Genomic DNA, 120119 nt, shown 5'->3' with positions numbered 1-120119 from the left:
TGACTTTGCGCCGAAAAGATCTGATAGTGACGCCACCTAATGGAAAAGAAATCCAAGAAGCAGCAGATACAGCAACTGCCGCAGGTACAGCTCCTGCCGCAGGTACAGCTCCTGCCGCAGGTACAGCAACTGCCGCAGGTACAGCTCCTGCCGCAGGTACAGCTCCTGCCGCAGGTACAGCTCCTGCCGCAGGTACAGCAACTGCCGCAGGTACAGCAACTGCCGCAGGTACAGCTCCTGCCGCAGGTACAGCAACTGCCGCAGGTACAGCAACTGCCGCAGGTACAGCTCCTGCCGCAGGTACAGCTCCTGCCGCAGGTACAGCAACTGCCGCAGGTACAGCAACTGCCGCAGGTACAGCTCCTGCCGCAGGTACAGCAACTGCCGCAGGTACAGCTCCTGCCGCAGGTACAGCAACTGCCGCAGGTACAGCAACTGCCGCAGGTACAGCTCCTGCCGCAGGTGAAGCGGTGTACGCAGCAGACGAATAGAGGTGTCTGGTCTGTAGACAGAGAGAGGGGAGCACCAGAGGACTGTGAACTGCTAATCTCACCTGGTTTGATACTGCTAGTTCCTGAACACGAGTTTATTTGCATCCTATATTTTGCCAGAGCTGATAAAAATAGCATTTCCTCTGCTAGTGTACGTAGTCTTCATAGGAAACATCACAGGATTGAGCACACTAGTTATCTCCCAGTACAGAAGGCACTTGATGACACTTCAGTTCTTATGACCTACAAAAAAAAAAAAACCCTGCTTGCTTTGCTGGATTATTCGTGCCTTTTTTTCCCCCCTACATATGCATACTGATGTGTTCCTCCAACGTGTTTCCAAAAGGAATGAGTGTTAAAAAAACCCAAAACAAAAGGCTTGCAAATCATCAGTCTTGTTGCTAGATTTCTTTGTCACAGCTGTCGCCTGTTTTAGTAGCTGGATTCCTAAGGAAACAAAACCCATATGAGCACAAAGGTGGAGTGCTCACAGCCTTTGTGTGTGGGTGTGCATGTGTGTCTGTCTTTCCTCCCCACCCTTAATAATTTTTTAATCCGATGGTCAATTGGTCAGTCTGATTTGACAGAGGCAAAGAGCCTCAAGGAATGATTATAAACATCCTGAGTAGGGAAAAAGAATTTGGGTGGAACTTGCACCTTACTAGAAACCAGATAAGCCCAGCTGTGAGATGTAGATGCCTCAGAATCCAGTGTTAACAGAGCCCAGCCTTTGGAAGGTCTCACAAAACAGCAGCACCATCTCTGTCTCAAGAGTTTGTGTTTAGCAAATAAATGAATACATCTATTAGCAAACTTGACTACCTAGTTAATTTATCAGCAGATCCACGATGACAATAAATCATTTAAGTCAGACAGTAGTGGAGTAAACCTTTGAGAATGAGCTTTACACAGTCTCTAGGCAGCCAACCAAGAGTTCCTGAAACCCAGTATTTCCAAATGTCTAGAACATGTGACTGCTGTGCAGCATTCATAGTTCTACAGAAGCATTAACATAATGCCTCTGATCAATTTCCTAATCTAGGAAAACAGATGTTTATCACATTTGAAAAACAGAGTACAAAAAGGATCCCAACAGAACTTCCTCAGGCCTCATCTGCATAATGAGTTGTGCAACAGCTCGACTGCTGCCCTACCAGCTGCACAGGAGCTTTGTGCTCTCTCTATAGCAAAATCAGAACATGGAATTATTTGTGTCAGTGCTGCTACTGCACACATTTAAACACAGTCTTTTGTTTTGGAAGGTGTACAAATCTCTTGTGGCTGTTTGAGCTAGATTTCTAGCTCAGACATAACAAAAATTAAGAACAGAGAAACTTAGACACTGACTGTAAAGTGGGAAAGTACTGGAGTCTCTGAGTGAAGAGGTGAATGTGCCCTCGATAGGCCATAAAATGGCAACAATGGATAAGTTAATATAATTCCATTGGAGCATTGAAAACTTTGTATCTGGAAGCACAGCTTGTATCTGCCCCTTGCAGCTTTGCTGCACTCCCTGATATCTACTCCCTGTTCCTTGCTTAGGCTGCTGCTTTACTGCTTTGCTGTTGCTTTTCTCCATCCTCACCTCCCCTAAGGTTGCTATATTCTGTAATAGTTTATTTTAGTTTATATTTAGTTTAACTGTAAAAATACAATTTCATTTTCTGACTTTTCAGATCCTGAGTTGTAGTGAATGCTCTCTCTGGGGAAGATTTACAATAAGTTATTGGGGGAGGGATCCACTCTAACCTATAACATCTCTCTTGCAAACATAACTATTTTCTGCTTTGTTTTGGTTGGTTGTGTGATGGCTTGGGTGTTACCTGCCCCCATACTCTAGTGAAAATCACCCAGACTAGACTCAGCCAAGCTGGAAATTAGAATGAAGCCAGAATGATACTAGTTTTGTGATGTCCTCCCATGTTTAAAAAAACAGCCTAGAAATACTTCCTAAAGTCTCTGCTAAAGCAATAGCACTGTAGATAGTTAAAGCTGGAATTATCTTTGAATATCCTTTCATTTTTTATTGCACGGCATGATGGACTCCTACAGCAACATTATGAGGTTGCCTTGGAGATGGAGGGCTCAAGCATAAAGCTATCTGTCATACTTAAACATTCACATTGCCCAATATAACTGTGGATGCTTTCAACAGACAACTGAGTGAAGTGACAAACAGTTTACAAAATGGTCACAGGGGAATTGTGTAAACTGGGGTCAGATGTTCAGTTTGAGACTGTTACCTGACAGAGTTTTGCAGCTGGTTGATGAAAGGAAGCAGGAGGTCAGCTGGTCTCTAGCTGTTATAACAACAACCTGTTATGCTTCTCAGGAAACAGAGATGCCAATAGTCTTTTGGCAGGATGGATCAGGCGGATGATTTCCTCTTTTCCTGGAATAATGTTTGAAAGCTGCAAATATTTTTCAGCTGGTCGAATTTGGACTTTCTCTTGGAAGTGTCAGCATCCTCCCAAGTGCGAATGCAACACAGTCCAGTTTTTGAGTGGATTGGGGAATTCACATTGGTTTAGCCATCCTGTAAATGAGTAAATAAAAATGAGAAGGTCAGAAAGAGCCTACACCTGTGCTGCAACATCCAGTTGCAGATCCAACTAATGCATTGCCTTTATATTATCTTTATTTCTAATGTTTAGTTTATGTCTTCCAAAGGAAATCTAGCAAGTGGCTGGCTATGAATAACATACCCATGGGGAAAGTTTGTTTCTAAACATGAACAGTTAGTGCCTGACTTATGTCTGGGTGGATATGTTGGCTATTTCATACTGAGACAACCACATGAAAGACTGCTTTGGAGGAATTCAAGGTGAGAATATCTTTATTCTGCATCTACATCATCACCAACACCCTTAATGCAGTTGAAACTAAGTGGAGAGACCAACATTTCTCCTGCACCTCTCCCATGCCCCTCTCTGCGTCTGAACCCTTTGCAAATTGTAACTGAAGCAATATAAACCTTTATATTTATAGCTGCTTCAGTTTGGGACCTTCAGTGAAATGCTGGGCTTTTCTGCCAGGATGGCAGGACAAAGAAAAGGTACAGACTAAAGTTATAATTTGTTGTAGTATCTTAGGAAAAGATACTAATGGAGTAAGAGCTGCAAACAAAGCAACCCCAAAACGTTTCCTTCAGCTGTGGAAGCCACAAAAATGAGGGAGCTTAAAAGTGCAATTCTCATCAGAAATGCTAAATCCAGTCACATAACAGTAGAATTTAAAAAAAAGCAAAAAAGGGGTTTGTTTTGGGGTTTTTCTTTTGCACCTGTCTCATATGAACACTACCAACATTGATGAGTCTCACACACTGTGCAATACCTATGGCCTTCAATAGCCCTGGATAAGCAGTGCCAAACTGAGCTAGTTTGAAGCTAGCTGGAATATTTTGGTGAGAAGAATTAGATTATAGGCAGTGAATGGGAAACAGTGGTGATGTCTATTGCACTCATAGGCTTGCTGAGAGGTATAAAAACAAGAATATAAACACAGATAACAGAGTTGCTCTCTGGCTCTGGCTGCCTGCACTTTTCTCCCTAACTTGCTAATTAATCTTTCTGCTTTCTAACTCCCCTGACCGATTCTGCAAACTCACCTTGAATGTAAGGCAAAGACTGAGATAAGGTAGAGGAGTGGAAAGGAGGTGGAAGGGTGGTTGGGAGCCCCTCCTGGGGACTCTGGTTTCTGTGAGGGCTGTTGTGTTTCTGTATTACCTTTTTTACTTGTATATTTCTGTTTATAGCTGTATATATTGTAAATATCTGCTTGTATATTGTGCTTAGCTGTAAATACAAAGCTTCATTCTAATTTCCAGCTCAGCTAAGTGAGTCTGGGTGATTTTCTTAATTGGGGGCGGGGAGTGTAACTCCCAAACTGTCACACAAATATATTCTCCTTCACCCTCTTGGCCCTCTTCAGTGCTGCAGTTTGGAGGTAATGGCTTTTAGCAGAAGAGTTTGATTCATCTGGAGTTAATGCTCTGTAAGAATGGTGTTTGTGCCTGTATCTGAGAGAGGGAGAATATTATATGTGGAAAACCCTCATTCATGCCAATGGAAATCAGGAGTAATTATATTTAAATTGGGTGCCACAGAGATGACTATCAGGTCTTGAGAATTCCCAGTGTATAGAACATTCTATACTGCAGTATAGGTAGGGAAAAAAAACACAATGAGGCTCAGGTAGTTAGAGAAATGCTTTCCTAACAATTCCCACCAAAATGTTCTGTTAAAAAAGCAGTTAAGGTTGCTCCAGGGCAAAACACACCCACACAAGAAATGACAGGTTAGGGGAACCTTTTTCACATAAACTATCATGCACACCTCTTACTAACCACTCCCAGTGACGAGCTCCAAACCTCAACAAGAAGTTTCCCCTGTTCTGCAGGATAAGGGAACAAACTAAATACCCATCACTCCTACAGGCTGCAGTGCAAACCCCACTCTGGCTTCTGCAACAGTAACATTACCCACTGGTGCCTATGGAGAGGCTACCCTGATTATGGGGAGGAGGGGAAAAAAAGACATTACCAAGTGCCCCCCAAGCATGCACGTTGCTGATAGCTCTGATCTCAAGGACCTCCTTTGACTTTGTCAGACATTGGTTTTATTGTGATTGAGCCCCTCCACAATGCAGAGCTGAAGAGCCATCTGTCTTCTTTTATTAGTTTGGAGAATGAGCTATTTGGTGTGTTGACATCAGAGTAAGTCTGATTCACTTGCTGCAAAACTAACTATACCTGCCTCAGATACTTGTATGGCACTTCTTCCAAATGATTTATTCTCAGCTGGGCCAGGAGACATTTTACATGAAAGGGGCTTTGCCATCTAACACTACAGGGTTGCTGGACAGAATGATGATGGCACTAAGTTGTAGTTACAATTAAAGCTTTCTTTTTAAACATAATTTTATGATTAACATAGCATAAAAACTAATGACCAGAATAGCACAGGATTTTTATAATCAGTTGGTGTAGCATCACATTTTAAGAAGCATAGCACAAAAATAGGTGGGACTGGACGATCTTGGAGGTATCTTTCAACCTGGTTAATTTTATGATTCTATGAAAGCTTGTAGCCCAGGTTGGTTTACAGATAGTAATCACTAGGACTCTGCAGATTGTTTCAAATCTTCATACTTTGCTTGAGATATCAATACAACAATCATGATACAGACTAAAAACATGTAAAAGAATACATCCGTCAGTCCTTGGAGGAGGCTCTAAAATATCCCAGCTAGCTTCAAACTAGCACAGATGGTAAGACTGGAAACCTTCTTGCTGAAGCTACCATACACAAGCCAATGCTGTGACCACGTCATAGGTTGTTACCTGCCTGTCTCCAAAATTGTGGCCCTGCTCTCCAATGGCTGTACTGCATGACCTGCCCCAATCTGGATAACAGAAATCAGAATAAAACTCTTCTCATTACAGACCAAACATTTATAGCTCTAACCCCCCAGCAAGCAAATAAAGGCTTGATAGGCATTTATAACCTCACTTTTTAAAAATCAGCATGAAGCTTCTATTTTCCTGTCCTCTAGGCAAATCTGTTTATATCAACAAATCTCAGAGACTCAATACTCTCTTAGAAAACTGTGATAACTGAAATCACTAATCTTAATGCCCTTTGAATGCTAAATGCCTTTATTGATGGTTTCTAAAGCCTACTTTACTATAGGCTATGCAAGGGTAATACACAACACAGATTAAGCTTGAAGCAGGAGGCTTTTGAGAATACCCAGACATGATGTGCATGTCTCTAAGGTCTAAGAATATATCAGAACGTGTGGAATCTTTTCTTTGTTTCCATGACAAGAATACATCCCATATGGAAGTCATCAACATCAATGCTGTTTCCCTGTAAGCTCTTTTGAGCCTCTGTTATTAAAAATACATTACATATACACCTGTACAAGTTGAAGTCGTGGAAGAACATGTCTATTCCCCAGAAATCAAAGTGCTTTCAGTGCAGATGCCTGCAGGGGACAATGATCATAAAGCAGCCAGAGAGCAAAAGGAATGCCGAGATTTCAGAGCCTGTGTGATTACCCACAGCTGTACAAACAGTACAGTGGAGAAAACAGATTGACCTTGGCCATGTTTAGAGAGTGCCAGATGACCAGGTCCTTCAACAAGCTCTGTTTCAACACAAAGAGGAAGGAAGAGACAGTGACTACCGTGAGGAACACAGGGAAGCACGATAATCACAGAATCACAGAATGGTAGGGGTTGGAAAAACTTCAGTGTTTTGAAGGGACTGGTTGGTTGTCATAGACATTTGCCTTGTGCTCCTGGCAGTGTAAGAAGTGGATTAGACTGGATATATGACAGCAATGTCTCATGTACAAGTAGACGGTGTCCTTCAAAACATAAATTATTGTAGCTTAACCATCCCATAAATACCTATGACAGTGAAATTTTAGCCTGTGTGCAGGGAATTTGAAATAGAATTTAAAAGGCAGTACTTGCTTTGGTGTATTTCTAAATTGACAGGGCCATGGCTATCTGTTCTCAGCTCATTAGTGCTTGTATCTCTCAATACAGAGACAACATTGAGGGGCCCCACACTAGCAAATAATTCCAATGCTAAGCTTGCTGAAGGCCCCTTCACACTTGAAAATCGGGATTTTCTTTGCTGTTTTCCAACATGACTGGGGAACACATCCTCCAACATCATAGAATCATAGATCAGGATCACTTGCAAAATTGCAGCCACTATCATTAGGCTGGCCATCAGCATCACTTCTAATTATTATCTTGGGCTGTGCCACACTAAAGTTAAGTTAGATAGAGAGGGGGAGTGGAACCTTTCCCTTCACGTGGTGGATGAAACATAGTGGATCAGCTAACTGATAGAGAGCTTATTAGATATTAGGCCCATGACCCACAGAGACTTGATGCAGGATTAAAGCTTCAAACAAACTTCCTCCAGATTCTCCCATAATTAGAATCATAGAATCGTAGAATCAGTCGGGGTTGGAAGGGACAACAAGGATCATCTAGTTCCAATCCCCCTGCAGTGGGCAGGGACACCCTACCCTAATTTAGAGCAGCCTGTGGAAATGACCCTCAGAATGGCTGTGGGAAACTTCTTGAGGACTGAAGGAAACCTTATCTTTGCTGTGCTGGAATACTGAGTGTTACACAATACTTGTTTGTCTCACCTTGTGAATTCTGTCCTTGCTATGTGCAGATCTTCAGGCACAGAGTGTCTTGGTAACTACTGAATAAAGAAGAAACATTTGGAGAGCTTGTAAATATCACTGTGAAGAATCACTGTAGTTCGAAAATTACAAACAAAAAAAAAAGCCAAAAATTATGGCAGAAAGAAGATGGAAGAGATCAAAGGGTGAAGGCCACTATTCTATCAGTCACCAGGGGAGGACACCCTCCTAGCTAAAGGACTATGAAAGTGCTTCCCTGTTAAGGCTTTAGCTATAGCTGCTGCCAGCTTGGCAGAGAAATCATCTCTCTGATGTGAACAAATTCCTGTGTTCCCCTGACACTAGGTTGCTCCTGCAGCACTGCAGCTCACAAAGAACCTGAGTGACTCCAAGGAGAAACACCACACTTAACCTTCACTCTTCTACTCTCCCCTTTCAAACGTTAATTTTACATTCTACAATCAGCCATGCAGATTTTCAACCCATTCTCCCCAGAGCCTGAAGGCAAAGAGCATTTGCACAGTGCACAACCTGAGAACTGCAGTATAAAATACATGTAAAAATGCACACAGCCTGTAATGAAGGTCCTGAATAAGGTCTGTGAACACACCTGCACTTTCAGGAGCAAGCACTCATGTGCTAGTTTGAAGCTAGCTGGAATATTTTGGTGAGAAGAGTTAGACTATAGGCTGTGAAAAGGAAACAGTGGTGATGTCTACTTCACTCATAGGCTTGCTGAGGTTTGTAAAAACAAGAACATAAACATAGATAACACAGCTGCACTCTGGCTCTGGCTGCCTGCACTTTTCTCCCTAACCTGCTGTCTAACTAATCTTTCTGCTTCTAATCCCCCTGGCCAATTCTCCAAACTCACCTTGAATATAAGGCAAAGTCTGGGATAAGGTAGAGGGGCGGAAAGGAGGTGGAAGGGTGGTTGGCAGCCCCTCCTGGGGACTCAGGTTTCTGTGAGGGCTGTTGTGTTTCTGTGTTACCTTTTAAACTTGTCTATTTCTGTCTATAGCTGTATATATTGTAAATATCTGCTTGTATATTGTGCTAAGCTGTAAATCTAAAGCTTCATTCAATATCCAGAGCTGCTGAGTCTGGGTGATTTTCCAAAGTGGGTGGGGGTGGGGGGAGGTAACACCGAAACCATCACAAGAAGTTATCACCACCACCTATTGAGCAGAGAGCATAAAGACATTTTATACTAAAATAGCAATTCCCAAGCGAGAACTGGAAGAAATTCAGCAGCGTAAGTCACCTCTCTATCATTCAAAGTAGGGCTTTTGCCAGTATAAACTAGTTTGGTTACAAAACATTGCAATTCTTACTGCAATTATTATGCTAGGAAAACTAGTATATCCAGATCGCCTACGAAAACCTGACAGCAGCAGCAGCAGCAACCAATATCCTGAGGACTTGTTATGCCAAAGCCAGTCCAGTTGTAACTTGATTTCATTGAAAGTTATTCCAAGAATTAATGTGTCCCACTGTGCTGGAATCCCTTTCATAACAAGAGCGTAAAGTGCACTTCCAGTAAATTCATATATTCCAGGAAATGTGCAAAAAGTTGTTTGGGGTTTTTTTGGTTTGTTTTGTTGGGTTTCTTGGGGTTATTGTGTGGGTGTGGGTGGGTTTTTTCAATGGTTAGAGGAGGGACTATAGGATAAAAAATGAGTAATTTCTGTATTGCTACAGGAATTCTGCCACTTCACTTAAGTGTCCAACTTCCCACTAGCATGCCACACTCCTTATTTTGCAGCCTCATGAGATTTTTACAGCTCCAGGTGGCCTCTTTTTCCCTCCTAGAGAGTGCAGCCAGGCCTCACAGACAACAAAACAGTTAACCAGAACTTTTTTTAGCTTGACAAATATATCTGCATGAAGGCATTGCGTAGTGTGTGTGAATGTGAGTAGGGCTGAGGCACAGGCTAGGCAGTGCACAGCCTAGGGCTGAGGCAGCCACATGCCAGGCAGGAGGAACTTGCTCCCGCCAAGCACGTAAGCAGTGGAAACTTGCAGACGTAGGGCACAGCAGCACTAATCCCTCCCTGCTACACCACTTCTCAGTCCCATGCTTTCGTTTCTGTCACTGCTCAGGTGGCCTTACGAAGGGCATGCTAGGTTACCTATGAATGGAAACCTTGGGGGCATCCTAGCCCCACACTCAGAAAGGGCTCTCCCCCCGTGGTGAGGCTTATCTGAGCTCTTCTAGCTGCTATGCTGTGTGGTGGCTTTTCTAAGCCTACAGAAACCAAAACATCAACTCCAAGAGAAATTAAGCTGGTTTTGAGTACAGAGGCAGCATAATATAGGGACTACTAATGTGATTTGAGTGTTCTTCTCACTCTTGGCAACATAAATCATAGAATCAACCAGGTTGGAAGAGACCTCCAAGATCAGCCAGTCCAACCTAGCACCCAGACCTGTACAATCAACTAGACCATGGCACTAAGTGCCTCAGCCAGGATTTTCTTCAACACCTCCAGGGACGGTGACTCCACCACCTCCCTGGGCAGCCCATTCCAATCACTCTCTCTGTCAAGAACTTCCTCCTAACATCCACCCTATACCTCCCCTAGCACAACTTGACACTGTCCCCTTGTTCTGTTGCTGGTTGCCTGGCAGAAGAGACTGACCCCCACCAGCCTTCTGAGATAAAGGAGGGGGTGGGAAGAAGGAGGGGAGTCAGTTCAGAGCCCTCCTGGGTAGTTCTGCTGTTCAAGAGGGGTTTTGAATTTGTATTACTTTTAACTTGTATATAATTGTATTTAGTTGTAAATATCTGACTATATTGTGCATATATGCTTGTAAATGTGTGCTACACTGTAAAATATGGCTTCAGCCTTAAATTCCAGCTGTCTGAGCTAGTCTGGTGAATATCCCAGGGCTAGGGGGCAGGGGGGAAATCCCCAACCATTACATTCCTTCACCTGTTTTTGTAAAATATTACAAGGTTTATGTATTTCAGTATCTGTCCTATGCCCGTATCAGTCATTTGTTAGACTCCTCTCAGTTATTCCACTTCATCTGTTGCTGTCAACAACCACCTGAAGGGAGGTTGTAGCCAGGTGGGGGTTGGTCTCTTCTGCCAGGCAACCAGCAGCAGAACAAGGGGACACAGTCTCAAGTTATGCCAGGGGAGGTCTAGGCTGGACGTTAGGAGGAAGTTGTTGCCAGAGAGAGTGATTGGCATTGGAATGGGCTGCCCAGGGAGGTGGTGGAGTCACCATCCCTGGAGGTGTTCAAGAAAACCTTGGATGAGGCACTTAGTGCCACAGTCTACTTGATGGGACAGAGTTGGGTGATAGGTTGGACAGGATGATTTTGGAGTTCTCTTCCAACCTGGCTGATTCTGAGATTCTATGATCTGGTGCACCTCACTGTGGTTTATCCCAACTTGGCATTTGGAAAAAGCTTTTCACCTAAATTCATCAGCAGAAGGTGAAATTAAGCAAGGAGGAAACAAGGACAGCTGCATATATTCCATGTCTGTAAATTACATGTTTTTTCCTGTGGAACTGTGGAAGTTGTTCTTACCTAAAACCCCAAACCAAGAAGACAAACAAACAAAAAAGCACTGCACAGTTATACGCACATAGCTGAGTGATGTCCCCCAGAGAAGGACAAATTCCAGTTACTTGGCTCTTTGGGATTAACTGTCCTTTTTGTCAAGTTGGCTTGGACTACTGTTGCTGTTGATCATGCAACATAAATATTTTCTGAGGCAGACCCTCCGGGTATTGATTACAAACGTTAGCCATTTCAACAACCATTACATAACAAAATCCAGTCCCTCGATGTTGTAGGCCATCTATTGATCACTAATGGATATGAAAATATGCATCCTTTATGCTAAGTAATGTTGAATATCACAGGCTCACAGGATGTTAGGGGCTGGAAGGGAGCCAAGGAGATCATCGAGTCCAACCCCCCTGCCAGAGCAGGGCAATATTAGCTAACACAGATCACAGAGGAACACATCATGACAGGTCCTGAAAGTCTCCAGAGAAGGAGACCCCACAACCTCTCTGGGGAGCCTGTTCCAGTGCTCTGTGACCCTTACAGTAAAGAAGTTTCCCCTTTGTGTTGAGGCTGAACCTCTTGTGCTGCAACTTATACCCATTGCTCCTTGTCCTATCCCAGGGAGCAAGTGAGCAGAGCCTGTCCCTCTCTCCTGGCCAGCTCTCAGATATTTATAAACATTTATCAAATCCTCCCTAAGTCTTCTCTTTTCCAGACTAAAAAGTCCCAGGTCACTCAGCCTCTCCTCATAAGCCATGCCCCCCAGTCCCCTCATCATCCTTGTAGCCCTCTGCTGGACTCTCCCCAGCATCTATCTCTAATATCTAGCTTAGCAAGATGAAAGTCATCATTTCTTTCTCCCGGGGGAAAGACCTCTGCCAGACTGTGGGAGGGAGGACATACATTATCTAACATCCTACCTAACACACAGTGGCTGGCACAACAAGCAGGGTAATTACAACGCTTCTACTTGTGAAACATCATGCCTCAGAAACAGAGGGGTGTGGATTTACCCCCACCACAATTTAGGTGTCTAAGTGAAGAACCTAAATGGTGGCAGGAGCATAGTCATCCTGAGCAATCCCTCAAAGTGCGAGGAAGTTTAGATTTTAGACTGATACATTGCTTTCTGCAGGCACCTCCCTCTTTCTCGACCACAGACGAGCTGCACTCCTTCCCTGGGAGGAGTCCAGCTGCAGTGAAGGAGCAGGATGGCAGAAACATTGCCTGAAGGAAAAATGTTGGTAATTGTTTTGGTCCACTTTTAAGGAAGGGAAAGGGGAAATCCTAAACGATTGGCTCAGGGTTCCTCTGGTAAGGGTGACAGCCACAGGTAGCAGCGGCCGGCATGTACAACAGATCCTGTTATTTCTAGCCCAGAGGTACGCTCAGGAGGAAGGTTGTGCTGGGACAGCTCTCCTGAGATAAGCACCTCCTGTGATGCCAACCCTGAAGCTATGACGATTTTCACTAGGATGAAAATAGCCCTCAGAGGTTTTACTCTAGTGAAAGGTCAGCCAGACTGGGACATGAGGGCCAACATATAAAGGAGGGGGAAATCCAGTAACATTTCTCCCTGAGTGCTGGATCTGTGCTGTAAAGGTGAACCCCTGAACTATCTACTGGGACAACTGTGTGTCCTCTCTGCCTAAGACAATTTACCTCTGAATGCTAGAATCACTATAGGCACTGGATGGTTTTGAGTAGCCCTGGGCTCAGGCCAGGATTGTGCTGTGCTAGCAGAAAAATTCAAATACAGCCCCTGCCTTCCAGGAGCTTGCTCACAGTGTGCTCCCTGCTAACACTTCCTATGAAATGTGAACAGAAACCCTCTCAAAACCCATGGTACTCCTCAGTGCCAGCAGAGCTTACAACTATGTAAGCTGCTAGACAGACAAGTTCAGCACATTTACTTTGTGCCAACATGTGCAAAGGAAAACCACAGGATGACAGAATTGTAGAATCATTTTTGTTGGTAAATACCTTTAAGACCAAGTCCAACCATTACCTAACTCTACCAAGTCTGAAACCAAAACATTGACCTTAACACCATATCTATTCCTCTTTAAACAAACAGCTTCATGGGTAGTGATTCAACTACCTCCCTGGGCAGTCTTTTCCAGTATTTGAAACCCCTTTCAGTAAAGAATTTTCTTCTAATATCCAATCTAAATGTGCCCTGGTGCAAGCTGAGGCCATTTCCTCTCATCGTATCACTCCTTACTAGAGAGAAAAGACTAACATCCATAAAAGTCAGCTTTTACTTTCCCAGAAGATGATGCTTTCTTGGATGAGTGAGGGGACACTCAGCTGGTACTCACTGCCCTTCTTTAGCCATGGAAAGACACTGCCAGCAAGGAAGAGGGAAAGCAGAGAGTGGATAGCTTCAAGGACGATCTGGAAGTTTCAGTTACAGCAAAGCCAGTACCATGCTGAAGAAAAGAAAGTAGTTGGTTCATAAGGCTGGCATGGCTAGCAGGACCAAAGTGACAAAAGACATTTTCCTGGCAGTCAGCCTCAAGTTTGGAGGGGTGTTGTACAGCTGCATGTCAAAGCAGTGGAAGCCAAAGTGTGCATTTTAATGAGCACATGTAGAAAGCCAGTCCCCAGGAAATAAGCAATGCCTCTGGAAGATTTGGGTGCTCCAGATGTGTGGGTGCAATTGGCAGAACTCATAAGCCACCTTCTCCTCTGCCCCTTCTTCCAGGAACCAGACTTTGGAGTTCATAACTATGAAAGAGTGCTTCTGTGATGTGTTTTAGCATCTGCCTATCTACCATGATCAACATACTCTGTTTAAAGTAGTTGAGTCCAGAAAAGGTCATGTTAAACTTTTTGTTTCTTTCCCCCAGTGAGGAAAGTGGCTGCCCTACTATGAACACATAGCCATACCACAAATAATCAACTGTAGCTGCACATCTACCCTTCCTCCCTGTCCTCTCCCTAGGAGCCATGTGCACCTTCCTGGGAATCTCTGGTGCACATCTTGGCCAGACCTGGTGCTTGCTCTGGTAGGTCCCTACAGACACTTGTGCTGCCACAGCTGAGAGCATGGTGCACTGAAGCCCCAGGGCAGAGTCAGAAAGCAATGAAGAGTCAGAAATTCCACCCAGAGGCTCTGCAAGCTGACTGACATGGAGCCTGCTTGTTTCACGTTGCCTTGGCAGAGGGAGCACCTGGGCTGGAGAAATGAGCTGTTTAACTACTGCCTAAGATCAAAACAGAGTGCCTCTGGAAAACTGGCAAGTATTAAGCAATGCCCAGGGCAGATGGAGAAATAGAGGAGGATTTTGTATTTTGCACAGCACTGTGAGAAAGGAGAGCAACCTTCCTTGAGGGCTGGGAGTCAGAGGTTCAAAGATTTGTCTCTCAGTCTGTGCAACTGGTGAGACACCTGCTTGTGTAAGACCAGACTTCAGGAACATCTTCCTAGGCCACCACCAGCAGCTGCTCTGAGGGCAGGAGCAGAGATAGAGATGGGAATTTATCCCTTGGAGCCCAGGCCTGTCCTGAGTTGATGCATGCAGCCATGTGGTGCAAGGTTTTTGGAAACTAAATATACCTTGTACCAAAAGTCTGCAACATTTGCTGTGGTATTCCTCTGTAGGAAGCCTGTTTCATTATATGTCTGGTAACTAGGATTGTTCCTAATTTCAGACTCTGTTGATGGCTCAGGTATTTGAGGTTCAGACTGTCCTTCAAGCTGAATAGTTTGGGTTTTTTCCCTCCTACCCCCCCATGATGTTTACAGAGAGCAATTCTAAGCTCACTGATCCTTTGCTTTGCTGAAATTGTTACCAGTCTTACAGGAAAGGCTGTCCTTTCCCTCTAATTTTCCTGGATACTTCTTGACAGCACCTGTTTCAGTTTGACTTTTTTTTAAATAGAGCTAACTGGAATTCCAGATGAAATTTCTCCAGTGCCTTTTTTATAATGCATCATTTTCTTCTCTTTTCCATTGTATTTTTACTACATTATTACTATAATTTAATTTTTCAGGGATCTCTGCCTCTGGTATCCATGACTTTGTGGGTACCAGCAACACTCCCCAGCATTCTGCTGTTGGCAGATTTCATCACAGATCAGTCATATTTCACAGCACTCCTGTTTGTTTTAAGATCTTAACTGTCAATAAAAATATTGACGGTCCTAAGACTGGCGTTTGTGAAACTCCCTCATTCCAGCACAGCATTTTCCCAGTGGTATTTATCTTAGAATCATAGAATCAACCAGGTTGGAAGAGACCTCCAAGATCATCCAGTCCAACCTAGCACCCAGTCCTGTCCAATCAACTAGACCATGGCACTAAGTGCCTCAGCCAGGCTTTTCTTCAACACCTCCAGGGACGGTGCCTCCACCACCTCCCTGGGCAGCTCATTCCAATGCCAATCACTCTCTCTGTCAAGAAATTCCTTCTAACATCCAGCCTAGACCTCCTCCAGCACAACTTGCCAGAACTTCCTCTCTTCAGTCAGATCTTTTCCCCTTTGCAATTTGTCTATTGACCCTCATCTTCTATGGTTTGTCTTCTAATCACTGGCTTTACTGAAGTCCAGTAGGTGAGACCTACCATGATTTCCCTGCCAAAGAGACTGAGTTATCACATCTAAGCAAAGCAATTGTTTAGTTTGACATGATTTGGGTTTGAAAGGCCTGTCTTGCATCTTACCCTGTTCCAAAGCTACTCATTCCTCTTTTATCAGTCACATCCCTGCTGATGTCAGCTTGGCTGTGAGTGGGTATAATGACATTTTGGAAGCAAATGTTTGCAGGGAGCTTCTCCCAAAAGTGAGAGGCAGTGTGATGGAGAGCTTAAAGTTGGAGGAATACAACAGAAATGCAGGGTGCTATGGGACACCTCCTTGAAGATGTTTTACCTTGTATTTTGTCATGAAGAGAATGGAGATAGACTTGGAAGGCTTTGAAAGCAAATACAAGAACCTGTGTTCAAGTGTTTAAAATTAGGAGAAACTCAGTCTGTGCTTGATGAGAGCAGTTTTTACAGTATTTCTATATGTATAGCATGTGCCTTAGAAAAACTGCAGATCAGTGCCATACTGTTCCTTAAAATAAGCCAACAGATAACTTACACAACATCTTGGCAGGAGAGCTGGTGAAGAAGAATGGCAATCAGTCTACCAGTGAAGAAGGGGCTGTGGCCCACCTAAGTGTGTAAATGGTTTCTGAGTGGCCCATCATGGACTGTACTAATGAAAATCAGATTCTTTGGCCTAGAGCTTCCCCTTGACAACCTCCTACTCAGGCAGCTTGGAGCCCACAGCAATTAGGTTGTGAGTGGAAGGAGTTTGCTCTAAGGGTGGTAGGTCTACTCTGGCAACCTGCAGTCACCTTTCCGCAGGGCTCCTCATTCTCTTGTCCATCATGGGAGTGGAGCATATCCCTGATGCAACAGGGATGGATCCCTGGGACACCAAGAAAAATACTACAGGGAACATAAAGCTTCTGCCAGCAATTCAGTGGCCTGCAGCTCATTTGCAGAGGGCCCTGAGGGATGTATGGCAGTTGCAGATGTCAGAGCAGCCTCTGGCTGTGCTCCTTCCTGCAGGAACATGGGCCACAACAAAATCACTCCACTTGCTGTGTGTGTGCAAATGAGTCCATCTGCACGTATAGAGTAATACCATCAGCCACAATATAAATGTGCTTGTATAAATTGGGCTGAATACTTCTACTGAGATAAGGATGTACAGTGGAAAGGAATGACAGAATGGCAAGCAAGGAGAAAAACTTTTGCAGCAGCCCTATGAATAAATATCTGCAGGGAAAACATGTATGCATCTCACAACCAGAGAAAGGATGTTGCAGTAACCAAAGTATAAGAGGCAAGTCTTGCACAGTTTTGGCTGAAAGCCTAGCTAAAGAAGACTTTATCTTGAAGATACCATAATAAATAGGCTCCAAGACTAAAAATAGCATGGATATATCAAGGCTTAAAAAAAGATCATAACTGAAGCCTATGAAGATTAAGAAAGTCATATAAGATAGAGAAAATCAGCATGAACGACAAAGAAATGGAAAACAAATGTTATTAACTCACACTGCGTGGACTCAGTCTCCAGGCACTTAAGCCCAAAAAAGCAGACAGTTTTATTTACTGGGTTTATTTTTTTTCTGGGATGTACAAACTGAATATTGTTGTATGCCAGACTTCCCATGCTTCTAGTGTATGGGTCTTGCTTTCACAGGCCTCACTCTTCTGCCAGCACCTCAAGTATGTGCTCTGGTGGCTGCACCAGCTGCTACCTCAGAAATTGCCTAGAGGACTGACAAAGGGAGAAGCGAGAAACTGTGTCTGGAGGAGCAGGCTGAGCATGAATCCCACTGCCTTCAGCAGATCAGACACGTGCCTCAGGTTTGCAGGGTTTTGCAGAGTATTTCATATGTCACTTTCTTCCCACAACAAGATCCCCACAACTTGAGACTGGTGTCCTGGTCTTAAACAAGCAGGTGCCAAGCTGCCCAGACAGCAGCAGCTCTGGGTAGCAGCAGGGATTGGCAAATCACATGCGCAGCTGCCTAGCAAGACTTGGCACCAAGCATGGTCAGCTGCCTAGAGGCATTTAGGAACTTTAGTTTTAGACTCAGGACCCTTAGATAAGCGTATATTCTACTCAGGTACTCTTAATCTTTCATGTGATTTAACCCTCCATCCCTGCTCAAGAGTATTAAGTGTTTCATTCAGTATTTACAATGGGACCCAGATAGAAGAAGAGTTTAAGGTGAAAGGATAAGGTAAGCAGAGGAGATGCATTTAGTCAGCAAAACCGTTTGTAGGTGCCTCCCTCAGCCCACCAGAGTTGGAAGTGAGCAACAGTAGCTCAAGCTCACTTGAAACTCAAGGTCTGCCTGCACCTAGTTCATTGCTAGGAGAGAGGTCAAGAGAAGCTGGTGGAGAACATGCATGCTGGGCAAATGGTAATCTCTTCAGATGACACACCTGGAGTTTAAAGATTGGCTTATATAGCTCTGTAATTATTTGCCCTATTCACCCAGAAGCTAAGGCAGCTGACATTTGCCTTCCATGCCTTGTTGTGCTGTGAGTGCAAGTCTGGTCAGAGGAACTCCAGACAAGTCAAACCTCTTCTCTTCCCCACCTTGGCAGTTATCTACAGCTACACTATAGGTCCATGGCAGGGCAAGCAAAGTCACACTGCCCTGGGTCTACTGCAGAGCACAGTCCCTCAATGATGGAGCAGGATGTGGTAGCAAGGGATGTGGATGGTTCTGGTGGTGAATGGTGAGCATTCCTCTGCCCCAGCAGGGCAAGAGAGTGGTGCTGCTGAACTGCCTTCTTGCAGTAGTGATTTTCATGCATCTAATTGCTTGCAGCTAGGAAGAAATTATTTCACTGCTGTTTTAAATGCTGAGGTCTTGACTGCTGGGCTGAATGATGTGAAGTAGAGGGATGTGCCTTCGTACATCTAATACATGACCTGTGGTGTTGGTGGGTTTGGGGCTGAGCTTATGAGAGCACAGAATTTGCACATTCTCACCTCTTCCTTTCTTCTCAAGGACTCTCAAACCAATGTGCTGCACAGTTGCAACAAACCACTTCCTTGCATCTGTACTACCAAGTTTCATGTAATTCAGAACTGCAAAACTACTTTCTCTGGGTACCTTAGTGAGCAGCACTGTGAGGTACTCTGACAAGGGGTTTGTGGAGACCTGGTCACAGGATGTATAGGGGTTGGAAGGGACCTCTGGAGATCTTTGACCCCCACCTCATTGCCAGAGCAGGACCATATAATCTAGTGCAGGTCACACAGGAATGTATCCAGATGGGTTTTCATAGCCTCAAGAGAAGGAGACTCCACAATCTCTTTGGGGAGCCTGTTCCAGTGCTCTGTGACCCTTACAGTAAAGTTCTTCATCATGTTAAGGTGGAACTTCCTTTGCTGTAGCTTACATCTATTGACTCTTGTCTTATCACAGAGCACAAGTGAGAAGAGGCTGACCCCTTCTTGACACCCATCCCTCCTATAATTATATACATTCATTAGATTTCCTCTCAGTCTTCTCCTCTCCAGACTAAAAAGACCCAGGTCTTCCAGCTTTTCCTCATAAGGCAGTGCTCCAGTCCCTTAATTATCCTTGAAACCCTAGATTGGACTCTCTCAAGTAGATCCCTGTCCCTCTTGAACTGGGGAGCCCAGAACTGGATGTAATGCAGTGGTGTTCACTTCTCCGTACAAGATCCTTATTCTCTCTAAATAACATGATTCATTCTTGTTTTGGGGGACTCTCCCTTTGCTGCCATGACTATAAAACTCATTAAACCAGAGATGCCTAACAGGAGAACGTTTAATTACATAGCAGATGCAGGATAGCAGTGAAATTGTTTGACAATCTGATGGCAAGATGGCTTTATCTACAAAGCTGTTCAGATGTCAGGGCAGCCAATTCAGTCCATAAGGCTGGGCAAGCTGTGCCAGGCACCACACCAGCGAAGGGGAAGGTAAAATATGTGCCAGCAGCAGGCCCAGGATACTGGTGGTTTGCATAAACAGCCTGAAAACGTGCCCATCATCACTGCATCTGGGTCAACATGCAGAAACATTATATGGTATACCAACCTCACACTACCCAGTGACCTAGATAGGAAATATGATGCAGGGAGAGAGAAAGTGAGACCGTGCACTGTGCTAACACATAGATCAGGTTATTTGCTGCTACTTTTATCTGGCTCAAAGAGTTTAATAATCAATAAACAACTTGGAACACAAGTTCTGGCCTCTCCCTTCATTTTCAGACACTCTCACATTGATACAGCTAGACCAATTTATGAACAATGTATTTCAGTACCTAGTAAAATATTAACAAAATATTCTGAAGGCCACTGTGCACATCTCAGCTGTGTGTGCATCACTGTAAGAGTACAGCTTAAGGTTTCTGTGGAGCTCCTCAAAGGTATGGCATCAACACTGGAGTGATCACTCTTGTGTGTGTAAACAGGTTTGTTTACATGAAGAAAACTTTAGCCACTCTGGCTTTTGAGATTGCAGTAGATGATTATACCCTAGCAGTCCAGATAGGGTAGGGTGATTTTACTCACTGGAATTGAAAAGCAAAGGGAAGCATTTGGGAGCTAATGCACGTTGCTGTTTGAAATCCCTTCTTCCCATTTGTACATGTTTTGTCACAGTGTACTTAAAAGCCACACATCATAGAATCAACTAGGTTGGAAGAGACCTTCAAGATCAGCCAGTCCAACCTAGCACCCAGACCTGTCCAATCAACTAGACCATGGACTGAGTGCCTCATTCAGGCTTTTCTTCAACACTTCCAGGGACAGTGACTCCACCACCTCCCTGGGCAGCCCATTCAATGCCAATCACTCCCTCTGTCAAGAACTTCCTCCTGACATCCAGCCTAGACCTCCTCCAGCACAACTTGAGACTGTGTCCCCTTGTTCTGTTGCTGGTTGCCTGGCAGAAGAGACTGACCCCCACCTGGCTACAGCCTCCCTTCAGGTAGTTGTACACAGCAATGAAGTCACCCCTTTGTTTAAAAGTTATTTCTTCTTAAAGTAATATATATGAAGCTTGATCTAAACAAGTATTTTGTCCCACATTTAAACTCCAGACAAAACTTGGAAAATACACTGTACCTAAATTTTGGAAGACAATGCTTTTTAGTCTGCCATCACAATCAAGATACCTACATCAATAACAATTGAGAGTGTTAGGACAGATTTTTCTAGCTTATGTAGTAGTCAGCTTGTTTTTTGCTATATTTAACATGGTTTTTTGAAAGAAAGTTTCAAGGGTTTTGCTCCTGGCACTTACTTCAGACGTGTTTTCAATTACTCTGTCACGTATCATCTCACTCATGACGGTCCGTTAGGGCAATTAAACCATTTATGTGTGGTAAACTACAAAATTCTTACAGCAGTCACTGTTCTTTGCACTGATTCCAGTGAAACCACTTCTCAATTTGTTCTGGAGAGCAAAAGATCTTCTCTTCAGGAATGTTTCTTGACCAACTGAGGAACTGTCATGACATGAGGAACATTCATGACTGAATTGTATCTGTCACTTGCAGCTGCCAGTTGCTACGGCTGTATTTTCCACTCTGCTGGCAGCAGTTTCTGCATGAGACCTAAGGGAATTTCTCCCTGCACACAGGTTTTTGAGAAGAGCCTTCAATATTATTCTTCTCTTGAGCTGTCCATGACCTCATTTTGCATTCAAGGAGACCCCATTCCCTTTCCCAACCCTGCCATATCACCTTGTATATCTTCAGTCACCTCCATCGGAGCTCAACACTCTCTTGCAGGATTGCATTGCGAAGCCTCCTCGGGGATGAAGACCTCCTCTATTTATAGAGCACTGAAGCTAGATGAAAGTTTCCAGAGAGCTTTCTGGAAGGGTTCCCATCTAGCTGCTCTGAAGGTTTACAAAGGGAAACAAGCTTGCTGTCTTGCTTTGTAGTTTTGCCCTGCATAGGGCACTTGCTAAACCTTTGCAGTAAAATATAGTGTGCACCAGGAAAGGTGCATGAGGGCATTTATGAACCTTTGAGGAAGTTTTCCTCTTGACATGCCTCATCCATATCTGGATTACAAATGCAAAAACAGAGGGTCAGGGCAGATTCTCCAACATGAACCTACAACCTCAACTGTTTCTTATCTTAGGCCTGCAAATCAGTCCTATCTTAAGACAGATGAGAGGGAGAACTGTTTTCAGCTTCATGATGTAGTTTTTGTCTTAAAAGGTTCAGTCTCCTGAGGCTGGTATTTTTAAATCAAAACCAAAGTTCCATTAACAAATGTGCTGCTAAGCCTTGATCCATGAAGATATGAGTCAACATTTCTTTCACTCATGTCACAAATGAAATAAGGAGCATTTCTTAAAACAAATGGTTACTTTAGCTAAAGTAAGGTAGGAGCCAGGCTGCACATGCAGAGTAGGCATATCCACAAACATACAAGCCACTGTGCATATACATTTGAGCTCTCACATTGATAAGTTGTTTATTAAAAAAACAAAAGCCAGCAAGCCCTTTGCTTTTGCCTGCAGCACATGGCTTTTATTGGAGGATATGTTTGCACTAGGGAGGAGCATTGTCTCCCACCCAAATTTCAACAATGTGTACCATTTGGTAAGTAAGCAAGGATAAAGTATCTTCTCTGTCTGTCCCCTCCAGTTCAAACTTTCTCTATCACATAGGGAAGAACCCTTTTAGAAAAATGTTTTAAAATGAAAACTCTTGAATATTGTCCTAGCATTAGAGAGAGTGTGAGGTTAATTCCCTGTTCCAAAGAAAAACAAACAACAAAAAATCCCCAGCCAACAACAAAAAAGAGAGAATGCCTGAGAGAAAATGTAAACCTAATGAAACAGTAAGAGAAAAAATGAAATCTACCTCCTGACAAGATAAGCATTACCATCTTCCATTGCAGTCTGAATGAATGAAGAATGTGTAAATTGCTTACTGATCGGTACTTTGTTTCTGCATAAAAATGAAAGGCCATTTGTTCTAGTACCAATAAATGCTACCTTATCTCTAGGTCTCTAATTAGCTAGCTGGGTGAGCAAGGAACAGGTTCAGAGTAAGCAGTTCTGAAAGTAACAAACTGATGCAGTATGATAGCAAGACTCCAACACAAATCGGCCCTAACTGCAGCTCTGTAGCATGTACTATCACTCCAAGAACAAACCAAAAGGTGTTAGTAATTTATATTCATTTGTGTGTTTGCACAAACTCCTGGGGAGTTTAATTTTATGTGACTTAGGTACTGCTTTGTAAAAGCTCACTGTTGTTACATTTCACTAGATTCATTATCAGAGTTCTGCCATCTGAAAGTCCACTGAAAAAGATAACACAAATAATGTAAATTTAGATCATGCTGGGAGAAGACTAATATAGGAATTTAAATTCTTGTACATTCCACTGCTAGCATTCCAGTTTAGTAGGTATCTGTCCTTGGTATGAGTTGCTTGGGAAGTGTTTTAAAACATGCTGGAATATCCTACTCTGGTATTATACTGGTCAGGCTACACCTTGAATATTGTGTCCAGCTCTGGGCTCCTCAATTCAAGAGAGATGTTGAGATACTGGAGAGTGCCCAGAGAAGGGCAACAAAGCTGGTGAGGGGCCTGGAACACAGCTCTGTGAGGAGAGGCTGAGGGAGCTGGGGGTGCTTAGCCTGGAGAAGAGGAGGCTCAGGGGTGACCTCATTGCTGTCTACAGCTCCCTGAAGGGAGGCTGTAGCCAGGTGGGGGTCTGTCTCTTCTCCCAGGCAACCAGCGAGAGAAGAAGAGGATACAGTCTCAAGTTGTGCCAGGGGACATATAGGTTTGATATTAGGAGAAGTTCTTGCCAGAGAGAGTGATTTGCCATTGGAATAGGCTGCCCAGGGAGGTGGTGGAGTCGCTGTCCCTGGAGGTGCTGAAGAAAAGCCTGGATGAGGCACTTAGTGCCATGGTCTAGTTGATTGTACAGGGCTGGGTGCTAGGTTGGACTGGATGATCTTGGAGGTCTCTTCTAAGCTGTTTGATTCTATGATTCTTTACCAAGAGTATTTGTACAGAGGCTTGTGCTTGTTAGCAGAGGAAACAAGAAGACACAGAACATCCATCATAATGAGGCTGCATCAGATCTCAATTTTTAGTAACACATTTCTTCAGCCCTAAAGTCTCAAAAACTACTTTGACAGAAACTTCCAACTAGAAATAAACAACCTCCGTGTCCAACAATAAAATTTACAAAATGTAAGTCCCTGGCATGCTGCTCACAGAATCAATAGCCTAAAACACCTCTCCCTATCTGCTTAGGTAGCAAAATCACCTGATACTAGCCATTATCTTGTCTTGGTATAGAATATCCTGCACTTTGGATCTGCTGATTCTCTTACTAGAGTTTCAAAAGGAAAGGCTTCTTTCTCAGAGAGAAAGTTAAAATGGGTGAAGTTTCATAATAGGAAGTAAATAAGGGTGAATTTATGTGACACGACTGAGTCAGCCTCCCATTCTGACTTGGGTGGTCCTGCTTTTCTCTCCCTGACTCCTGGCCCTGCTGGTCCACACCCTCTCTTACACCACATCAAACCACTTGGTAAAGTGATCCAACTTGTTAATCCAATAGAAAACTATTCCCTTGGCGTGACTCACCAAAAGGCATGACAAAGGTGGTGTTAAAGAGCATGCTGCTGGAGGGAGCAGAACCACTCCTTTTGGTGGGGAGCAACTCAAGACTGAGTACCACTAAAGAAAGCATTGCAGGGGGTGCACAAGATGAGCACTGAAAGCAAACAGAAAGGCATGGAGTAAAAGCCTGCGTCTTCAGCAATGAGGGAAATGCCTTTGCAATGGGTAAGACACCAAGGGGCGATAATGGGAGAAGAAGAACGGGACATTACATTCTGATATGCATCAGAGTGGAGCATGGGAATACACATGCACTGTTCTAGCACAGGGGGAGACTGCAAGTGCAGGGGAACAGGGTGCTGAGGTCAGTGGTGGCTCTTTAGGATTCAGGCTCACAATGCTTCCATGTGTGCATGTGTGTAGCCAACCCTGGCAAAGGTGAGATCTTCAGTACAGACGCACTATCTTGATAGTTTAACAAAACGTGAGCTTTAATATCCTATTCCCATTGTTCAAGAAAAGGGGGAGGACACCATTGTCTACTTGAAAACAAACAAAAATGAAGCCTACCCCCATTCTTCTTGAGAAATTGCCTCATTAAAACAAAACAAAAAACAACCAAACAAAAAACCCACCCCAACCTCCCCAAAAAAACCCTGACTATTATTGAGGAGTAACATCTAGTCAATCTCACCAGCTCACAATCTCCTTCATTATTATATAGTACTTTCTCTTTTAAGTTACTGGGACAGGTTTATACTTTTATAGAAGCAAATGTTTTAAGCTCACCACTTTCTTTTAATTTCTCTTTCTGGTAAACTGCCTCAACAAGAAAAAAATGATTTAGAGTTATCAGAAAATGTGCTAGCCAAATGGAGAAAGAGAATCTTCACTCAAACAAATAAATAGAATCAGCCAGGTTGGAAGAGACCTCCAAAATCATCCTGTCCAACCTATTACCCAGCTCTGTCCAATCAAATAGACTGTGGCACTAAGTGCCTCATCCAAGGTTTTCTTGAACACCTCCAGGGATGGTGACTCCACCACCTCCCTGGGCAGACCATTCCAATGCCAATCACTCTCTCTGCCAACAACTTCCTCCTAACATCCAGCCTAGACCTCCCCTGGCACAACTTGCGACAGTGTCCCCTTGTTCTGTTGCAGGTTGCCTGGGGGAAGAGACCGACCCCCACCTTGCTACAGCCTCCCTTCACAAAAACTTGAGTTCTCTTTTTGAGCTCTGGGCAATAGTTTCTAGGAAATCAGGAAAAAAACCAACAACAATCAGAGACGAAGTCATTAATTAGCAGAATATATTGTAATGTATCAGCCGGGACACTCTCAAGCCTCCCAAACAAAGGGGAGGAGAGCAAACTGTCCTTGCCCACACCCCAGGACACCCCTGTTCTCCTTTCTGAATACAAGGCCAGCCACTAGCAGAAGAGAGAGCTACATGCCTGGCAGCTGAAAGAGTAGGAAAGAGAAAATATGATGTGCAATAAATCAGGTATATAGAAAATAATCATGGCAGGCCACATCATCACACAGTATCACACACACAGTATCACCAAGGTTGGAAGAGACCTCACAGATCATCAAGTCCAACCCTTTACCACAGTGCCCAAGGCTAGACCATGGCACCAAGTGCCACATCCAACCTTGCCTTGAACTGCCCCAGGGACGACGACTCCACCACCTCCCCAGGCAGCCCATTCCAGTGTCCAATGACTCTCTCAGTGAAGAACTTTCTCCTCACCTCGAGCCGAAATTTCCCCTGGCGCAGCCTGAGGCTGTGTCCTCTTGTTCTGGAGCTGGCCACCTGAGAGAAGAGAGCAACCTCCTCCTGGCCACAACCACCCCTCAGGTAGTTGTAGACAGCAATAAGGTCACCCCTGAGCCTCCTCTTCTCCAGGCTAAACAACCCCAGCTCCCTAAGCCTCTCCTCGTAGGGCTTGTGCTCGAGGCCTCTCACCAGCCTCGTCGCCCTTCTCTGGACACACTCAAGCATCTCAGTGTCCTTCCTAAACTGGGGGGCCCAGAACTGAACGCAGTACTCGAGGTGTGGTCTGACCAGTGCAGAGTACAGGGGCAGAATGACCTCCCTGCTCCTGCTGACCACACCACTCCTGATACAAGCCAGGATGCCACTGGCTCTCTTGGCCACCTGGGCACACTGCTGGCTCATGTTCAGGCGGGTATCAATCAGTACCCCCAGATCCCTCTCTGTCTGGCTGCTCTCCAGCCACTCCGACCCCAGCCTGTATCTCTGCATGGGGTTGTTGTGGCCAAAGTGCAGCACGCTGCACTTTGAGCTATTGAACCCCATCCCATTGGCCTCTGCCCATCTGTGCAGGCGGTCAAGGTCCCGCTGCAGAGCCCTTCTGCCCTCCAGCTCAGTCACATCTGCCCCCAGCTTAGTGTCATCTGCAAACTTGCTGATGACTGACTCGATGCCCTCATCCAGATCATCTATGAAGATGTTAAAGAGGATGGGGCCCAGCACTGATCCCTGAGGGACACCACTAGTGACTGGCCGCCAGCTGGATGTGGCACCATTCACCACCACTCTCTGGGTCCGGCCCTCCAGCCAGTTCCTAACCCAGCACAGAGTGTTACCATCCAAGCCATGGGCTGACAGCTTAGCCAGCAGTTTGCTGTGGGGGACAGTGTCAAAGGCCTTGCTGAAGTCCAGATAGACCACATCCACAGGCCTCCCCACATCCACCAAGCGGGTCACCTGATCATAGAAGGAGATCAGGTTAGAAAGGCAGGATCTGCCCTTCCTAAACCCATGCTGGCTGGACCTGAGATCTTTGCCATCCCTCAGGTGCGCAGTTATTGGCCCCAAGAGAACCTGCTCCATCAGTTTCCCTGGCACTGAGGTCAGGCTGACGGGTCTGTAGTTCCCAGGTTCCTCCATCCGACCCTTTTTGTGGATGGGGACCACGTTGGCCATTTTCCAGTCTCCTGGAACCTCTCCGGTGAGCCAGGACTGCTGGAAAATGATGGAGAGTGGCTTGGCCAGCTCAGCTGCCAGCTCTCTCAGCACCCTGGGATGGATCCCATCTGGTCCCATGGACTTGTGGGTGTCCAGATGGCTCAGCAGGTCCTGAACTAATTCCTCATGAATTTCCAGGGGAACACACTGCTCCCCGACCCCATCCCCCAGTTTAAGAGGCCATTTGCCTCCTCCTCCTCTCTCCTTACTGTTGAAAACTGAGGCAAAGAAGGCATTCAGGACCTCTGCCTTTGCTTCATCATCAGTTATAGTGTTCCCCTCCTGGTCCAGTAAGGAGTGGAGGGTCTTCTTGCCCTTCCTTTTAGCATTGATAAATTTATAAAAGTGTTTTTTGTTAACTTTCACGGAAGTGGCCAGCCTAAGTTCTAGCTGAGCCTTAGCCTCTCTAATTTTTCTCCTACATAGTCTGGCTACCTCCTTAAACACATCAGGAGAAGCCTTCCCCTCCTTCCAGAGGCGATACACCCTCTTTTTCTCCCCCACTTCCTTCAGGAGCTCTTTGCTCATCCAGGCTGGTCGCCTCCCCCTGCGGCTCATCTTTCGGCATGTGGGAACTGCCAGTTCCTGTGCCTTCAAGAGCTCCTGTTTAAAGTAAGTCCAACCATCCTGGACCCCTTTGTTCTCAAGAACTGCTGCCCAGGGGACATTGGAAATAAGTTCCTTGAGCAAATTGAAGTTTGCCCTCCTAAAGTCCAAGGTGTAGGTTTTGTTGAGGTGCCTCCCTACCTCCCTGTATATTGAAAACTCCACTAACTCGTGGTCGCTACACCCTAGGCAGCCTCCCACTATCACATCTCCTACCAGCCCTTCTCTGTTGGAGAGCAGCAGGTCAAGCTGAGCTTGACCCCTAGTAGGCTCGTTTAACAGTTGGGTCATGAAGCTGTCCTCCATGCACTCCAGAAATCTCCTGGACTGCCTCCTCTCTGCTGAATTAAGTTCCCAGCAGATATCTGGCAGGTTAAAGTCACCCACAAGGACAAGATCTGAAGATCTTGAGACAGCCTCCAACTGTTTGTAAAATATCTCATCTGTTCCCTCATCCTGGTTGGGTGGTCTGTAACAGACTCCAACCAGGATGTCAGATTTATTAGTCCTACCTCTGATTTTAATCCACAGGGTCTCTACCCCTTCATCCCTCACTTCTAGCTCAATGGCATGGAGTGACTCTCTAATATACAGGGCCACCCCTCCTCCTCTTCTCCCTTGCCTATCTCTCCTGTTATCTCATCCTAACACCACTCGGCATTGTTTCACCTTGATGATCTTTCAGCATGTCATGATGCTGAATCATCATGACACAAGGGCAGGATACACATATCAGATGCCAAGTGAAAAGGTCATGTTACGATTGTGGCCCTATGAAGCACTGGAGAGACTTTCTTGATGTTGGAGTCTCCTGTTCTTGTGATGGGAGACTTGCCTGCACTGAAAGTGAGAAAAGTTTTGGGAGCAGTTCAGAAAAAAATTGACCTATATATAGATAAACATTATTTAAAAAAAAAAAATCTCTGTATCAGTGTGTGGATGTCCAATAATGTTAAAAAAGAGTTTTCTAAAAGTAACTTTCTGTCCATAACTGGTATTTAAGTACTCTGAGGGCCTGCTGTTTTGCTTAAGTTAGAGGCCAAAGACATACAATATACATAATTGTCAATCTTTAGCAAGACAGGGAGGATTTTTCTAACCAAAGCCAGAAAATACTCCCTCTGGAGAAACCTCACAAACAATGCCAAAAAAGCTTTTGAACTTTCCATGGTACAAAGTTTAAAATGAGGACAAAACTGGAATGAGTCAGTTGATCATTTTCTAAACTCTGTTGTATTTCCATAACTTTACAAATATAGACATCTGGTAGCAGCATTTGCAGCTAAAAAAGCATTGTCTGGTATTTCACTAGCATAAATAGTTTGTATCTAAAGAAGAATAAAGTTATTAAAGTAGTATAATATTTTTAAATGTATACAGCTAGTATAATATTTTAAAATTTGTACATCTCTCCAGATCATCCCAATATATCTTTGGTGTGATAAAAGCAGGCTATATTCTCAGAGAAGTAAATGCATATAATTTTAGGCAGATTCAGGGACAACAAAAACAATTTTAGCTGAAGAACCCATAAAAATCCCACAACATTAAAGACAATATTAAATAAAAGTTAACATAAAGTAATTGAGAATACTTTTATAATTTAGCCCAACCCAACCTCAGATTATAATGAAAGGCTTTTCCTGTAAACATTACACCATTATGCTATTCAGTGATAAATGATACAACTATTTTATGCTTTCATTGTCAGTAAAAAACTTTTAGGGAAACTCTACAACAGCATCAACAAGCACTAAGAGGGACAGGAGATGGTCCAGGGCCTGAGTCTGATTTGCTGTTGTCCCAGGGACTGTATGTCACTCCCTGCTGTAACACAACAATATCAAACTCTTGCTGTATCAAAGAACTGAAACCTGGAACTTGAAAACTGCTGAGACTCCCTAGCTCGTAATGGCCACAGAGTGTCTTGACTGGTCACATGCTCTTCCATGATGGTCAGCACTAGCCCAGCCAGTCAATAACCCCATACCTTCCTGATCACTTCTGATGGGTGACCCTTTCCTTGCTTTGCAGAAACAGGGGGAAGAGGAGGTATTCAGGAGACACGGAGTACCTCAGGAAAACAGTGTGCATTCAGCAAAAGAGCACTTGCATAGCTTTGTGGATGCACTTCATACAGTTTGTCCTGATTAGAACAGAGAATCTAACTCAGACAAACAGTTCTCTAGTTTTATTTGGAAAAGTTGCAAACCTGTTACATTTCACCTGCTGGTGTGAAAAGCAAGCCTGTGAAAAATGCCACCGTTGAGATCAGACAATAATGGTTTATGTGGAATAGGAGCAGTCAGGCTGAAGAACATGATGGAGTAGTCTAGGGGAAAGTGAGGAAATGCAACAAGTACTCAAGTTCTGAATTTAATTGTGATGCTGTCATGGGCACAAATCTGTCTGACATCTCATACTACCACCAACCTCGGGAGCATATGAGAACAGGCTACAAGAGTTGGGGCTCTTTAGCCTGGAGAAGAGAAGGATTCGAGAAGAACTTAGAGTGGCCTTCCAGTATCTGAAGAGGGCCTACAGGAAGGCTGGGGAGGGACTGTTTACAAGGTCTTGTAATTACAGGGTGAGAAGTAATGGGTTTAAACTGGAAGAGGGGGGATTTAGACTAAATGTTAGGAACAAGTTCTTTCTAGTGAGGGTGGTTAAACACTGGAACAGGTTGCCCAGGGAGGCTGTGGATGCTCCCTCCCTGGAGGTGTTCAAAGCTAGGCTGGATGAGGCCTTGAGCGACCTGTTCTAGTGGGAGGTGTCTCTGCCTCTGGTGGGGGGGTTGGAACCAGATGATTTTGAGGTCATTTCCAACCTAAACCATTCTATGATTCATGCTATATGTAGCTTCCAAGTGGCAGCAGTGAAAAAACTAGCCTGGAGTCCTAGGGAGTTCTTTTCTTGTTCACAGCAAAACTATCTGAAGACAAGATTACTTTTTATTTAAACTTTACGTCTAAGCTGATCATGTTCTATGAATGAAACATCTCTAATCCTGTTACTCTGCATTCCTCTCTCTCCCTGGGCTTCAAAGATTCTCTTTTTTTTTTTGGTTGCTTATATAACCTTACCACTGCAGTACTCAAAATATATAAAGCATGGTATAAATGCAGCTTTTATTGCTACTTAATGAAAACAGAAAAGTAACTCACTGACCAACTCTTCCCTCGACCCACCCCCTCCCCCATTTCTAATAAACATATCAGATCTATATCTAAGTGGTGACAAAATATTGTGACCTTGCCATAAGTTTATCCCACAACAACCCTGTCATGGTTGGTACTACTTTAAAGACTTTCCATTTGCATTCACTGCAAAGCAGTATGTCTCATTATTATCGAGTCACCAATCAGGTTCTTTTACAACATTCACTGTCACAGGCAAGAAATTCAGTCTTAAAAATGCCATGTTATGAGCAAATAAAGAATAACTAGCAGAAAAGAATGAGGAGGAAGTCCCTTCCCCCTCAGTTTTGTCAAGCATCACGTTGGTCATTTTGCTCTGTATGCCATATGTTTTTCCAGCAATGCTGTGTCCTTAGGCTGTCTTTAAGGAACAAGCTCTTTGGCAATGAATAGAGTCTTTATACACTTGAAAAACATTTCTAGCATGTTATAGACACTATTGTAATATAAATACTCATTGTCTTCCAGAGTTTCCTTACCACCACTCTTTTTTGCAGCTTTGTCACTGGATAACAGCGTTCATCAAATTGTTTTGTGCCACTGTTAGAGAGCTAAAATAATAAAATATTGCAAATACTTCATACACAAAGATAGATTTTGTTGAACTTGGTATTTCTGTTGATCACGCTGGGGGACAGCATACCAGAACAACCTGAAGTAACTCAGAACATTAGCAAATCTATAAACTAAGACTAAGATCTTTAATTGCATCCCAAAAGACATGGGAAAGAGAAAGAACAAAAGACTTTCGAAGTCAAATTAGCCCACGAATTAATGACTATCATTAGGTTTTAGCCAGGCATATTTATACTTTTGTCCTTTTCTTGTTTCATAGCCGGACTAAATTTTGAGTCTCTTTCATCTCCATTATGTTTGCTGAAGGAGTATGCAACAAATGCAAATGGTCTTTAACTCTTTGGTTGCTTTCTGGCAGAACGTCATTGCTTGCATTTTTGAAAATAACAACCTTCTCATTTAGCCTGGTTTAACAATGCTGCAAGTCCAAGGAATTCAGCTGTGTTAATCTCAGTCCAAAGCAAGAGAGAGGAATGCCTAGCCTAGTATTTCTGACATACCTCATGTATCTGTAGTTAAAGAACAACTCTCATTAAACCTGGGTTAAAAATCTGTCCACTTTATGCTTTGGATTTAAAACTTAGTTTTAACTCGCTTCCTTCTGCCTCTGTTGCTGTATTCTCCCTTTAAGAGCAAAAAAAACCAAAGAAATTGCTAAACTATAACTCTATCTGTCCCCAGCCTTTGCAGTTCATTTTGGATTTTTTTAAATTTATTTTTTTCAATTCAACATTGGAGCTTGCTGATTGCATTCACCTTGAAATCTCAGTTTTCACAGCCCTGACCTCTCCATACTCCTTTTCCAAGTAATTCACCCTGTTTTCCTTCTAACTTTCTCACATGTATCACAGGCATTCGTAACCTTGGAATGTTTTGTTTCTCCTTTTACATCCTTCATATAGTACATGCAGTGCCTAACAGTCCTCTATGTCCTACTACTGTGCCAGTAAATCCAGTTATAGATGACAGGAGTCAAGTAGTTTTATTTGCATACATAAAGTCATGTCACTATAATACAAGGATATTACATTCTTGACCTTCATAATAGCCTGTAAGGAGTGACAGCATTGCTATTCCTCTTCTACAGTGGCAAAGAAACACTGGTTTAACCAAACATCAAGAAACCCTGTGGCAGCCTATGGGTCACCAACCAGAGGATTCACCTTTCTACCTCCAGATCCATATACTAGCTCAAGTATTTGACACTCTTGGACTTTAGAATGGACTTGCTTTACTTACATACAACTTGCACACCAACTGCAGGTGCTGCCTCTTTAGAGTCCAGCCCGTGGAGTGAACTCTTGGTGTCTGATCATCAAATGGTTGTCCACGGGGGTGGGCAGGAAAAGCCTTAGCTCAGGAGATGTATTTTCTCCAGCTCTTCACGAAGGTCTGAGGCAGCAACCACTATATCGGGCTGTATCACAGGAAGCTGAAGAACACGCATCTTCCTCTCTCCACTGGCACTGCTCTTCCAAAACAGCTTCCTTTTTCCTGTCAGGGGCTTGGCTATGCCGATCACAGCACCCTCCCCAATTCCTGGACCCTCCTCATTTCAGCAGCCACATCACCTGCTCCTTCTTCCTATTTTTTGTTTACTTTCCTTTAATCAGCCTGACTCTGCCCCTTGCTACTACCAAGTTAGGCGTGATACAAGCCCTGTGAGGGAGCCAGTGCCCATCCCACTCTGCCAGCTATCCGGTGGGGATACTCTGCGGCCTACGTGAGTGACAAAACCTGGCCCTCCTCTGTGGCACAATGCCACCACCACTCTCCTTGTCACTAAAGACCACGGTGCCCGGATTCCGTATCAGCTTCGTGCTTCCACCTCACCCACGGTAGACTGTACTCCCTCTCAGCAACCTGGGGAGGAAGGGCGCAGCTTTTCACTGGGGCAGAGAGTCAAGGACACCCACAGATTAGCGACACACTGCCCGCCCGAGGACTGCGGCGGGATCCTGAGCGGCTCAAACCAGCCACCTCGTGCAGTTTCACCCTTGATCCTGGCACTACAGGTGCTCAGGAAAGGCAGACAGGGAAGCTTCCCTTCTCGGCAGGCCGCTTACGCCCATCCCCTCGCCGCCACCGCCGGAACGCTCAACCGAAGGCTGCTCTTCGCGCGCGGTGCCAGAGCTGCACCCCGCGGCTGCGGCGGCGCAGCCTGACCCTGCCCGGCCCCGCCCGCCTGGCGATGCGGCCCCGCCCGCTTGACGCGCCGGTGGCGCTGGCGGGCTGGAAGTGGCGTACGTGCAAAGCGGGCCAGGAGAGTGGCGCCTCCTCCTTGCCCCGACACAGCGGTGAAGGCGCGGCGGGGAGAGGCGGCGGCCGCGGCGGCCTGCGCACTGGACGGAGAGGCCGGCGGGGAGCGGAAGGCAGTCTCCCCACCGCGCCAGCCGGCTGTCCCCGCCGCCGCTCACCCCTTCGCCCGCGCTGCCGATGAAGAGGCGCTAGTGGCGTTAACGGCGCAGAGAGGGCGGCACGGGCCCCTGCGGCAGCCCCTAGCCCAGGGGAGGCCGCGGGCTGGCGGAGGGCGGCGGGGACCGCGGTGAAGCCGGGCGGCCATGATGCAGTGAGCGCTCCCTTTTCACGCGGCCGGGCTGGGGCCAGCGTTAGCACCGCTCCCATCCGCTTCCTTACATAACCCCTCGGCGGCGGAGCGGGGCTGCGGCGGCACCACCAGCGCCATGGCGAATGACAGCGGCGGCGCGGCCGGCCAGGGCGGCGGCGCAAGCAGTGGCGGCAATAGCGGCAGCAGCGAGCGAGATCGGCAGTACTGCGAGCTGTGCGGGAAGATGGAGAACCTGCTGCGGTGCGGGCGGTGCCGCAGCTCCTTTTACTGCAGCAAGGAGCACCAGCGGCAGGACTGGAAGAAGCACAAGCTCATCTGTCGCGGCGGAGGTGCGGCGGCGGCAGCAGGGGGCGCTGCCGAGTCCCGCGGCGGATACCCCCCGCCGACCCGCACCCACAGCGCCGGGGCCGCGGCGGGATGCGGCAGCGCGGCGGCGGGGAAGGGCGCGGCGCCGCCACCCCCGGAAGCCCCCGCCGAGACCACCCCGCTAACCAACAACCACGTCGCCGCCGCAGCCGCTGGCGGTGAGGCGGAGGCTTCGGCCGCGGCCCAGTCGCCGTCCCCCTCCGGAGAGGCAGTGCTGCTATACCGGGACAAGTCGAACCTGTACCCAGGCGGCGTGCAGACGGGACCCGCTGGGGCTGCGCTGCGCCCCAACGGGCAGACAAAGTCGCTGGTGCCACAGCGGCTAGCGCTGGAGTACATCGTGCCCTGCATGAACAAGCATGGCATTTGCGTGGTGGATGACTTCCTCGGCAAGGAGTTAGGCGGGCTAGTGGCCCAGGAGGTGCGGGCCCTACACCACACTGGCCGCTTCACCGACGGGCAGCTCGTCAGCCAGAAGAGCGACTCATCGAAGGACATCCGCGGCGACAAGATCACCTGGGTGGAGGGCAAGGAGCCGGGTTGCCAGACCATACGGCTGCTAATGAACAGCATGGACGATCTCATCCGACACTGCAACGGCAAGCTGGGCAACTACAAAATCAACGGCAGGACGAAAGTGAGTGTGGGCGCCGGAAATCCCGGTGCCCGCCGACCTCCCCACACTGCTGCTGGTGGGGAGGTTGCGGCGGGGGACGGGAGCGGGACTACGGAGCCGGCAGTCCCCCGCGCAGGGTCGTGTGTGCGCGCACGTGTGTCCTGCCTCTGGATGTGCGTGCGTGTGCGCACGTCCAGGGCTCTGTGTGTGTACCCACTGCCGCCCCACACCCGGAGCTGCCGCCGCCCGCCCGCCGCCGCGCCCCCGGCCACGGGCTCGGGTCGGCTTGGCCCCGCAACCTTGGCGGCGGGCGGGTGTCCTCCGCGGTCAGCGCTTTAGGGATTGTTGTCGTCTGAGAGAGTGTGAAAGGTTTTGTTTGCCTCTTCCGATTTCCAGAGCAGGGGGATGAAAAAAGCGATCTCATTTTTATTCCAGCGTTCTGTTAGAATCTTATCCTGGAAGTCACAGTCACAGCTGTGAGGAGCAGGATGGCTTTGGGGAGAGATTGGAGATAAATGTAACTTTTACTATTATATCAAGTATGTTGAAAGCAGAGTATTGAGTCAAAATCTCCCATTAACCCCATTTGCAATTCCCTTACAGGTCTTTAAAAATTCGCACCCTTGGTAGAGGGCTTGTAATGAATATTCATCAATATCGTTTCGGTTTAAAAAAGAAGGGAAGCCCCTTCACTTTATACTAGATCTATTAAAACATAAGGAAGCTAGTGAATTGGTAGGAACCGTCCTGCTGCCGTGGTTTTGCTGTCACAGATTGTTATTGCTGCAGCTGCCGAATCTCAGCTGATAGGAAGCTGTAGGAGGGAGAAGGTGAAAAACTGGAAGGTGAAAAACAGCCTTGGATTTGTTTGAGGCATGAGAACTCCAAGGATAAAGAAAATTAGGTGGGATTTTTTAGTTGTTTTTTTTTTAATGCTGTCTTGATGTACCTTTGGTTGAACCAGCACTGTGCTAGAACTTTTAAACGGGAACATGGTCTAGTTTCCTCCTAGATCCCTTCTAACCTGGACTTTTCTAAGCTACTTTGTCTTTCAGACAGTCCTAGTCCCTAGTGCTTTGGACTTGCACTTCAAAAAATTCAGTGACTTTGCAGGGTTTCAGCTTTATGCAGTAAAGAGACATACTGGTTCTGGTTTTATGTGAGACTGCATGCTTCTGTGAATAATATGTGCCAGGGCTTTAACAAAGGGCTTTTGGAATTGCAGTCCTGAACCATGAATGTGATTTCTGCACTGTATCTTAAAAGTAGTAACTGATAGTTTTGCTAGCTGTGAAAGATAGAGGAAATTATCTGTGTGCTGCATGACTTTGTGGAACAGCAGCAAAGCAGTGAAGATTATTTCCACTTGATTTTCAGTTACTGCTGAAACTCCTCTGTATTTGAGGAATCAGATCAGTGAAGGTGTAGTCCTTTACTTCATGGTGCTAAAGAAATGCAGCTCACCTTCCCTTGCTTATTTCCCCCATGGAAGTCAGTGCTTGTAGTGCTGCAGAGAAACTCAGTTTCATAAAGTGTCATCAAGAAAAGAATGAAAACTGTGGATTGCTCTCACAAATTCACCAAAGTTGAATAAACAAAAGCAGTTAGAAGAGATGTCAGTGGAAGAGACCGATTTGTTGAAACCTTGTTTGTCAGGGTTTGGGAGTGCTTGTTCATAAAATCAGAAGGGGTAGGGGAGATCTGACTTTCACAGTCTTCTTTTTTGTACGTGGAGAACTGCACCTTTCCTCTGCCCATAAAGCTGCAGTAAGTTGAGTTGAAGAGTTGTGGGGGTCTGGCAGTGGAAACTGCTGTACATCACCTTAGAGCTCGTGGCTGTTTAGAGGGGGAGAAAGGAAGATGTAAAATAAACCCAAAGACACCTCTTGGTTATCTGAAGTGATTTTTACTTATTTTTTTTTTGCCCCTGTTTTTTCTGAACAGGGGTTTCATTGTGTTGCTGCCTGAGTGCTATCATATCTTTTATTCTTAGCAATATGTGTAGGTGGATGTGTAGTGGAGATTCTGCCGTAGCTTCAACAGGTTACTCTGGAGCTGTTCTGTTAGTGCACTTTTGTGTGATGACAGCTGTTTAGTTCATTTAGTCAAATACGCTCTGCCTTCAGATATTGATGAATGTTTTGGATGTGCTTTCACAGCAAAGATTTTACTGTTTTTAAAGCTATGATCCATGTGTAATATTTGTTCTTCCTGGTTTCATGTAACAGGACCAAAATACATGGAGATGTAGCACGCTGACAAACTGAGCTCTTACACAATTATTTTGCTATACTCCTGGATACATATGTTGCAACACTGTGGTTTGTGTAGTCGATGTGTAGAGAGCTTAGTGTACTATTTTACCGAAGGTGCTAAATAAACCAATTTGCAGTGTCACGGTGAGATTTGTAGTTCTGCACCATCTGAACCAGCAAAATTATTCTGGCCCTTGGGGCTCTCTCTGCCCTCTCTAAAACACTGCCAACACTGGCCACACAAGGTGATGAATTGGCACAATGTTAAATAATTGCAGATCAGTACAGCACCTCATGCAATAGGGGAGCTGCTGGGATTGGGCTGTGTTCATAAATGTCAGGGTTGTTAGCTGTTCTTTGGACATCTGGAGTGGTGAAGCCTAGGAGTCTGTGTTTTCCCAGAAAGTCATTTATTGAGAAATCAGTTGTGCAGTGTTGTAACTTTGAGGAAAGGGCGATTTTTTTTTTTCTATTAACAATTCAAAAGGTGTGTTTTATGTTGTTGGTTTTTTAGCCTAACTTTATTTTTGTTTTATTAGACCCTTAAATTAAAGCCAAGCAAAAACTCCAAAATATTTGCAGCTAGTTATTTAATTTTTTTTTGTTGGTTTCACTGCAGTGTCATCTTAGAAAAGTGGCTTTATTTTTTAACATTGTGCAAGACTTGACACTATGTCACAGGAGCTTTTATTGAATTTTTAACCTTTACCAGATCTAATTCAAGCTCTGTAAACAAGCATATCCTATTAGAGGGAATGAATCATAAATAAATCCGCTCCAGTGTGCTAAAATGCTTACCCTCTTTCTATTGCTGAGTCTTTAAAATGTTTTAACTATATGTGCCTATAAATTCTGAAGAGTTTTATTCTCTGAGCTTTAGCAGCTTTTATAGAATTTATAGAATTTAATGGATTGTTGATCAAAATTTGTAATGATGCTTTTGATCGAAGCTGTTTGGTTTTGGTGTTGGGGAAAAAGAGCTGTAGATAAAATGGAAGAAATGATAACTAGATTACCACTTCCAGTTTAATTGAGGCATAACTTGTATACCTGTTGGTGGTGTTGGCATTGAACTTGCCATCATTTCTGCAAAGTGTCTAGAAGCAGTACATGAAAAGGGGAAAAGAAATGGGTTTTGTAGATAATAACTTGTAAAACTACCAGGGTGAAAAGGTACACTGTTTCAATAGAATCTATTTTAAACTGATTGACATTCATTGGGACTGGTCTATTAAGGTAAAGGATGTGAAGTGAGGTAAAATGTCAAGTGTGAAAACTCTGAGATCTAACATTTACCCAAGTCTGCTGGAGTTTTCTGTGGATTAACTGTGACACCTAGAACCCATCTAATTAAACTGATGGGGTTCTATTTAGACTTGACCATGAGCAGATTACTCTCCAGCCTGAATAATATCTATGTAGCAATAGATATAAACTAGGCAACTTATTTTGAGGTGTGGGGGTCATACAGAAGCAGGTATAAGAGAATGGCTGTTTACTCACAAATCCTGACTTAACTGCATTCCTTGCTTGTGTTATCTCAGTCTCTTTCTAGACTACTTCCTTCTTTTCTCTGGCAGATGTTGGCACATATTTGCATACATGAGTTGTAGTGTCTTTCCCCTATTTCCTGTTGTTTTCATGAGATTTTTTCTTCCATCTCTTCCCCAAATATTAATTCACTTCCTTTTTCTTACCAACTACTACATGTGCATGCATTTTCACTTCTTGCTTGTCCTAGTTTACATATCCACTGGATGTATAAGCCTGCTCATCAGAGCCAAGGAATGAAATCCTCCTGAATCTCACCCAGGTGGGAGGGTTTTGCTCCGTCTCCACACAGAGACTGAGAAGGGTTTAAGGGAGGAAAGAGTTTTATGGTTCAGTGGGTGTTTTTTGTTTGTTTGTTTGTTTCCCTAGGTTTCTCTTTCTCCTATTGTGGACTCTCCTAATAATCTGAAACTAAATACAAATCTGAAGTTTGCATCCTTTGCTGGTATTGCAGTAGTATTGGGACATCCCAGTCATGAGTTGGGTTCCTAACAATCACCCTGTAGAGACTCTTCTGATCTATCAGCTGTTCATGCTTCTGCTCCCATCACACTTGACACCACCCATCTCCTAACCCTACTCCATGGCCTTTATTGTTAGGAGATTGAATAAGCAGCTTGACAGTCTCTGTTACATCCTTTTAGTCTTTAAATTGTTCCTACTCCCTGTAACCTGTTAGAAGACCTACAGTTCAGATTGCTGCATTTTAACTTTGTCCTGTGTCTACCAGTGGGCCACTGGCACCTGCTGCTTCTCAGCCACCAGAGTGTTTAAAAATCGTTTTGTTAGCTATGCATTTTTTAGGCCTACTTTTATGCTTTTTCTTGGAATTGTTGTATTGCAAAATCTTTCATCTTTTATTCTCTCCCTGTCTCTAATCTCAAAGTAAATGACCAGACTGTAAATATTTTAATTGCTGCTTATAATTCCCTGGATGCTTATCAGTTTACACACAATCAGGGAATGTTAGGGGCTGGAAGGGACCTCAAAAGATCATCTAGTCCATCCTCCTTGCCAGAGCAGGGTCACCTGTACCAAATTGTGCTGGAACGCATACCAGCCTCACCAGGGCAGAGCAGAGGTGGGGGAGAACCTCTCTTAACCTCTTAACCATACTCATAAAATCATGGAATTGTCAGGGTTGGAAGGGACCTCAAAGATCATCCAGTTCCAACCCCTCTGCTATGGGCAGGGACACCTTACACTAGATCAGGTTGCTCCTAATACAACCCAGAATGGCATTGGCCTTCTTGGCCACAAGAGCACATTGCAGGCTGATGGTCAGCCTTCAATCCACTAGGGCCCCTAGGTTCTTCACTGCTCTTTCAACATGATGCTGTGCACTAGAGCATCCTGAAGTGTTTTGAATACCTAGAAGGCTCAGAATTCGGAATAATCTATTTGTGCCCTATTAAGTTAGCTTCTTTCCAAGATAGTAGCATTCCTTCAGAAAATTGTCCTCTAAGAATGCATGGGTTTCTCATGCCCTGCTGCTAGCTATTCTGTAAAGTGGAAAGAAGAGACCCTTTGGCCATGTATTTATTTTGCAGCTTTCCTATAAGTATGTCAGATTAATGTTACCAAGGATAGAGAAATGTAACTAAGGAGCAGTAATCAGCTGATGGACCTGAAGCTGTCAGCAGCTGTGTTGCACTGAGAGGTGCCAGGGGAAACATGGGAGGTGGATAGGTTAAGTCTGAGTTTTGCAGATGCTGTTTAAAATAGCATACAGGAGACTTGAGCAAGATTTCTGGATGTTCTTTCTGCTATACCCTATTCTGCACAACATAAGCATGAGCATGTGTGGCAGTAAGAAGACAGTTAAAAATAAAGAGGTAGACAATAAGGACTCAGAAACCTAGCAGTTACCAGGAACTGGTGATGATGGCAAAATGTCAGTGAGTTTGGAGGCGAGTGTAGGACTCTGCTGCCGCTTGGGTGAATCCAGCTCTGATCAGAGAACCCAAGAGCCTAAGGAATGTCTGTCAGATGGAGTTTCCCCTCTGTTTGCTTGTGGCATAGCCTGTTATGGAGAGCCTTCTGTGTCATTCTGGGGTTTTATTTCGCTGTGATGCTTTGGATTTATTTCTTGTTAGAAAGCTTACTGATCTAATTGGTTCCTGCTGCATGACTATGGGTTTGAATTTGTCACTGGGCAGTGGCAGATTATGGCTAAGTGTCTCTTGGTTTCTCAATAATCACTTGAGTTGCTTGATCTTGATGTAAACCATATTTTGCTCACCCTTATTGGTTCTTTTTCTGTCAGTGATGTTTCTGTTGGTGATGGTGTCATCTTCTGGATGAGTATACTGCTCAGTGAAGGATTGCATGGTGATTCATGGATGTTCAGTAGCCCACAGCAGAACAGATCATGAAAAGGCTGGCTGTTGTCTGTAATGCAAATGGTCTTTTGTTCAAGAAGCACAGCATCCAGAAAACGATGTGGAGATTCTTGCAAGTTCTCCTACCAGAGAAAATGACAAAGACATTCTAGTTTCTGAGAGGCAGCTTTGTGGTAATTGTAACTTTGAAGTGTGGCGTAAATACAGAATGTCTGAGGGTGGGGATCACTGCCTGTGACTGCTAGGAACTCCTCTCTACCATATGTCTTTGGCTGTGATTCAGTGAATGCCTTCAGCTGGTCCTGCTAGAGTAGTCACTCTTCTTTGCCCATATTTACGTGGCCGTGCTGTGAACTGGTTTGGGGAACTGATCCATCTGAGAAATAAACTGGCAAAAGCAGTGCTGCTGGTTCTGCGTTCGGATGTTTGTGCTGGCACTGGGGACTGGCAGATAGTGAGACTTTCTTTCAGCAGCAGTGCAAATTTATGCCAGTTTAAAATGTTTGCCAAACTACAGCCTCAGATTAAAACTTAGGGACTGATTATCCCAAAATTTGCCCGAAAATGCAATCACTGTTTAAGAAACCTTTTCTAGCTATGTATTTTTTCTTCTTTCTTTTCTTCAATTTCCTCTTCTGTGTTCAATGTGAGACTTGTTTTTTTGCTGTCAGAAATGCATCCTTCTATCCTCCAAGGATCTCTGTGCTAACAGTTTTATACAGAAGCTTTGCTGGATCCACCCACCATGTGATCCCATGCACAGGGAAACAAGTATTTTTGCCAGATGAAAATGGTTTGGTGTTTGTTAGGGGTTTATTTTGGTTTGGTTTGGTTTTGATTCCTTCCCCTCATCTCCTCTGCTCCCAGCTTCAAAACTAGCCTACTATCTAGCTTTTTAAATAGCTGTCTCTATTGTCCTGGAGTCTTACTAGCACCAAAGACATTTTTGGCTTCTCTGTTTCAAAGTAGTGCTGGACTGGCATCTTCTGAGATGACACAGAGCTGCAACTTGCTGCTTTTTGCTAGTGGCTACCACTGGTAAGGAGGGTCCCTGCTCAGCTGCATCGCCTTGTACCATGTCCAACACTTGGTCTACTTTGGTGGCTTGGTCTGAAATGGGCAATTTCAGTACTGTTTTGCTTTTCTTGCCCTGTTTGCTTTCTGTTTTCTGGTGCATTGGGATAGCTCAGTGAAATTCTGTGTTGGTTTGTCGCTTGCTTTATCCTAGCAATTTTTGACTGCACAACTGCAGTTAGTTTTCACGTTGTTGCTGTTTTGGAAATAGGAAGCTGTAGCCTTGTGACTTCTGTCCATCTGTGATTTCAGTACATTGTAGGTAATTGATTTTTTTCTTGTCAGTAATATCAATGGTATTCTCACTGTGTTGCTGCCTTTATTTGCTATGCTAGCTTTCCTGTGCAGAATGGGCTTGATTGAATACCACCTAAAAATCAGGCAGGATGCTTCTCATCATAGCTGTACAGTTTGAGAGGAAGAGCTGTCTTCCCTTGCCAGTGGCCTCTTGGACTTAAATTCCTTGGAAGTGATGTCCTGCCAAGTCATAGGACTGTCTGAACAACAGTTGAGATATTTTCTCTTTTTCTAGATGATGCTTAATTTCTGAGTAGCTTGCCAGCTGTTTCCTGCAGATAAATAACAGAATCATAGAACACTTTGGATTGGAAAGGTGCTTAAAGATCATCTAGTTCCACTCTTCCCAACCATGGACAGGAATACCTTCCAGTAGATCAGGTTGCTCAAAGTCCCATCCAACCTGGCCTTTAATATTTTCAGGGATGGAGCATCCACATGCTTTGGGCAACTTGTTCCAGTGCCTCACCACCTTGACAGTAAAGCAGTGCTTCCTCATACCTAGTCTAAATGTACCCTCTAAGATTCAAGCTGTTACCTGTAGCCCTATCACTACACTCCCTGACAAAAAATGTCCCTCCCCATCTTTCCTGTAGGCTCCTTTAGCTACTGGAAGGCTGCTATACAGTCTTGTCTTCTCCAGGCTGAGCGACTCCAACTCTCTCAACTCTTTGTTACAGGAGGGGCATTTCTTTTATACTGGAGGGCCTGGAGCTGACCATAGCACTCCAGATATTCTTTCATACTTACCTGTGCTCATGATGTTTATATTTCATTTGTGGTGTTTAGATCACAGAATCAGTCAAGATTGGAAAGGACCACAAGGATCATCTAGTTCCAACCCACCTGCCATGGGCAGGGACACCCTACCCTAGATCAGGCTGGCCACAGCCTCATCCAGCCTGGCCTTAAACACCTCCAGGGATGGACCCTCAACCACCTCCCTGGGCAACCCAGTTCAGGCTCTCACCACTCTCATGCTCAACAACTTCCTCCTCATATTCAGTCTGAATCTCCCCACCTCCAGCTTTGCTCCATTCCCCCTAGTCCTGTCACTCCCTGATATCCTAAAAAGTCCCTCCTCAGTTTTTTTGTAGGCTCCCTTCAGATACTGGAAGGCCACAAGAAGGTCCCCTGTGAGCCTCCTCTTCAGCCTGAACAGCCCCAACTCTTTCAGTCTATCCTCATAGCAGAGGTGCTCCAGCCCTCTGATCATTGATCGTTCTGATCAATAACTGATGACTTTTAACTTGAACAGACTAGGTTGCTAGTGGAGTTTTGCAAAATGTTGTCATTCCAGTTGCTGCTTTGTTCTCCTTTACTGTTAATATGAATGTAACTGTAGGTGTGCACATAGTATATTTGTAGCTAGTAAGTTACATTTAATCTTATAGTTTAAGGGTTTCTTCTGCAGTGGAGAGGAAATTTGTTTTATAGAAGAGGCATGGATACTCTGTATCAGGGAAAAAGTTTCTCCTTGGCCATCCAGAAACTAAGTTGGATTTTTTCAGTCTCTTTGGACAGTTCTTGTATAAAGATAGCATTTTTTTTTTCAGTTCAAGCAGGATGCTTGTGGGGGCTTCCCTAGCTCTTGTGCTGATGTAGTCTCTTACTTTATACTAAGGGAGTGGCTATGGACAATCCAAGAGCTGTGCAGGCTTTTCTTTTTAAATAAACTTGCTTGGAATAGAAACAATCATAGAATCAACCAGGTTGGAAGAGACCTCTGAGATCATCCAGCCCAACCTAGCACCCAGCCCTATCCAATCAACTAAACCATGGCACTAAGTGCCTCATCCAGGCTTTTCTTGACCACCTCCAGGGATGGTGACTCCACCATCTCCCTGGGCAGCCCATTCCAATGGTAGATCATACTCTCTGTGAGGAACATCCTCCTAACATCCAGCCTAGACCTGCCCTGGCAGAACACAATCATTGGCATGTGTTTTGGGCTTTTTTACACTATATTAAGGAAATAGTACTCTGAAAGCAGCATTTTCAGTGACCAGGACAGTAAAGTTACTTCATTTTAAACTACTCAAGAATGTTTTTATTAACAGACAGTGTTAGGAACTGCGTGGAAATGTCTGTGTGGGTGATGCACATGAAGGTAGCGCAGTTACCAATACGTTGTGTGCATAATGTTCTAACAAAGAGATGAAGGCCATATGTGGGGTTAACAAAAAAGGCTATGTTATAAAAGAGAATTTTATTTGCACATTAATTCAGGGTCAGACCAGCTTGAAATTCTTGGTGATGTGTCAGAGGCTGTAGATTTCGGTGCTGGGTGTAATCTTGCTGTGGCTTGCTGACCTTCTGGTGTGCCAGGGTCTGTTATCTTCCTGCTTGCATAGTTCAGAAGACTGCAGCTGAATGTTTAGAACAGTCCCAAAGTTACCACTTGTGGTGGTTTACCTCTGCCCATCACAGTTGCTCTATCACTCTGCTTCTTAGATGAACAGGGGAGAGAGAAAATATAGCGAAAGGCCCATGAGTCAAGATAGAAGCAATTTAATAGGATGAAAAGCAAAAGCAAAGACCTCGTGCAAAAGCAAGAACAATCAAAGATGTTATTCTCTATGTCCTGTCAGCATACAGTGTTCAGTCACTCCCTGGGAAGCAGGCTTCAATATCTGTAGCAGTTGCTCTGGAGGACAGACACCATCAACATATGTCCTCAACACTTCCTTTCACTTAGCTTTTATGTCTGAACTGGCATCCTATGGCATGGAATACCCCTTTGGTCATCTTAGTTCAGCAGGCCCAGCTGTGTCCCCTGCCAAGATCCTGCACACCCCTCAGCCTACTGTTGCAGGGGCAGAAAATGTTGGAAGAGCTCAGCCTGGGTGCTTAGCTCAGCAGTAGCCAAAACACTCAGCTCTACAAAAGATACTCTGGGGAGGATTAACTATAGCTCAGCCAAACCAAATGCACTAGTCAAACTAAACCAAAAAGTTACATCAGACTAACCTGAGTGCTGTGGAACTTAAATTGCTAGGGATAAAACACTTTGGTCCATAATAATTTTGAGGCAGAAGTGTTCATATGTTTTTAATTCTCTGCCCTGTGAAAAAGTTATGGATGAAACCTGTGAAAAGGAATTTATAGTTGGTTAATAATGTATCCTTCTTGTTCCTGCTTTCTTTCCTGTTCAGGCTTGTATCCAAACAGTTAAACCTCTCTGTAGAAGCCAAACTCCACAGCTTCTGCCGTATTTGAACAGCCTGTGATCTGTGCTCAGCGGAGGGCACTGGGCTCTTCCAGTTCCAGCAGTTGCTATATTGTTTTCAGGGAGCTGGCATGCAGCCTTGCTTCTGTGAGAAAGGAAACTAGCCACTTGATAAGGGCATCTTGAACTAACTCAGTTGCAGCTAGCGTATCATGCCCAGTGAAATAGATGTTGACTAATTGCACGCCTCTTTGGCTTAATTGGAGAGCAAGTGCTGTTTATGCTGGAGAGAAGAATGGGCAGGAAGACTGCACCAGTGTGTACAGATACCTGATGGAGGAGTGAAGAAGAGAGAGACAGGCTCATATCAGTGGTGTCCAGTGATGAAGCTGTGGGTACAATGAAATGCAGTAAATTCCATTGAGCATAAGAAATGCTTTTTGCCCTGGGAAGGTGATGAGAGAAGTAGTTTTGCAGAGAGGTTGTGGAGCCTTTTGTCCTTCAAAATAGTAGAAACTGCTGATCACTCGACCTGCTGTGGGTGACCCAGGTCTGAGCAGGGAGCTGGACCAGGTGGTATCCAGAGACCCCTGCCAACCTGGGTTGGGGGGGAATGCAGTTTGGAGTGGAAGAAATACACTCCAGTCTGTTAAAATAGTGTTTTTTCTATCAATGGCACAGTCAGTATATTAGACCTGCATGTTACATCTCTGAGTGATGAGAAGTCTGTCTTCATACTGATGGTCATTTGCTTCTTAAAGGAACATTGTGGTCCATTATGCAAGTAATGTAACACTTTGAAATATTCCTGTCTTGGATCTCTTTCACCATCCAGGTGGTTGCTTGTACTAAATCTGTGCTGCTGCTTTCTTCACTCCCATGTTGCTTGCTTTACAGTTCCTGTGTGCATGTGCCCATTACACAGCCCTGCCCTAGTCCAGCTTGCTGGTTTAAAGCATCTGCACACTTGATGCTAATGCAAACTTAAGCAAAAGTTTAAGAAATTAAATTATTTAAATATAAGGGGGCTCATACTTTCTCTCTGAAAGAATTCTGAAGTCATGTATGATTTTGAAACCTCTTCTGTAGTGAGAGGCCATACCATGGGCAGCTGTCCTTTCTTTGCTAGACAGAAAAGTGAAATACACTGTTTCAGAGTCAAAAATTACTAAAAATGCTTTACTTTAACGTTAATATTTAATATTTCTATTTTGTATAGCAGATTTGTAACAAACATCTAGGTAAAGTTATTTTTGGTATGTGTTAGGTTTATTTTACTTGAGAAAAATGCTACTACTTACCATGAAGAACAATTTCAGAGGAGTGTGAGGAGAGAACTTATAACATGTAAGAGGCTCATGTATTTTGTCAGGCTGTTGCATAAATGGAGAACTTGCAGCTTTCAAGTTAAAATCCTGACCTCCCACTTCGAGCCATTTTTCTTTCACCTGCATGCCCTATGTATACTTACTTCTTCCTCTGCATGCCTGGAGAACTATCTGCAGTGGAGGGTTCTTTTGCTGTTGAAGGAGAGAAGAGGGCAGGTGCTGGTGCTGAGTGGTGGGCTGCCAGCAGCAGGACTGCAGAGGACTGGGCTTGCCCAGTTGCTGTTCCTGCCAGGTGTTCAGCAGTTTGAGGCATCCTGTTGATGTGCTAGCCTCTGCAAGGACTGTGTGTGTAAGATAAAAGCCATGTATCTCTTGGGAGATGCCAATTTGACCATCCACACCTTATATGTAGTTGCAAACTGCAGCCACAGATTGCACTGGGTTGGAAAGAACCCTCAAAAGGTCATCTTTTCCAACCACCCCCTGCAGTGAGCAGGGACACCTTCAACTAGGTCAGGCTGCCCAGGACCACATCAAGGCCGATCTTGAATGTCTCCAGGAACAGGGCCTCAAACACATCTCTAGGCAACTTGTTGCAGTATTCCACTACTCTCATTGTAAAGAACTTCCTCCTTATGTTGAACCTAAATCTGCCCTGCTCCAATTTAAATCCATTGTCCCTCTTCCTATCCCTACAAGCCCTTTTAAACAGTACTTCCCCAGACTTCCTGTAGGTCCCCTTCAGGTATCGAAATGTGATTATAAGGTCTCCCCAGAGCCTTCTCTTCTCCAGCCCCAATTCTTTCAGCCTGTCTTCACAGCAGATGTGTTCCAGCCCTCGGATCATCTTGGTGTTCTTCCTCATGTCTCCTTTGTGTTTGGAGAGCCATAGCTGGACAGGATACTTCAAGTGAAGTCTCACCAGAGCAGAGTGGCAGTCACCTCTCCCAGTATGCTGGCTGTGCTTTTGTTTTGTGCAACCCAGGAGACAGTTTGTCTCTGAATTGTAGGTTAAAACTGTGTGTTTTTTGAAGAGTATCCACTCCTATTGTTAAAACTCATAACGAATTGAAAGTGCAGTGAAACAAAGTGTAAACCAGCTATTGTTACTATTCAAACGCTGACAACCCCACTCTGCTCCACGCCTACGGGCTTTGCACTCTTGCTGCTTAGTTACAGGTGCTAGCAGGCTACCTTCTCATGCTTGCTAGATGCGAGTTCTTCCTTATGTCTGCGTTTCACACAAATATTTGTCATCCCTGTTCACGCTGTTACCTCTCTGTTGTAAATAATAATACATGAAGCTTCCAAATATATATCACAGTATCACCAAGGTTGGAAGAGACCTCACAGATCATCAAGTCCAACCCTTTACCACAGAGCTCAAGGCTAGACCATGGCACCAAGTGCCACATCCAACCTTGCCTCGAACTGCCCCAGGGACGGCGACTCCGCCACCTCCCCGGGCAGCCCATTCCAGTGTCCAATGACTCTCTCAGGGAAGAACTTTCTCCTCACCTCCAGCCTAAATCTCCCCTGGCACAGCCTGAGGCTGTGTCCTCTCGTTCTGGTGCTGGCCACCTGAGAGAAGAGAGCAACCTCCTCCTGGCTACAACCACCCCTCAGGTAGTTGCAGACAGCAATAAGGTCACCCCTGAGCCTCCTCTTCTCCAGGCTAACCAATCCCAGCTCCCTCAGCCTCTCCTCGTAGGGCTGTGCTCGAGGTCTCTCACCAGCCTCGTCGCCCTTCTCTGGACACGCTCAAGCATCTCAATGTCCCTCCTAAACTGGGGGGCCCAGAACTGAACACAGTACTCAAGGTGTGGTCTAACCAGTGCAGAGTACAGGGGCAGAATGACCTCCCTGCTCCTGCTGACCACACCATTCCTGATGCAGGCCAGGATGCCACTGGCCCTCTTGGCCACCTGGGCACACTGCTGGCTCATGTTCAGGCGGTTATCCGGATGCCCTTCACCTTCTGGCAATTCATGGGCCATCTGAGCCAGAGGTTGTATCTGGACCCCTGCTCACAATACACACAGATGGATGGACGTGTTTGCCGCTAATTTATGTAATCTTGTTTTAAAAGCCATTTGTGCTTTTGGCCTCTGCAACATCCTGTTACGAGTCCCACAGTTTGATTAGATGGAAAGGAAACTTCCTTTTATGTAAAACCTGCTGCCTGGTGATTTCAGTGTCTTTTAGGCTCTGAATTGTGAAAACTCTTCTCCCAGTAGTTTTGCTTTTCATTTACATTCATTTACTTTTCAGTCTGTCATTTGCTTCCATGCATTTCTCAGCTAACCCTCTTTTCCTCCTATACTGAAAAATGGCAGTCTTTCTAGTATTTCTCTGGATGGGTACAGTTCCATGTTTCTGGTCATTTGTGCTCCCTTCTGTGCAGCTTTCCAGGTTCTGCTAATCCCCCTTTAAGGCAACCAGAACTACAGTATTATAAGTACATCATGGATTTGTGTGCTGGTATAGTCATATAGTATTCTGTGTCATCTTGTGTGTTGATTTATGTCTCTGCTGCTGTGCTCAGTTGATGTCTTTAGGAGAGCAACTTGTATTTTGTGTTTTCTTCTAAAGTGATGCCATCCAGTTTAGAAGGCATCGCTGTGTGTAACAAGTCATCTTTCTTTATTTTCCACATCCCACCGCCCCAGAAGGTATTATTCTTTCCTGGTTTTCACCTACCATTTTCTTCTCCAGGCACTTGGTGGTGTTAGCCTTCTGTGCACCTTTCTGCAGTCAAGGCTAGGATGGATTATGCAATTTATTGCAGTGTTGCATGTGAACACTGTCACTCTTTTGCTTGCTGTCTTTTCCAATGTCATATAAGAACAGTACAGGCCCTGTAGGGGAAACCTGCTAGTATTTCTTCTTTTTTTAACTGAAAAAAGGGTTAGTTTGCTGTAGTGAAATTCCTATTGCAATTTACTATTTTAGTGGTCTTTGCATATTCTGGTACTTTGAAGTGCCTTGGAAGCTCTATGCTTAAAGTGCTTTGTACTTTAAAATGTCTAAATTTCACATTAAAATTAATACCTTGAGTTAAACTTTGATTAAACCTTCATGATAGCTTGGAGAAAATGACATGTAGTGATTCCCCAAGGCCTTCTAACACCTGGCAGAGACTCAAGAACAACACAGGAATTCCTAGACTGGAGTCCTGACTTTGTCATTTGCCTTAGTGAAAATAGAAAATGGGAGTAGTCTCTCTCGTGAGCCAAAAACTAAACCAAAATTATGTTGCACACTCTGTCAGTAATAAGATAAATATACATTATTTTAACCACTTTAGTCCTGTAACTCTAGAAAGAGACTTGTAAACATAGAAAATGATACTCCTCTACAGGACAAGAAGCATAGGTGAAGACACTATTAACCAGCTGCTTTTTCAGCTCAGTCTTCTCATCTGGCATTCTCATATGAGTGTTGCAGAGGTGTTTCTGACTGACTTCTTACCGTGCCTTTTATTCTTTCTACACACACATCCTGCTGCCTGGAAGGTACACACCCGCTGAAAGACAAAGTTTCTAACAAGTGATCCCCTCTCATTTTTGAGGCTTTCAGCTTCTACAGTTGAACTACTCATAGCTCTGCAGTACAACCCTAAAGAAAGTTTGCCTTTGAGTAAAAGCTCCAAAGAGTCTTAGTGGAAAACAGTTTGCCAGTGAGGGGAAGATAGAGTTCATTTGAGATCTCTCTTTTTGAAAAATCTCTTGTTCTCATCATCTGTCCTTGATTTGCAAAGGGTTTCCTTTCACAGAAGAAGTAAGTTATTATATTTTGAAGTAATTTCAGTCATCATGATAATAGCTGCATTGTGCTGCATTGTATTGCTTGTATTGATCCTGGCAATAAAATACATTACAGTCTTTTTACTGGCACTTTAGGATTTGTGTGTGTGCCAAGCTGGGGGAGCAGTCGATATGCTTGAGGGCAGAGCTGCCATTCAGAGAGACACAAGCCATAGGTAGTTAGCTTTTTGCAAGGATGCTCTTTGTGAATATTTTATCTAGAGGGCAGCATGCAGTGGGTGGATACGAACACGATAGTATTCTGCTGTGCATGAAGTAAGAGCTTTCTCTTCTTTTCAGTTGCAATTCTGTCTGCTGAAAGAAGCCTCCAGTGTCTGAGGTGTTTGTTAGTGTGGTTGATTAAGGGACCAGTGAACACAGAAAAGCATTTATAGCTGAGACCTGGTGTGACATCTCAGTCATTAGTGCTAGCAGCTTAATTTCATGGGGTTAGTAGCAGGGCAGTCACAATTAAAACCCATGCTGTGGAACTTGCTCCCTTTGTTTCACAGCATATGATTGGCAAACGCATCCACTGTCATGGGTCCTTGGCTGCTCTTCTCTTCAATCTTCCTTGAGCTTCAAATCAGTATTCCTTTTGCTCAGTTCTACATCTCAAATCAATTGAAGACTTGGAGATGATACAGAGTGAGTTCTGAGATTCCCTAATGTCTTTAGTGCCAAGATACAGGACTATCTACTATGTGTATTAGAAGTTAGGGAACCAGTTGGCTGTCTGTGGGTAATTCCCCGAAATCCTATTGAGAAGCTACTACCCACAGTTAGTGTACAGTAACAGCTACATGGCTTAGAAAATGTGTTGCTTATTTTCAGTAATGATGTTGAATTTTCATTTTAGCAGATGATCTGAAGTGGTTGCCTGCTGACTTGAAGGGGAAGTTGATTTCCTGTGTGGAGATCTGGAATCCAGTATTTGCAGAATTGATTGTTGTTCCACTTGTTCCTTAGTTCTCATGACACTCAGCATTATTTCCCCCTTTCCGGTAATGCAGCCTTTTGTCAGTGCTGCTTTTTTTTTTTTTCTTTAACTTTTTTCTGTTGTCCCAGATTAAAGCTTGGAACAGGCTTTGGAAAATAAAAGTTAAGCTCTGCAGATCATGCATATAAATTGCATAAATACGTCCTGTGGACATCATGGTCTGATTTGACATCACTCGTCTAGGGCACTATTGCTAATCCTTGCAGTCGGTCTCTACCCAGTGAGTGTGATCATAGAATCAACCAGGTTGGAAGAGACCTCCAAGATCATCCAGTCCATCCTATCACCCAGCCCTATCCAGTCAACTAGACCATGGCACTAAGTGCCCCATCCAGGCTTTTCTTGAACACTTGCAGGGACAGCGACTCCACCACCTCCCTGGGCAGCCCATTCCAATGGCAATTCACTCTTTCTGGGAAGAGCTTCTTCCTAACATCCAACCTTCCTTCTCAAGGCATGACATGAGACTGTGTCCCCTTGTTCTGTTGCTGGTTGCCTGGCAAAAGAGACCAACCCCCATGTGGCTACAGCCTCCCTTCAGGTAGTTGTAGACAGCAATAAGATCACCCCTGAGCTTCCTCTTCTCTAGGCTGCACACCCACAGCTCCCTCAGCTTCTCCTCACAGGGCTGTGCTCCAGGCTCCTCACCAGCTTTGTCGCCCTTCTCTGGACACATTCCAGTATCTCAACATCTCTCTTGAATTGAGAAGCCCAGAACGGGACACAGTGCTTAAGGTGTGGCCTGACCAGTGCTGAGTGCAAGGGAGGAATAACCTCCATTGTCCTACCGGCCACACGGTTCCTGATCCAGCCCAGGATGCCATTGGCTCTCTTGGTCACCTGGGCACACTGCTGGCTCATCTTCAGCTACTGTCTACCAGTACCTCCAGGTCCCTTTCTGCCTGGCTGCTCTCCAGCCACTCTGTCCCCAGCCTGTAGCGCTGCTTGGGGTTGTTGTGACCCAAGTGTAGAACCCTGCACTTGGCCTTGTTCAATCTCATCCCATTGGCCTCTGCCCACCCATCCAGCCTAATAGATTGTAAAGTCCTAATTGTCCTTTGATTTACTAGAAAACTTTTGCTGATTGGGTTTTGAGTGACACATAGAAAAATCTTTCAGCAGAAACACTAGAGAATGAGTTGTCTTGAAATCCATCATTTTTCAGTAGGGTGTGGAACAGTGTGCTTCCCTTTTTTATTTAATACAGTGCTTTTAAGAAGTAGGATTTCTTCTTTGTGAGCATTTGTGAAGGAGAGATCTTGGTTCTGTGCTTTTCTGAGTGCCTTGAAAGAGGAGGTGACAAAAATAGTTCAGTAACAAGTTGCTTCAGAGAGGGGCTTTCTTCTCGTTCGTAAGCTTTTGTATCCTGGCTTTTCTGTTTGCATCATCATTTTGTGTGGAGCTTGGATTCCATCACCACCTGATTTTTAGAGTTGCAGACAGTCAGATCAATGTTGATTGACAGGAGCTTTGACAGATAGCATCAACAGGTATTTCTAGTTGTTCACAGAAAAGAGCCTCTCTGTGGAGAAGCCTACTTGCCTTTTGGGAAGGGTGACCAATTTTGGTTGAGTACATAAAATACTGATTTTGTTACTGAAAAGGTGGTGAGGAGGAAAGTGCTTAACTTTTCTGCTTGCATGGGTTGTTTTTGTAGCAGTTCCCTAATGTTAGGTAATAATGGACTTAGATTCTTTTTAACCACTTCATAATGCAGCACACTTTTTTTTCCCAAGGCATAAGGGTGATGCTTTTCTGTCATCCTGCTCTCCTGTGGTGTAAGTGGTGGTGCCTGAAGGGGAGAATGGGAAAAACCCTATGAGAGCAGCACCAGGGAGATCTGTTCTCTGCAGGAAGACCTACCCTAAAGACAATCTTGCTGGCATCAGTATAAATTTGCTGCAGTCAGTGAAATTGATGGAATTGACATGTGAGAAGATGGTGGCACTTTGTATCAGCTAGGCAAGCATGAGCAGTTTCCTCAGGTGTTCCTTGCTGCATGGAGTCAGCATTCAGTATATTCAAGATCTTTCTCACGCTCATGTACTCCTGAGGCAAATACATCACATTCCTGAGGTGACCACCTCCAGGAGTTTCACTGAACCAATGCAGCTTCCCTGGCACAGCTGAATTCCTTCTTACACCTGAAATAAAGTGTCTGGCTCTGCTGGGACCTACATGGAAGGTGGTTGGGTTTTTGGAGTTACTTCTCTGACTTGCAGCCCTTAGCTCCCTATGGCCACATCCTTTTCTCAAGGCTTTCCCCAAGCGCTGGTGGGAACCCAGTACAGCTGAAATAGCAGTAGGTTTGTGTAGTGCCTGCCTATTTTTGAACTGGATACACTGGGTGAACACTGCCAAGTGTTGTTTATATGAGTGGAGAGAGAGGCTCTGTTGCAGTGTGGAATCACAGAATCATGTAATTGTCAGGGCTGGAAGGAACCTCAAGGATCATTGGCAGGGACACCTCACACTAGATGTAGGATTGTAAATAATATGATGGAGACAGTTTTTTTTTTCCTGTCTGAAAGCTCATAAAGCCCAGTATAGGCAGAGTCAGCATTTCTCTGGATTTAAATTGTAGGTGACTTTAAAGTGTATTACAGGTTGTTTGCAGCTATTGGGCTTTAAGCTTTAGTCAGATTTGTACAGCATTATTATAAATTGAAGCAGCACTTTTTTTTTATTAGCATTTCAGTGTGTAATTTTTGGTTTAAGTATATAAATACTCCCAACGAATAGTCTGAACTCTAATAGTGGAAGTGTATGCTATAGTGTATGATGTTGAGTTTGGGATGCTCTGGATGTGCTGAATCGTGTATGAGCCCTTGAAAATATTAAGAACTATTCATAAAAGTAATTTTCTTCAACATACTGTTTGTGGCAGTAAGTACTTCTGTGATTAAAATGTAGACTGTGATGGTTTGGGTGTTATCTGCCCCCCCACATTTTGAAAAATCACCCAGACTAGACTCAGCAGCTCTGGAAATTGAATGAAGCTTTATATTTACATCTTAGCACTGTATACAAGCAGATATTTACAATATATACAGTTATATACAGAAATACACAAGTTGAAAAGCAATACAGAAACACAACAGCCCTCTCAGAAACCAGAGTCCCCAGGAGGGGCTCTCAACCACCCTTCCACCTTCCTCCCACCCCTCTACATTACCCTAGATCTTGCCTTATGTTTAAGGTGGTTTGGAGCGTTGGCCAGGGGAGTTAGGAAGCAGATGGACTAGTCACACAGACAGCAGGTTAGGTTAAAGAGAGATGCTCAGCCCAAAGCCCAGACAGCGACTCTGTTATCTGTATTTATGTTATTGTTCTACTACATCTCAGCAAGCCTGTGAGTGAAGCAGACATCACCACTGTTTCCTTTTCACAGCCTGTAATCTAGTTCTTCTCACCAAAACATTCTACCTAGCTTCAAACTAGCATATAGACTAAATAGCTGAGACCTTGACTTTGTCACTTCTTTAAATGTTTGTGTAGATGCAGTAGTTTTAAGACACTTAGAGTACACAAATATCTTCAAGTATCTGACTAACCATGGTTCTAAATGTGCAATCCTATTACTGTGCAGTTGCAGTGTTCAAATTTATATAAAGATAACATTTTCTGCAAGATTGATTTCAGTTATATGGTCATTTTGCATCTTAAAGCAGAAACAAAAGCACAGATTTAATTAAGAAATAGTTTAAATCAGTCCCTTATATACCTCCTAATACTTAGCAGAACTGCCATGTTCAGTTCTTCTGTAGGAAAGTTGAAGGCTTCTCAGTATGTGTAGTTGTGGGGTGAGAATGGTGTAGTGATGGGAAGAGATATTCTTTAGATGGCAGCTGTCTCAATCATTCACTTTCACAGATACTACAGTGAGGCTTTGTTTTAAAATAAGGAAACTAACCACCCCTTGCCTACCCTTAATCCTCCAGATTTCTTCCTTCCCAGCCTCTCCTCATATTAAGATGCATAAAAAGTCTTCAGCTTTGAAGTTTGGGCTGATGTGAATACTTTAAGATAGTATAAATTATCTGGTATATCCAACACTACTTAAAATAGGTAACCTTGCTTTTTTCATGTGTGTTTTTCATCAGTGTGCCTGCTGATATCTTGTGGTCAGGTCTGCAAATGCGACGTGCGCAAACCCATCTCAGAATATAGCTTAGGTGGTGTAGCTGAATGAGGCTTCACTTGTTGCTATTTTAGTAAGAAGTCTGTTGTCATTTGTTTTAGTCTTGTGTTCACTTTAGTTCTTTAAAGGTGTTGTTTCTCTGCACCTACTTTGAATGGCTAGTGATGAAACCAGCGAGCTGCCTAGTCTCATGTGAGAGCAGTGTTCTGCCCCATCTAAGGGGAGAAAAGGTTTCAAAACACTTTCTAAATGGTGTTACTCATTTCTGAGTACTTATGATATTAAATTAAAAACAGACCCTTAATTTTTTTTGTTGATTGACTTACTGCTCTGTTGGATATTTGTATGGTGCCAAAGCATTGAGTCACCAGGCTCCTTGTCTTGGAGGGCACGGAGAGTTATCCGTGGAGGCTAGCCAGTTCTACAGGCACACTTTACATTATCCAACAGTTGTTTGGATCATAGTATAGACAGATTTAGGCTGACAAATCAGAATGCTTTAAACCCCTCTCAGCTGCAAAATTGAGTGTTGTGTTTGCTCTTGAGCTTTTAAGAGAGAATTTTCAAGGGGGGGGGGGTTATATGTATTTTTTTTTTGTTCTAGGTGGTTGACTTTTTACAAGTTTATAGTAGACTTTGATATGAAAACCATCAGAATGTGTCATGCTGAACCTTAGAAAATCTATTAATGCTTTGAAGCACTAAGGTAGGTGTGATGTGCTTATATTATTTTTTTCATAGACTCAACCAGGTTGGAAGAGACCTCCAAGACCATCCAGTCAAACCTATCGCCCAGCCCCATCCAGTCAAGTAGACCATAGCACTAAGTGCCAACTCCCTCAGCCTCTCCTCACAGGGCAGTGTTCCAGGCCTCTCACCAGCTTCATTGCCCTTTTCTGGACACATTGCAGTATCTCAATATCTCTCTTGAATTGAGAAGCCCAGAACTGGACACAGTACTCAAGGTGTAGCCTGACCAGTGTTGAGTGCAAGGGAGGAATAACCTCCCTTGTCCTAGTGGCCACACTGTTCCTGATGCAGGCCAGGATGCCATTGGCTTTCTTGGCCACCTGGGCACACTGCTGGCTCATGTTTAGCTACTATCTACCAGTACCCCAGGTCCCTTTCTTTGTGGCTGCTCTCCAGCCACTCAGTCCCCAGCCTGTAGCGCTGCTTGGGGTTGTTGTGGCCCAAGTGTAGAACCCTGCACTTGACCTTGTTCAATCTCATCCCATTGGCCTCTGCCCACCCATCCAGCCTGGCAAGATCCTTCTGCAGAGGTCTCCTACCCTCCAACAGATCCATACTGCTCCTATCTTGGTGTCATCTGCAAACTTACTGATGCTGGACTCAATCCCCTGTTCCAGAACATCAATAAAGCTATTGAACAGGACTGTGCCCAGCACTGATCCTTGGGGAACACCACCAGTGACAGCTACCAACTGCATGTGGCACCAATCACCACCACTCTCTGGGTCTGGCTAAGGGAATGCAGGTGGTTTATGCTTGAGGATGTTGTTTGTGTTCAGAGATGCATCTGATTAACTTCTAAAAAAAAATAGCCTGTTTAAGCCAGTGCCCAGCTCTCCATGTTTTTGAGACTTGAACCCTGTTTTATTTTCCAAATTTATTTTTCTAATAATAAGTTAGCTTAAGCTACTGGAAGTTAAGCCTTCATAAGGCTGAGGGACTGCAAGGGTATTTACATGACTTTCACTGATTCAGTTCTATGTCAGGACTTTTTTGTTCAGATGGCCCAATCTTGAGAATAGGCATGTCCTGCTTAACTTGTCTGGCATCTTGGGAAATACTGATGTATTAAAGATTGTATCTTCCTTAGTAGTTTGTCAGGGTTATTTTTTAATCCTGAAGCTTGTAAGTTGACTCAGCAATCTCTCTGCTTTTGGAGATTTCAGACTTGCAAATTTACAAGCTCATGTGGAGGAGAGCAGAGAGAAGCTATTGATGTTTGAATGCTGGTTTTGCAGTTTAGTAATGGTGGGGGCTGCAGGACTTCAGTCGGGAGTTAGGAAGTGTATTTTAGGTCTTCCTGTTATGTCTGTAATGCTGGTTTCAGTCATTCCTTGGTTCACCTTTTGAGATGTATTTTTCTGATTGCCTTACTTTCCTCAGGACTCAGTCAAATCTGCCGGGATGTGCCTTCTGTCCCTGCAGCAAGAATCTCCACCATCTCACCCAGCTTAATGTCTCTTGCTTGGTAGCTTCACATGGGAGCTGGGGTTGTTTAGCATGGAGAAGAGGAGGCTCAGGGCTGACCTCATTGCTGTCTACAACTACCTGAAGGGAGGCTGTAGCCAGGTGGGGGTTGGTCTCTTCTCCCAGGCAACCAGCAACAGAACAAGGGGACACAGTCTCAAGTTGTGCAAGGGAAGGTCTGGGCTGCATATTAGGAGGAAGCTCTTCCCAGAGAGAGTGATTTGCCATTGGAATGGGCTGCCCAGGGAGGTGGTGCAGTTGCCATCCCTGGAGATGTTCAAGAAAAACCTGGCTGAGGCACTTAGTGCCATGGTCTAGTTGATTGGATAGGGCTTGGTGACAGGTTGGACTGGATGATCTTGGAGGTCTCTTCCAACCTGGTTGATTCTGTGATTCTATCTTGTATACATTTCTTATGTAAGACATTCATCAGTGTGTAAGCACATCCCACACTCTCAGTCAATTCCTGAACATCAAACTTAAAAATTGTGGTTCTATGTTTTTTCCTGTAAGAACTGATAAATTATCCAAACTTGAATCACTGAAGAAATGTGCATACAAGAACTCATTATTGTTTCTTGGAGACTGTGTTCATGCATGAATGAAAGGAATTACAGTTGGAAATCAAATTTTGTGATCTTGCTAATAGAATTGAATGGTAAAAGTGGAATACCAAAATTTATGTAGCTTCAGTGGAAAATACCAGAGCTTGTTTGCTGAGTGGCACCTTGGTGACATTCTAGGTGTTTCGAACTCCCATGTGGATCTTCTGACCCCAGAATCCTGAGCTGAATGTGCCTTCTTATTTGTGTCAGTTTATTTGGCTGTATGAAATCAATACTGTAAGCATGTAAACACCACTTAAAACTGAAGACAAGAGTAAAGCAGTGGCTTAATTAGAGAAGTTGAAGAGCCCACCACTGAACTAAGTTGGCAAAGCTTTCTCTGAACTTCAGTCTGAGCTATCAACGTCTGATTGGCAAGTTAAAAATAAGCAATATGGTAGAAGTATTAATCTGTTGTTCCAGCCTTAGCAGATATATTATGTTCCTGGATTTTATATGCTTATGAAATGTGGTTTGATCAGATCAAAGAGACATCTCGTGTTGGTTATTGCACTGAGAAGCCTGGGAAGGAGTGAGGTAGGTCAGGTTTCCAGTACTTTATGAACTCCCTGGAAGCACGTGGAAGATGCAGTCCTTGTACACAGTCTGTAATGTAAGTAGCTGCATCAACTCAATTTCTCCTCTCTCCCTTCCTTAATTAATTTTTCATCTCTCCTCTTGGTTCAGCTTGCCTTCCCTTTGCCAGCTCAGAAGCTGGCAGTATTGCCAGGCCTACATTCAGTTAAAACTTTGCTGCTACCTTTGGCAGCCACAGGAGAGAGGTGAGCTTGTCATCTTTGCCTTCAGTTGTTTTTTCCTAGAAGAGCAACCTAGTCCATGCTTGCCAGATGATCCAAAGAGCTGGGATTTAAAGTAGTTGCACTTGTTTTGTTCAGTTGTTGGTTGGTTGCATTTTTTTTAATCCACAGGGAGGTGTTCTGCTCTATTATGCAAAGAAAAATGCAGCAGAAAATAATAACTCATACTCCTTTGCTAATAAATAGAATGTCTGTAATGGTAATTTAGTATTAGGAGAGAGAGCTTAATGATGAACAGTTCAAAGCTGCTGCAATGTGTCAGTCTCTTCTTTATGTTAGCTTCTAACTGAAGTTTACAGATTCCCATTCTGTCTTGGCAACATGTGAACTACTGCATTGTTTAAGTTTTAAGATGATAAGTAGTGGTTTGCTTTCCTCTTGCAGGTTCTCCAGTTGATGATTGCAAGGCATGCATTTTTAATGAGGGAATCTTTACAGTGACTGGTATTTCTCTCCAGCTTTTCCAGTTTCATGGTGCTGACTTGTGGGAAAACTAGGTTCTCTAACCTTCTTAGCTAGGTTATGTAAGATACCAGCATATTGTTTTTCTCAGATGAAAGTTAATATGGAAATACTTGGGTTTAGCTGTGTCCCAAAGAGTTTATTTTTACCCCTTTCAGCTTCCTCTTGTTTTGGGTAAGGCTGACAGGAACTTCTTCCCTTGTCAGTATTTTCTTTCTATTGCAAGTTTCTCTTTCTGTTTGAGGAATTTGCAGGAGAATAAATTCAAGCCAAGTTGTATGTGCTACACTAACCTATTTAAGTCAGTAAGCTTGATGCTGCTTGTACAAAGTAGTACCAACACAGTCTTCTTTCCTTCAATTTAATTGGGTTTTTTTTGCACCTTGTGAAAAATTGTCCTGCTCTGGCAGGGAGGTTGGACTCGATGATCTCCTTGGGTCCCTTCCAACCCCTGATATCCTGTGATCCTGTGATGTGTGCTTAAATTGAAATGTTGGGAAGGAAGAAATTCCTGAGTTAGAAATGCATCACAGGTGGACCATGTTGGATTTTTTCATTTCTGTGGCTCTTTGTTATGCAGAGGTTACAATGAGGTGTCTGGGGGTTTCTTTTTTCCTTTGAATGATCTGCCAGATGACCCATGCCAAGGATTTCCAGTGAAGTCTTTGCGAGAGCAGCTGATAAATTTTGGTAGGAAGTCATTGGTCTTGCATTTAGACATCTTGCTTTGCACGGTGGGATTTGCAGTTCCTTCAGCAAACAGCATCAGTGGCATCTCCTTGACAGATGCAGCTTTCTTTGAGCTAAACAATAGTCATTTTACACTAATGAATTAATTAATATGAAAGAAAACATGTCCTCTCTCCATTTTATACGTGTGATTTGGGTTGGGTTTTCCACCCACAAAAGAATTTTAGGGTGTGATGTAACTGGGATTTTCCTCTCTTTCCTAAGAGTTTGCTATTACTGCTTCCTTTTTTTAAACTTTAAAGGAACTGAGAGGAATGGAGAGGGTAGAAGAAAAGGCTTCAGTCTGTTTACCTTCATGTGTTCCTTCTTTATATACTTCTCTGTGAAAGGATTTTGAGGTTGCTTCCAAATAAGATGATGTTTTCAGCTGCACTTACGAGGCTATATGATGGAAATCTATGGGGAGTTACAGATAAAATGGGTTCTTTAACATAAATAGGTAATTGAGTACTAAGAGCAGTAACTTGTCCTTAGGACAAGGAGCAGTGGATATAAGCTGCAGCAAAAGAGGCTTCACCTCAACATAAGGGGGAACTTCTTTACTGTAAGGGTCACAGAGCACTGGAACAGGCTCCCCAGAGAGGTTGTGGAGTCTCCTTTATTTGGAGACTTTCAAGGCCTGTGTGGATGTGTTCCTCTGTGATCTGTGCTAGATTGTGTGGTCCTGCTCTGGCAGGAGGGTTGAACTCCATGTCTTTTGGTCCCTCCCAACCCCTAACATCCTGTGATCCTGTGCCTCCTAAGGTTGAGTGTCTTAGCCTCTTTACATCATTATTATTATACTGGAAGAGGCTTTTAAGTATTTACTCACAGAATTATTATCACCTGACTCGTGGGGGCTAGCTGCAGTACCCAGACTCTTTCAGGGAACTCTGTCTTGTCAGCTGCTGAGACTTGATTCTTCCCACGTTTCTGAGGAAAGGAGGCAGACAATCTTTGACCTCGTTTCTTGGCTCCTCTGGACAATCTGGGTATCTCCAGGACTCCTCATCTTGGCAGGAGACTTTCAGGTGCAGGCGGGATGCAATGCGATGTGCAGTCTCAGCACAATGTCATGCTGGCTATGCAGGCCAATTGCGTTCAGGCGTTCAGAGCCTGCTCCTGGTAAGGTCTCCAGGCAAATTCAGGATGCAAAATGAGGCAGCAGCAGCAGCTCCCATGCTACCTGTTTCTCCCTTTTATCAATATCCAGCCTGAGACAAATGGGGCATCAGACATAGAATAGCCAATCAGAATGGCACTTTGCCAAGCCTCGCTGTATTAGGTGAAGCCAGGGCTTTCGTCCTCCCCTCCCACAGTTGCCTCCCCCCAGCATAGAAGTAGGGGGAGCAGGGAAACATGCCTGAGCAAGCCAATATGGATAAGCACATGTTTGCCCTATCAAGCCTACCACCACAGGGAGACCTCCCTGTCTATTAAAGAAATGCACATAATGCCTTGAAGTTAATTCATCAGTTACACTCAGGGGAGAACTGACTTTATTTTGGAGAGCTAACAACTTTATTGTTCATAGTCTAAAAGTCTTGGAAACTTGAGTATTTTAATCTCAAATACCTGGCTCAAATAACAGGCTGCAAACTTGGTTTTCTCTCTGATCAGCACATGTGCATCTGCTTGCTTATTTGTACTGCAAAATGTTAAAGTAATAGCAAAAGTATAGGACCTCATTGTCTACCCTGGGTTGCTTTTTCATCCTTTCCGTGTTGTTTGACATGATCTCCCTTCTTATTGTTTTGCAAAGCTATGTATTCCCCATGTGTGCTGTATGTTGATTTGTGACTTTCCTTACCCTAGCTCCTCTGGGGCGAGGGGATTGTCACACCAGCTATCAAGAGCAATGTGTGTTATGCTGCCCTGGCTGATTGACACATTTGTTTGCTTTCCAATTTGCCGTTAAAGGCTGAGTCATTCTTACTGCTATAACAAATACGTACTAGATAAGTTATCACAGCCAAACTGTTTCTTGTCTCTTGCAGTTGATGATAGTGGAAGTGTCAGACCCTAAAGTGAAAAACAAGCTTTTTAAAAACGTTAGCAGTATTTTAGACTCCAATGGTTGTATGAAATGCTTCTGTTATTGAATATGACTACTCTGGTTGTATGAAATGCTTCTGTTATTGAATATGACTACTCTGGTTGTATGAAATGCTTCTGTTATTGAATGTGACTACTCTTTATGTGAAGTTCATGGCAACTGGTGTTTCCCCAGACTTTCCAAACCGTGCTGCTGGTTCTCTTTTTCTTCAGCAGATGTTGATGTTAAAGATTCCTTTCTTGATTTCCCTTCAGCGAAGAGAACAAGTACCCATTTCAGTACCTTATAAAGGAAACTGTAGCGATGGGATGCAAATTTATGCTTCTCTAATGGCAGGATTACATTTTTGAGGAACAGATGCGAACAAGTGCGCCCTCAAAAACCCTCTGTTGCCCAGAGAGACCTGTTCACTCTCCTGAACTTTAAACAGTGCTTTTTTAGCTTAGTGGCAGATATTTAGGTCGCTTACCTAAATATGCCTGAAATGCCTGGGGGCTTTTTCATATCTGAGTAACTCCTTGTGATTTCAGTGAGAATGACATTGCTCTAGCTACTGGGTCTCAACGTTTTCATTCATTCTGACCGCATTGTAGTATCTGTTTCGCTCAGATGTTGAGCAAGGATTAATTCCAGGGTTTAATTTATAGGCTATGTTTCAGCAAAAGCCCTTAAATTAAACTTCCCTGTTACTAGGAATGCTGTTAGGGGATTGGACCTAAATCTGCTTTCAGCACAGGACTGTTCCTGCTCCATGAGAGCTGGGTAGTGTTTACGTGGTACGTGGGACGTTTTTCAAGAGAGTTGGCTTTCAGTGGAAACAAAATATCTTCCTCTTCCAGCCCAGCTTCGCTTTTGTTTTGTTCCTTTTTTTTTTCCTCTCCACTAGAAAGGAAATTACAGAACCCTTATTACATTATTCGATATCTTTAACTCAGTGTGGCGACTTTTGTAGGTTTATCTTCCTGCAGCAAAACCGATAAGTAATGACTTTGACAAATATTAGGTCACATTACTTGATACATATAGGTCTCATGTAAACATACTATAGTGACAACTGCACTATAATTACAGTAAAGGGATTGAGAAGCTTAACTGCCTAATCTTAACAAAAAGTGTAGCTTAATTTTGTAGGTTTTAATTCTGGTTTTTTGTTGTGGTGCAGAGTAGTCGTTTCCTTTCCATATGAATGAAGTTCAGACCAACTTTTAGCTGTTGTTTTTTTATGTCTTGTTAGGTGGTGTGGGTGTTTTTTTGGGTGTTTTGTTTTGGCTTGGTGTGCTAGTTTGAAGCTAGCTAGAGTGTTTTGGTGAGAAGAACTAGATTACAGGCTGTGAAAGGAAAACAGTGCTGATGTCTGCTTCCATCATAGGCTTGCTGAGCTGTATAAAAATAAAAATCCAAACATAGATAAGGGAGTCTTCTCTGCTGCTGGTGAGCTCTGAGCTGGATCTCACTCTCTAACCTTTCCCTCCATTTTCTTTTCTAATCCACTTTGATTCCTAACCCCCTGGCCGAACCTCCATTCTTCCTTGGGACTGGGGTAAGGTTGAGAGGGGTAGGGGGAAGGTGATGGGGCGGTTTGGAGCTCCTCCTGGGGACTCAGGTTTCTGGGAGGGCTGTTGTGTTTCTGTATTACCTTTTACCTTGTATATTTCTGTCTATAACTGTATATACTGTAAATATCTGCTTGTATATTGTGCTAGCTGTAAATATAAGCTTCATTCATATTTGCAGAGCCGGCTGAGTCTAGTTAGGGTGATTTCTAAAGTGTGGGGGGGCAGGGAACACCCAAACCATCACACTTGGCTTTTTTTGTGTGTTTGTTAGTTTAGTTTTTTTGTTTGGTTGTTTTTAGTAACCATAATGCTACCATTGCTGGAGTACTGTGTTCTGATTTCTGCCTAGAAAGCTCCTAGGAGGAGGTAGCAAAAACCTGCTTCTTCACTTGACAGAGTATATATGGAAATAATGATTTTAAAAATGTTTGCTACTATAGCAAAATCCATTCTGCTTATGTGTGATACAGAAATATTCTACTCACTGAACTGCAAATGCTTTCTTTCTAAGCCTGCTCAAAGTGCAGTTTCTTTCAAGTAATGCAATTCCTCTGTCACACCTCTTTCTTTTCTGATCAAAGACTTCATTATTTGTGGACTATGGCAAGTTTTATTTTTTACTGTTTTAAAACAGAGGTGTGAGAAGGTAAAATTATATAGTGTAAAAAGCTGTTCATAATACATACAGAATGAAGCCACCAACAATAGAAAAAGGGGACACAGCCTCAAGTTGTGCCAGTGGAGGTCTAGGCTGGATGTTAGGAGGAAGTTGTTGCCAGAGAGAGTGATTGGCATTGGAATGGGCTGCCCAGGGAGGTGGTGGAGTCACCGTGCTTGGAGGTATTCAGGACAAGCCTGTCTGAGGCACTTAGTGCCATGGTCTAGTTGATTAGACGTGGGTGGGTGCTAGGTTGGACTGGCTGATCTTGGAGGTCTCTTCCAACCTGGTTGATTCTATGTATAAAGCAATAAAAGCACTGAAACAGTTGGTGTGAAATTCTGATCTGATGGGTAACCTTTTGACAGTTGATACTTTATTGGGAAAAATACTTTTGATATTTTATATAAGAGAGGTGAAAGAGGTTACTTTTCAGAGGTATGACTTAGGCAAGATTTAAATGAGAATGATTGAATTTAAAAGTTTTGACATTTTTAGACAGCAGGCATTCACTGAGGGTAGTAGTGTATTGGACAGTTGCTAGAAACTCACTCCTTTGCTTTTCTTTTGAAATCATGTCATGACTCCTTGCAGATTGGAGCTTGTTGTTGTGGATGGTAGTGGAAATTTTTGTTCTATTATTTTTCAGAAGTCTGAAATGATTACAGTTTGCAGAAAATACATAAAGATAAGATGATGTGCTGTACAACAAACTGACTGTGTGAATTGGTATCTAATGAGACCATCTGTTAGCAAGATGACCAGTTTGTTTTGCATGCACATCTAAATGTCTGAAGACTCAGAAAGCAAGCCACTTTCTAGGGATCTTTCAAGTCAGCTGAGCTAGGTGCACTATAAGAAGTTAAATATACTACTGTACTGGGAATCATTTGATGTTCAGAAGGTTATTCCAGATTACTGTTTGGTGACCATTTTCAATTTCTCACTTTATGACTAGAAAGGATGTTTTTGTTTTACATGTAAGCTTGTTTCAACAAAGGTTCAAAGACCTCCTATGTGCAGGCCAAAACACAAGCCCAAGAGTGTACTTGGGGTGAGTGAGTAAGTTGGGCTCATGGTCTCGACTAAAACATCCACTAAAAATAGTTTGATGCTGCTTTTTCGGGAGGAATTATTTGCATTGGAAGCACATGAGGGAGGGGGAAAGGAAAGAAGCAGTGGGGCAGAAGTGTCATAGCTGTTTGTGAACTTTAGTCTGGAAAACAAGTATTCTTATCACAAGGAGGAGCACATGGAGTAGCTTAATTATACAGGAGACATTTTTCCTCTCCTGTATTTCAAGGCAGTGAAACGTGGCTGATTAGTCACAACACCAAAGCACATCCACCTTCCATACCTCAGTGTTCTCGCTGTGTTACATGCCATTGTTGTAGACATCCGTTTGGGTTCAAAACCAGATTTTCACTGGAAAGGAAGCACAGATAAAAAAAAGGCATTCCTATTATTTCTAACTTAATTGTTGCTTATGAATGAATTACTTAGGAATTGATACAGAAAAAAAACTGTAGGCTTTCCAGCCCAGAGATACAATTAACTGTCATGTTTTGGGTTTTTTTTCAACTGTAGGCTATGGTGGCTTGTTATCCAGGCAATGGAACAGGATACGTGCGCCATGTTGATAACCCAAATGGAGATGGAAGATGTGTTACGTGTATATATTACCTTAATAAAGACTGGGATGCCAAGGTAGGCAACAGTTTCTTTCTAGACCTTTCTGTTTTACATACACTTGCTAATGCACCTTTGTTTGCTTGTGTTCTTACGTGTTGTTGACTGTGGCTGTTCTTTGCCTCCCTGATTCTGTTGTTGATGAGAGCAGGTAGAGATGAGGAATTTATCTTCAGGGTTTTGAATGATGCCTCTTTGACAATGGGATGGAAAGGAGCTTGCATGTTTTTCACATTTGATGCCAGTATCCAAATTTCACAAATATATAATTACACTGCTTTGGAAACATGAAAAGTCATAGAATCAGTCAGGGTTGGAAGGGACCACAAGGATCATCTAGTTCTGACCTCCCTGCCATGGACAGGGACACCCTGCCCACAGCCTCATCCAGCCTGGCCTTAAACACCTCCAGGGATGGTGCCTCAACCACCTCCCTGGGCAACCCATTCCAAGGTCTGTTTTGTTTGTTTTTCCTGACACTCCTGTTGAAAGATGCTATAGCTTGGGAGCAGTTTCATATAAGGCAGATGTTAATGGTTATTGCTATAGTTCAAAGCAGCACAAGTCTTTGTGTCATTGTAGATACAGGGTGTAGCTTAGATAAGGACCTATAAAACTGTTCAAATATAGTACCAGTGATTCAGAACTCTGTAGTTGTAGTGACTATGATAAAGGAACTCGCTAATAGGGATTTTCCTAGCAAATCAGTGGGATTAGGGGGATTTGAAGCATAGATGCAGCTTTCTGTCTGTATTGAAAGCATGATAGAGTAATGCAAAGCACAGTAGTGCAGAATTGTTTATTCCTTAATTGCCATGCAGCTAGCTGAGGAGAAGTTTATTATCATTGCATATGAAAATTGCCTGCTACTACTTAGGAAGTGGCATGTGGAAGGGCACATAAGTCAGTTTCTGTGAATGGAGTGCACTAAGTAAGGATAACACAGACTGCAGCAGAGAAGTTCTCGTTTTGTGTGGGTTTTCCCACTTTTCTTGAGAGCTGTCCATTTATTAAAAGAGCTGGATGAGGTGATGAGACTGACAACATGCTTGAATAAAAAAAGTCTACTTTGGAAAGCTGGGTGAGAAAATAAGTACACGAAGCTTTCTGGTTTCGACTTCCTCTTTGAAATGTTAAATCAGATACTTCAAGTGGAAAAGAAATTGTTAGCCTTTTCTGACACGCTAACATCTTTGCACGTAAGTGAACTGGTTGGACTGAATATCTTAAAATACAACCTTGAAGCATTTTTAGCCAATTTACAATTTCTTTCTGGAAAAAAAAAAACATAGCAGAGTTTAGAAGTCAAATAGTGTTTTTACAGAAACTGAAATATGTTACTAGCTGGTTAATTTATGAACAAAAAGATTTATTTGTTCGAAATCTATTTTAAATTACAAGTTAACCAACACACCTGGTAATATATTATCAAAGAAGCTCAGGTTTTCTTTAGGAGAACAAATTGTCACTTCTTGTTTTCTGATTTAGTTCATGGTTGAAAAACAGCCCTTTATGTCAGTTTACCTTGTTAGTACTGGCACTGTTGTGACTTTCCCATGAAGGCTCTGGTGGTTATGTGATTAGTGTGGCCAGCAGGTCAAGGGAGGTGATTTTCCCCCTCTACTCCGCTCTGGTGAGACCTCACCTGGAGTACTGCATCCAGTTCTGGAGCCCCTATTACACGAGGGATGTGGAGATGCTGGAGCATGTCCAGAGAAGGCGCATGAGGATGCTCAGAGGGCTGGAGCACCTCTGCTGTGAGGACAGACAGGAAGAGTTGGGCGCTGTTCAGTCCAGAGAAAAGGAGACTCTGAGGTGACCTTCTTGTGGCCTTCCAGTATCTGAAGGGGGCCTCCAAAAAAGCTGGGGAGGGACCTTTTAGGCTCTCGGGGAGTGACAGGACTAGGGGGAATGGAGCAGAGATGGAGGTGGGGAGATTCAGACTGGACATGAGGAGGAAGTTGTTGAGCATGAGAGTGGTGAGAGACTGGACTGGGTTGCCCAGGGAGGTGGTTGAGGCCCCATCCCTGGAGGTGTTTAAGGCCAGGCTGGATGAGGCTGTGGCCAGCCTGATCTATGGTAGGGTGTCCCTACCCATGGCAGGGGGATTGAAACTAGGTGATCCTTGTGGTCCCTTCCAACCCTGACTGATTCTATGATTATCTTACTTATATTTAACAACATCAATAACCATCAGTAAGAAGATGTTAACGTGACTTAAAAATTAATTGACCCCAAGGGTCAAAAGCCCTGAAAAGATGTAAATTGGCTAGGATTAATAGAGATCCAAGCTTAACAACAGAAACACGACATAGACTTGTGCTGCTGTTAAATGGAAAGTGTGAAACAGGGATACGAAATATGATGTTCCTGTCCTCCTTCTGATGTATTGTAGACACCTGTGTAAAACCAGTATTACCCATTTTTTGTTGAGTAGGTAATGCAGCTGGAAACTAACCAATCTAAACCCACAGCTTTGTACTTAAACGTAAATGGAGGTTTGGTATTTGCAAGTGTACTGAAATGATTCAGTAGAAACATGTGAAATGTTCTGTTAAATGAAATTTATCAACAGAAAAGCAATAGATTCTTAGCCTCTGTAGCATCTGATAAAGGCTCTTATTTCACTTACAGATGTCTGAAGGATTTTCAGATGTTAAGTATTTTTAAATACAATGAGGCATTGTTTTCAAGCACTGGTTTTAAATACTTAATTTATAGGTAAATGGAGGCATCCTTCGGATATTTCCAGAAGGCAAAGCCCAGTTTGCTGACATTGAACCCAAATTTGATAGACTGCTATTCTTCTGGTCTGATCGCCGCAACCCTCATGAAGTACAGCCAGCATTTGCTACAAGGTAGGACTGATGGAGCAAATCCTGATAAGAGAGGAGTGACACTGAATTATGACCCGATCTGAGGTCTTTCCATATACAGTTCCAATTGCACTGTGATGGGAAGAGGGTTTTTTTCTAATGATTGATTAGGCTTCTGCTTTTCTTCTGAGTCTGTACCAGTGCAGGTAGAAGGGAAGATTTGAAACATCGGCAGTTTCTCAGCGTGAACTGGTTAAGAGCACGCAGAGCCATAAGCAGATCTCACCTTAGCCAAAGGCTGTTGTACTCATTATTTCTCTGTAAGGGCTTTACACTCTACTGCCTGCCCTTTCTTTGTAGCCTTTTGCGATGTTACTGGAACACTGGCAAGGTACTTCCATTTTAAGTCCCCTCCTGTCAGGAGGGATGTATTAGAAAGTAGTCAAACTAAGCCATCCAGTTCTAGTTTGGGAACGGGTAGAGGGCACAACCACTGATCTTTCCTTCCTCTAGAGCAGGGGTCCTCAAACTTTTTAAATGGGGGGCTGGTTCACTGTCCCTCAGATGCTGTCAGGGGCCAGGCTATAGTTTGGTTCCAGCTCAGTGCATTTCAGTGCCTGTGGGCTGCGGAGGCTTGCGAGTGGGTTAAGTGGCAGGAAGTGACTGCTTGGTTTCCCCCCCAGCCCCTGGCCGGGTTCAGTAAATACTGGCATGCCAGATTGAGGACCCTGGGGGGCTGTATCCAGCTTGTGGGCTGTAGTTTGAGGACCCCTGCTCTAGAGTATTAGAGGAGTTGTGCCCAATTTAAGTCGCAGAGGGAGCTTGATACCTCTTTTGTCCCTCAGTGTAGGACCATGGCTGATGCTAAAGGTACCTGCATTTACTGCCCTCGCATCCAGATTCCAGGTAGCATTTATAGATGAATCAGTGGAATTGTTGATCCAGACTTCCTGTTACCCATATCACACCATAGAATATTATGTTCGGGTGGCCAGAGCACTGAGCACTGACTGGAGCTGTGGGGTAACACATGTACCTTTGCAAGAAGCAACTTGGAGTTGCCATCAGTGTGTCAGAAGGCTGTGCTGCTCTCCCCTCTCTGTGTTTGCTCTGAGCAGAGTCAGGGAGTGAAATGCCATTTGCTAAAGCTCCTTGAAGTCCTTTTGTCAGTAGCTGACATTTTGTAGTGAAACCCTCTATGGGCAGTGGAAAACTAGAGGAGCTGTGTAAGAAGGGGTAGTTAATTTTCCTGTATGGTAGAGGTCCATAAAAAGAGGTTCTTAAAATGAGACTTGGTGATGGGCTTGACCTAGTAAAGCAAAGGGTGAGGTGACAGGGCAAGGTGATACGGACAGAGATTGTTTTACATGTTCTGGGCAAGAACCTGAACAAACTCATTAGGAAAAGGAAGCATAAATTTGCAGCATCAGTGACACCCTTTAAATGGCTGTTCAGGCGATACCTGCTAATATGAAGGGAAAAAAAGCCCTGTTTACTTTGTGTGAGACATTGAAATCCTTCTTCTCTCAGACTGCAGAAGTATCATCTCATTTAGGTTGTGTTTTATGTCAAATGCTTTACTGTTTGTTCTTTATCGTCGTAGTTCAGTTCTTTTATCATCCATTTCCCTAGGTACGCAATAACAGTGTGGTATTTTGATGCAGATGAAAGAGCACGAGCTAAAGTAAAGTATTTAACAGGTAATCTCTTGTTGCTGTTTTCTGTGTTGTTATTTTTTCTGGAAGAATGGTTAAGTAGTCTACTCTCATCTCCTCAACCCATAGTGTACACAAAGGGAGAGAAAAACAGTGCAACTCAAGTCAAGTTTTACTGGGAAGGTGACTCAGTGTTTGAGCTGCTAGGCAGTGACTTGGGAAATCCAGGTCGGTGCTTTGTCCTGCCCACACTTCCTCTGGCCCGAGGCTGTTCAGTGTGTTTATATGGGGGATACAGTTTCTCCCTAGTCTTGTCACTCTAAGAGATGTGGGGGGATAAATACAGCTGAGCCTGAGAGGCACAGATCAGATACAGTGATACAAGAAGTGAATGCAACTTACCTTGATTAGCATCTCTAAGTTGGAAAAACAAAGCTTAAAATTAAAATGTGAACTCAAAGAATGAGGTTACTTCCTCAGTTTCCAATTCTGCATGTCTAGCATCTGTTGTCCTTTTCTAGTTTCTCCCTCAAGAGGAAGTTGATCTAATTTTCCTGTTCAAATTAGCATTATAAAGAGAAATTGCCTAGGACTTGTCATGCATGTAATTGCCACCATGATTTTGTATTCCTATTGCAGTAGTTTAAATAAACCAAACCCAAACAAAACCGCACAAGATAAGGTGTACCACAAGTTTACACATGCACAGGACCAGTTTCTCCACAGTTTGGGTTTTTTTTTTTTCCCAAGAGTACCAAAACCAGTGATGTTGAAGATGTGCCTGTCATTTCCTAATGAGATTTCCATTCATTGCTCTTAGGCATCTGAAGCTCGTAAGTAGGCGCAGAGCTGTCTAGCAGCTGTGAAAGCTGCAGCTCAGCTCAGCCTCTTTTGATGCAGTCAGTGTCTTTGAGCATTTCAGGAGTGGTCAGAGCAGTGCAGAAGTGACTTGTGAAGAAGTGCAGGGAGTCCCTCAGCTCTGGCCAGGCAGGCTGTCCCACTGTTCAGTGGCATGTGCCCAGTGAGGCACGATGAGTTCCTAAGCAGTTGAAATGCTGGATAATGCCTGCCTGGACTTGACAGGAAGCCTGCCTGTGTGTCCGAGCTGGACTTTGTGTCACTGCACAGCTCCTGGAGCCAGCTTAGCTGGATTTGAGTTGTTTCAGTTGTCTTCATGCAGCTTCAGCTGCTGTCCTTTCAAGTGCAGTGAAATTGCTTGGGTAGACTTGTGTCTACAGGGAAGATGCTCCCCACCAAGGCCCTCCTCCTTCAGGTTCCCCTTAAACTTCAGGCACTGAAAGAAGAAAGTCTGATTTGGAGGCACTGTCTAGATTTCCGTGGTGGTTTGCTGTGTAGTATCACCTTGTTGTGATTTCAGGTTTTGTTTGCAATTAAAATTACAGTCTTTGCCTTGTATCTGCAGCAAGAAGTATGCACAATGCTTTTTGTTTTCTGCTGACAATAAGATATAAAATTACAGAATAAAACATCCTGAAATAGAAGAATATTCATTTTTGGCTTACTGTCATGGTGCATGGATTTAGTTACACTATGTGTGGCTTTTTCTTGAACATGGCATACACTGTCTGCTAATGTTTTTGTGATGGTTTGGGTGTTACCCACCCACCCACTCTTATGAAATCACCCAGGCTACACTCAGCTGAGCTGGGAATTAAGAATGAAGCTTTATATCTACAGCTTAGCACAGTATAGAAGCAGGTATTTATAATATATGCAGCTATAGACAGAAATAGACAAGTTAAAAGTAATACAGAAACACAACAGCCTTCCCAGAAACCAGAGTCCCCAGGAGAGGCTTCCAACCACCCTTGTACCTCCTCACCCCTCTACCTTATCCCAGACTTTGTCTTATGTTCAAGATGAATTTGGAGGATTGGCCAGGGGGGTTAGAAAGCAGAAGGATTAGTTACATAGGCAGCAGGTTAGGGAGAAAAGTGCAGGCAGACAGAGTCGCACAGCAACTGTGTTATCTTGTTTATGTTCTTGTTCTTATACATCTCAGCAAGCCTATGAGTGAAGTAGCCATCACCATTGTTTCCTTTTCACAGCCTGTAATCTAATTCCTCTCACTAAAATATCCCAGCTAGGCTCAAACTAGCACAGTTTTGATAGTCAAACTTTTGTTCGGGGTCGTTACATTTAGTAATGGCTTAATTTGTTATGAGATGAATCCCCTAGCCCTTCTATGTCCTCTGAGGACTGGCTAGAACATAAGGGGGTTCATCTTCTACTGAGTTTATCCCTCACTAACTGCAACAGGAATACTTGAGGATATCTATATACAGAAAAGGACAGAAAAGGTGTGGGTTGGTTGGTGGTTTTCTGTTTGGGTTTTGGTGGTTTGTTAGCAGCAAGTCAAGTGCAGCATTACATCTTAAAAGCTGCTCAGTTTCTTTACAAAGGTAGATAACCAGAAACTCTAAATATTCTGACATGGAGTAATAGACAATATCCTCAGATGAGCTACAGAACTGCCCATATGACATGAAGCATCCAGGCTTCTACTTTATCAGCCCAGTGCAGGTCCACTTCTAGAGAGAATGAGTAACCAGGGTTACAGAGTATATACAAAAATCCTGCTCGATCATATGTACATATCTTTGAAGTACTCTCTCAGAATGAATCTGGAGGTTGATGTAGCAGTTTGATAGACTGTACTTTGTTGATAAATGCTGAAAAATAATTCCTATTTCATTTTCATATTTCTGCAGGTGAAAAAGGTGTGAGGGTTGAACTTAATAAACCTTCTGACTCAGTTGGGAAAGACATTTTATAAGCCTCTGATTTAGCAACTCCCCTTGCTATTCTCCCTGCTAAATCTTGATGCTATCTATTAACTTCTGAATGTGAATAACAAGATAAAGGAAAATCAACAACAAACCAACGTTTTAATAAAGAAACAAACAGTATTTCAATGTTGCATCAGATAGAAGGTTCTTTGACCGCTGAAGCGTTGTACTATGTGATTGTGACTCCAGGCCTGTGACTGCTTATGTGAAGAAGATAAGCAATCAGTAAGAAACAGCATATGCATCTGGACATAAATAAGTGCCCTACATAGAATTTGTCCATCCTTATATTTTGCCAGATTTGTCATCCAGCTGATTCCAATTCATCTCTCCCTTTTTTTATATGGTAAAAGTTTGAATTTTTGGGTAATTTTTGTATGACCAGGTACAGTTTATCAAAAATTGAGTCTTAAAAAAAAAAAAAGAAAAAGAAAAAGATAAAGAAAAAAAAAAAGAAAAAAAAAGAGGAAAAAAAAAAGATAAAAAAAAAATACAATATTCTCCAAATTAACATGGATCTATTTTTGTAAAACTGTTCATACTCTTCTCCTCTGCCATGAAAGACCTAATTTAATCTAAGGGTTGCCAGTAACTGATAATCACTTTAATTTTCTTTACACCTTAAGTCAGAAAAGGAGCACTTTAATTACCAGTTAAAAACATGATTGTTTTATATCATATCTCACACTAATCTTAACTTTTAAAGATTGCTGCTGTATTGTTTTGTGGGGTTTGTTCTGTTTTGTTTTGCTTTGGTTGTTTGGTTTTTGGTTTTTTTTTTTTACTATGTCCTCTTGTACCTTATTAACAGAAACCAATCAGTATCTCACTATTACTAACATCAGTTTGTGGGTTTTGTTCGTTCAATCCACGGAGGGGAAGTTTCTGTCTCTTTGTTTTCTGGTTTGGGGTTTTCTTTTGGATTTTCTGGTTGTTTGTTTTGGGGGTTTGATTGTTTTTTAGTTTGGGTTTGTTTTGGGTTTCTTTTTTGGTTGTGTGTTGAGTTGAGGGGTTTGATTTTTGAGTTTTGTTTGTTCTGTTTGGGTTTTTTTTGGGGGGGGGAGGGAGAGTATAGGAAGTGTTTTTGGTGGTTTGTTGGGGGGGGAGTGTTGTTTGTTTGGGTGTTTTTTTTAAGTGACTGGCACTAAGTGAACTTGACACTATCAGTTGCTGTCATTGGCTTTGGGGACCTGGTAAATACCATTAAGTTACAAGAGTATACAAGGGCTTTCCTAGGCTATTAGAGGTACCCAGAACCTCCTTACATACTTGACAGAAAATGTTGAGCTTTCTCCCTTTTCTAAAGTATACTTGCCACCCCCTTTTCCTTTGTACATAAGTTAATAGAATATCTAAAATTCACTCTTCTTTTCTTTTGTTAATTTCCTTTTCAAATGTTGGTGTCCTATGCAGTCTGTAAGTTGACACCTTGATCTATTATATAGCATCAAGGAGATGGTCAGCACACTGAAGCTGAAGTGCATCACTGTAGGCTCCTTGTGCAATACATCGTTAGGTTTTCACTGTGCTGAAGGATTTTCTCACAAAAGGCTCTGCCCTTTGATTTAGTAAGAAAACATTTGCTTTCTTTTACATTGTTTTCATTTTATTAAGGAGAGGGGACATCACAGAATAAAAGTCAGATGTGCAGGAACTTTGATATTCTTATTCTTAAGAAATAGATGTGATGGACTTTTTTTTTAGTTTATTTTTTTTCCCTGAGCTTTAAAAGCTTAAGAAAACAGAAGCAAACGTATAATAGACAAGCATTCATAGTTTCAGAAGTTTGGGAGTTGATGAACTTACCCAATGCAATTTTCTATCTGTCCCTTGTTTCCTTACTTAGCCAAAACAATGTGAGTGTACAGAAATATTTCTGTATATATTACAGCTTCTGACCATTTTAACATCTGTATAGTTTGTATTCAATTGGAGACCTTTTCTATGGAAAGCTCAGTAATTTTTTATTAAAAAGGCTACTATTGTTCATGTAAAACATGAAAAAAGCTCATTGTTTATATAACAAACTGACAGAAGGGGGGGAAAAATCAGTATTGGTATATCATGTAGGAGAACCAACAGAAATCCCAGTTTTATTCTGCTTTTCTTTTTTGCCCTTCACTGTTCTCTTCCTTTTCCTTCTTTTTCTTCCCAGAAAAATAGACAGGATCCCTTTACTGCAAGTGCCTCTGCCAACCTGGCCAAGGAGTGCAAATCTTCATTACTGTCTGGTCTGCAGTGCATGTAGGCTACCAATGAAACAAGCAAAAAAAAAAAACAAAACACCTCTTCTACTTCATCTTTAGTGCTACTTTAAAGGAGGTTTGGTTGGTTTTGTTTTAGAACTGCAAGCATAAGCCTTTAAACTCATTTCAGTCCCTCTGTAATTCAAACTTAGGCAGTTACAGGGCGTATCCTAATCACACTGTAGGTTTATGCTTGCCAGAGAGGTTTAAAAAGTGCTTAATTTTTCACTCCATGTAAGTCATTACTATAGGGTCAACAAATCAGGTCATCCATTTCTTCCATGTCCTTTAGAAACTGTTCATTTCATGTCGGTTGAATATTCAGTCTTGAGCATCACCAAGCAGGTCCTTGATTTAAAACTATTTTTAAACTGTTTTATGATCTGTATGTGTCTAGTCCTGGTTAAAGATAAAGCTTCATAATGCTATTTTTATGATGTTAGCTGGCTGTGAAATACGAGACCTTTATCTATAGCAGGCAAAGAAATTCAGGATTCATTTACAGGTTGCCTATAAACTTGTGTAATTTGAAAAGCAGTGTTCATTATGAAAGAGCTCTCAAATTGCTTGCAAAGCTAATCTAATTAAAAAAAAAATATGTATAAAGGTTCTTGAAAACTATGTGGTTATTTGGAGTCTTTGTAACTTTGGTGACAGCTACCCTGTAGCAGCTCATTTATAAATACCTCCCTGGTTGTGGGGGGCATCTGGGTTTTGGTGGGGTGTTTGTTTTGGTGGGGTTTTTGGTTTTGTTCTTTTTTTTTTAGGTTGCCTTACAGCCTGGAAACAAACCAACAAGGAACCAAATCCAAATCCAAACAAAAATGCCCAACCAAGAGAACAAACAAAAACAAGCAAACGAACCAAAACAACAATCTGTCTGTCTGTGGTGATCATTTTCTTCATTATTTTCTCCATCAAAAACATTACCAAGTTTAGACTGGCTGGCTATAGAGGCAGCTCTGTTGTTTTTTTTTTCACCACTTTCTGACAGGTACATAAGCAAATGAAAGCCCTTTTCAAATAGGATTTGTAGAAGAGGAGCTCTTACATGGCTCTTAGTGAATTCAGAGGCCTTTGAAGGTGGCAGAAGATTGGTAGAGTCAACAGCTGCCAATACGTGCAAGATGCCACCCCATTTCCCTCAGCTTTTTCATGAGCTTTGTAATGCCTGTATGGTAATCAAAGAAATGTAGGGCTGGTTGTGCATCTGCCATTGTGGAACCCCCCCCTGTGCGTGCTTGTCTGCAGCTGATTCAGGAAAAGCCTGGATGAGGCACTTAGTGCCATGGTCTAGTTGATTGGACAGGGCTGGGTGCTAGTTTGGACTGGATGATCTTGGAGGTGTTGAAAAAAAGCCTGGCTGAGGCATTTAGTGCCATGGTCTAGTTGACTGGCTAGGGCTGGGTGCTAGGTTGGACTGGATGATCTTGGAGGTCTCTTCCAACCTGGTCAGTTCTATGATTTGAAGTTACCTGGGTTTCTAGATGAATCTGCCAGCCCTAGTGTAGCCCTCATAGCACTTGGGTCCCTGTTCTGTGCAATTCTTCTCTAAGGTGTGCTCAGATGAAATCTTAAGTGCAACAGCACTGACCTGATCCCAAAGTGCTTTGCAGCATTTTTCATGCTTCAATGCTGTGTGACTTCTTACATGTTCTCTCATGTCCCCATCTAATGCTGAACAAGGAAGAAACCTTTCTAGCACTTGAAACTGTCTTGTGTAAACCTGATGGTTTTGGTCATTTTGCGTAGTGAAATCAAGCACTGCACAAAGGAAAGATTAAGTCTCAGGTGTTTCTCAGAAGAAAAAGAACTCTTGTAAATGAAAGGGAGATAGCACATGACTGGTACCTTATGTAAAACATCTGGCTGTGCTGACCAGCTGTAAAATCATTAATGGAAAGATCATACCTCTTAAGTTGTACTGATAAGCATAATCAGACTGGGAAGTACCATTTTTGTGCTTGCTGAATGCTTTGAAGAAGAGGGGAGAGTGCTAATGGATAATAAGTAACTCCCCAAGTCTAGCACATGTATCTTGGCTGCAGTCATGCAGATAGGCAAATAGCTGCATACATCTGAGAAACACATAGTGGGAGTTTCTGAGTACTGAATAGCAAAGACTTTGAAGAAATTCATGGGACTTAACCAGATCTGTATCTCATCTGTTTTATTTTGAGGGGAGGTGGGGATGGATCTGCAGAAATTTGGGTCTCCTATAGTCAGATTTCATATAAAATAGTTAACTTTTTTTTGTGTGAATGTAAAATAAAGGTTGAATGTAAGTAATCACTGTAATTGCATTGAAGTCTGTTTGTGCTGTTGCATTGTCATTGGAGCTGTGCTGACTCCAAAGCATCTGTTGAATCTGAGTTGCCTGACCCTGTCTGATAGGAGTGGATAGCAGCTGAGAGAAGCAGGTTCAAGGTCCTCTGTCTTACAAAAACACAGTTCCAGAGAATTCGCTGTGTTGACTTTTGCTACCACTTAATTCCATCCAGCTTTTCCCCACAGCTTTGAAGTTAAGTGAATATACAGCACATTCATCCTAAGTTTGGATGCTGGCTCCAAAAGCAGAAGGGGCAGATGAGATGCAAATCACCAAACCAGTGGGGATAAGTTCAAGTCTTTAGCAGATCAGAGAGGAACAGATGAGCTGAACAGAAATGGTAAGAGGCTGATGCGTGAAACCAAGATAAAACACATGTGGGTGGGCATGAGGAATGTGGAACTTGCCATATAAAAATATGGTAGAGGTGTCTGCTTTGGGAAAGAATGTGGGGAGAAAGACTCCACAGTGTGTTTGCCTCAGGTAAGAGTTGTTGATACATTCCATCCATCCATTCTCTTCATGGATGTGTGCTGTAAAACAGCGTAACTTTAGCTCTGGTCAAGAGAGGTTCATAACTTTTTGCTTGAGCTAGGAGTTGTTTTTTGTCTGCCTTCCAGTTGAATATGTTGAATGTTAGGCATTCTTTTTCCCTCATCTTAAATGTGCAGCTTGAGATTAAGCTTCTGTTGGTGGTAGTTTGTGGGTTCTTCTGGAGAATTTGTTCTAACTGCCTTGTGTACAGTGTGATGATAAATGCTGAAGGTTTGCAGGGCATGCCTCTCATTGAGTAGCAGGGGATGTAAAACACAGAGCTGGACTGAAAACGTAGCAGTGTCACACACAGCTGACTCACTGCTTTGGGGTAGTGTCTCAACTGGAAACCTTTCTTTCAATTTCAAATGCTGCTGGCACTGGGAAACAGAAAATTCAGTTCTGAATATTCACCACAGGGATCCAGTGTTCCTTGGGGGCCTGCCTCTGTGTCAGTGTGGTTTGCCAGCGTGGAAACAGTTTCTCCTCTGGCCTTGTTTCAAGACTTTGTGTGGTGCAAATTTATTTTCACTTTCAAATAAAAGATAAATCTCAATTAACTAAAATGCAGAGGTTTTGCTTCTCACAAACAGAAAGCTTAATACCTGAAACTTGCTCACTGCAAGAGTTATCAAACACTGGAAGAGGCTCCCCAGGGAGGTGACTGAGTCAGAGATGTGGTGCTGAGGGACAATGAAGGTTGTGAGTTGGTGTTTTGCTACCTTAAAGAAAACAAGGGTCAAACAAAAAGCCAAGCAAAAAAGGGATCAGAACTATCTTAAGGCCTGTAAATGTATCTTGCTTACTTTACTGCATGTAAACTAATTTTATGAAGCTTTTAATTAAGAGTGTGTTACAACAGAGGACATGCTGGCAGCTCTAACAAACAGGAGGAGAGCAGGGTTTTGGAGCTTGGTTAATTGCTGTTGCAATCCTGAGAAGCCGGTCCGTGCAATGGACGTAGGAGCGAATCCCAACGAACCACTCACGATCAAGAAACTGACAGCACCATCCCCAAACCTGAAACCTACAGTCTTGGTTGTTGGTGAGTGCAATCCTTTGGGCTACTGGGACTGAAAGATACATCAAAAGGACTGGTTTTGTGTGAGTGACTTGGCAACGTCTTTGGGTGTCAAGAAGACAATATTTCTCCGAGGTCTGTGTGATTGTAGACACCACAAATGTTTGGCAAAGGGAACCGGGGCAGTGGGTAATAACAAAATGTGTTTTCTGAGATTAGAGTCCAGTTGATGATGTTCCTGATAGCAAAGAGCAACCTTTGAGCTGCTGGATTGGGCATGTTTATCTTCCCTTCACTTTCACTTCCCCACCCACTGTACAATAATGACTAATATGATGCTGGGCACATGTTCTGCAGTCCTATTTTTGTGAGCAAGCAAGAACTCTGCTAAGTTGGCTCTTGTAGCACTCTAATGGCGTGTAGGTAAAGAAAGAAGTTTATGGACTGCTTATGTCGTTTTTAACCTAAAATGCCCTCCTAGGGCAGGTGGGGAAACATGAAAGTATTTAAGGTAACAAAAGTAGGGAACAGCTGTGTGTAGCTGAGAGCTGCCGTGCGCCGATGTGCGGTGCCCTGGCCGAGGAGCAGGTGTGTTTGACGGGAGGAGTGAGGAGCCTCCTGCGAGCCCGGGACAAGCCGCAGGCTGCAGGGGCGGTTGCAGGACAGTTGCTGCATGTGACTGCCCAGCGCAGGGCTGTGACCGGCAGTGCAAAAATGCCTCTGGAACCAGCTTCCGGGAACAGCTGGGAGCAAGAGCGAGCGGCCGGGTCCCTCTGCTGTCCTCACCGAGACAAGGCATCTCCCGAAGAGCCTGGAGAAGAAGAGGCTCAGGGAGTGTTGCTGCCTGCAACTACCTGAAGGGAGGTTGTAGCCAGGTGGGGGTTGGACTCGTCTCCCAGACAAGCAGCAATAGAACAAGGGGACACAGTCTCAAGTTGTGCCAGGGAAGGTCCAGGGTGGATGTTAGGAGGAAGTTGTTGGCAGAGAGAGTGATTGGCATTGGAATGGGCTGCCCAGGGAGGTGGTGGAGTCACCATCCCCGGAGGTGTCCAAGCAAAGCCTGGATGAGGCTTTTGATTGGATAGGGCTGGGTGCTAGATTGGACTGGATGATGTTGGAGGTGTCTTCCAACCTGCTTGATTCTATGATTCTACTAATTGCTTTTCTACTAAAGTATGAGAGTGAAGTTCAGATGATTCTTTTCAGGGGCTGTTTCCAGATACACAACATCACTTCCTCACCGAGTAGTTGGATGTGCTTGGGAGAATCAGCTGTCTTCAGCTATGATTCTGTGAAAAAAAAACATGTTCTTGGTGTCCTGGAGACCACAAAGAGAGAGTCACCCTTTTAGCAGGAGGATGTTGTGCTGCACAAACAAAAGTTTGGGGTTTTTTGTTATGTTAACCTAAAAAAGACACCAAAAATGGCAATCCAAGGACATGTATTTTGGCTGAATGGCATTTTTGTTGTTGATTATGATGGTGTAAACTCTTGTTGAGCTACTAGGCAGCTTTATCTATGACTAAACATCCACCAGTGCAGGGATGAAGGAGTAAGAGCAGTGGGAGGTAGTTTGGTTACACCTCTAACATTTACAACAGTAGGTTTGCAAATTTGCTATACTTTCCTTGGATGAGGACATGGAGAACAACAGCTCTGCCTCCTACCTCCCTGACACATTCCCTTCCCATTGCTGCTCCTGCACATGTGTGAGGGCCTCTTCTACCCCCTGCTAACCCAGCACTGTTGCATCCTTCCAGGCTGCACGAGCTGTCCAAGTGTTGTCACATGCTGGCAGCCAAGCTGCAGGTTTTTGGGCTATCCCCAGTGTGTGGGTCTTAATTCAGTGATAAAACCAGCCATATGCTGGGCTGCACCAACAGAAGCACACTCAGCAGGTTGAGGGAGGTGATTCTGTCCCTTTACTCTGCTCTTGTGAGACGCTACCTGGGGTAGTGTGTCCAGCTCTGGGGTCCCCAGCCTCAGAAAGAGGTGGCCTTGCACAGCGAGTGCAGAGGGGCATCCGCAATACGATCAGAGGGCTGGAGCCCCTCTTACATGAGGAAAGGCTGAGAGAGTTTGGGTTTCCACCCTGGAGAAGTGAAAACTCTGGGGAGGCCTTAGAGCAGCCATTGTGCCCATGACACTTTGCAAACACCTCCAAGGTCAGGGTATCACTTACCACTTAGGAGGTGTGTCTGCCTCAACAGAACTGTGTATCAAGACCCAAGCATCAGCCCAAATGCTAGCAGTAAAACCTTCCGGGTGGTGTCTACTTAACTCTGCCAGACTGACTGGGGAATGTTACCAGCTAGTTTTCTGGGGTTTCTCAGTGCCTGAAACACCTCCTAGTTACCTGTCACTGAATGCTTTTCCTGCCTTCTAAATCTCTTACAGGTACACTCAGAGTTAATTACATCTGAGCTTTAATTCACACCATCTGCAAGACTGATAATCCTCCCACTCCTACACAGCGTGGCTTGGGGAGGAAGCAGCAATTAAAACCTGCCTTTCCAGGGCAGGCCATGAGAGAAGGTAATCCAGCTACCTGATCCTCCACCCAACTTGGCAGGACAGGGCTTTCTTGTGCCTTTCTTTGTGAGGTGGCATGTGCCCAGCTACAGCCTGAAGTCCCCCAGTCTCTGATATATGCATGGCTGGGTGGTGGAAATGAGAAGAGCTGCCCCTGCCAAACCTCAAAGGGAGAGGAAGAGCCTTACAGCAGAAAATAAACTGATGGCTAGAGATGGCATGAGCACTCCTGGGCTGTGTTAGTGCAAGGGCAAGCAGGTGGATCTTAGCTGCCTTCAGCTGTATTTTCTGTCCTGAAGTGTTGCCGAGGTTGTTAGGCTGAAACTTGGGACTGCTGAGGTGAGAAGGGCCTCCTGGAGATGGTCTGTCCTTGAGCAGGGTCACCCAGGGCTGGCTGCCCAGGACTGTGTTCAGTTGGGGTTGGAGTAGCTTTGAGGAACAGAGACTCCACAACCTCTCCAGGCAAACTGTTTGCATTTTCAATCACCCTCACCTGTAGTAAAGTTGTTTCTTAAGTTTAAGTTAAATTTCCCACCTAGGTACTGCTAAATGCCTATCAAAGGAGTAGCCCAAATAATTTTTAGCAGCATATCCCACAGAAGCCAGCAGACTTAAGACTGAAGTCTTTCACTCTCTGTTTTCCATGCTGCATCTGATACTGGTGCTATCCTGTCTGAAGCTCCTGGGATATTTTAACTTCAGGATGAGTCTTCTGGCACATTTCTGGTTGCCATCTGCCAGGACAGCCCAGACTTTGTACCATATCCTTCCACTGATGTGCTATCTGTGCCGAATGCCACAAACAGTACAGCCTCCTAGGGCCCTGAGGGCAGTGCCTGGAGAGTAGTAATTGCATGCTGAGTTATACATTGAACAAGCCAAGCCCCTAGAACTTGGTGTGCTATGCTCAAAACGAAGGAGCATTTGAACTGGTAGGAAATGAACTGCACTCTTTGAATAATTTCTTGCTTCTCAGACGTGCTGCTCTTGAGCTGAACAAACTGGCCCCTGCTTCCTCAAGTCATGTGTGGGTGCTAGGGGCAAGCTGCATCCCACCGTGCAGGCAGGTGCTGCAGAGGCTGTGCTGACATCTGTAGGCAGGCACCATATCAGCAAGTGAGCTGCACAACTCCTGTGCTTGTGCCACCCAAAATACAATGCACACCCTCCTGGTGAATCAAAAACTGTTTATAAATGGGTGGCAGCACACCCACTGAACCCTCCTGGGAACAAAGAAGTTAATTTCTGGGATGTTTCTGGGAACAGATGAGTCATCAGTGGAAAAGCAAAGATGAGGAACCAGAAGAGTGGGAAGGAGTAAGAGCAGAGGCCCCATGTTGTTCCTCCCATCAGTGAGTTACTAGAAGAATTACCCCCCCCCCCCAACTAAACCATTTTCCTATACCAAAGATACTGTACCAGGACTTACCTAAGCTCCAGTCCACATCTTAGCCCACTTTCTGTGTCACAAGTGACTGATCTCTGAAGAGAAGGTACTTGCAGAGAGATTATGGTTCAGAGGTTGGTGAAACATAAAGAAAAATCAAATATTGAGTGCTTCCAAGTTAAGCAATGCAGGAGGCAGATACTTGGATTGTTGGTTTCTGCTCCTTTAAACATACTTCATTACAGGTTATGAAATGCCAGGTCTAACACTTACTAAGACAAAAAAGCAACAACGTGAGGGGACAGAGACAGGGTGAACTATTCAGGCCAAGCTGCTGCACCTTCTTAGAAATTTAATCTAGTCTTAAAGCAATCTGGCCTGGCAGAAGCTAAAAGGGACAGGAGGGATTAAGGCCGTAGTGCTTTCCTCTTTTTAGCTTTCACACCTACAGTACACTACCCTTACCTTGGCCTGTCACAGCCCTCCAGCTCTTTGCTTTAGCTGAGGCACAGGAGTTCCATTTTGTGTTTTATAAACCCCTGACTTTCTACAACTCCATCCTGCCTCTCTTACAGAGCTGAGTGGATGCCAAGTGGCGGCAGAAAGTTTGATTTTTCGCTGCAATGAAAGCAAGTTGAACAGTATATGAAGACCACAAAAAGCTCACTTTCGGGTTGCTCACTAGGAAAAGTAGCTACTGTCTCATCTTCCAAGTATCTTGCAGCAAAGGTAAAAGAGAGTCACAGACAAACCAGTTAGTTGTAAATTTACTTCTCACCTCTCAGCTACTTGCAGACTTCTCCCCACACCCTTCCACTCCTCCTCCTTTAATTTGTTTGTGGTCCAGTCAGGGTTCCTGCTGACCCATCTGCAACCTGGAGTGCAGGCGTCGGTAAAATACGAGCCTGCTAATGCTACACTTCTGCTGCTCACAGCGTGGAGAGGAAGAAATGAGCACTCCGTGAGAGTACAGGGTGCCACCTAGTGGCCTGTCGGGGAATCCCAAGGCTCCACACATCCTCGTGTCTTGGTATTTACTTCCACATGCAAGAGTTGAAAAAACACCACAGTATATTGTCACGAAGCGGAATGCAAGTCTCTTTCAGGGTCTGTCTACCCATAAACTACACTTTAAGGGTAATTTAATGCAGAATCTTTATGCTGATATGCAAACCATTGTTTCTTTAAGCTCAGGATTTCAAAAGAGCTGTGATAATCCAGATGCAAGAACTTGGGTATTTGGAGTGTGGAACTGATGAGTGCTGGATAGCAGATAAGAAGCAGAGGAAGGATGACAGCGACCACCATCGTGTACTCACAGGGTCAGATGTAACTTCAGGAGGCCACCCAGCCCGGGTCCAACCTTAGTGGCCTTTCAGTTGAAGGTAGCAAAAGGCAACAGCTGCTGCACTGACTGCACATTCAAGGGTGATCAGCTGCAGAAGTGAAGTGGCAAATAGCTGTGGTGGCAATATCTTAACATTTCTAGCCAGAGCAGGCTGCAATATTACTATCATTGCAGAAGAGACATCCAGCTCACTTTTTCTCACACTCACTCTGTTCTCTTGTCACTACCTTCCAGCATAGTGTAACTTGCTTTACTTTAATGTGTAGGGACATGCTGCAACTGAAAATCTGTAGAGAAGAAAGGGGCTCCAGAAGAACACACAGGGAAGAAAATTCCATCTACTCTACAGCAGATCCTGCTGCTGCCAGAAAAAAAGCTTGAATAACTACTCTGCATTGCAAGGATCATTCCCTAGTCACAGAATTAAACAGGCTGGAAGAGACCTCCAGGATCATCGAGTTCAACCTATCACCTAACCCTTCTAATTAACTAAACCATGGCTCAAAGTGCCTCATCCAGCCTCCTCTTAAACACCTCCAGGGATGGTAACTCCACCACCTCCCCAGGCAGCCGATTCCAGTGCCAATCACTCTCATCCATTTACAACTAGGCCCTCTCTAGCCTCTCATTTTGTAGATTACTATTACTTGTTATCCTACATTACTAGCACAACTACACATCCCCAGGTCTACAGCTTACCATGGGGTTGTTGTGCCCCAGGTGATACGGATGATGCGCTCTGGTGAGTAATGCATTGCCATGTAAAACTCAGGCCTAATTGTAAAGTTAAAATTCAGTGCTAATTTATTCAGAATATGCAAGAAGACTCATTCATATTAAACATCCATAGTGGCAGTATTTAAACACACCAGTGCTTAAAAAGAGCCATGATATCATTTGCCAAATTCTATTGCACAAGAGTTTATTTCCCCATGTCAAAAGGGAGCAGCAAGTAAGTGATTATGTAAAAGGTGAAAATATATGCATCTGAGGCTAATACAGCCATTTAAAGTTGCAGCAACAATACATGAAACAGCATAGTTATTTTCTCTGGTTTTAAACAAAACTATTTATTATCAGTTTTACAAGTAAGGAATCAAGATGTTAACTCTTTAACCAGTTAAATACTTTTGGTGCAACAAGAAAATAGTCAACAGTTCAGAAAATGTGTATGGAAACCACATCTGCTCAGCATGTGTAACCTTTCACAGCACAATGGTTTTACTGCTCAGCTGACTGGCTTGTTGGGTATGAGCCACCGAAGTGGTTGGCTTCCAGAAGCAGCAAAACAGACTGTTAGCTAATGTTAAGTTAGCATTGTTCTGACTTGTAACACACTGGAAGGTTAACTGAAAAATCACAAAAGGCTTTTATTACATGAGCAGAAAGACTCTTCACTGGAATTGCTACCAATATTCCTCATAACTTACTGATCTCAGGATACAGGGAGCAGTTACTTATACACCCAACACCTATATCCAAAAAAAAAGAACATTAAACACAAGAGTTTGTGTAAACCATTGGAAAAAGCAGGTGAAGAATCTAGCTGAGGTCTTTGAATAAAAGCCACACCTAAAATTGAAGTTTGTTAGTTTCCATTTGACCACTCCAACTTTTAACAGCATAGATCATTCTTAAATCCTTGCTCCTCAAAACAAGTTTTTTTTTAACTGAGCCCTTCAGTGTAGAGCCTTGTCCTTATCTAAGCCAAGTACTTTTGTACTGGATTTTCCAACATCTTCACTGCAATTCTTGACTTTTCTTGTCATAATCCACCCATTAAAAGGACACTGCTCTGTTTTTGATGACTGTGCCTCTATCTTTGAGACAAGCCCACATCTGAAATTCTTGCTTTCAGCTAGCTCTTCAAAAAGAGTGCCTTATGCAAAATATTTACCAGTCTAAAAAACATGCCAACTAGTAACACTGTAGTGAACAGCATAACCCTTATTAGAGGTAGTTAACTTTAAGAATGGCAAAAAAAAAACTTAAGAAAAAACACAACAGGATCTTAAGAACAAAGATGAATTTGCAGCATTTAAAATGTCCTAATTTTTAAAAGTGCCTTGAAAATGCACAGCTTGGTAAGCATCCACCTGCTCTTATGCTACCCAGTTTCTGCAGCAAGAATGTTTAACACAAACATACACCTACGAACAGGCAAGCGTTCAGTGTTTTGAAACACAAGTAGCAGCTTGCTTCCTTGTCATGTGCAGCTCCACAGATCTTGTGGTTCGGCACAGTGACTAATTCAAATTCCAGTCCAGAAGAGGCACATGGCCAAGCAAACCCTGAGCATAGTAGTTTTCAAGCAATGTTTTCAGCCCTGGTTTATTAGACAGCTTTCTGAAAGACTTTATGCAAGACAAGAGTCAAGATGTTCATTTATTTTAGACTCTGAAACCTCAGTCTGGCAAACAGGACAGCTGACTTTTTTATCCTGCCTTCCAGCAGTCCTGGAACTCGCTGTAGATTCAACACTGGCCTTCATAGGTGAGTCTATACTTAAAGAGACATTAGTACTCCCTTTTTTAGTGAAATAGTTTTCAAAGGCAGTTTTGTCTTCCCTCTTTGGCCACTGCTGTGGTGTGTTAGGATGTTCAGAGCTTTTCACCTCAGGTGCAGCCTGAGCTGCTGTTGTCAACTGAAGGCAAATTTGGTTTGGGGGCAGTGTGACTCTCTTGCCACCTACAGAATCTTGGTTTGATTTTTGTTCCATAACACGAGCAATTTTAACAGGCGATCCACCAACGCTCCTGTAAGCTTTTGTACTGGCGACAGAAAGCGCTGGAAACTCACGCTTTGAAGCCAAGTTGATCTTCTCACTGGCATCGTCAGTATAAAGTGGGAAGAAAATGCCACTTCGTGGTGACTTCTCAAATTTTATCTCATTTTTAGGGATTGGCACTGTCCTTACTGAAGGATGCTCCGAAGCAGGCGTTTCACTGTTTCTGACACTGATGCTGGAATTTGTGCTTTTTTCTGAGAGTCCACTCTCTCCTCCTCCAAGCCGATATCCCTTTCCACTGAAGGGTGTCAGACCTTGTGTATCACGTGTTTGAGTCTTGCCTGTAAAACAGAGACAAAGCTCAACTAAGAAAAGTTGCTAATTTTTTCATACATAAATCACAGCTTTTGTATTTCACATGCTTCACCCGAATCCGATGATGGGACTGACTCCAGCATCAGTAACTTTGCATCGGACACCAAGCTAGGAGCAGATGTTGATCTGCTGGAGGGTAGGAGAGCTCTGCAGAGGGACCTTGACAGGCTGGGTGGGAAGTGGACAATGGGATGAGATTGAACAAGGCCAAGTGCAGGGTTCTGCTCTTCGGCCACAACAACCCCAAGCAGCACTACAGGCTGGAGACAGAGTGGCTGAGAGCAGCCAAGAAAAAAGTGACCTGGGAGTACTGGTAGATAGTAGCCAGCAGTGTGCCCAGGTAGCCAAGAAAGCCAATGGCACCCTGGCCTGGATCAGGAACAGTGTGGCCAGTAGGACAAGGAGGTTATTCTGCCCCTGTACTCAGCACTGGTCAGGCTACACTTTGAGTCTTGCGTCCAGTTCTGGGCTCCTCAATTCAGGAGAGATGTTGAGATACTGGAATGTGTCCAGAGAAGGGCAACAAAGCTCGTGAGAGGCCTAGACCACAAACCCTATGAGGAGAGGCTGAGGGAGCTGGGGGTGTGCAGCCTGGAGAAAAGGAGGCTCAGGGCTGACCTCATTGCTGTCTACAACTACCTGAAGGGAGGCTGTAGCCAGGTGGGAGTTAGTCTCTTCTGCCAGGCAACCAGCAACAGAACAAGGGGACACAGTCTCAAGTTGTGCTGGGGGAGGTCTAGGCTGGATGTTAGGAGGAAGTTCTTGCCAGAGAGAGTGATTGGCATTGGAATGGGCTGCCCAGGGAGGTGGTGGAGTTGCTGTCCCTGGAGGTGTTCAAGAAAAGCCTGGATGAGGCACTTTGTGCCATGCTCTAGTTGACTGGCCAGGGCTGGGTGCTAGGTTGGACTGGATGATCTTGGAGGTCTCTTCCAACCTGGTTGATTCTATGATTCTAGGAAATACCCCTGCTGCTTGAAAACAGTGCAAGCTAATTTTTTGTAGTGAAATTTAGAGGGAGCTTAGAAATGCAGAAATAAAACTGTTGCTGCTCTTTGGTGTCCAACAGTAATAGCTAAGCAAGGCTCATGTAGTGGTAGATCTGCATTGGTTCAAGGAAGGGTTTGGGTATAAAAATCTGGAAAAGGGGAAAAAAAAAGAACTATTTCAAATACCTTTGTTAGTTGACTCAGAATTTGGAATTTCTGTGGGCTGTGTTTTCTCCTTGGATTTCTTAAAGTTCTCTGGCTCCTTCACTTTTGTGAACGTCCCCCCACAGGTTACTTGATGCTCTGCCCACCAGAAGTCCCGCGCAGAGGGCGCTCTGTTCATGGAACGTTTCACATATCCAAAGTAAGGTTTTCTGTTCCGACAGGGGCCGTTGCACCGCCACCAGTGCTGACGGTACGAATCCACCTCATCGTGAAAAGTGTGATAGATCTAGGTTTTTACCAAAAAAATTAATTCAGAAGGCTTTCAGTTTTATATGGCTGACTTTTTTACATTTCCAGTTAGAAATACTGGGTAAAAAAATTGATCAGCATTTAGCTACAATTGAAACAAAGCTTTAAAGGAAAAAAAAAGAAGAAAGGATATACAAGAATACGTCCTGCCTATCTTGTTTGAAGGGCAATAAAATCACTTTGAAAATCTATCCACAATTCCACTAAATGACATACTGTTTAGAATGCATTGTTAACAGTACCAGCATTGTAGTCTCCCACCAGCTATTACCTTCATTGATCTTCTCTGACACAGTATTTTTAAACATCAGTAACCCATTAATCTCTACTGATGTAAATCCTAACTAGAAGGGATTACTCTTTCCCCAGTGTTACTCTGAACAAGGAGCTATTCTGTCTCTGGCATCATTAGGTTGTTTCAGGTTTAAACTTTTGTGTTAAAGAAAATTACTGAGCTATGATACCCTTCAAAGTTGTAGGAGTAACAACTTGCCCCATCTTCAGTACATTCCTATCGTCCCCAACAAAGCAACTATGGAGCTGGCTTACACTCGGATGCAAATATGCATGGGTACTAACTTTGGAATGTCTAACAAGAACAAGGATCTTACTCATACCACACCAGGTATACTGAAAAACCAAACCAAGAGGAAACATCTATTAAATTGAGCTAAATGGATCATGCTTACCGTGACATTGGCTCCGGTCAAGCGATTAATGCGACGCATGTGTTTGCAGAACTCTGGTCCGTGAGATTCACGATCTTTGTCATTATTAGTAACAAAAAGCAGGGCATGGATCATTTCATGCAGTAGTGTCTGAAACAATGCAAATCATTACCTATTTAATAAAAACATTATGTACGGTTTCAAGATTAAGTTGGAAGTATTCTACTCTACATTTATCTGGGTACTGATCATATTTTCACTTGTTCAGACAGGAGCATAAAAACATCACATTTACTCTCTGTCAAATCACATTACCTCTACTCCCACAACACTAAAACATGATGAAAAATATTAGCACAATAAGTGACATCCTATAAAGAAGAAATAATCCTCAAACTTAAGTCACATCTTTAAAGATATCATCCCCTATACAGCCCAAAAAAACACACTTGTGAGAAAGCTGTTCATTACACAAATCTGAACACTGAGCTCTGAGAGAGGCACAAGCAGCAACATAAAGTTACATTTTGCCATATCCTATATCCTTATTTCCTGCTTTTTGTTAGTCTTTTGACCTAAAAGATGACATCACAACCATTTTCTGATTATGCTTTCAGTCTGTTTGTTTTTAATATGAGAAAATAATTTAGAAGTAATGCTGTCTCTACAAACTCAGTAAAATAAAGAAGTACCTTTAGACTCCTACTCAGAATTGCCAATTTAGAAACATAGAATTGAAAGATTACCATGACACTGCACAGTAAGCAACATATACATAAGGATGAGGAAAAGGCTGAGGTACTTAATGCCGCCTTTGCCTCGGTCTTTAGCAGTAGAACGAGTTGTTCCCTAGGCACCCAGCCCCCTGAGCTGGAAGACAGTGAGTGGAGGCAGAATGAGATCTTTGCAATCAAAGAGGGCATGGTCAGTGACATGCTACACTACTTAAACACAGATAGGTCTATGGGGCTGGATGGGTTGCACCCAAATGTACTGATGGAGCTGGAGGATGCACTCGCCAAGCCTCTATCATCTACCAGCAGCCCTGTATGGGGAGGTCCCAGTAGACTGGAGGGTAGCAAATGTGACTCCCATCTATAAGAAAGGCTGAAGGGAGGATCCAGGGAATTACAGGCCTGTCAGTCTGACCTCAGTACCAGGAAAGGTCACAAAGAAGATCATCTTGAGTGCCATTATGCACCATATACAGGTCAACCAGGTTTATGAAGGGCAGGTCTTGCTTGACAAATCTGATCTCCTTCGATGACACAAGATGATCCAGCTATTGGATGAGGGAGAGGCTGTGGCTGTTGTTCACTTGGACTTCCCTAAGGCCTTTGACACAGTTTCTTATGGCATTCTCATTAAAAAATGGCTGCTCAGGGCTTAGAAGGGCACACAGTCTGCTGGGTAAAGCACTGGCTGGCCAGGCCGCAGAGTCAGTGGAGTTAAATCCACCTGGTGGCCAGCCACAAGCGGTGTTCTCCAAGGCTCAGTACTGGGACCAGTCCTGTTCTACTTCTTTACCAATGATGTGGATGAGAAGATCGAATGCACCCTCAATAAGTTTGCAGACGACTTGAAAATAGGTGGGAGTATTGATGTGCTTGAGGGTAGGCTCTACAGAGAGACCAATAGGTTGGGCCAATGGGCTGAGGTCAACTTCAACAAGGCCAAGTGCTGGGTCCCGCACCTGGGCCACAACAACCCCATGCAATGCTACAAGCTTGGGGAAGAATGGCTAGAGAGCTGTGTGGCAGAAAAGGAACCTGGAGGTACTGACTGACAAGAGGATGAATATGAGCTAGCAGTGTGCCCAGGTGGCCATGAAGGCCATCAGCATACAGGCTTGTGTTGTAAGTTGTCTAGCCAGCAGGACCAGGGAGATGACTGCCCCTCTGTACTCAGTGTTGGTGAGGCCGCACCTTGAGTACTGTGTTCAGTTTTGGGCACTGCAGCATAGAAAAGACGTCAAGGTTCTGGAGTGAGTACAAAGAAGGGCTGCTAAGCTGTTGAAGGGCCTCAAGAACAAGTCCTGTGAGGAGCAGCTGAGGGAACTGGGGCTGTTTAGTCTGCAGAAAAGAAGGCTGAGGGGAGACCTTACTGCTCTCTATGACTACCCAAAAGGAGCTTGCAGAGACGTAGGCATTGGTCTCTTCTCACAAGTAACTAATGACAGAACAAGAGCGAACAGCCTCAAGCTGTGCTAGGAGACATTTAGACTAGACATTAGGGAAAAAAAAAATCACTAGAAGGGTTGTCAGGCACTGGAGAGGGCGACCCAGGGAGGTGGTTGGATCACCATCCCTTGACATGTTTAAAAGCCATACAGATCTGATGTCTGGGGCCATGGTGTACTGACAGACTCAGTGGGGTGAGCAAAATGGCTGGACTTGTTCTTGGTAGTCCCTTCCGTCCTGGATGACTCTGTGATACTATGAATGAAGTCACCACTGCATAAAAGAATCCCACTATGAAATGTAAAATATTTGTTTGGAATGGGGAGAAGGCACAATACACTTTACAGAGGAGATTTATGAGCAAGCTTTAAATACCTCGACAAGATCTTTCCTTGGTCTTAACTTTAGGAGTGGCTCACTTAAACGAATGGAACACATCCCACCTCTACCTTCATAGCGACACACTCCAGCACAGCTGAAAGAGACACAAAAGAAAATATGAAGAGCTACTTGTTTCTCTGGTACATGAATTAAATTGAGAACTGGAGTTAAACTGCTGTCCCATTCCAACACGAATTCAGTAACTCACAACATGATAAAAAAAAAGCACTTCTAGTAGTTCCTCAAAAAACCCAGTATCATTAAGCAAAACAAAAATCAACCAACCAACAAAAAACCAAAAACCAAAGTCCACAAGTTTCTTAGAATAAGCTGTGATTTAATTAATAACAGTGGAACTATTTATTAGATCTGTTGCAGCCATTTAATTGAACCCCCATACTCCTGAAGGAAACAAAAAAGCAAAAGCAAAACCACAACAGACTGTTGCCAGCTAATGGGTTAAGAAGGCAGAAGACTGTTTTCATTAAAACTTCGGATGGAGCAAAATATGTAAGAGAGGCTGGAGATTCATTGCAGCTAACACCAACTTAAATGCCACTTAGTCCTCTACCAGTTCAGTATCCAAATATTTCCAAGTGCATAGAGTAGTGCAATCAGTAGAGGACAAAAGGGGCAGGACTCCTGTAGACATCACTTGCATCAGCTGATCTGCTGCAGAGTTGCAGACTGCACTCCATATGTGTGTTTGTGTATTGTTAATCTCCTATTTTCTGCATATTCCCCTTCCCAGCTTATTCTAAATCTTGTTAATGTGCAACTATTTCATATCTGCTCATGCTGTAAAGCTATATATACCATATAAATTGCAAACAAGAAACATTACAGCAGCACACGTAGGCAGTTTTAAGTTTCAACGTACATAGCTGAAGACCAAGTTATTTATTCTGCATCTCTACAGTTTTGCCTGCACCATAGGGAAAGCTGCTTACGGCTGCCAAGGCAAACAAATCGGAGCCGAAACAGGCAATAACAGTGACCAGCCTGGGGTATAAACTCTGTTAGAAAAACAGGTCAGTCAAACATCTAGAAGGGAAGCTGTAGCACTGGTATACTCGGCCTACAAAGCCACAGTTATAAGCAGCGTGTAATGAGCGATGACAGCTTCTCCTCCAACTTCACGAAACCCACAGCTGTATGGGATAAGCTGCTGCTTACTTGGCGGTCCGCAATCCCGTGCGACACTTCTGGCACATCAGCAGACTGCTGTGCCCGCGCAAAGGCAGGGCAGCTTCTCCAGCCAGAGGCCACTGACCGCCACCTGGCTGCGCAGCTCGGCACCAGCCGGCTTCACCTGCCGCCTTCCCGCTCGCCGCCTCCCGCGCCCCACACCGACATAAAGCTCCCCAGCGAGCCGGCCCAGTACGCCCCACCCCGGCCCCGGTGCCTACAGGGTCATGCGTGGGCTCCATGAGACCTCGACAGCCGCCAGGCGCCCCCAGAACAGCGTCTCGTTGAAATGCACGAAGAGTCCATGCACGTCGGGGCTGGGGTCCAGCAGCTCCCAGGCCTCGTCCACCACCGACAACGGGCGGCAGGGCGAGGGGTCCGGCGACACCTCAGGACGCACCACCGCCGCTGCTGCTGCTGCTGCTGCCGCCGCGGCCGCCTCCTTATCCTCCGCTTCCCACAGCTCCTGGAGCTGCAGCGCCAAAACGAAGTCGTCCCCCTCCTCCTCCATCCCGCGCAGCAGCCCCGCACCAACGCCGCAAAGCCGACGCTGCCCGCGCAGGCGCACCGCGCTAAAAGGCGGAGCCGCCTCCCCCCGCTCAGGCGCACCGCGCTGCAAGGCGGAGCCGCGTCCCCCCGCGCAGGCGCACCGCGCTAAAAGGCGGAGCCGCCTCCCCCCGCGCAGGCGCTTGCGCGCGGGCTGCTCCGCGGCCAGCACCCCCATCGGGGCTTGCTCTTCCCGGCGGTCGGGCACTCGCTTCCTGCGAGTTCCTGCGCTTGCGCAATTGGCGCGGCGATGCTGGCGCAGGCGGAGTGCGTACCCTGACGGCGGTGGGGGCGGTGAGGCGGCCGGCGGTAGAGGCGATGGCACTGGCGCTGGGCGAAGGTGGCGGGAGCCGGCTGCGGCGGCAGCTGGAGTCGGGGGGCTTCGCGGCGGGAGAGTACGTGAAGCAGCTGTCGCAGCAGTCGGACGGGGACCGGGACTTGCAGGAGCACCGGCAGCGGATTCAGGCGCTGAGCGAGGAGACGGCCCAGAGCCTGAAGCGCAATGTCTACCAGAACTACCGGCAGTTCATCGAGACGGCGCGGGAGATCAGCTACTTGGAAAGCGAGATGTACCAGCTCAGCCACATCCTCACCGAGCAGAAGGGCATCATGGAGGCCGTCACCCAGGCCCTGCTTCTCCAGGCCGACCGCGATGACCCCACCCTGGGCGCTCGCCGCGCCGCCGCCGACCCTTTCCTGCCGCTGTCGGCCAAGGAGACAGCGGCCAGCGAGGAGGGACGGCAGCGCACGCTCACCACCCTCCTGGAGAAGGTGGAGGGCTGCCGCGACCTTCTGCCCGAGAGCCCTGGCAAGTACCTGGTGTACAACGGTGATCTGGTGGAGTACGACGCCGACCACATGGCGCAGATCCAGCGGGTGCACGCCTTCCTCATGAACGACTGCCTGCTTGTGGCCACTGCCTTGCCCAACCGCCGGGGCGCCTACCGCTACGATGCACTCTACCCCCTCGACGGGCTAGCTGTGGTCAACGTTAAGGACAACCCGCCCATGAAGGATATGTTCAAGCTACTTATGTTCCCTGAAAGCCGCATCTTCCAGGCCGAGAATGCCAAGATCAAGAAGGAGTGGCTGGAGGTGCTGGAGGAGACTAAGCGCAACCGAGCCCTCAGCGAGAAGCGACGTCTGGAGCAGGAGGCTTTACCCCGGCCTGCCCCGACACCTCCTGAATCCACCAACCCCTTTGAGGAGGATGAGGATGAGGAGGAAGAAGAGCCCTCTGCTGAGGAAGAGGTGGTTGACCTTTCACTGGAGTGGATCCAGGAGCTGCCTGAGGACCTGGATGTCTGCATTGCTCAGCGGGACTTTGAGGGGGCAGTGGATCTCTTGGATAAACTCAACGAGTACCTGGGGGACAAGCCTGTGAGCCAGCCCGTGAAGGAGCTGCGAGCTAAGGTGGATGAGCGGGTACGGCAGCTTACAGATGTGCTGGTGTTTGAGCTGTCTCCAGACCGCTCCCTGCGGGGAGGGCCGCGGGCCACCCGCCGAGCCGTGTCCCAGCTCATTCGCTTGGGTCAGTCCACCAAGGCGTGCGAGCTCTTCCTGAAGAACCGGGCAGCTGCGGTGCAGACAGCCATCCGACAGTTGCGTATTGAGGGTGCCACTCTGCTCTACATCCACAAGCTCTGCCACGTCTTTTTCACCAGCCTTCTAGAGACAGCAAGAGAGTTTGAGACAGACTTCGCCGGCAACAACGGCTGCTACTCGGCCTTTGTCGTCTGGGCCCGCTCTTCCATGAGGATGTTTGTGGATGCCTTTAGTAAGCAAGTATTTGACAGTAAAGAGAGCTTGTCAACTGCAGCAGAATGTGTCAAGGTAAGAGGATCTAAAGAGGTTGGTGACGTGATAGGCAAAACAAAGGCTGCAAAGCTTGTCAATTCTTTATTTCTAGCCATAGTTTAGTTGTTGACTCTTGAGTGGGTCTCCTGAAAGGTTTCCTGCATTTATTTGGAATTGGTTTGGACTATTTCAATTTAACAAAGGAAAGCGTTGAGATAAAAGTACATCGCAAGAAAAGCCCTGCTTTTCACAAAGATCATTTATTCTCGGTTTGCCTTTAACCAGTAGGTCCTAAAATTTGCATAAATAAACCTCATCTGAATGATGTGTGCATTAAGAAAGCTTTTTGTTTGTTTTCCAAGCCTGTCCTGGACTACATTTCCATGATGTTTTGAAGGCCTAACTTGCTGAGTTTATGATTTCTTTTGGCTTTTATTAAGAAAAGGGGGGGAGAGTATGTGTGGGCCTATAATGTAACTATCCTGAGTATTTCTGACAGATAGGGTTTATGTTTCAGTTATTAATGCCTCATTACTAAGGAAATTCTTAAAGCTGGATAAATCAGTGAAGTGTGAATAATGCTTCCCTGATGTTTTCTGAGAATGATAAATTTGGTAACTGTAAAGGAGACCTGTGTAACAGTAACATCTTTTGCTTTTTATTAACATGCAAGGTAGCTAAAGAGCACTGCAAGCAGCTTAGCGAGATTGGACTGGATCTCACCTTCATCATTCATGCTCTTCTGGTAAAGGATATCAAAGGTGCTTTGCAGAGCTACAAGGATATCATCATCGAGGCAACCAAGCACCGCAACTCTGAGGAGATGTGGAGAAAGATGAACCTCATGACTCCAGAGGCACTGGGGAAACTCAGGGAGGAGATGAGGAGCTGCGGTGTAGGCAATTTTGACCAATACACAGGTGATGACTGCTGGGTCAACCTTAGTTACACTGTAGTAGCTTTCACTAAGCAGACTATGGCCTTCTTGGAGGAAGCATTAAAGCTTTACTTTCCTGAACTGCATATGGTTCTTTTGGAGAGTCTCGTGGAAATCATCCTGGTGGCTGTCCAGCATGTGGATTATAGTTTACGTTGTGAACAGGACCCTGAGAAGAAAGCATTCATTAGGCAGAATGCATCCTTCCTGTACGAAACTGTCCTTCCTGTTGTGGAAAAAAGATTTGAGGAAGGAGTTGGAAAGCCAGCCAAGCAGCTACAGGATTTGAGGAACGCTTCAAGACTGATGCGTGTAAATCCGGAAAGTACCACCTCTGTGGTGTGAAGTGACCTAACTGTTCTTGAGAACAGAATGTGAAAGCACTTAATAAAAATGATGTACATTCAATATATGAACTAAATGTTTTTCTTGAGTCCCTGAAAAACATAGAAGTCTAAGTGCTGCATTTCAGAAGCTGAAGACTTAGAATCAAAGCCTCCAAGCTTGCAATGCTTTTCTTAACAGATTGGGTAGGGAAGTGAGGACTAAAGTCAAGGTCACATCCTTGGACGGCATATCCTGTAAGAGTGATTTCTGTAGGGTTTGTAACTTGGAAAATAATACACAATTCCTGGCCAAACCTTTGTGAAGGTCTTAAGTATACTTAACACCATTTAGCAGGAGAAAATAATTTCTCATTGTGTCACTGTAGAATTCTTTTTTAAGGAGGTGTTCTCATAGAAAGGAGAGTGCTGAAATGCTGTCAGGGTGTGGTAGTCAGTGAGGCACATCCACCATTCAGATGTGACTCAGCACTGTAGATAAGCAACATGGATTTGCACAGTCTGATTTGTTTGGTAGAAATGTAGACTCTTCACTATCTCCAGCATTCAAATTATTTCCATTCGTTTTTGAGGCAGATCTAAATTATTTCTTGGTGTAGGTTTTGTGTTTTGTTGAAAGGGCTGCTATTTCAGTTGGCCTGCCATCTTAAATTACATTCTCCCAGATCAAACTTTCTGCTGTCAGTAACAATCGTTCTTTTCAGAGAAGAATTAAGAAGAATCTTCTCTTCCCCTTTGTGTCGCCTTTCCTTGTTTTCTCATGGACTTTGCTGAAGTCTGCTTGCTTGAGGTGCTGTCATAAATGCATTAGGGGCCATTAGTGACAGAAACCATAGAGGAGAGGCGTAAATGCTGTCGAGATGTGCTGAGCAGGGAGAGGGTCTGAAATTACTGTTTCATTTGGAAGAAACAGAATGCTAGTTCTGCTGTACAGAAGCTGCACAGAATGAAGGGAATGGGAGTGAGGCTTTTTGTAACTGATGCAGTCTTCAAAATGCACAGCCTTTCCAGTAAATATTAATATTGTTTCCTATATTGCAGCAATAACCAAGAGGAATTATCTTTTTTTTTTTTTTGCAGAAAACACAAGGACTGTATTTGGTTGGGAACTCTTTAACATAGATGGGAGAAGATTATGCAAATACTTGTATGTTTGGATTGAGTGGTGATGGCTATCTTGTTTAGTATTCATCTCTGAAAATAAAATAAGCCAAGTCTTGTGTAAAGGCTGGCAGCTTTAGTGTCAGCATCATCTTATAAGCTGTGTAAACTTATTCCTCTTTAGTGTAGGCTTTCTTAGTTGTAATAAAATCATGTGCCATGATTTGAGCCCAACAAGTGTTCATCTGCTCACTCCTGCCCCTGTCTGGTGTGATGGGGAGGAGAGCTCAAGGGTGGAGGAAACAAAGGACAAGGAGGGTTTATTTACCAGTTGTGTCATGGGTGAAAGGCACACTCTTGAGGAAACAGTTTAAATAAAACTACCACAAGTTCACTAATTGAATCAGAGTGGGATGGTGATAAAAACAACATGATCTTAAATGCACATTCTGACCACCAGTGCCGCCTTCTTGGGCCCAGCTCTACTCCCTCCTCCCCTGCAGAGGGGCAGGCAATGAAGGTCAGTCAAAGTTCATTCCATGTTGGTTCTGCTGTTCCTTCTTCCTCGGGGAAAGGTTCTCACAATCCTCCCCTGGGACAACGTGGGGTCCCTCCCAGGAGAGGCAATCCTGCAGAGCTTCTGACAGCACAGCTGCCTTCTGCGGGTGCTGGTCTTCCTAGCAACAAATCACTTTGTCACAGAGTCATAGTTTCCTCAGGAGCAATTTTTCCTGGTATTGGGCATCACTGAGAAGAGCCCAACTATGGCCCTCACCCTTTACATATTTATAAACATTCATGAAGTCATCCCTCAGTCTCCAGACTAAAGAGCCCCAGCTCCCTCAGTCTCTTAACCATTTTTGGGGCTCTGTGCTGGACTCTTTCAAGCAGTTCCCTGTCCTTGAACTGAGAGGCCCAGAACTGGACACAATATTCCAGATGCAGCCTCACCAGGGCAGAGTAGATGGGGAGGAGAACCTCTTTTGACCTGTTAACTGCAGCCCTTCTAATACACCCCAGAGTGGCATTGGCCGTCACAGAATCACAGAAACATCCAAGTCGGAAAAGCCCCTCAGGGTCACCAAGTCCAACCTATAACCTTACCCTACAAGATTCCCCTTAAACCATATCCCTAAGCACCACATCCAAACAACCCTTAAATAGATCCAGGGTTGGTGACTCCACCACCTCCCTGGGCAGCTCATTCTAGTGCCTGACCATTCTCTCCATGAAAAACCAGTTTTTCTTAGGTGCTCTCAGGCTTTTGATGAATATACTGAATAGTACTGCTCTCAGTACTGACCCCTGAGGGACTCCAACTAAGTCCCCTTGACCACAACTCTGACTTCTTCCCTTCATCTAGTTCACATCCACCTCACTACTACATGGTTACCAGCAGAGGGCGCCCAAGAGCTCTGCATTGGTGAGCATCACTAGAGCGCGGGGAAAAGAAGCATCAGCTGCATGTGCAAGCCGGTGTGACTGCACTCAGCTTGTTCTCAGACCAGTAGGAGAGCTAAAAGCGAGTATGGAAGCTGAGATAGTAATCTCTTCGTGTCGTGGCAAGAGCTGGACTCTGAGGCATTGTCTTAGATTGCCTAAAATATAATTTGGCCTTGCAGCTGTTGGGAATCAGATGTGCTAACATGTTTGCAGCTGTTGGGAATCAGATGTGCTAACATGTTTGCATGTGATTATTGAGTGTATTGCACTAAGGAGGTGGACCAGGGGAAAGAACAAGAGGCATTAAACTCACTGCTGTTTTAGCAGTCCTTGGAGGTTATTGGGCTAATGATTATTTCAAGTTATTTAAAGCAAAAATAGCCCTGCATCTCTTCAGCTAGCTGCATCAACACACATAGTCCTTCCCCTGTCCTCCCAGAGAGCTCATCCAGTCAAAAAAAAGCTGACATAAAGGTGGGACTTAGCCAAACCCATTGTGATATGTGGCATCTGATATGATCCTAAACACCTGCCAATGAGCACAATTGAGATCTGAACTTCAGGTGCCCCCACAGCCTGACTGTGGGTCGAGGGAAGACTTTGCCTCAAACACATCCAGACTTCAGGTTCTGCAGGCTTTGCATATTCCCTACTGTTTCTAGTTTGGTGGTTTGCTGTGGGGTTTTTGGGTTGGGTTTTTTTGTGTGTGTGTGTTTTGGTATGTGTTTTTTGTGGTCTGTTTGTTTGGTTTAATTAGTTTAATTATGCATTTAATTTATTTTGTTTTGATTTTTTTTTTTTTTTTAGTTACAGCTTGACAGCACTGCTGCAGTTCTGGAGATTTTTGTTATGTTCATTTTCAGTTCTTTGGACGCAGTTTTCCCAATAGGAAGGGCCCCAGCTCTCTGCCCCATCTATTTCAGGATGGGGTTGTCTGGGAAGGTCTACAGAGAATCCTTCCTTCCTCAGGATCCACTGTATTTTTCTCTCAAAATGTGAGTCCCTGATAAGCAGATTCAGTTCTGCTTTTTTTTCCCCCTCACTAACAATTGGCAGGATTGTTTGTTTTCCCACTCTTCAATTTAACTTCTCCAGCAGAGGTGCCAGATTGGCTTTGTAGAGGAAGGAGGCCAAACTGTGTGCTAAATTGCAGCCTATGCATCTATCTTAACACGAAAAAAAAAGCCTGGATGAGGCACTTAGTGCCATGGTCTAGTTGATTGGCCAGGACTGGGTGCTAGGTTGGACTGGATGATCTTGGAGATCTCTTCTAATCTGGTTGATTCTATGATTCTAGCAGTGCCATGGTCTAGTTGATTGGATAGGGCTGGGTGATAGGTTGGAGTGCATGATCTTGGAGGTCTCTTCCAACCTGCTTGATTCTATGATTCTATTCTATGATAATACATTTCAGGCCATAACACCTCCCTGCCTACTTACACTAATGGCAATGTACTTGGAGAGACAGGGGATTGGAAAAGCTGCAAGGAAAGGGCTGTAGTTTTTCTCCCTCCTACTTCTGTCCAGCAAGCACACACTGAAGAACATAGTATGCCCCCCCTGAGTTTGAGAGGCCCACTCCTATACTCAGAGCTTATCAGATGTTAAAGTCCTTTTCATGTGTGGAGCATCAGAAAATTTATGTTGAATCTTGCAAAAAACAACAGGCAAAGAATCAGTAGGAGGGTGACATTAGATCAACAACAGCATGTGAGCAAGCAAAGTGAGCGTTTCTGTGACACCTCAACTCTAGTGTGACCAACTGTGGTTCCAAACAAAGCTTTCCCTTTCTTCAGTGGGAGCAGGAGGCTCCACAGATCACCATGTTGCAGCTTTCCATGAGGCAGCAGTGATAGAGCTGGACATGGTAAAATAAAGGTCCTTCATCTAGTGGTCTGTGACTCTGCGTGAAGGTAGAGGAAATGCCTTCAGAAAAAATGCAGTGCTTTACAAAGGATGCACAGACAGTGTGGATCAGCTGCTGTTGTGAAATGTGGTTCTTCTTGAGCCTGACACCAGCGCCGGTTGGTCCTAGCCTTCTGCTCACACCTCTGTCCTCCTTCATTTTACCCAGATTGAGCATCTCCAACCGTAAGTGCTTCTGTCCTGCCGTTCACTTGGTCTTAAATTAGGTCTCTTCCCTGCCAGTGGGATTAAACACCATCTCATTTGCTTGGTGACAAGCGATGTGCACAGTAGGCTGAAGACCCCGGTGACATCGCCCAGCATCTTCACACCAAATAATCTCTCTCTTGGTGTGTCTACAATCACTCACCATTTTTTGTTTTCCCCTGAAGCTTATTATCATTTAAATAGCCTTCCAGCCTGCGACATCCTGGGAGGTTTCTGGTTTTGCTTCCTCAGGCTCTGTTAAACCGATTCCTGTAAGATCATTTCCTCATGGGAAAATGGTAGGAGTTCAACTAAACTGGTTTAGGAACTGCTTTAAACCAACACAAGAGCTTCTGTGGCTCTTTATTTTTAACTGGAGCAGTTTCTGCAGACCTGGCTTAGAGTATAATATACTTAGACAGGAAAGTGTTTATTCCCAACCAAAATTACAGCACCAAATCCAGCTGAGTGGTGCAAGATTTATTTTTTTGCCCACTAACGTGGGCAAATTCCATATTGAACACAGCATGTGTTTTTAGGCCTTGAAGATTTAAGGGCCAGACTGCAAATGCCTTTATTCAGGAAGCAATTAATTGCACAGATTTCCTTCTTGCAGTCAGTGTAGTTCATCCAAGTAATACTCCCTGCAAGGCGATCGCTCATGCCTGCACACTGCTTTTATAACTGTATGTCTCTGCCAATTAATTCCTGTTGGATGGTAGGCCAGGTAGCTACAGGGGGTTCAGATAAAAGCTACAGTTAAGGCAATCTAAAGATAGCTTGAAGAAGAAAAACAAATGGTTTGTCTCCTTCCCTTCCTTCCTTCCTTCCTTCCTTCCTTCCTTCCTTCCTTCCTTCCTTCCTTCCTTCCTTCCTTCCTTCCTTCCTTCCTTCCTTCCTTCCCTCCTTCCTTCCTTCCTTCCTTCCCTCCTTCCTTCCTTCCTCCCTGCCTCCCTCACTCTTTCCCTTCCCTTCCCTTCCCTTCCCTTCCCTTCCCTTCCCTTCCCTTCCCTTCCCTTCCCTTCCCTTCCCTTCCCTTCCCTTCCCTTCCCTTCCCTTCCCTTCCTTCCTCCCTCACTCCCTTCCTTCCAAAGAAAACTCACAAGCAGAATTCATGCTCTTGATGGAAGTCAGGCCCAGATTTGCAAGGATTCTTACAGTATCTCAATGTTAAAGATATTCAACTGGAGCTTTTTCCAGCGTGCCTTGGTGCTTAGATCAATTCCAATCAGCAACCACCTAGTTTGCCTCTTTTGCACTCACCTTTGCACAAAGGATCACAGCCCTAGCTCTATCTCAAAAACTACCCTCAACTTTGCTTTGACAGGCCCTTTGTTGCACATGCAGGTCAGGGCCGTTTCAGACACCCCCCCCACACATCCTTGTTCACTTTTTCAAACAGAAGCCACACATCCTTCCTGTCCTACATGCTGCTTAGAAATGACAAATTTCCTCATTATGCTCCTGTTATAATTTACTGGCAGGAACCTTCCTCCCTGCAGACATAGCTCTTAATGTTTGACTATTATAATTGTATTTTTCAAAGTTAAAAAAAACACATTAGCTAGGTTTATGTGTTCATGCAAGTCAAGCTATAAGCTGGCAGATGAATGAAATGAACTGCCTCCAGAATTCACATTCCTGTCACTTATTCAATTATTTGATCAACATAATTGCTCAGAGCAAGAGCTAATTGGAAAATGACATGCATTCACCCTCTCTAAATGGAAGGAGAGATGATCAGGTATTTTACTGCAGGCATTTCCATTACTTCCAATATTCTGGAAGAAACAAGGTTTTCCAATAGGCCAGGCCCAAAACCACAAAGGTTGTTTGCTAGCTAGATGCTTCCCCACCCTTAACACAGCTCTAGTATTTTCCATCCCGAGGGTTTGAATACATCTGTACTGCAGCGCATATAAGTACCTCGGCACACGTGTATGGGAGCTGCAAGCCAGATTTGCCCCCAGGCATCTACAGCACTAGATGTGTCCTGTATCTTTGTATTCATGCTGATGCTGCAGCTGTACATGTTTGGCTTTGCCTAGGGATGGGAGCTGATAACAGAGAATATTGATTGGCTGAGGCAGAAGAGCCTCTCAAGGGCAGGAAAGGCAGAACCTGATGTGGAAAAGATTGTCATTCCTTACCTTGTCAACTCAAACCCTGTATCAAGATCACCGTTTGAAACACTGACATCTTTGGAATAGGTTTGGGCTTTTTTTGATCACTCTCCTCATTCAGATGTTCTGCTTAACGTTGCAAGTCTTCATACATACACACATCCACAAGCCTGTGCACTTTGTTATTAAATGAAAATGTTAGAAGGGGGTGCCAGAGCAGAGGAGTGGGGACAGAAAGTATCAGGAGGTGGGACACGCAAAGCCAAAACAGTTCCCTATTTCCATTTGTAGCTCCAGCATTGTTTGGGGTTAGAGTATCTAATTTGTTTAACTAAGAAACAAGTAAGCACTTTTCCAGGCTGTGTGGAGGAGGAGGAGGAAGCTCATCTATCAACGCCAACAGTTTGCAACCTATTGTCTGCAGGCCCTGAGGGGAATCTGTGGGTTATCTGTAGGGGAAAGGGAGCTAAGAAAACCAACGCTGTTGTCAGTTGCCGCGAATTCATGACAGATGGGCTGCACCTCTGCTGGAAATTATATGGCTCTGCAAATGACAATTGGGTAAAAGCCGGTGTGTTTTCCTCCCGCTGTTTGTAACCAGTTCAAGTATCAGCTTTTGTCTTCTTGAAAAGGCTCCAGAAGTTCTCCATCGAACATGTGAGGGCACAGAAACGTGCTGCACTGGATCTTGTCCCTAAGCTTTAGCTGCACTGCTAAAACTGTACGAGTAGTACAGGACAGCTCTGCAAAGCTCACTGTATTGCAGGCAGAGTCCTAGGGGCTGGTACAGTATATATTTGGTGAGAAGCTGCTAACCAGCTGAGTAATTATTCAGTTTGTCCAAAAGGAGATTAAGACATTTATGCAGCACAGACTATTTGTACTCACAGCAGGACATTTCTGAGAGTGGAGGTTTTTACAGAGCAGTACAAAAAGAGTATACCATTAAAGAGTGAAAAATAACCCCACCATGGGTGACTATGGAACTGGACATGTGGTCAGCTGAGGAAAGAAGAGTCAGATCCACAGAACCACCTGAAAGCACAACTTCGTTTTAGTGCTTAATGGAGATGCCCTGCAGTTTGGAAAAGAAGAGTGCTGAGGACAATGAGAACCCTATCATTTCTCCTTGCGTCTCTGCTATGCACACAGCCACAGCAAGGTGAAAATGAGAACGGTGCCACGGTTTGGTGTTTTGTGGGTGACTCCAGCTAGCGGACAAACAGTCCCCGAGTTTGCTGCTGTGATCGTTAAGCTGTGACCAATGGCATCAATCAGTAACCTGAGGGCACCCCAGGATATCTGACATGTAAAATGCAGGTTCCTTTGTTGCCAGCTTCAGAGAGATGCTCCTCCAGAGCCAGGCTGGCACAGCTTCGCTCTCCCCGCCGGCACTGGCGCCAGCAGGAGCAGCGCCAATAGCACCAGCGCTAGCACCGTCCCATCCCGCTCCCCAGCCGCCGGAGCACCGTGGCGGTTTCGCCACCAGGGGGCGACAGCCGCTGCCGCAACCCTCCCAGCCTCGTACACAGACCTGCGCCCCAGTATCTCCGCCGCCCGCATCCAGCTCAGTGTTGCAGCAGCCCCACAGCCAAAGACACCGGCAGACGGCTATTTCTGTATCCCGGCAGACCTACAGCCTAGCATCCAGCCCCGAACCCTCAAATCCCTGAAAACCAGCACCCCTGCAGCCTTACAAGCCAGAATCCCAGAATCGCAGGACTTTAGAGGTTGAAAGGAACCTCCAGAGATCATCCTGTCAAAGCAGGATACTGCAGGGTAGATCGCACAGGAATATATTCAGGTGGGTCCCTGAAAGTCTCCAGAGAAGGAATCATAGAATCAACCAGGTTGGGAGAGACCTCCAAGAACATCCAGTCCAACCTAGCACCCAGCCCTGTCCAATCAACTAGACCATGGCACTGAGTGCCTCAGCCAGGCTTTTCTTGAGCACCTGGAGGGACGGTGCCTCCAGCACCTCCCTGGGCAGCCCATTCCAATGGCAAAAAGGAGACCACACAGCCTCTTTGGGCAGCCTGTTCCAGCGCTGTCACCCTCATTGTAAAGGAGTTTCTCCTCACGTTGAGATGGAACCTTCTGTGTCCCAGTTTGTAGCCATTGCTCCTTGTCTCATTGCTGCAGAGCACCAACAAGACATTGGCTCATTCACTTGACACCCTGTCGTGGTAGGCCTAAGCAAGCCAAAACATGGAGGGAGGAAGGGAGAAATGTTCATGTCCCCAGATTGTCCTTGTGGCTCTCTGCTGGACTCTTGAACTGGGGAGCCCAAAACTGGACACAGTATTTCAGGTGTGGTCTCAATAGGACAGAGCAGAAGGGGAGAAGAACCTCCCTAGACCTGCTGGACACACTTTTCCTGATGCACCCCAGGATGCCATTGGCTCTCTTGGCCTCAAGGGCACATTGCTGGCCCATGCAGAATTTGCTGTCCAACAGGACTCCAAGAACTTTCTCCACGGAGCTGCTTTCGAGCAGGGCAGCCCCCAACCTGTACTGGTGCCTGCTGTTATTCCTCCCCAGATGCAGGACCCTGCACTTGTCCTTACTGAACTTCATGTGCTTAGCCTTTGTCCAGCTCTCCAGCCTGTCCAGTCTCGTTGGATGGCAGCACAGCCTGATAGGCTGTCAGCCACTCCCCTGGCTTTGTATCATCAGTGAACTTGCTGAAGGTACACTCAGTGCCCTCATCCAGGTTGTTGGTAAAGATATTGAACAATGAGCCCAGTACTGATCCCTGGGGAACACCACTGGCTACAGGCCTCCAACCTGACTCTGTGTCACTGATGACAGCCCTCTGAACTCTGTTGTGGAGCCAGGTTTTGATCCACCTCACAGACCAACTGTCTATGCCACATCTGCTGAGCTTATCTATAGGCTGTTATGGGAAACAGTATCACAAGCCTTTCTGAAGTGGAGATGTATGACATCCACAGCTCTTGGAAGCCCTGCTGTCCTGCAGGCATGCAGCCCTACCACCTAGCATCCACACAGGCCACCATGCAATGCAACACACAAGCCATGTAGCAATGCCTGAGGTCCCCAGCTCAGCATCCCTGTAGCCCCACACGCAGCAGCTCAGCAGCCCAAGCACCTCAGCATCCCAATGCAGGGCATGCAGCAAGCATGGCTGGCACAGAGCTTCTGCCTTTGGTTCTAGGTTTTATTGTAGTTTCTACCCTCATGGACAATGAAAACTGACTGTGGAGGTGGTTGTAGTTACACTGGGGCTTTTTTTGCCCAAGGCCCTGTTGTAAACTGTACTAGCAGAGGTGATCTTCAATTCGTGGGAGATGGAAAAGTCTTTCTAGTGTGGGCTTACCACAGCCTAGGAGGACAACTTTACAAATGCAAAGGGCACAGCCACAATTACTGGTGTACTCCTGGTCCCGTTGCTGCACAGGGCAGGAGGGAGTCATGCAGCATGGGTAAAGAAAGGCAGCAGCTGCCTCTGCAACTTCCTGGCTCCATCGTTGTGGCCTGGCACTTCATCACGAGCTTGGCCTCCATCAGGAACACTCCCTCCCTATGAACAGTAACAGACTTTTCTGCAGGATTTTAGCATCAGATATGAATACTGGAAATGTGGTGCTTTTGTTACCCTGGCACATTCATCTTGCTGAATAAATCAACATGATTTCTTTTCTGCATCTGGAAAAGTCAATCAATATATTCATAAAAATGATCCTTCCCCCCCCCTTTTTTTTTTTGTCTATTACTGTTCACTTTCTTGTCCTGCTGAGCCTCATGCTGGCAGCTCCTTGCAGAAAGCTGATAGCACATACAATCTGAGAGAGCATTCCTCTCCTGCCTGCCTTTACAGCAGGGCTTGTGCTATACCTGGAGCAATGGCACAGGTGTGCTGCTCTTCTACTAACATATTCCAAATGCACATATGGGCTGTCTTAGCTGGAGCTTCATCCTATTTTTACTCAGGCACAAAATAACCATTTTCTATGGGGAGCAGGTACGTGAAGAAGTCCCTCAAGTCACAAAATGGGATAGTAAACCAAGCCATGGAAAACAACAAAAATGCAGTTTGAGTCAGCAGAAATACTTCAGTGCTTACAAACTGATTTATTTTTTTTATCACTTAGAAGTAAACTTGTTTAAATTTTAGAAGACATCTGAATAAAGAAAGCATTATTCTAAATGTTAGCAGTGGAAAAATCTGATGCTTTGCTAGTCATTGTGGGTTTTTTTTCTCATTAGTTTTGTTTGAGAAATGTATTTGGTATGGTTTATTTTGTAGCTCCCACAAGAAAAATCAACAATTGAAAGGAATCACTATTTTTTTGCAATGAGAAAACATTTTGCTGAAAACTTCTGTTTGGAAAAAAAAAATTAAAATAGTGTGAAAAGTCCATCAGGAAGCTTTCAGTTCCAGATTTGTGGATATCACAAAGGTACTTACAATTAAAGTGCAAAGATGCAGTGCCAGTGGAACTAACTACACATTTCCTGACAGTTGTTCCTGTCAACTCAGGGTGGTTAGATTGCTATTTCCAAATCTGAGATGAATTCATTCTCATACCAAAGGGAGTAAGCAAAACCCCAGCTATTCCCAGGGAGAAATCAGGGCCATTGTACCAGAGGCTGTGCTGTGTTTGGAAGAGAGATGCACATGGCACACACAGTCCAATCCCTGCCCTTCTCTGGTGAGCCTGAACCAGCCTTTTTGGTCTTATGGATCTTAATCCATGAGGGAAGGATGGGAAGGAGGGTCCTGTGGCTTAGAATAAGGACTGCGAGTCAGAAGAGTTTATTAATGAAGAAAAGCAATTGTTCCTTTCATTTACTAGCAGCTTAAGCCAATTGCCACTAGAAAATATCAACTGTAGGCATTTTAAAGCTTGAAGAGGTTAAAATAAAAAAAAAACAAACTGACAACTTGCTAATTTCTTCAGCCACACTACATTTATCCACAGTCAGTTGTCCTGATAGGAAAAGGACAAGCACCAGGGTAAATGCCAGAAATATCTTGATCTGAGTTTCAGGCTAGCTGAACTGTTGATTAAACTGGGAATGTTGATGAGACATCAAGCTGTGACCCACAACAATTCATTCAGGTTACTCCTGCTGCTTAGCCAGGCTTGAGTTAAACTGAAGAGCAGGATAGAGTCTCAGTGTGTTTATCAGCTCTGAGCAGTGTGTTTCTAGGCAGATAACCTGCAAGTACCTCTCTGGTCAGCCCTGGAGTCTTTAATGGGGGATTCAGTAGGTTGCCTGTGTGCTGGTGATTAAAGTCCTTCAGAAAGAAAAAAAATAATAACAAAGCCAGACAAAAAAAACCCTACTCAGCTTTGGACCAGTCCCTTGGAAATCAGTTATTCAGTCTGTATAATTAATGATCAGTGGGTGGATTATTAGCCAAATGTGAAATCAAGGATGATTAAGGCATAAATAAAAAGAAAGTAATTGCACAGTGACTGTAGTCAAAGACAGCATTCAGTTTGGTTTTCTAATGATTATTTTTCTGTCTAGGCTCCCATGGAGGCTGATGAGGCATATTTTAACTTGTCAAGGAAATAGCACCATAGCAACAAAACCCTAAGAAGCCTGTTAATTTGGTGCAGGGACCAGTTTTGCATACCAGGCCTTTGATCTTTAAAGTGTATTTAGCGTTGCCATTTATTAATGAATGTGTTGAAAAGGTGAAACAGGTCCCTTGTTTAAGTAGGACAATTTATTATTGTCATTTAGCTTTTGAAGGACAAGCCATGCAGAAGAGCTCCAGTCAGGGCGAGAGGCCTTGAACACAAGAACATTTATGCTTGAGTTAACAGGGAAGCAAGCTGCATGAGGGTTGGCAGAATCTGGTCCTTATTCCATTGGAAAAAAAATAGATATGTTTTTATTTTTTATCTTCAGTTCATGTACTGACAAAAAAAAACTCAAAAAGGTTATTGTCTCAACTGCAAAAGCTAATGCAGTGAGATAGAGCTTCTCCCTCCTGCTTCATGCTACTGAGATGGCTGGGCTAATTTGGCTGAATAACCTATGATACCACTGGCTGATGTGAAAATGATTAAAAACAATGTTGAGGGCACCAGCAAAGTCAGATGATCCATCAGGGAAGGAAAGTGCAAACTGAACAAAGGCTTGGCCAGCAGAACCATACAGAGAATGTGATGTGATGTATAAGAAAAACTGCTTCTTCCAGACACTCAGCTGTAAAAGGCAAGTGTCACTCCTCGTTTCTATGGTCTTTCTCTGACAGAGAGCAATCTGAACCAGGACAGACATCATTTAACATATTTTAGCTGTACATCCAACAGCTCTGTGTTTTCCCACAGGCTTCTTGGGCAGTGTCCAGCACCCAGCACATGTGTGTGGCTCACACAGACATGAAGAATCCCCTGGCCACAGGCTGTGCCTGGTGCTAGGCAACAGCCATGCTTGCATGAGGAAGGGACCCAACACCTCATTCTAATGAAGATAACCCATCCTGTGGTCATCAGGCTGCCCTTTAGGGGGATGATTTATTTGGGGCAATTATCGAGGCAGGAATTATAAAATGTGTAGCTAATTTTATTTCTGGAAAGCTCTGCCCACAACTATATGCAAAATAGTTAAATTTGGGTTCTAATTTGGTCAGGAAAATCTTCAAAAGAGTGCTTATGGGCAATTCATTCATTTAGGAAAATCAGAAACAATGGGAAAGTTTAGCCACAAAATGGCTTTGCCACACTTACAAATGGGCAGCCTGGAGCCCCAGGGAAAGTCTGTGCTACTCACTGCGGGGGAGGAGACATTTCAAGATAGTCCCTGGCTCATTTGTGGCAGTGTTGGAGCTTCTGGACCATTGAGAAGCTTCTCTAGTACCAGGAAACCTGGTACTAGAATGGCAATTTCCCAAGTTTGGTTTTTCATGCTAACAACACTCTTGCTGCTAACAAAATAGTGAGGGACTCACAGGCAGAGACAGTACCCTTGAAAGGGGAAAAAAATAACTTACATTGTGGTTAGTTTCCACACCTGCCTATGCATACCTCTCATGGCTGAGCAGTTCTAGACTGACACTGGAATTGAAGGCTTTCATCTCTTCCCTGAAAAAGAAGAGAAACCTAAAGTCTGGCTAACTACTTTCCGATATCTCAAACCTGCTTACAGTTCCTCTCTCAAAGTAGATTTCTGATGTGTTGAAGCACTCCCTGCTCAGAGACACAGAGGAACCAAATGAGGTTCAACAAGGACCAGTGCATAGTCCTGCACCTGGGAAGGAATAATAAACTCCACCAGTACAGGCTGGGAGGTGATCTGCTGGAGAGCAGCCCTGTGGAGAGGGACCTGAGACTCCTGGTGGACAACAAGGTATCCACTGGACAGCAATGTGCCCTTGTGGCCAAGAAGGCCAATGAGATCTTGGGGTGTATTAAGAAGAGTGTGTCCAGCAGATCAAGGGAGGTTTCCCTTCCCCTCTACTCTGCCCTGATGAGACCTCATCTTGAATACTGCATTCAGTTTTGGGCTCCCCAGTTGAAGAGGGACAGGGATCTGCTGGAGATGGTCCAGTGGAGGGCTATGAGTATGATTAGGGGACAGGAGGGCATGGCTGATGAGGAGAAGCTGAGGGACCTGGGGCTTTTTAGTCTGGAGAAGAGAAGACTGAGAAGGGATTTAATAAATGTTTGTAAACATCTGAGGGCTGGTCAGGAGCAGGGGGACAGGCTCTGCTCACTCGCTCCCTGTGATAGGACAAGGAGCAATGGGTGTAAGTTGCAGCACAAGAGGTTCAGCCTCAACACAAGGGGGAACTTCTTTACTGTAAGGGTCCCAGAGCACTGGAACAGGCTCCCCAGAGAGGTTGTGGGGTCTCCTTCTCCAGAGACTTTCAAGGCCTGTCTGGATGTGTTCCTGTGTGATCTGTGTTAGATAGGATTGTCCTGCTCTGGCAGGGGGGTTGGACTCGATAATCTCCTTGGGTCCCTTCCAACCCCTAACATCCTGTGAGCCTGTGTGATCTTGTGCTCCCCCCAGCTGAGTCTGCCAGTGCTGGGGTGTGGGCGGGACTCAGTACTGAGCTGGCTCAGCTACCTGGCCGCCTTCATGCACAAAAGACTGAGCCAAGACACTACAGATCTGGATGACAGGGTCTGCTCTGGACCAAGTGAAACATATCCTTTGCTTTCCTGTGTTTGTGCTACGATGCAATACAGAAAAATGTGTAGCTCTTCCCTCTCTGCTAAACTGCTCTGGGAGCCAGCTGTTAATGCTGCCCTGACATGCTTGCCCCTGAATTTGGGCAGCTATCAGGGAAGAGCAACCTGCTCACTTTCAATAAAACTGACATTTGTGCTGGCTTGTTCCAATCCTTTTAATCTCCACCAAGAAGATCCTACCAACTTCACTCAGAAAAGATTTTTAGGCATGGAAAGAGAAAAGGCTCTTCAGCAGTGGCTGTGAGTTCTATTTGAAGTTCGATACCAAGAAGAAGCATCCAACTCCAAATGAGACAACACCAGGACCAATTGCTGTCCTTCAGACTTCTAAGAGTAACCAACTAAAAATGCAGGGGCAAACCATCCACAGAGGTACAGGAGCAAGCTTCACTGGGAAAGGTAGATGCAGAAGAAAAAATGTGGGAGTGACTCTGTAGAGCACAAGCTCTGTCCCACTCACCTCTCAGCACCACTGACAGAGGTGCCCCTGAGGAAGCTGCTCTCACACCTCAGGAAACGTGGGCATGCAAGGAGCCTATGCATGGCCCAGGGAGAGGTGTTCCCGGGGACATCACATGGCAGAGTAGAGGTGACAAAGTACTCCAGAGAGTACTAATCTAGTTCACTCTTGCTGCTGATCGCTTCAGCCTGACCTGGGCATATTTAAAAACGCTGTAAGATATTCCTTAGCAATTTGAGGCTGTTCAGTGTCCTGGTTTTCTGTGCCTAGGGGAGACAGAAATGTCCTCTCCCTTGCATTCCCTTTCCTCTCACAATGCTTGCATTTGAGTTTAAGACATGCAAAACCTATCTCCTTCCATCTGCTTCATGGCTGCCTGCCTTCGTGGCTACTGCTCTGCCCCATCAGCCTCGTCTCTGGCTGCCTCCTCCCGGTCCTCCAGCTGGGAGGCCTGATCACATTGTCCTCTGTCACAACTTATTTACAAACTGGGACCTTATTCTTAACTACAGCTCTGTATCCAAGATGCAAAGAGATATTGCTGCATTAACTTTATCAATATGTGAAGCATCAGCATTTTTAGGAGATCATGGATTGCACTCTAAGCTTGGACATGAATGCCATGGAGATCTACTGTTCCAGTCATGTGAAGGTGCCCCAAAACACAGGTCACCTCAGCTGAAGCACGGGTGAAGGGTGAAATCAATGCTCACAGTAGGGACAAAAGCAGGGCTGGAGCAGGAACCAGCAGAGACACCCAGCAGAGTTTCTTTTCAAGAGTGCTACAAAAGTTGGGAAGGCTGTGGCAAAAATGTTTCCTGATGGTCTGTCCTGACAGGGAGGAAGTTGCATAGTAAAAAGGAAGTTTTTTCCAGCTGCTGGAAAGACCACCCAGAGATCAGGGGCATGACAGATGGGATTTTGACAGCAGTTTTGGGAGCCTGTCTGGGAAATGCAGGGGGTGTGCCAGCTAATCAAAACTAGTAAGGAGGTTCACGTGTGGGGTGATGGGCAAAGAGCATCTGTGCTGGAGATACCACACCTGTTTTGAGTGCTAGCTGCTCTGCCCCTGGCTCCTCAGAGATCTGTATCCAAACTGAAGTGGTGTTTCTCTGTTCACCTCTCTCCTCTGCCACTCTCACCAGCCTCATCAACACGTAGCATATTGCCCAAGCATGAGTAAGCCTCAGAGCAGAGGCAGTTCCTTCATTCACATGAAAAAAAAATGGTGCCTTTGTTACTTTTCTCATCAAGATATTTATCTCTCCACTGAGATCTTACTCAGCATGTGCCCAGCAGCGCTCAGGTGACCTGTTGGGGCCACCACTCAGTCCATGCTCAGACACAGCAAGGAGAGCTTTGGGATGAGCACCAGTCAGGAGCAAAGCTCCTACCTCTGATGCACTCAGAGCAGCGCAGAGCAGCCCTAGGCCAGTGAGGGGCTTCAGGACAGGCAGGCAAGTTGGTGACCTTCAGGCAAATACAGGACATGCAACACTATTCGGCAGCTGTGACCCCAGATCAGCTCAAAAGGATTTTGAAAGCGAGATAAAGGGATCACCTCCCACCGTGGTTCCCCTGCAGAGGCACTACAGATAGGAGGTTAGGGATAATTTGTTTTCTGAATTAACTAGGAATCTGGGAGGCTTGAAGCAATTGCACTTTGTTTTGTTTTGTGCTTCAGGTTTGTCTCAACAATCCTTTTTGCCTGTGAGTTTTCTCAGTCAGAACTTAGCTGGAGGGGTAGGAAGTTTGTTGTATTAATGTGTGCTGCTTACCAATCCCTTTCCCTAGGTCATGAAAACTTCCCTGAGAACAGTATCTCAAGTGAAGATGAAAATGAAAATGTTCTTTAAAAAAAAGCTCTGGAAAATATATATTTATAAAACATTTTTAAATTTTTATATATATATATAATTACAAATCAAATTAATAATAAAAACAGTAATACTTTATACTTCTCTAGCCCTTTTCCTTCCTAGCTCTCAAAAGAACATCTCTGGAATCGGAGCAGGTCAGAGCTGTCCTTTATCCCAGCTGCCTTTTCTTTCCAGGTTGTTGCTCTTTGCTCCCTCCGACTTCCCCTTTCTTTTCTCCCTACCTCCCCTGGCACCAGCCAGCTCAGCTGCGTCACTGCAGTCCTGCTCTTTGGAAAATGATGGAGTGCATCACTAATTGTTTGTTGGTTTGGTTTTTTTTTTCCAGGATTCGAGATTGCTCTTCTCAACGAAGAGCAGGATCTTGGTGCCAGCTCCGTAGAGCAGGCTGCACCCTTGCCTTGAACGAGTGCAAGTGCATGATGCCATGCTCGGAGGGCATTGCTTCACTCCCCCGGCCCTGTCTGTGTCAGGTTTTTCAAGTTTTCACAAGAAGTTAAAAAAAAAAAAAAAGAAAAGGAAAGGATGAAAGCTTTCATTCTACAAGGCCAGCATCCAGCTCGTATTTTTTATATCACAAGGGAAATGATAAGCCAGGAGAGAACAATGAACTACTTCACGTCTTGATAAAATAATTTCCTCTCTGTCATTTTTCTCAAAGAATAATATTTGACTAAGGCAAGCACGTAAGATAGAGCAAGAGTTTTTCTGTGAGCTGGTTGATAATGTGCCAGATTCAGCCCTGAGACAGACAACTGCCACCCTGTTGACCTACGTAGAGTTAAGCCTGTTTATCCCCCAGCTCAGAGCTCTGAAAACAATTGGGTTCAAACCTGCAAGATGTGAGCATGTGATAGGGTTGAAGCCAAAAGCTTTGGAGACAGTGACTATCAGTTACAGCATCCCTCCATCAATGAACCCTCAGCCCACTACCAGTATGGCTGCCTGGGAGAGCTGCTCTGACCTGCTGCTGTGGTGCAGACGTGCTCCCTCCCTTGCAAAACAAACGGTTAGCTCATCCTCTTACACAAAAGGCTACTGTGTTTGGTAGGGTACATTACAGTATAGGGCAACCATGCAGCCCTGAATCCACTCACGCCCCCCTCCCTGAGCATGGAAACAATGCAGCCCGTTGTAGCTATCTCACTGGAGCCTACTTGGCTCAATGCATTGACTGTATTTGTCTACTGAAGGTGTTTAAAAATGTGCATGTGGCATTTTTCACTCAGTATTTACATGAAGAGCTTTCTCACATCATCTTTTGACACCATTTAAATGGATTGTCACCCAGTGCACATTGCCTCCACCCCATCTCCCACCTACAGGAGTTTTCCTTGTGGCTGTACGTATTTTCTCTTAATGAGCTGTCTCAGCAGCATTGATACAGGCCATGGATTTGCCATTTGTCACTGCAGATAAAAGATGGCACTGCTCAGACATCCTTGTGCCTTCAGTTGGGTTATGCCCCATCCTGGCATCAGAGATCACAGTACATCTGCTCACCTTCAGTTGCCATACTGCCTAAAATGAACAGAAATCCATCTTGTCATGACTGCAGCATGCTACAACACTCTGTTCAAGATGGCTAAAGCCCACCAGAGTATCACATTTATCTACCACCTGCATGTTTACTGTATGTTGCCTTCCTGCATCACATGCCATTCCACAGTACTAAAAAGGTACACAGTTTATGGGATGCTGCTGAAACCAAAATATAATTTAAAAGGAATTACTGTGCTCCTTTTATTTCTTTCCTTGCATAAATGTGGTATGAACCTAGGCTTGCCTAGCAACTTTTCTCCAATTTTTTGTTCCCTGAGGTAGAAAGTTGCTCTGGATTTCTAGAGATGGAAAAGTACTGACTGCTGAGCTCTGGCAGGAGAAACATAACAAGCATCTGGGCATAGAGATGGAGATCCCCTTTGACAGCTCTGCTCCTAAGGCACAACAAGCCTTTCTATCAAAGCTCATGTGTGTGGGAGACAACTTTCTTGGGAGCTGCTCAGAACCTGAAGAATAAACTCTCAGAGAGAATTAGAACCTTAAAAAACATCTTTTCCTGTTGTGCATGCCTTTTTGTTAGCATTGTCTTGTCTTGTGCAGAGGTGCAGTTATGCACATGTTCAGAATCATGAAGAATGAAAATGAGACACTGGACTGCAAATGTGTCTCTGCCTCCTGCACAGAGCAGTAGAGAGCAAATGCATCAGACATCACACCATCTAAGTTTCCACGCTCCATACAGCTTTTCAGAAATGACTGTAGGTGTTATTTCTTGGTTTATGTAGATCAGGACTATCTGCAAAGTTCCACTGAAGAAATTTGCTTTCAATTCAGAAGAAGGGACACAAGCCTTTGTGCAATTCACTCGTTTTCCCCTTTGGCCAGTTGAAGGAAAAGAAGGCCCTGTAACAGTATTTGATACAGAGAGTGGTACTTGATTTTCATAAGGGATGAGATTTGTCACCTGTATCACTCCTACACCAAGCTATGCGACCCACTGCCAAAACAGCACTGGTGCTCAAGATGTTGCCACGCTACAGGTTAGCTCTAAGCCTCAACTATTACAGCAGAGCAGTCATGCAAAAGCTTTTTTTTTTCACTGCTTCCAGTAAAACATCTGCTGAGATGAAGCTGCCTAAATTAAACACTGTGGCTTTGCAGCCAGGTGGCTGTGGAGCACATAGGCTTCAGGTGTCTGCTATGGAGAGAGCAAACCCAGGAACAAGTGTGGCAACAGGCCACTGTGGTAGTAACCTTTCAAACAATTGTGGCTGCCTGCAAAGGGAGCCAGCACCTACACACAAGATATTTCCCCCTTTTCCAACAAGAATAAGTCATATCAGCGTTATCCTGGCACAACTGCATCCATACTCCGGGGAGTTAGCTGCAACAGCATTATTAAAGTAATTCAGCTTTTCTAGGTAGACAGGCTATAATTACACTAGACTAAAATAGAATGCTTTTGTTCTAACCTAGGCATCCCCAAGAGGACTTGTACCAAAAGCACGAATTAAACCATTTCTGGTTTTTGTAGTCCATACTTGAGTGCAGGCAGGCTCCTGCTCCAATCCTTCCGGCTGTCCATCTTGGCAAAGCTCAGCTGACTGGGTGATGTCAACTTCCCAGACTTCACCACAGGAGGATCAATATGTGAAAGCACCTGAAGGGGAAATGCTTCTTGGTTGTAGCTGAGTGCCCTGAAACACTTCTCTCTGACACTTTTTCCTGTAAGGGACAGCACTGTCTTTGTTCATTTGCAGGAAGGTAATTCTGCAGGGCTGAGAAGGCTCACAGGAGGTCGGTGGCCCCTATGGGTCTTGAGCATGAGAGTCACACTGAGCTCTGCTTACTGCTGTGTTCTGGCTTTCTCCAGCTGTGTTCCCTGTAGGGAGCAGGTGTGTGCTGCTGTCTTGGTGCAAGGCTCCAGGAAGGTGTTTCTTCTGTGTTCTTTCAAACTACCTGCACGGGGCATCCAATGCGGGGGTCTTCCCAGCTGCTTTCAGCTAGAGCCTCCCATGCAGTGCCACAGTGGCTGTTCACACTGAAGAGGCAGGACACAGGAAAGCAAGCAAAGCTTTACCACTTGCTTATTTCTATGAAGCATGAGATTTGGCAGAGCCCTCAATGGTCAGACCACACAGCTCTAGGGTTTGTAAAAGAAGACAGTCCTGTAGGCTTGACATTCCCAGCTCCTCCAGTGAGCACGGGACAGGTAGTTGGGTTGGACAAAGAGCTGCAGCATGCGTTGTGGTATGAAACCACCTGCATCGCCTGGGTTTCCATTTCTGTAAAGAGAAATAGCCCCACAGGGTCACCCTAGGAACTCATGATGCTGAAAATGGTGAACTGAACTCCTAACTTTTCCGCAGATTCATCAGCACTGATTTGGGTATGCTGTTCAAGAGACTTGCTCACGCTGCCTGCAAAATGAGGCTGCCAACCTCTGTATCCCAGATTCTCCAGGTGGCATCACCGACGTTTGCACAGTGCTGTTATGGTCCCCAGAAGAAATGTGTTGCTAACATTTCCCGTTTAGGGCAGCACCAAACGTCTCAGCAGCCTGTGTGCCCAGCTGCATAGCTTTCCACTGGCGACTCATTTCAGTTGAGCTAAAAATGTAGCCCTCCCTTTCCCACGACTCAGTTCGCTCCTCCCCAAGCCCCCAGGTGGGAGCTTACTGAGCGCCCACTGCATTTGTGGCCAGTCTACCTGTCGGGACACAAGAGCCCTTTTAAGTCTCCCCCGACCTCACGACATCGAGGCGCTCGAGGGTCGCAGACCTCCAGCGACACTAAGGTAGTGAGGGGCGGCTCGCGTCGGAGCGCCGCCGCTGCTGCCAAGACCTGTACCAGGCAGTTTCTGGGCCGGCGGGCGGGACACGGCCCCCGGCAGCAAATGTGGCAGGCAGGGCAAGGAGATAAGCTGCTCGCTGCACTCTGCGGTGTGACAAATTAGGGACGCGCACCCCGCAGCCCTCTGCCCGCGGCCGCCGGGGCGGGCGGAGCGGGGCGCTGTGGCGCCGCCTGCCGGGCAGACTCGGGCCGTGCGGCGCC

General features: G+C 44.6%; 5 protein-coding genes across 7 annotated transcripts in view; 3 read left to right on the top strand and 2 right to left on the bottom strand.

The window, feature by feature from the left end:
• Positions 1–580: 580 nt before the first annotated feature.
• Positions 581–34306, bottom strand: LOC135183488 (uncharacterized). 3 transcript variants are annotated; one of them, XR_010305577.1, is made up of 4 exons: positions 33929–34306; positions 32921–33544; positions 2735–3027; positions 581–734 (listed from the first exon to the last, which is right to left on the bottom strand). XR_010305577.1 is itself a non-coding variant. In XM_064158526.1 (2 exons), exons 1-2 carry the CDS (start codon positions 34304–34306, stop codon positions 33464–33466), a joined length of 459 nt encoding a protein of 152 aa, XP_064014596.1. In that variant the 3' UTR covers positions 32504–33463. The 3 variants fall into 3 exon arrangements, 1 of the variants encoding a protein (XP_064014596.1); XR_010305578.1 differs by lacking the exons at positions 32921–33544; positions 33929–34306 and adding an exon at positions 7668–7748; XM_064158526.1 differs by lacking the exons at positions 581–734; positions 2735–3027 and having other exon boundaries at positions 32504–33544.
• A 48-nt stretch (positions 34307–34354) lies between these two features.
• On the top strand, positions 34355–74399 carry EGLN1 (egl-9 family hypoxia inducible factor 1). The gene is made up of 5 exons (XM_064158525.1): positions 34355–35253; positions 66884–67003; positions 69707–69843; positions 71434–71501; positions 74189–74399. The coding sequence occupies exons 1-5, from the start codon at positions 34366–34368 to the stop codon at positions 74251–74253; spliced, it is 1278 nt and encodes a 425-aa protein (XP_064014595.1). The 5' UTR covers positions 34355–34365; the 3' UTR covers positions 74254–74399.
• Positions 74400–86441: 12042 nt separating this feature from the next.
• SPRTN (SprT-like N-terminal domain) lies at positions 86442–95209 on the bottom strand. The gene is made up of 5 exons (XM_064158522.1): positions 94865–95209; positions 93450–93549; positions 90916–91044; positions 89939–90203; positions 86442–88732 (listed from the first exon to the last, which is right to left on the bottom strand). The coding sequence occupies exons 1-5, from the start codon at positions 95152–95154 to the stop codon at positions 88020–88022; spliced, it is 1497 nt and encodes a 498-aa protein (XP_064014592.1). The 5' UTR covers positions 95155–95209; the 3' UTR covers positions 86442–88019.
• Positions 95210–95345: 136 nt separating this feature from the next.
• On the top strand, positions 95346–99591 carry EXOC8 (exocyst complex component 8). The gene is made up of 2 exons (XM_064158521.1): positions 95346–97022; positions 97660–99591. Exons 1-2 carry the CDS (start codon positions 95508–95510, stop codon positions 98266–98268), a joined length of 2124 nt encoding a protein of 707 aa, XP_064014591.1. The 5' UTR covers positions 95346–95507; the 3' UTR covers positions 98269–99591.
• A 20481-nt stretch (positions 99592–120072) lies between these two features.
• Positions 120073–120119, top strand: part of RHOU (ras homolog family member U) — a 7417-nt gene continuing 7370 nt past the window's right edge. The window contains exon 1 of the mRNA XM_064158520.1: positions 120073–120119. This exon is cut by the window's right edge and continues 643 nt beyond it. The gene's annotated coding sequence lies outside the window, so the exon portion shown is untranslated.

The sequence above is a fragment of the Pogoniulus pusillus genome, chromosome 18 (genome assembly GCF_015220805.1).
Source record: "Pogoniulus pusillus isolate bPogPus1 chromosome 18, bPogPus1.pri, whole genome shotgun sequence".
In the NCBI taxonomy this organism is placed as follows: Eukaryota; Metazoa; Chordata; class Aves; order Piciformes; family Lybiidae; genus Pogoniulus; species Pogoniulus pusillus.
Note: the sequence above shows the minus strand (reverse complement) of the source record. Positions and strands in the feature narration are given on the sequence as shown.

What these genes read in the sequence shown, in the direction of transcription:
- LOC135183488 (XM_064158526.1), bottom strand. Translation starts at nt 34,306, where the DNA reads ATGGGAGCGGTGCTAACGCTGGCCCCAGCCCGGCCGCGTGAAAAGGGA. An exon ending in TCTCCTGGCCCGCTTTGCAC is followed by an intron (nt 33,545 to 33,928) that starts GTACGCCACTTC and finishes CTTCCTCCCCAG; the next exon opens with GTTGCTGAGAGGGAGTACAG.
- EGLN1 (XM_064158525.1), top strand. Translation starts at nt 34,366, where the DNA reads ATGGCGAATGACAGCGGCGGCGCGGCCGGCCAGGGCGGCGGCGCAAGC. An exon ending in ATAAAGACTGGGATGCCAAG is followed by an intron (nt 67,004 to 69,706) that starts GTAGGCAACAGT and finishes CTTAATTTATAG; the next exon opens with GTAAATGGAGGCATCCTTCG. An exon ending in TAAAGTAAAGTATTTAACAG is followed by an intron (nt 71,502 to 74,188) that starts GTAATCTCTTGT and finishes ATATTTCTGCAG; the next exon opens with GTGAAAAAGGTGTGAGGGTT.
- SPRTN (XM_064158522.1), bottom strand. Translation starts at nt 95,154, where the DNA reads ATGGAGGAGGAGGGGGACGACTTCGTTTTGGCGCTGCAGCTCCAGGAG. An exon ending in CAAGGAAAGATCTTGTCGAG is followed by an intron (nt 91,045 to 93,449) that starts GTATTTAAAGCT and finishes GCATTGTTTCAG; the next exon opens with ACACTACTGCATGAAATGAT. An exon ending in TGACCGGAGCCAATGTCACG is followed by an intron (nt 90,204 to 90,915) that starts GTAAGCATGATC and finishes GTAAAAACCTAG; the next exon opens with ATCTATCACACTTTTCACGA.
- EXOC8 (XM_064158521.1), top strand. Translation starts at nt 95,508, where the DNA reads ATGGCACTGGCGCTGGGCGAAGGTGGCGGGAGCCGGCTGCGGCGGCAG. An exon ending in CTGCAGCAGAATGTGTCAAG is followed by an intron (nt 97,023 to 97,659) that starts GTAAGAGGATCT and finishes TTAACATGCAAG; the next exon opens with GTAGCTAAAGAGCACTGCAA.